This window comes from Falco rusticolus, chromosome 5, assembly GCF_015220075.1.
Source record: "Falco rusticolus isolate bFalRus1 chromosome 5, bFalRus1.pri, whole genome shotgun sequence".
Taxonomy (NCBI): domain Eukaryota; kingdom Metazoa; phylum Chordata; class Aves; order Falconiformes; family Falconidae; genus Falco; species Falco rusticolus.
In genome coordinates, this window is record NC_051191.1 from 53,714,643 (window position 1) to 53,854,940 (window position 140,298).

The 140,298-nt window shown below is 46.1% G+C and overlaps 7 protein-coding genes and 1 long non-coding RNA gene across 12 annotated transcripts; 3 read left to right on the forward strand and 5 right to left on the reverse strand.

The window, feature by feature from the left end:
- The first annotated feature begins 7,484 nt into the window (after positions 1–7,484).
- LOC119149353 (solute carrier family 23 member 1-like) lies at positions 7,485–30,538 on the forward strand. The gene is made up of 12 exons (XM_037390518.1): positions 7,485–7,804; positions 11,305–11,454; positions 12,756–12,913; positions 16,325–16,484; positions 17,938–18,119; positions 21,508–21,628; positions 21,962–22,118; positions 22,320–22,573; positions 25,646–25,810; positions 26,167–26,275; positions 27,317–27,412; positions 28,585–30,538. Exons 1-12 carry the CDS (start codon positions 7,751–7,753, stop codon positions 28,851–28,853), a joined length of 1,875 nt encoding a protein of 624 aa, XP_037246415.1. The 5' UTR covers positions 7,485–7,750; the 3' UTR covers positions 28,854–30,538.
- A 3,775-nt stretch (positions 30,539–34,313) lies between these two features.
- STRA8 (stimulated by retinoic acid 8) lies at positions 34,314–49,227 on the reverse strand. The gene is made up of 8 exons (XM_037390768.1): positions 48,375–49,227; positions 46,587–46,662; positions 45,032–45,116; positions 44,478–44,630; positions 41,065–41,347; positions 39,735–39,811; positions 37,945–38,056; positions 34,314–34,536 (listed from the first exon to the last, which is right to left on the reverse strand). The coding sequence occupies exons 1-8, from the start codon at positions 48,564–48,566 to the stop codon at positions 34,462–34,464; spliced, it is 1,053 nt and encodes a 350-aa protein (XP_037246665.1). The 5' UTR covers positions 48,567–49,227; the 3' UTR covers positions 34,314–34,461.
- A 350-nt stretch (positions 49,228–49,577) lies between these two features.
- WDR91 (WD repeat domain 91) lies at positions 49,578–70,007 on the forward strand. 2 transcript variants are annotated; one of them, XM_037390680.1, is made up of 15 exons: positions 49,578–49,803; positions 51,548–51,727; positions 53,154–53,361; positions 54,205–54,287; positions 56,397–56,521; positions 58,479–58,656; positions 58,935–59,090; positions 62,137–62,336; positions 62,802–62,952; positions 64,396–64,490; positions 64,814–64,982; positions 65,785–65,893; positions 67,395–67,507; positions 68,259–68,456; positions 69,365–70,005. In XM_037390680.1, exons 1-15 carry the CDS (start codon positions 49,681–49,683, stop codon positions 69,527–69,529), a joined length of 2,253 nt encoding a protein of 750 aa, XP_037246577.1. In that variant the 5' UTR covers positions 49,578–49,680; the 3' UTR covers positions 69,530–70,005. The 2 variants fall into 2 exon arrangements, with proteins under 2 accessions (XP_037246577.1, XP_037246578.1); XM_037390681.1 differs by lacking the exons at positions 49,578–49,803; positions 51,548–51,727; positions 53,154–53,361; positions 54,205–54,287; positions 56,397–56,521 and adding an exon at positions 57,718–57,832 and having other exon boundaries at positions 69,365–70,007.
- Positions 70,008–71,353: 1,346 nt separating this feature from the next.
- Positions 71,354–72,266, reverse strand: LOC119149440. Its single transcript, XR_005104691.1, has 3 exons — positions 71,893–72,266; positions 71,721–71,775; positions 71,354–71,584 (listed from the first exon to the last, which is right to left on the reverse strand). It is a non-coding gene; the product is annotated as an uncharacterized LOC119149440 (long non-coding RNA).
- A 156-nt stretch (positions 72,267–72,422) lies between these two features.
- CYREN (cell cycle regulator of NHEJ) lies at positions 72,423–74,935 on the forward strand. Of its 2 annotated transcripts, none has more exons than XM_037390685.1 (3): positions 72,423–72,631; positions 73,992–74,061; positions 74,415–74,935. In XM_037390685.1, exons 1-3 carry the CDS (start codon positions 72,504–72,506, stop codon positions 74,655–74,657), a joined length of 441 nt encoding a protein of 146 aa, XP_037246582.1. In that variant the 5' UTR covers positions 72,423–72,503; the 3' UTR covers positions 74,658–74,935. The 2 variants fall into 2 exon arrangements, with proteins under 2 accessions (XP_037246582.1, XP_037246583.1); XM_037390686.1 differs by lacking the exon at positions 72,423–72,631 and adding an exon at positions 73,522–73,917.
- Positions 74,936–76,603: 1,668 nt separating this feature from the next.
- On the reverse strand, positions 76,604–82,357 carry TMEM140 (transmembrane protein 140). Of its 2 annotated transcripts, none has more exons than XM_037390684.1 (5): positions 82,090–82,357; positions 81,790–81,988; positions 79,126–79,243; positions 78,434–78,539; positions 76,604–77,668 (listed from the first exon to the last, which is right to left on the reverse strand). In XM_037390684.1, exons 4-5 carry the CDS (start codon positions 78,444–78,446, stop codon positions 77,055–77,057), a joined length of 627 nt encoding a protein of 208 aa, XP_037246581.1. In that variant the 5' UTR covers positions 78,447–78,539; positions 79,126–79,243; positions 81,790–81,988; positions 82,090–82,357; the 3' UTR covers positions 76,604–77,054. The 2 variants fall into 2 exon arrangements, with proteins under 2 accessions (XP_037246581.1, XP_037246580.1); XM_037390683.1 differs by having other exon boundaries at positions 76,604–77,671; positions 82,090–82,354.
- Positions 82,358–91,466: 9,109 nt separating this feature from the next.
- Positions 91,467–107,082, reverse strand: AGBL3 (ATP/GTP binding protein like 3). Its single transcript, XM_037388450.1, is given in 11 exon segments — positions 91,467–99,894; positions 101,055–101,125; positions 101,287–101,389; positions 101,937–102,009; positions 102,012–102,057; positions 103,201–103,355; positions 104,162–104,611; positions 104,614–104,918; positions 105,423–105,562; positions 105,564–105,643; positions 107,073–107,082. Coding segments are annotated over 11 exon segments (1,599 nt in total). The 3' UTR covers positions 91,467–99,728.
- A 21,048-nt stretch (positions 107,083–128,130) lies between these two features.
- Positions 128,131–137,263, reverse strand: PDE6H (phosphodiesterase 6H). 2 transcript variants are annotated; one of them, XM_037390341.1, is made up of 4 exons: positions 137,147–137,263; positions 132,243–132,432; positions 131,935–131,975; positions 128,131–131,023 (listed from the first exon to the last, which is right to left on the reverse strand). In XM_037390341.1, exons 2-4 carry the CDS (start codon positions 132,380–132,382, stop codon positions 130,947–130,949), a joined length of 258 nt encoding a protein of 85 aa, XP_037246238.1. In that variant the 5' UTR covers positions 132,383–132,432; positions 137,147–137,263; the 3' UTR covers positions 128,131–130,946. The 2 variants fall into 2 exon arrangements, with proteins under 2 accessions (XP_037246238.1, XP_037246239.1); XM_037390342.1 differs by lacking the exon at positions 137,147–137,263 and adding an exon at positions 135,505–135,750.
- Between the last annotated feature and the right edge of the window lie 3,035 nt (positions 137,264–140,298).

Sequence of the window (140,298 nt, forward strand, 5' to 3'; positions counted from 1 at the left end):
AGGAATCAAAAGGGTTTCATAACAGCAACTCCACCAGCTTTGCTGCTGCAGAAACTGCAGAGAAATCTGTTTTCCCTTTTCCTTGGGGTTCCCTCTGTGTGGCATCTTTCTACCTGTCACTCCAGGCCCTGATGTTTTCTGGTGTTTTATAGCTGGAGGAGCTGTAGTGTAGTGACCAGCTCTCCCCCCCTGGGATGTAGGGTGCTTCTGCCTGGCCCCTTGCGTGCAGCCAGGAGAGGGTGAGATGCCCCACATTGCCTGAGGACTTGAGACCAAGATGTTTTGGAGCAGGCAATGCGGGTGTGCTGAGGCTTTCCCCAGCAGCCAGTTCTCAGGCTGTGCAGTTTTTGGAGCATTCCCTGCTGTGGCTATCTTCTCCCCTCCTTTCACACCCTGGAGCTCCCTTTGCCCTGTGGGTATCCTTTGCCCTTCCTGTCCTGCATCCTTGCCTGTCCTGGGACAATCTAGGACTCATTGCAGGTGTAAGTGTTAAAGCCCAGGATGTTATTCATTAATAGCCTCGGCACAAATACAGCAGTCTTGGCAGCTGGGTGTGAGGACATTTGCAATTGGCAGGGAGATGCTCTGACTCCGTGGGTTGGTTTTTGTTTGCCTCTCTTTTTAGACCTGTGGCTTGTAGCTGCAGCCAATGTGCTTGGCTGAGCATGGCTGCCCAAGTGGGTCTGTGTGACCAAAATGTTGCCTTGGATGTGTGGGCAGCTCCTGTTTGTAAAACCAAACAGTGGTCTTATGGCCTCAGTGTGATTTACTGCAGCACACAAAGGGGAAATAAAAATGACAGATGGAATCAAGCCCCTGTCTGATCCCATCCCATCCTGGGGATGCAGCCGAGGGGTCTGTGGCAAGGAGGGGAGCTGTAGGGCCAGGCAGTGGCTGGACCTTGTTTGTGGTCCCTCCCTGGCACCGGGACACCCTCTTGCTCACATCCAGAGCAGCTCAGCAGTGCTCCAGCCCTCCTTGCACTTGTAGAGAAGTTTCTTGTTATCTCTATAGGCCTTTTGACCTCGGAACACCTTAATCCTACTCTGTTTGTCCATCCATCTCCCAGACACTCCTATTTGGTTTTGGCTGTGCTAGTACCTCTCTGGGCTTCTCTCCAGGGGATTTACTTGCTTTCTCAGGACAACCTGTTTCAACCTCTCATGACTTATAATGATCTTGCTCAGAAACTACTTTAATTTCTTCTCTTTCTTGGTTAATCCTTCTTAAACAGCAAGCTTTCCTTGGTTCCCCTTGGAGAGTGGGCCGAGGAGGTGGGGTTCTCCCCAGCTCAGCGAATATTGCTAGTTTCTTGTTTTGGTTTGGTTTTTTTCCTTTCCCCTTCTGACCGCAGGGATTTTGCTGTTTGTTTGTACAATGAAGGTGAGCTTTGAAGCAGGCTGGGCTGTATGGGAGTGTAACACTGACAGCAGAGGAGCCGGCCTCGGGGCATGCCCTGGGAGCAAACACAGTCATCTCCCAGCAGCCCAGAGCTGGGGATGCGATCCCATCTGGTCAGATGGGACCGACCCTGAACTGGCATCTCTGCTGAGCCTGAGGTCAGTGCATGTGTACCTTCTCCTGCCAGGGCTTACTTACAAGGTGGCCCCACTGCCACTGATGACTGGAGGACAGTGGGAAATGCCACAGACAGTGCCCTCCGTGTCCTGTGTGTGTCCCCCCTGCCCTCCAGATGTGTCTTGTTCCTAAACAGCTGGGGACTGAGCATGTGCTGCAAGAGTGGCCTTCAGCACAGGGCCGGTGGCAGTAAGTCTCATCACATGTGCTGGGGAATGAACGGGCTCAGCAAAACCCCAGGGACACAATAACCACGCTTGAGCTTGTGCTCAAAATGCTGAGTAGATGACATGGATTATTCCTTCACTAATGCTCTTAAGTGCTGTTCCTGGGGCTGAGGGAGATAAAGGGGCTTATTATTGCAAAATCAATATCCTGCTGGGGTGGGATTTCAACACCGTTCCCTATTCCCTGCTTTCTGGTGGCAGCTGTCTGTGCAGAGCTGGGCACCAGGCTGTGCAGGCAGGGGGTGACCCTGGGCTCAGGAGAGGAGGCATGCCCATGCCCTGGCTCAGTAACCCCTTTTTTTTTGTGGGGAAGGCACAAAGGAAGGCAGAACTAGCAGAGGAGCTGGCATGGCCAAGGGGCTGCAGCTCTCCTAGCTCAAAGGCCTTGGCTGGGGGCTTCCACCTTCCCAGCAGATCACCTGTGGGTGACATCCTTCAAGGGCTGCTTCTCCGCCATAGAAGCTTGCAAGGCAAAGCTCAGCTGACAGCTTTCAAAGCTGTTTCACACCTGCACTCAAATCTCCTTGCTGGCTGATGTGGATCCATTTAGTGATAAAGTTTTGCTGAGCCACAGTGGCATTTCCCCCTACCTTCTGCCCCCTTTGAACCTTTTAAATACATTCTCTGCAAAAGTGCCCTTCTCACACGCTCCCACCCACATGAGTATCACCCTGCCCTGGACCATTTTCTCCTCCAGCCCCTGCTCTACTGCTTCAAAGCTGGCATGCCGGCTCTGCTCAGCTGCTGGGGCTCTCCTGTCTCCTGTCCCACAGCCTCACCAAGCCAGGGTTTCCTGGCCCTGGGGATGGTGCATGGCCAACCTCCACCTTGTCTCACCCTGTGCCCTGCTTCCCCTTGTGCTGGTGCGCCCGGCCAAAGAAAACAGCATCTCCCTTCCCACGGCACAGGCAGCCAAGCAGAAGTGTGTTGGCATCAACATGGCACCATGACACTTAGGAGATTGCTCCTTTAATCTCCTGTAGTTTTTTTTTCATCCTGGCATGGCCCACACCCTCATACCATTCTCCTGGGTTTGGCACAGCCCCTGTCAGCTCTGCAGTTTGTTATTGGGCTGCTTTGACAGCAAAAAACACCAGCCCCAGAGAAGTACAAGTGCTTTTCTTCCCCCTCATGACATGAAGATGTCTGGAGGAGGGTCTCCAGAGGAGCGCAGGTGAACTGCAAGGGTAAGCAGAAAGGCTACATGGTGCTCTGCTTTGCGGGCTTTCAATCGCAACACGCGTGATGGTTTGGCCCACGTGAGGGCTGGGCATGGCTGGCAGGAGCAGTCCTGCATGGAGAAGCGCTCGTCTCCCGGGACTGACATGCTCCCCTGGCAGCACTAGGATTCAGGACCTGTACCCAGGGCTGTGGTGCACCTGGATGAACAGCGATAGGAGGAAAGAAGAAGGGACTGAGTCGGGGACACTTGCTGGGAGAGTTGGGCCACTGTAGGGGTCTTGCCAGAAAAGTCAGGGGACCTTTTTCATTGCACCCAGCTGAGCAGGTGTTGCTGTCTGATTGCAGCCTGTGCAATACCCTGGGACACTTACTTTTGCTTACCTGGGGAACTGGCAACACGCATGTAGGTGTGTACCCCAGTGCCTCAGTCCTTTTTACATGTCAGGTCATTTGGAGGAGAAAAGGTGACCAAGAGATGTGGCAGTGGGAAGGTCAACCACACAGCTAATCCTGTCTAGGACTCTGCACTCAATTTCTTGCTGTGCCGTAGAGATCCTGGCACAAAAATAGAAAGCAATGATCCCTTATTTAATTTCCCTTATTTAAGGGAATTTACTTTGGTCATGTTTATTTCCTTGTTGTATTTTAATCAAACATTCTTGCAGGTCAACTTCATTGTATACTCTGAGAACGTTGCAGTGTGTTGCATTGATTGCTCTTAAGTGAAGAGATCTATTTTGTGTGTGCGTGCTTTGGCAGGCCAAGACTCAGAGCACTGGGCTTGCCCAGGTCCACTAGTAAGCAGTGCAGAGCTCTTCTTCAGAAGCCAAATTTCCGCTATGGAACCCACAAGTACTAATGTCAAGTCAGTGACCATGGATGATCCTCTTTGTTTGCAGAAGGTTCTGCAGACAGAAGGACATAGAGGTACTTTGTGACTAACTTACTCACTGCGAGTCACTTGCTTAGCTCTCTTGCTAGTCCATCTTTCATGCAAACCAGCCAGGGCTAGCTCTGTGGAAGAACAAACTGTTCTTCCGAAAGATGATTCTAGGTTTTTTTGGTGCAAAGTCTCCCTGTTATGCCTCTTCTATACTGCACTGCTTTTATTTCATAGCCCTGAGTTGCCTCTAAACCCACTGTTCCCCAGCTCCGCTAGCTGGGCCCCAGTGCCGCAGGTCTGTGAGAGCACTGTGGATGAACCTGCCCTCCCAGCAAGGGGTTTGGTGTGACTCACCGAGCCTGCACCTCCCAGGGCTGTGCCTGTACAGCCTCAGGTGGAGAGACCCCTCCCACTCAACTTCAGACATCTTCATACGTGCCCGTCACACTTGGTTGTTTCAAAGTTTGGGAAAGAATCAGGACTTGTTTTATCTAGCCTATCTAGGACTCCTATTTTAAGATGCAGTGGAAGTTTTAGAGGTGCCCACTGAATGCAAAGGAAGCTCATGTCTCAGTGCCTGCACTGCAGGTGGGTGAAGCTGGTGGGAGGACTCTCAGTCACCAAACCTGCTGTAGCTGTTGGCAGTGGATGGATCTGCCAGCACGTTCACATTTGTCACCACCCAGATTTTTTGGGGATAGCACATGGCAGGGACTTGTCACATCTATATTAACCAGTAAGGCCTTGGAAATTGCTATGCTGGTGTCACCCCACCTGCAATTAGGTGAGGACAGCTAAGGAGCGCAGGAAGCTTCTTGGTCATGGAGCGGATTAGGGACAGTTCAGGTTTGCATCTGAGGGTGGCATTGTAAGTTGATCCGTTATGGAATATGCCGTGAGAAAAACTTTGCTTTTCAGGGAGGAATGTAGCATAACAGACAAAATGACCCTGTCAGAAGAGTCATGATACAGATGGTCCAGGCTCTCCTTGTGGGTACAGGAGACCTGGGGTTGAGCCTGAAGATTTGAACTTGGTCTCCTGTGTCCCCAAGCTTTTCCTTGATTAGTTGCTTTTAACAGTCAGTTGGCTGCTTCTGCCCTCAGGGGCATGAACTGAGACAGCCTTTGCTGACATGAGCAGCTGGCCAGGTAGCTTGACTGATAGCAGCAGACACACCAGACACACAAGTCTAAAGGGAATCAGTATTATACTTTCCTTTGTTTTCTTTCTTAACACATCATTAATAACTTGAACAGGTGGATACCTGCCCATTTATTCCTAAAAGCCATTCATGCAATGATTAGGCTGTCATCAATAACCAGTAATTGACAACATTACCACTTAAGCATGCATCTTTGCTAATGGAATAATTCCTTGTTTTGAAAAACCTCACCATTTATTAATTAATTGCTAATCCTGTTGTATATATGCAACATCTACATGCACACAGAGACTTCCTACTTGCTTTGCTTATTTCTAATGCCAAGACACTCCAGGCCAGGGCATTTCACATGGACTCCATAAATTTCTACTTTGACATGTACATTGTGCTATTTCATAATCTTCTTCTAGATTCAAGATTACAGCACTAACCTTTTGTTGGCCAGAGGCTGATACTGTTAAACTTTTCATTCCTAATAGGCCTACTCTGATGTCCGGGCTTTTGGCTATGTAGGACTTATGTCCTGTGGTTTTTGTGAAAACCTGCAATCTCTTGGTACTCTTAAAGTGCATTTTTTTGCACTGCAGAATTTCCCAGAATGGCAGAATTATTTTCTGCCCAACTTTTTTGAGAAAAGGAATTGTTGTTACTGATCTGTTATTATTATTATTATTGTTGTTGTTGTTGTTGTTATTATTACTTTGTTCTTCTCATCCTGTTCACTTAGTACACTTTGCATGGGCAATTTTACATGCTAGTCTAGATGACACAGGTGATGTTATGCACTTGCACCTTTGGGTGTTACCCAGGTTTATACAACCAAAGAGGAGAAGAAACCCTGGTTATTGAATGCCTGGGTCTCATCTAAAAACAAAGTTATGGCAGGACTGAGGAGTCATTGAACAGATACTGGAGTGAAATTATGAGGACGAGTTTTCTGATGAGAGGTCTCATAAAAATCTAGTGGGAAGGCAGACTAGCCCCAGAGGAATATCGCGCCATGGCTTGACAAAAAAATTCTACAAGAGAGATTGTGAGGCACAGAGAGTGGCTGATTCATGCAGTGGAGTAGGGTTAATGGAGGGTATCAGAACAGACAGATTTGGATGGCTGCTTGGAGATCTGCACTGTATCCACTGAGAAATGCAAGCAGGAATGTACCTTCAAAAAGGAACAAATAAATCCAATGCTCCTGTTGCAATGCCTTGCGATGGTACACCTTCACTGGACACCGCCAGTATGTACAATGAAACAGTAAATATCCAGTGAACCACAGCCATGCAGTGCACTGGATAACAAGAGACGAGTAAGTCTGTACAATAGGGGGTTTTTGTGCTGCTCCCTCTGTGCTGGGAATTAGTAGAGTTGAGGGTGAAGGTGTCCAGGGTAGTTTGACCAGGAAGAGAGTTCTTGTTTACAGCGTGCAGAAAAAAAGTGGCCTTGTGCCAAGATTAGTGGGCCTGGAAATGCACCCCCTGAAGCTAAAAATACAGGAAGATTCCTATATGATGGGTCTTCAGAGAGGAGATATAGCAAAGCCATGAACATCTGTTGATTTTGGTGCCTTAACATTTAGCTGTCCAGCTGCTCGTAGCATCACTGATGGCGTTTAGGGAAAGGTTGTCTCATCCTGTAATGCAGTCCTGGTCTGAAGAGAAGGTCTGAGGATACCAAAGCTTTACAACAGAAACAGAGAGCAGAGTTTATTTCAGTTATGCTGCTTTCTGCGTGGAAACCAGGAGAAGTTCCCAATGGGCGGTCAGTGGGCGTAAGTGACAGCATGCCCCTCTCCACAGGGGCTCTCTGCAGCCCTTGGTCTGGGAAGTTCACTGCTTCGGGGAAGCCATGAAACTGAAGAGATGCTCCATCTGAGAAGGGCTGGGGTGAGGTGATTAGGACTGCTTGATGGGGCGTTAAACACCGTTTGCTACTTATTAAGAGGAGTGTAACTGTATTTCAGGCCATCAGATGATCACCATTCAGCTAGGATTCTGAGCTGAATGGAGATAATCAGATGACCTGGAACAGTCCTTTTTCAAGCTTATGTCTTTTATACCTCCCTGGTGTCATGTTCTGATGACTTGATTATTGGTTGCTGCCTTAAATAGGTTCCTGGTAAAATCCTCATTCTTTTCATGTTATAATAGGATTATCACACAAGATGATGGTGTTTGTACCTAAGCCAAAATACACAGCAGTTTACATGCAGAAAAAGTGAAACCATCTAGAGACAATTTTCTAAAAATCACCACAAAGCTCTTCAAACCGACCCAACCCACATGGAAAATGTAAGTTGCCAAGTTCCTGTTGAATCAATAATGAAGCAACAAGTTTCAAGGCTGTCCCAGAAAAAGCCGGAAACGTCTCACATCTCTGATGCCCCCTCAGCATCCTTACCTATGGGAGAAGTTTTTTTTACTGCCATCAGTCACAGATTCACACAGTTCAGGGAAGGGCTGCTTTCCAGTTAGGTTTGAATGCCGGTCCTCTAATCAGCTGGAGAAAGAGAGTCACTTATATAAGCCAAGGGAAAGGAAGTGCTGCTGCGATACAGCTCACATGAATAACTAGGACTGAGTGCTGGTTGACTCCCGGGGTCCAGCTTCTGCATCTTCTCATGCTGCTCCTTTAGGGCTGTGTTGGCTGGGAGAAGTGGCCATTTGGGAGGCTTTCCTCGTCTTACCAGTCTTCCTTTTTTCAAGGCAGTCGGTGAAGGCATGACTCCCTCCTCAGACAAAGAGCTCAACGGGCTAGATAACCCCGGCTTCGTGGTGAGTCTGCTTGTCTCTGAAGGGTAATTCTTGCATAAACAGGTGTGAGCCCTGCGAAAGGAGGAGAAAGGGAAAGCCAGGGGGCTCGGACTGGCTGCAAGGATGCTGGTGTGTGGTAAATGTCTGTCTCTGCTCCTTTATCATCAGGAATCTGAGGAATTGTTTCCTTACTACAGCCTGCTGCTGCAGACTCAGCATACTTTCTACTCTCTGACACCCTTTTCAACTTCTTTTCTCTCTATTATTTCTAAAATTATAGCACAGATAAATGGTAATACAAGTGTATCTGTACTGAAAAGCAAGCTAGCTTGTGGCTCCTTGTGGCTGCATCCCTGGGTACAGCATATTATGTACTAATTAGTAAAATCACAGTAGAAATTTAGCCTAGTGAAGAATGTGTTTCTTTGTCTTCTGGATCTATTTCTAGTGAGGTGAATTGTCAGAGGTGGGTGAAAAAGAGATTTGGGGGTCAGCAGGAGAGGGCACCCTGTAGAGTTATAGCAGGGTAGTAAAAGCTGTAAATGATAGTCAGTGATATGTCAGTTCAGGGGTGTGCAGTGCACTGGAAATGCTGCAGGCTATAACAGCCATGAGGCAAGGGCCTGGGGCACGGCAGCTCCCTTCCTCTCTCACAGCAGGACTCGCCTCCATTAGAGACTAAAAGCATTGCTTGTGTTCTGACAGCAGGTGTGAAGAAGTGGGGTCCTGCAACCCTCTTGCTACCTTGGTACAGACCACCCACCTGGGGGGCCTTGAGGGAGGCATTTAACCTCTGCTGTACAAGTCTCCCATTTCTTGGATAAGCCTTGGTGGGCTTGCCGTGAGCAGCGGAGGTGGGGGTGCTATGCCAGCCATGGGCAGAGCCTCAGGGAAGTGCTCAGAGCAAGTCAGAGGTTTTCTTTTGCTGTTGTTAACAGGGTCTCCATTTCTACCTGTTGTGTCATAATACAGAACAGGCTGGTGACTTCCTCCGGTTTGAATCACCCCAAAGGAGGTAGAAGACAGAGATCTTTCACCTGTGGTTCAAGCAGTCTTAGTTTCAGTTCAGTGATTATTTAAGATGCTCTTGAGCGCCCTGATGCCGTGCCTGGAGCCAGAGGCCCATGGAGGGTGTCCTGGTCCCCTGAGTTCATGGGGGAAGCTGGGCTAAGAACCACCAGCAGCAGTTTGCCTTTCCTGTTCCAGACTATTCCTGCCTTGTCCTCCTCCCAGCATCTCTGCATCACAGGCTGGCTGAGGTTGGAAGGCACCTCTAGAGGTCAGCTTCTCCACCCCCCTTGCTCAAGCAGGGTCAGCTAGAGCCAGTTGCTCAGGATTGTGCCTAGACACTTCTTCAGTATCTCTGAGGGTGGACACTTCACAACCTCCCTGAACAGCCTGTGCAGTACTTACTCACACTCATAGTGAAAAAGCGTTTCCTGATGTTAAGACGGGAACTCCTGTGTTTCAGTCTGAGCCCATTGCCTCTGGTCCTGTCTCATCCCATTATCTCCGCTCACATCCTTTTCCCACTGAGCCCTGCTCACTCACTACCCTCCAGCTCCCGGGGGTTCAGGCCTTCATGTGATGGTCATGTGGGGCTGTTACTGGCACAGGCTCTGCCTGGCTGGAATATGCCTGCTGGTTAACGCAGGGAAAGTTGCAATGCAAGGAAAGGAGCTTAGTGCTGTCTGACTAGCTTCAGATTCATCTACTCTGGTATTCAGGAGTAGCTGTCCCCAGATAACTCAGTGCATGGGCAGTGTTAAGTACCTTGCTGTACATTTATTAATCCATGGCTCAGGCTTTCTTGTTCTAAATGAAAATGTCTCCACAGGGAGTTACTCAGGAATGCCTTTTGCTCTTGAAGTTCATGCCTGAGTTCAGTTTGAATTAACTCTGTCTTCACCTATTTTGAAGTACCTGTAATGCTCCTAGCCTGCCTAGGCTGGATAAATACACTGTGTTTAAAAGGTATTACATAGCATGTTTTAAACAGTGTGATCTAAAATGGGACTTTGGAGACTCAGCTGTGAGAACAGAAACCTGGAGGCTTCAGGCAAATGATGAAGTCTTTCAGGATTAATCTACCACACTTGCAAAATTTACAACTAAATGTAACATTAATTTTACACCCTATTCCCTGACCGCAGCATTAGCTGTTTGCCTCCACTGGTAGGTAGGCCATGAGCATTATTGCAACCCCCTCACTTTGCTGGACATTTTTGTGTCTTAAGGTTCCAACAGGACTTGAAGGATGAAAAAGGAAAAAAAAAAAGAAAGTTGAGTTCCTCCTAACAGCAGGTTTCCATCCCTGCCTGATGAAGCAGGGCATCCCAGCCTAGAAAAGCCCTTTGCTGCCAGCTTACTGAAGACCCACTAGCTGGAGAAGGGTTGATAAAACAGGTGGTTTGGGATCTTAATTAGCTCTTGCATTTGGCTCAAAATTTTGTGGCTTTCCAGGCAGCCTCCCGCTACCACATGTGTGTGTGCACACACAGGCAGGTTGTGTGTGTGCATGTGTGTGTGCCCAGGCAATGTGTGTGTGTGCGTACACAGGGGTCGGGGTGGGTTGGAAGGAGGAGCAGACAACCAGGAGCAATTATTTAGCTTAAAAGCTGTGGCAATGGAAGCAAAGCACTATTTTGCTTTCCTTGGCAAAATGTCTCTTTGTATAAATAAACTCTGTAAGGCGTATAGTTCCCTGGGGAGCCCTGTGGCTGCTGGCTGCCTAGGACGGGATCTGAGCCTTCCTGGGGAGCTATTTCAGACCCTGGCACCTCCCTGAGCCCCCAGGTCCCCAGGCTGTTTCCTGAATCCTCCAGGTGCCATTCCCCATGGCAGGCAGCCGAGCTTGGGCAGCACCCCAGTAGCCCTGGTTGGAGTTGGCTCCTTTGACATGGACGCCAGGGCTACCTGTTCCATGTGTTTCACGTGGCTCCTCTGCAGGAGAGAGATTTCCAGTAAGAAAAAGGGCAGGTGTGTTTATCAAGGCCGGCCATTGCAAGGGTGAGTGTAAGGAGACTGGAAAGAGAAGACTTAAGAAAATTAAATATAAAACCTGCTTCTACTCTGTAATTAGTGGTAGCCAAGTTGTTTTAGTGCATTTTATAAAAAGTACTGTTTGGGTGGGACAACCAGGAGGGACAGAGACCAGGGGACAATGCACCTTTTGTTGATTAATCCACTGCACACTCGTCATTGCTTCTGATTGCCGTTTCTCCATCCTTAGCTAGACATTAATGATACTCATGCACCTCGTGCAGGTGTCTCTCTGAGGTTGAGGAACCCTGTAATGTTTCTTCTGGTCTAGACGCACACATGCATATAAAATTTTTCCACAGGTGTTTGTATCTCTGTTTTAATTTACCCCCTTGCTCTTCTTTATTATCCTGGCATTGTTGAAAGCTACATACGAGGTTTTCCTGCAAGATGTGGAGCGTGGCTGCAAGAGAGGTGGCTGCTGGGTGCCTGCAGGGCTGGGCTGCAGCTAACGACGAAGGGTCTCTTCTGTTGTCCAGGTTGAAGATGGGAGCCACTACTGCTTCTCACCAGATCGTGCTGCCTGGAGCCCAGAGGAAGGCAGGGGCAAGGGCCGTGGCAGCAGCAAGCTTGCCTACACTGTCATGGATGTGCCCCCCTGGTACCTGTGCATCCTGCTGGGCATTCAGGTGCGGCAGGGGAGCAGATGGAGGTGGGGATGGGTGGAAGTTTAATTGACTGTTCAGCTGGTCAGTGGGGGTGAAACCTGAATTTGGGAGTGCTCTACTGTTACTGGGCATGACTGGAGCTGTGGGGCTGGATCTCCATGAACTCAAGTCCTTCCCACCACCACTTGCTGAGCACCGACCATTATCCTTACACCCGCAGCTACACTGCGCCCCTTGAAGTGCAAATGGAAAGGAAGAGTCCCAGGGCTGGGGCCGAACAGTTAGTAAGAACAGGCCAGATACCTCATCTGAGTGTAGCCAAAAGTGTAAGGGCTTCTGAACTTCTGCATTCCCATGGCAATAAAAACTAAGCAGAAGGGCCCACACTGCTTTGGTTGGTGTCCACGCCCAGGCACATTAAATGACCCAGGGCCACTCTGGGTACAGAGCCTCAGGGAAGAGAGACCTCTGAGTGATTAAGGTAATGATGGACGGCGCCTGGAGCTAGGTGGACATTTTGTACTTAGTTTCCTTAAACGGTTGTCTCAAATTTAGAGTGTATTAAACCAAGGTTTTCTGATTACATCTGCCTCATAATTTTCATAAAACATACCTCTAATGAACACAGTGAGTTTCAGAGTGCCACCAGTTCCACCACTGCAGTCCTGTGCTCTGAGCTGAGAAGTAACAACTAAGGTTAATATTGAAAGGAAAAATAAGTTTGAAAAATTATTTTCACATTTAGTAATTAACTGAAGGTCATTGCAGAAATATGTCTGTGACTTCTGAAAAAGGCAATGCCTCATTTTCCCATTCATGGTGTCCATTTTTTATGGTTATCCATAATTGCACTGTGTGAGAAAAGCTGCTGATAGCAAAGAACTAGTAGTTCCAATTTGCCAACTTTTAATGTTATCCTTTGTGGTGCAAATGAGATGGACTGAAATATTGCATTCAGTTTGCCTGATCACTCTGTGTCCCTACCTTAGGATGTCCCCACCTTCCTGGAAGATTAGCCCCAACAGCTTGTCTGAACGTGCTGGAGATAAGCTGGTTGTGTCTAACAGTGATCTGGGGAGTCCAGAGCACTATAAAAGGTCTTTGGGCATGGAAAGCAGAAGTCTGTCGGCGTGCATTGCAGTTCTTGTAGGTGTTTTGGAACAGGCCCTAAGAGAGCGTTAAAGCTGCCAAAAAGTAGGATGGGTAATACCAGTGTGCATGAACACAAATCTGTGAATTGTTTTCAGATTTCCCTCAACAGCACGGTAATAATGTACAGCCAGTTCTGTGTCCTTCACCCAGTCTTTCTCTATGGCTCCTAGCATTTCCTGACAGCCATGGGAGGTCTCGTAGCCATCCCGCTGATCCTCTCCAAAGAGCTTTGCCTCCAGCATGACCTTCTCACCCAGAGCCACCTGATCAGCACCATCTTCTTTGTCTCTGGGATTTGCACCCTGCTGCAAGTCCTTTTTGGAGTCAGGTAGGCCAAATGCAAGAAATGGGAAATGCGACAAAACAGTTTGTAGATGCAATTGCTACGTGCTCGCCACCACTCTGCTGTAGAGTTTATCATTTGCTACCCTTGGGCAATGGGAGCACATGTCAAAGCACCCTGAAATTTCTGTATGTGATAGCTTTGCAGGGCTACTTCACTGTCCTGACTTTTGTGTCTCCTGGTACTTGATGCTGCTTTTGTCGGGCTTTTAAGGAGTCTGTCCTGCAAAACAATGAAGTATTGAAACATGCAGTAAACAGTATCTACTTGCTCCTTACCCCAGGGATCCTCCAGCTGAGGCAGGGCCCTTCTGATCTGGGCTCAGGATCAAGGGACAGAAACTCTGGGGCAGGGGATAACTGGGAGAAACTAAAGCCCATCTGCCACTGCCTAGGGACTCAGGAAGGAGCTCTATAGCACATCCTGTTCAGCGGCATCACTTTCCATGCTCAGGGATTTGTGACACAGGCTGAATGTAAGCAAGGTAAATCCTCTTTGCTGCCGAGCTGTTGAAGAGCCGAGGGAGAGGAGATGAGCATGGAGTTGCCGTTCACTGCCCAGAAAATGAAGTGCTTAATAAGAGACATGACTGCAAGTACTCCCCCTTGCCACAAAGACCCTGCATCTTTGCTTGCAAAATTTCTTAATTCCCTTGTCATAACTCTGGGCTGCTTCTATCTTTCCACAGGTTGCTTTTTCCTCCAATATGGTGGGAACCTGTGTTTCTAGCTTCAAAGGCAAAAATCACACATTCTTTGGCTTCCAAATCTGAGTGACTTTGTCAAAATTCTTCTACTAACAAATCACTGGTCAACTGCCAGCTCCACACAATGTTTTTACTCCTCCTGTTTCTTCTCCCAGTGCAACTTTACCATCTTTGTCTATCTTAAGAAGTGGCTGTAAGCAAACTTGTCCCCAGAGGGTGCTCCCCTTCTTCTACATTCCTATGGGATGAGTGGAGGAGAGGGAACACCTTGGCCACAATAAAGAGAGAATCTGGTTCTTCTCAGTTCAGTTAAATTCAGGCTGGAGTGCATGATCGTGGCTGTGGCTGCTGGTGCAATTCAGGTTGGAGTCCTCCCAGGCCCCGCCCCCCACCCCCGCCAACAATTTTGCTGTGCTGAGGATGCAATTGCCCTGTGGCTGGCCCCGACTGTAAGATGTGAGGATGCTCCTGCCAGAAAGGTGGGACTCAGCCTGTGTTGTGGCCAGAGGCAAACAAAGCCTGAGGAGACACTTGGAAGCAGATTTTTTTTTCTCTTTTTACTGTTTTCTGAAACCCCATAGTAGTTGATAACTGTAAGTCACCAACAAGACAGCTAGAAAAGTGGTAAATAACAAGCTGGAGGGGATGCTTTTTCCTGGAAAACATACGTGCCATTCTCCGAGGCCCTGGGCAGCCCTCAGCTAAGTGCTTGGTGCGTTTCCTGGTGTCCATATTTAAGAAAGACTAATTCAGAGGAGAAGAGGTATGGAGATGATCTGTTAATGTGGCATGGGGAAGGGACATTTGGTCTTGCAGAGGCTGGCCTGGTTAGCATGGCAAAGTGGCAGCTCTGAGGGGCATGGCTGCAGCCCACAACTAGCTGGGGAGACAAGCGGGGGGAATCGGGCAGGGAGAAATCATTTTGGCTAAAAGGCAATGTTGGCACAGGAATGAATGGATGGGAACTGGCCACGAACACGGGGAGTTTCCCACCAAAAGCGAGTGTGGTTCAGAAGCAGCCCTCCAGAAGCAACAGCCAAGGGAAAAGCCTGATGAACTGCAACTTGCAGCTCAGTCATGTTACGCAGCATGAAAAAGCAGCAACAGGTCCCAGGCAGTCACTGGAGACACTGTCCAAGAGGATCCCTGAGGGGAGACACAGTTGCTTGCCATTATGGTGAGCCTCCCTTAGCAGATGCTCGGACATCATGTAGTGATGATCAGAGCATAGTATTTCCTTCCCTAAACCTGCAAGTTTCCCTTTTGCAAACCTCACTGGAAAGAGCTCAGCATGCGCCATATGCACCACCTCACCACCCCAGTCTGCTCTCAGCCCACCCATTCCAGCACTGGCTGTGAAATAGCTTGAGGGCCGATGCAGCGGGAGCTATACATCTATTGTTAACTTCAGCACTGGGCCTTCTCTGTTTCTTTTTGTCTTTTGCCTTACCCAGACAAATCCTTTGAAGGCTGCAACATATTTGGCCAAATACTGTAAATAAGTGACTCTACAGATGACTGATACTTCAATATCATTTACCGGCAAAGTTCAACAGTGCTTTAGCTGTGCATGGCATGAGTAATTGCAGTGGTGTAAATATTTGTTTTAGGTGATGGAGACATGCTGCTATAACAGCTATGCCATCTCTTATTTTCCATTGCTTTCCAGAGAATGGTGGAAATGCCTCTGCTTCAGGGAAGTCCATGCCCTGCAGAAGCCCTCACACGGCTTGCTGCCCCGCTGCTTTTCTGAGAAGGTGCCGTGAGAGCTCCTGGCTCAAGAAGCGGTTCCTCTGGGGCTTAAAGCCTGAAGAGCCAGTCTGGCCTTTTAGGTCTTTGTCTCCATTTCTCCATGTGTAGAAAGAGAAGAGGCTGGCGTAGCTCACAGGAGCAGCTCCACTGTGCAAAGCTCTGTACAAAGCCGGTGCTGAGCACTTCTGGAGGTGTGGGCTCCTTGCTAGCCTGAAGAGTTTCCAGGCTGAGGGTTACTCGAAGCCAGGAGACACGTGGCATGGAGGGAGAGCCAAGGTCTCACCCAGTCAGCATGCTCAGATGTGTCCATACAGTTCTCCTTTCCAGTGTCAGGGCAGAGGAATTAGCTTTAAAATCTGGTGAACTAAAAGCCAAATCACATTTTCTACTGCCCTTAGTCTGAAGATGGTTGTGGTGTGAGGAGTAGCCAGGGCATGTCCTTGTGTTCATGAGCAGGTTGTGAAGAAAACTGAGGCAGCTGAAGGGGGCAGAGGAAGCAACTAGATATTTGGCAAGATTTGAGCCTAGGTTGATTCTGAGCTTTGCTTCAGAGTCTTGCCATCTTTCTTCCTTGGTCTTCTCTCCTCCTCCAGCTTTTCCCCCTTTGTTATTTTACTCTGTGCAGCTCCATGGTCTCATCACACCTTAGGAGGACTACTTTTTCCTTAATGCAGGGTATCAGAGTTTGACTGCAGCACCGATGCGCTCCTGCATTGCCTGTGTTTGAACCTGAGATCTTCCCCCCAGGTCATTGCTCTTGAGTGCTATGGGCAGCAATTCCCACCCATGGTCACCTGCCAGAACATGTGAAAAGACTGTCAGAGGCCATGGGCAGACTGATTTTTTTAAAATTTATTTTGCTTTCATTTCTCTCACCCTAATGGAGCTGGGTTTCTAGCATTCTTGCTCATCAACTTTTCCCTCTGCTCTCCTTCCAGGTTGCCTATTATTCAAGGAGGCACTTTTGCATTCCTGACACCCACACTGGCCATGCTGTCTCTCCCCAAGTGGAAGTGCCCTGCCTGGACGCAGAACGCCACCCTGGTGAATGCCTCTTCACCAGAGTTCATTGAAGTCTGGCAGATGCGGATGCGAGAGGTATATTACATTTTCAGTGGCACTTGCTCTGTGTCGGGGCTGTTTGCTTTCAGAAAAGCACCTGACCGTGGCAGGGTGATAGAGAGCCCTCTATCACCAGGGCCTTGGCTCTCACCCTGTTGCAGCTTCCTAAGCATCTATTCTCTGGCAAAAAAAGCAGGCGCTTCACTGCTGCTGAACAGGGGACATGCAGACCATGGCTGATTTGTGGCCCCTGCAAAGTCTCCACTGGTCCAGCCAGATCCCTTCTCCATGGAGCATGGACTGTTTTGAGGAAGAGAGGGAAGATGTTTCCAAGGAAATTGGTCAGGGGCTAGGGTCTACTATGTGGAAGGGGTGTGCTTGGTGGGCCGTTAGATGTTTTCTTGTAAGTATAGGCTTAGTAGGAGAACGGAGACGTATGCTTGGATTATAGCTACTGCTACTTCTAGAATGGTTCTAAGTACAGGAAACCTAGTAAAAAGAAATGCAAGGGCAGAACTTACCGTAAATGTTAAAGAACAGCCACTCTTAGGTAGTCAAAAGAGAGGAGGAAAAGTCAGGGATCTCACTGCCTTGTTCTACATCTATTGCCACAGAGTAAGTGGCTAAATTCGGCTCTGTCAATCCCTTCCATGGTGAGCTTTGCAAAGCACTTGGGAAGCACTGCGAGCTCATGAAGGATTTGCTGTGTGGCACAGGCTGCCCTCCCTATTGATTCATGAAAATCTATCACAAGGGCACTGCTGCCTTCTTTCAAGCTGGCTGCTTCACCCCGTCCCCTGCATTTCTCTTGCCTTTGGGGCCAGGGTAGGGAAGGTGCTCAGCACCACAGAGGACCCCGCCTGTGTTTATCAATAAATCTGTGAAGGCAGAGAGCAGCCTTACCCAAGTCCCCTGCTTGGAGCTGACTGTGAGCAGCACTTCAGGATGTAATTGCTGGCTGCTTAGCAGTGACTGTCAAACACAGGAAAGTCCAGGGTGATGAATGTGTCCCCAGAGAGAAACTGTTACTCAGAAAAAAAGAGGCTGTAATGACCCACCTGCCCTACCGGTGTGCTGAAGTGCCTCAAGCCCTTCCCAGATGGATGAGTGGAGACCATGGCCCTGCTCCCATTTTGGGGCCAAGGGCTTTTCCCCTGTGTGTTGAGGGGGCAGGAAGAGAGAGTGCAGGGTCACTGATGCATGCTTGGGTGGCCCAAGAGGATAAGGAGGAGGGGATCTCTGGAACAAAACTAGCCCTGGTGAGGACTAAACCTACCAGCCAAGGGGGGATTTGGTGTGCTGGTACTTCGGTGGTCCTTCCCTGCATGTAATGCTCAGCTGGGCTTTGCTGTAGCCAGCGGGAGGCCTCGGTGCGAGTCTGTCACTGGAGGCTGAGCCTGGCTGTCACACTGGGTTTGCACTGACTTATGAAGGAAAGGCTCAGCAGCTGGCACTCCTTTCAAACTGCTCTCTTCCTCCCTTTTTCCAGGTGCAAGGAGCTATCATTGTAGCTTCCTGCTTTCAAATCTTTGTTGGATTTTCTGGCCTGATTGGATTTCTGATGAGGTTCATCGGCCCCCTGACAATTGCCCCCACCATCACCTTGGTCGCACTACCTCTCTTTGACTCGGCCGGGAACGAGGCTGGGCAGCACTGGGGCATAGCATTCATGTAAGTCTCACTTCCCTATGGAAAAGCTGAGCATACACAAGCCGCCTACCTCTGATGCGAAACTAAGTGTCAACAGTCTGTAGCAGAGTTCCCCTGGGTTCAAGGTTTATTTGTTGAGCGCTAACATGTGTCAGGCTTGTGCAAGGCAGCAGTGTGGCATAGTTCTCCCCCATCCCCCGGGAGGTTAGAGCCCTCAAAACCTAAAAATGAGTTAAAAAATCTGATTTCTGTGAAAATCCGAAGTTCATAGGTCAGTAGAAAAACAAGTCTTTCCTGTGTGTGGTTCCTGGGGGACTGTCTCTGTCACAGTTGTCTGCATACACTGTCTTATACACCCATTATTTAAGTTGAAAAGACATTCCTAAAATGACAAAGTTGAGCACTCAGAGTTAGGTATTCCTCAAGTTTAAATAGCTGATGCTTTATGTATAGTTTTCACATGAAGAGGAGGAAATATTTTCTCCACAGAGGGCCTGGGGGGCTCTGGAAATGTCTGCACGTGACTGCAGCACTGAGTTTCAGTGTTTTTCAGTTTTCAGGGCTGTTTGTGTGTGTGTGCCCTTCTGCATGAGTGTGCTTGGTGGCAGAATTTCCTTAGTAGTTCAGAAATGAGTTAAAAAAGTAGAAATGCCGCTACATCGTGCCCCTGCAGATTTGGCACCTTCAGATCCCTAATGCAGATTTCAGTTTGCAGCAGGAGTAGGTTGTTAACCTCTCTATGGGTTCCATAAGTTCACTAGTGCTTTCAGAGCTGCCTTCAGAGACTTGGGGGGCCAGGCTTGACTGCAGCCCCATGAAGGCAACACACTGTTGTGGGGATGTGCTCCAGTCCACTTCTCTCTCATTCTCTTCTCCTCCCTACACCTGCCCTCCCAGACCCCAAACAGCCACTAGTCTTTTCCACCCCCAGTTCCTCATCTAACTGGTCTCTTCCACTAGCACCCCACAGGACTCCAAACCCTGTCTGCAACCCAGCTTTCCTTTCACCACTGTTTCTCCCACCACATCTCTGCTTGTTGTCCTGTTGTCCAGATCTTGTTTGTCCTAGCCCCTTTGCTTAGCCAGCCTGAATTTTCCCTTCAAACTGTATATCCTTGTCTGGACTGTCTCCTTTTTCTGTCTCCCTTCTCCAGCCACTGGCTCCTAACCTCAAACTCTTGCTTGACCTCTTTGCCCAACTGTGCTGCTCCATTAAGGGGGTCCCAGTCCTTGAGCCCGTGTCCCTGCTCTCAACCCAGGTCACCCTTTCTATCTGGTTCATTTCTGTCCCATCTTCTACCCGTGCTAATCCCAGTCCTCTTTCCTGACTGAGATACCTTAGCCTCAACCTAATCACTGTGCTCTGAGCCACCTCAGTTGTGTCCTCTTTTGATGCCTTCTCGATGCTCCATGGGTATCATTAGGGAAAGAGGGAGAGCGGTGATGGAGAACGTGGAAGATATGAGCCATGTGGTCTCAGCGCTGCTGTTCAACCCTTCCCAGAACCCCCATGGTGGGTGATACCCACTGTTGCCTCAAGAAACTGGTCTAGTGCATGCTCACTTGCTCCCTGGTACGCAGTTCATCACTGGGCAAGGCCTGGATGTATGCAGACAGCTCAGAATCTTTATGGGCTGCAAATGAGATGTTTCTGCTGACTGCCTGGGATCTGGGATGAATAATGATTGTTACAGACTGAGCATAGCTGAGCAGATTTTTGTGAGAAAGAGTAATATCCTTTACCCCAAAGAACAAGTTCTACTAAATCTTGAATTTCTGCTCCAGGTCATAAGCAGGCCTGCTACTGCTCAAGGCAAAATGACCTTCTCAATGCAGGCTATATACTATGTCTATTTCCTGAACATCACTCTTTGAAATAGGTTTGGGATGCATTTTTCCAGAAATATTTGGCCTGAGGCAGATGTTCTCCATGGAAATTTTCATCCTGAATGGGTAAAGTTAGGCAGAAGTGTAAGCAGCTCAAAATAGCGTTTGTTAATGCAATGTGTCAGGCAACCTGAATAATAAGCAGTGACACCTACCCGAGATAGACGAGGACTCTGCAGTGATTCATAAGGCTGCTGAGCACCTTTGTTAATGCAAATGCACAAAATGTGCACTGACGCAGTCTGTCTGGGCTCTGTAGCTTTAGAAAGCACAAATGGAACCCAGTTCCTCCTCAGACTTTCTGCCTCCAGTCATTCAGTGTTTTGGATTGTGATTGATAGATAACCTTTGGCTGTATGTTGTGGCACATCTTTGCAGAGTGGGGAGGTTAGCGTTTCCTTTGCACGGCTGGCGTTCTGCCTGCCTGTGCACCTATAGTTCGTCACTTTTTCATGCATGGGAAATGACCAGTTTTCCCTGCTCTGTCAGTGTACTTCAGCTGGTGCGATTGTGTTCACACCAAATCCTATCAGGATTAATTCACTCAATGTATACAATTTAGACTTGTTATAAAAAAATGAGAGGCCCTTCAGAGGCCTGGTTAACATAAGAGGAAAACGTCCAAGGTCTTCTACCAACTCAGCAATCAAGGTGTAATGCCCAGTCCCTGCCCTCTCGCTGCATATGGTAGCCTCCAGCTTCATCTGGTTGCCCTTTCTGGGGGGAAGACACCTGGAGGCAGTCAGGGCTTGCTCTGAGCGCGCCTAGCTGTGCTGCTGTTCACAGGAGATGTCCCACCTGAGGGATGGGAGAGGAGCTGCACCTCGTGGTCACTTCCACCAGAATGAGCCCCCGGTGCTGCTGAGGGCACACGTGAGCACCCCTGCCTTGGCGGACCCCTCTGCTGTGCAGCCCTGGCAGACCGGAGGGATGTGCTCTCCCCTTCTTGACCGTCTGGGAGGTCTCTGTGGGCACCACGTGCAGCCCCACAGTCCCACTGCATTTCTTTCTTTCAAAACAGGGACTTGCACAGCCAAATCAATCCCTTTTTACTCTGTGCCACTTAGGAGCTTTTTGCAACTTGCAGAGCAGCACCTGGAATCAAGAAACCAATAAATCCCGTATTTCCAGTATATCTGAATTATGCAGAGGTTCAGGCACAATTTCCTACATACCCTGCCTGGACCTTGCATGTCTGTCAGGCCTTTCTTTTACTCAAATGTAATTTTTAAGCTTCCTGCAACTGTGCTACACTCACTGATGCACTATCTAGGGGGTCAGTCTTGAAACAAAAAGAAGAAAAAAAGACATTTGCAAATGCAGAAGAGTTACTGATAGTGTGATGGAAAACTTGTTCCACCTCAGGCTTGTTGGAGTGGGGAGCCACTCTGGTGCTGAGAGCCTGTTTTTTGAGGTCCTCTGGAGTCCTGGGTCCTTGGCTAGCAGGTGTTGAGTTAATGTGGCGACAGGCAGGAAGCTGGGCACCCACTTTGTCTCATGGTTTGGTTTTCTCTTGTCCTAGGACTATTGCTTTCATAGTTCTGTTCTCTCAGTACCTGAAAGATGTCCCTGTGCCACTACCATCTTACCAGAGAGGCAAGAAGTGCCACCTCTCCCCGGTCTACCTCTTCCAGATCTTCCCGGTACGTTGAGGATCTCGGAGACACGGCAATCGTGGCAGAGGGACTGGCCTTACCCGCCCCAGGCTGCCTGGGCTCTTTCCACTCACATCCCGCAGAGTTAGTGCTTCCCAGCCCAGCCTGTGCAGCAAGGGGGCAGAGGGGGAGAAGGTCCCCATGGCCCTGACCGTGGGGAGGGAGGGAAGGAGGGAGGGCCACCGGGACCCCCTGCCATCCCTCTGCCTCCATTCCATGCGCAGGGGAAAGGGGCAGGTGGGGAGACACCTTGTCACCCACAACCATGCCAGTGCCGCAGCCATACTCTAATCGTACCCCACTGCTGCATGCGATGGGCAGGTGCTGCTGGGGCTCTCCCTGAGCTGGCTGCTCTGCTACGTGCTGACGGTGACAGACGTCCTCCCCGCCGACCCCACCGCCTATGGCCACCTGGCCCGGACAGACATACGTGGGGATGTTTTATCCCAGGCTCCCTGGTTTCGGCTGCCTTACCCAGGTACCACTGCCCCACCTCTCCCCCTCCCACCTTGCTACTCCCTGCTCCAGCTTGCACCTCTGCTTATAGCTAGCAGGGGGAGATGAAATGCCAAAAATCGGGGAAATACCCACAAGCATCCCTGCTGTTCTCCCCCCTGCGCTGCAATAGATTTTGAGACAAACGTGCACCACCGAGCTGAAACCATCTATTTACTTGCAGGCCAGTGGGGAGTGCCAACCGTCAGCCTGGCTGGGATATTTGGCATCTTAGCTGGGGTGATTTCCTCCATGCTGGAGTCTGTGGGAGATTACTACGCCTGTGCCCGCCTGTCTGGGGCCCCGTCACCGCCAAAGCATGCCATCAACCGCGGGATCGGCGTGGAAGGCATCGGCTGCCTTCTGGCTGGAGCCTGGGGGACAGGGAACGGCACCACATCATACAGCGAGAATGTGGGAGCCCTGGGCATCACCAAGGTGAGCCTTGCTGCAGTGGGGTGGCTGCAGTGCCCTGGCCCTCCTGGAGGTTGCCCCTGGGGGTGTATGTGCAAAGGAGTGGTGGACGTGGGCATGTCTTGGACCCGGGATGTGATCTTAGCCCACCTTCTGCAAGGCACACTGGAAAAAGGTGCCCTGGCACATGGGTGACCTCCTCAGCAGCACTCCAAATCACCTAACAGAGGTGGCCACTCTTTCTTTCTCTGCTTATGGCCTGCATATGGGATGAGTACACACTGCTGTTACCCCTGGCAGCTGGCTCAGGTGATGTTACACCTCCGCTAACCTGGAAATTTCTTGAGGACTGACTTTATCAAAGGCTGTCTGTCTGTCTGTGTCTCTCTGTCTTCCTATACATATTTATGGAGAGGAGAGGGAGAGGAGAAGAGATTTAATCAGGCTTCGAATTGCAGAATTTTTATAATCCAAGGATGGCAATTACATGAAAGTTAGACTATTTCTTTGGGATTATAAAATGTGATGGACAGGCATATGTTTATACCTCTCTATAAAGTTTTGTTTCTCTCTTGAGTACCTTATTGCTCTTTTAAGGGAAAGAAAATTCCAGAGACAAGTTTGACAATCAGATCACAGATTTTCACTAAACTTTACAGTCAGGGGATGGGTACATCCAGCAGCCAACTGGGGAACGTTTTTAAATCATTGTCAAATAAGCAATGTCATGTCAGCAGAGCTGTGAGTCAGTAAATAAATGCAGAATTTGACTTATAGCTCCCACTCTATAACATTGCTTATTTCACTGGATTTTATAAAGCTCACTCAAAATAACCATTTTTCAGACTCAAGCATTAGTGTTTGACTGAGGTGGCTGCTTCCAGCAGCTGTCTTGGTGTCTGTATGGAGTCCAGTTTAACCTGTCACCACATGTACCTCCTCACTATGGAAACTGTGCATACTGACCATATTCCTGAGCCCCTTCTTTACTGACATGTATGGGATGTAGCATAGTGCAGAAATGCCCAGGCTCGTAATTATCAGTTTACAGGACATGTTCTCCCATGAATGCTAAGTCCTTCAGGTCGACATAGCGTCCTTGCTGACTCAGGAGAGATGTTTCCCTTAGATCTCTCTGGTCACATTGTTCACACTTAAGAGAGCAGAAAATACAGCCTGATCTCAGTCAGCCTTCCAGCAAGTGTAAAGGCTCTGGCTGGTATAGATGGGCATGTTGAGAGCACAAGGCAGAGTTCATTTTGGTTTTTATGTGGGAAATACATTTTTTTATGACAAATGGAAATGTAAGGGACTTGTTTCCTCTGCATAAACAGAGTTGTCCGGCACCAGCCGAGACATCTTTGGAGATCTTAGACATCCACAGGGGCTGTCAGATAAGGCAAGGAGAAGCTGCTGGAAGCTGCCAAGATGTGACATCTTAAATGGCACCAGGTACCTATATTTAAGCTTCTTGATCAAACCCAGCATGCCAGTACTGAGGTATAATTTCCAAGAAAAGAAGAGGAGGATTTTAAGGAGAGGTAAAGACCTCAGAGTCACCATATACACAGTAGGGAAATGTGCAGTTTCTTCAACTGTAAGAAAGAGAACTGATTTTCTTGTTTTCCTGACATAATTGAAGCAAACTCTAAACTAGAGGCCATAGCAGCATATGTTCACAGTTGTGGTATCAGTGGATTAGGTAATTTGCCTTTAAGGCAACTCCATATACTGGGTAAATCAACATTTTGGCAAATAAGGAATCTGAAGCTTTGTTCTAATCCTGGAACAAATAGATCTGTTGACTTTTATTAAATTATAGTTTTGATGGTAATGATGTCCCAAGTTTTTAAGCCAAAGAATATAAAAAGCCCACCTGAAGGCAATGCATGATTTGATTTTGAACCTCCCCACCAAATCTTTTTCATTTATCTTTCACAATCAAGTAAGGCTTAAAATATTTTAAAGGAACATGTTTAAGAAATGCTTAAAACCAGACACTACTAGTTACTGGGCGTGTTTTTGTTGGAAGCATTCACAAAAAGCCCTTCCTGTAAATATGACATTCTTCAGATATTTAAAGGGAGGGATTAAAATATTTAATTGAATTATAGAATGTTTGCAGAGGATTACGGAGTTTCCCTGCCTAAGACATGAATGTTATAAATGCTTTAAGCTGTCCAAGTTTTGGTGAGGCAAGGCATATCTTGAATTGAAAGTCTAACAAATATTGCTGCTTTTCTTTTTAGTTTCCATAGTCTGTAAATGTCTCTTTCATCCCTTTGTTTGGCAGATCCTCTTTTTCTTTCCTATTTGCATGCTCTAACAGATCTGAATGAAAGGCATTGCTCCGTGCTTCATCCCATCTTTGTTGTAGTGCCCAACCCAGAAAAAGCCACCCTGGCTCTTCCTAGGGGAAAAAAAGAGAAAAAAATGGTTTTACTGAAGCTAGATGGGTGATGAGAGATAGGGACAGACCAAGAGACCTCCCCACTTCTTATTAGCCATTTGTTGACTATGGAAAGGATATATCAGATCCCAGAGCTTGGGATTGGAGCAGCCAGACAGCCCTGGTCTCCCAAAACTTGGTCTCCAAGGAACGGAGGGATCAGTGTAGGATATCTTGTTGAAAGCCATTTTTAGATGGCAAGCCAAACCCTGGTGAAGGATTGTCCAGTGAATTGACTGGGTGGCTGCAGTGCCAGCCTGTGGGTGTGCCAAGACATTTCTAGGCCAGAGTGAGAGCAAAGCTCTGTGTGTGTATCAATGTGCTCTTAATTTAATAATATTTTTTTGTTTGTTTAACGGCAAACTGTTAAAGTCCTGACAGCAGTAGGAAAGAGTGGTGTGGATCCACAATTGCTCTCAGAGTGCCTTTCATGACAAATATTTACTAGTGGACAAATACTGATGCTCCCCATGCAGCGTGAGCACCGCAGTTCACCGTCAGCTGCATCTGAACCTGCGACTGAATGTACCATTGGGTGCTTTGGCTAGAGGTGCAACCCCTGCCCAGCAGGCTGGCACTAGAGCCTGCTATCCCTCGTCTCTCTGTGCCAGTTAGTGCTTAACTGCCTCCTCTTCCTCTTGCCCCAGGTAGGGAGTCGAATGGTGATCATTGCCGGTGCCTGTGCCATGCTCCTGAGTGGCATCTTTGGGAAAGTTGGGGCAATGCTTGCCAGCATACCCACCCCTGTGATCGGAGGCATGTTCCTTGTGATGTTTGGAGTTATCACAGCAGTGGGGATTTCCAATTTGCAGGTAACGAGCTGTGCGGGTGCCATTTCATCCCTAGGGAAGGGTACTTTGGTTTTGAGTCAGGTTTTTACCAGGCTGAATCAGATATAAACATGCTGCAGCAAATGCAGGCATTTACTTTGGCAGTTCCTTGGGTGATGATGAGGGGATGTACCCAGAGGGACTAAATCACAGAGGGCTCCCTGCCTGGGGCAGGGCTTGCTGGCATCAGGGGATCAGTAATGCCCCAGCAGCACCAGGGCTGCTGCCTGCGTCCACGCCTGCATGCACTGTTTATATCCCAGCATGTCAGATGAACACAACAGTAATCCACAGATTTGGGTAATTCAAGATGTAATGTATACAATTTCTCTGTGCAGTACACAGATATGAACTCCTCCAGAAACATCTTTATCTTTGGATTTGCTCTATTTGCTGGCCTCACGGTTCCCAACTGGGCATGCAAAAATAGTACACTGCTGGAAACAGGTAAGAAGCAAATTCAGAAGCATTTTCTGTAGCATAGAACTGAAGCAAAGGCTGATGTAGAGAAATCTTTTAAAATGCAATTTTTTCCTGATAAAACCCTGTTGCCTGTTTCTTTCTGGGAGGGCTATTCTTGCCCTTTGCTGTGATGCACAGCCCTGGTGCAGAAATCTCTGGTCTTCATCAGTTGACTGCACCTTGCCAGATTCCTGTTGGGCTAATGATTGCAGAGCGCTTCCCTGGGACACGTTCCTGGGATGGGGCAAGAGAATACTCCAGGACTGAAACTTGATCAAGATCTCAATGAATGAGGCTTTCGTATATGCTATACACAATAAAACTTGATGCTTCCAAAATGCAAGAGCAGACTCTCTACTAAATTCCATCAAGTTCACTTTATTGAAATTTGCAGTCCTCCAACAGTTACCCCTTCACTGTGTCTCATGTGACTAATGTGTTTGCCACAAAGGCCGTAGTGTCCTCTCTTAAGGTATATAAGAGATGGCATGCTGGGTGGGCTGTTGAACGAGCTGGGCCCACAGGTCACATGCTCAATAGACAGTCTATCAGATGCTCGGCGCCATTGAGCTTTGCTCGTGATCTCACAGAGAAACGTCACATCTGATTAACTTGTGGTGAAATCCCATGCTAAATATACATGTATTTCTTTGGGAACTGAAGCTTGTGCTTTTGTAGGGAACCACTTGCTGTTATGTTGTGGAGGCGCAGAATTTGTTTGGAGCAGAACGCAGCTTTTTCTGGGACAGCGCTGTGGTCTGGACTGTTAATAGGCTTGTAATGTATTTATGAGCCATCTCCTGCCTACTGGCAGCTGGGTCAGTGAATAATTATGCAGAATAAAACTAGGTCTGAAACTGGCAGCAAGATCAATCTCCCTTACATTGCCAAAACTTAAGCTCTGTTTTGGGATTTGCAAGTCTTGTCTAAACAAGCATGCAGCTCGCAGCCTCTTGGCACTACCTGTGTTGCTGGTCATACCTGCATCTCTCTGCACCACTATCCAAACCTTTGTTTTTCTGCTAGGAATCGTCCAGCTGGACCAGGTGATCCAGGTGCTTCTCACCACCAGCATGTTTGTGGGTGGACTCCTGGGGTTTATCCTTGATAACACCATTCCAGGTAGGATTTGCTGAAATGAGCTAAGCTACTAGTTTGTGCCTGCCCTAGGGTTTATTTCCTAGTATTTTTTGTCTTTGTGACTACTGCTCTATATGGGTAGGAGCTGTGCTAGCAACCATGAAACACCGTATGACTGAACTCCTCCCAGGGTGGGGTGAGGAACACGGGGCATCACTGAAGTGGTCTCTGGCTGGAAAACAGCGGCTTATCAAAAACTAATTAATTTTTCACTAATAAACCAGTCTGAGGAAAAGGTTTATCTGGGGAAAATGTCTTTTGGGGGAAATGCCAGCCTAGACCCATGTTGCTGGTTGAAAGGAGAGAGAAAGGCAACTGCAATAAGTGGAAGCGAATGTGTGCCTCCTTATGAGAGCTGCTAAAACTGATGCTGAACTGGTGCCACAGCAGTGGAGAGCAGTAGGAAAGGCTGGTGATCAAAGACAGGCTACAGCACCTGCAGCTGGCCCTCACAGCCAGCAAAGAGCCTCTGATTTTCATCGAGCCTGGGCAGGGATGCCGTAAGGAGAGGAAAGCCTCTTTTCTGCTACAGGAGAAGAGCAGGAAGGACACCCTGTTAACCAGATTCTTTTACCATCTCAGGCTTCTTGGAAAGCCGATCTCCTTTTGGCTCATTAATTTTCCAGTAGCCCTCGATCTGCAGCTCCTCCAGGCAGAATTTACGCGGGTGCTCACTGCCTTTCCCAAGAGGCACTCAGCGGCTGCAACAATTACAGGCACTTAGCAATTCCTTGTCTAGGGTAAATGCTGTGACTGACTAGTAATTGCTAGCTGAACCTTATTCCCCCACTCCACAGTATCTGGGCAGTCAACATCCAGCCTTGTTTTCCTAGCACTATATGAATCCCCACTTTTACACACTTCTTAGATCCCCCACGGCTTGTGAAAACCTGTCTTGGTATACTTGATTCCCATGGAAAGCAGCGGAGAAGACTGCTTATCTGGGAGCTGTTGCATGAAGGCAGGTATCATCTGGAACCTCATTAGTGAATTTTTGTAAAGAGCTTTGGAGCTAGAAGGGTTTAAGTGCAAGGGATCTGTGCGTTGCCCTGGGTCGGCTGGGATTTGAGAAGTGGGTGTGAGGCACACAAGGTAGTCCTGTGCTCAGAACACCTGCTGTTTTAAATACAATTATCTTGGTTTTGCTGTTGCAGGAACACAGGAGGAGCGGGGGCTCCTGGCATGGAACCGTAGCCACAAGGGAGAGGCGGACAACCCTCAGCTTGTTTCCAAGGTCTATGATCTTCCGTTTGGCATAGGCACCAAATACTGTGCTGTGTCTTGGTTTCGGTATCTCCCCGCTTGCCCCAGAAGACTGCCTGGCAGCAAGAGAATGGATGAACTGAAGGGTGCTGGACAGGAAAGGAATGTTAAAGAAAGCTCAGAAAGAGACTCCGAGATAGGTGCTGATACAAGGATATAAGCACCTGGCCTGCATGTGAACTCATCTCAGAAGCAGAGGTCTGAAAAATGTATCTGCAGCCCCCACCACTTGACCATAAACTGGCAGCTGTTAAGAGGCTGGAGGAGGAGAACTATCATGTGTGTCTTCTGCCAGCTCTGCCCCCTGCACCACTGGTGACCTTGAGGGAGTAATTCATCTCCTTTCTGCTCCTGCCTGCCCACCTCTAGGAAAATCATAATCCCTCTTTGGGCAACACCAAAGCCCAAGAAATGCCTGGGAAAGATGTTCAGTTTCCATCCTCGCACTGAGCCTTGGGGACCCCAAGAAGCAGCTGTTTCGCTGAAGCAGAGCTCTTCCTGTCTCCTGGCTGCTAAAGGGGCCACAGGAGAAGACATCCCTGATGTGGGCCCTGTTCCACTCTCAGGCACCTCTTGGGCTGAGACTAATCCCCAAGACCTTAAAGATCTGTAAATGGCAATGCTCACCTCTCAGCTTGTGGTTTACACCTCATCCTGGCCAAGGGCAAGGAGCGAGCACCTCTAGGTCACGATTAATCTCATTCCATATCCACGTAATTTAAAGCCAGTCAAATGAATGTTGCTACAAGAGAGGTGTCTAAGGTTAACGGGATGGATTGTCTTCTGAACATGCTTCTCCCACCTTAGACTGCAGAGGGAATCTAAAGAACTTCCTTAGGTTCTTGACCTAACAGAAAACCCCAGCTTCACTGAAATGAATCCCACCCAGGGTGCTGGGAGCAGTTTCAGGGGACCCAGCTTCCTCAGGGCACCAAACCCTACAAAGATGAAGGAATTGTCATCAAAGATGAAGGAGAAAGCTCTTCTGCTCACAATTTGATGCATCCCTGCTCCTGCTATGTCCTGTGTCCCCCACACTGTACTTGTTTGGTCTGGCGTGGTGATTGTGCAGTGACAACCACTTCTCTGGAAAACGGTTTGCAGATCCTTGCTCCTGTCCACTATCAGCAGCAACAGCCTTAACCTATATAGCCATATATAATATGATTGCACATGGTGCTGGTTGCTGGTGGTGTGTAATAACATTGTGCTGTAGCATAAGCTTGCGCTTCCTGCATTGAGATTTATAGTTTATTATTTTTTTAATAAATAAGATGTACAGTGTAATGATATTTTTCAAGGCGATTGATTGCCATAATGTGGCAGGTAGTATTCAAGGAATCACAGAGTAATTTAGGTTGGAAAGGACCTCTGGAGGTCATGGGACAGCTCCTGCTCAGAGCTGGTCCTGTCAGACCAGGTTGCGGAGGACTGTGTCCATTTGAGCCGTGGATGGAGGGCCAGAGCCTCTTTGAGCTTGTTCAGTGCCTGACCACCCCCAAGGTGAAAAGCGTTTTCCCTCATGTCTAATTGGAATTTCTAATGCTTCATCTTGTCTCTGTTGCCTCTTGTCCTGTCACTACTCTCCGCAGAAAAGTTGGACACCATCTTCTCTGTACCTTCCACGGGACAGCTGAAGGCCACAATACGATGCCTCCTTCACCCTTTTGTCTCAAGACTGAACAAAACCTGGTGGTTTCAATGTAAAGCCTTGATTCCTCACACCTTTAAAGTCCTGTTCTTTAGTCCCATCCTGCAGCTGTAGCAGTATGTGCCTTGTTTTATTGGTAAAGGATTTTTGTTTGTTTGTTTGTTTTGGGAGCCAATGAAACATGAATAGATCAATTGTGTGTGTGTTGGGATCCTAAAGGAGGAAATATTATGGTATAAATAGTTTGCTGTTATGGGCAGGTTGGAGTACCTGTGCTGAAGATTGTGGTTTTTATGTCTTTGGAAGAAAAAATGATTTGTGTATTTAAGTATATCTGATCCCCCCCACCATCACAGATTTTACAGAGATGCCTGGTCCCAGGCATCTCGGCTCTGGTATCTTCTTCATCCTTCACAACCTGGACTACATCTCTAAGCTTATTTGGAGCTCTCTATGCTCCCAGAGGATCTAGCAGACAAACCCATGGTCTTATTCATCATCACTCTCGAATTTACTTGTGCTGTAGCACATGTGTGAAAGTGAGCTGTTAAGTCTACCTCACCCTGGCTCCTGTGTCCTGTACTGAAGCTGCCAGGCTGCTCCTGGCCAGACTCACCACACACTGGAGGACCGGCATAGATGGGAACAGGATACACAGCTAATGAGGTACACAAGCCACACCTGCCAAAACCTGCTGTACCACAAAAATTGGTCTTCAATTACCTTTTTGTTCCCCACCCCAAGGATGGAGAACATTGCTCATCTGTTATGCTGTCACCCTGCTGCCCCAGCCTGCTGACATGTCTGTGTCCCCATCTTGTATTTGGCTTGCAAGTTCCCTAGACTACAGCTGGGCATGACTTTATAGCTCCTGGCATAAGGGGGCCCCAATCCCTGGTGGAGGCTCATTTGTTACCCTGGCACATCCTATGGGCCAGGAGGCGCAGACAGCTGTGTGCGGGCTATGCTGGTCTGGGGCAGCTGTGTCTGCTGTTGCTAAGGCTCAGAAGGCAGTTTTTCAGAAACTGTTTACATCCCTGTTTCAAGCTCAGGCTCCTAAATGTTTTTAAAAATTCCCCCCTTCGGTGTGTTTGTTATATATTTATAAAATATCCTTTTATTTGCCTCGGGGGGACATTTCCAAATTTTAAAACAAAGTAGGCAGGGGTTAGGCTGCAGGGCCACCACTCCTCCCAGCTGCATGTGGCCACTTGAGGTTTGGAAACAGCTTCGACTTTGCACCGCAGCAACATGGCTTCTGTTTATTTTCTACTTAATGAAAATGAAAACCAGAGGATCCTCAAGCATAAAACTGAACACTTGAGGGCTGTTTCAGATTGCTTGGAGAACAGCCAGCTACGTGTCAGCTGTATTACCCTTTGTGCTACTGTTGAGTCCTGAGTGCAGCAACATTTACTGATTTCAACCAGGTGTGGGGTCACCCTGCTTGCAGCTTTGCAGAGAGGCAGACAGCTAATTGGGAAGTCCAGGCAGATGCTCCTGCTGTTCTGGCCGAGGAGACCTGGTGATGGGTATTTGCTTGTACCCTAGGTGCGCTGGCTCTAGAGCAGCTAATCAGAGGCTCATTTCCACAGCTTTCTCACAAGATGTGACCTGGGCAGGACTGCCCTATGTTACGCTTAATGTGTTGAAAAGTGAGGGGCTGCCATGCTGTAGCACAGCTGTAATGTGGTGGGTCCCACCCTGCGCTGTTCAGCTTGGTCTGCCCAAACCCTTGCAACAACTGCACTTCCACTGATGTGTTCACGTTTCCCACTCTTCCCTCCCTGCTGCCTTTCTGCCTCCAACTCCTTCTCACCGCTCTGCCCCAGTAGCCTACATTTTCCAGATTTTTTTCATGAAAAGTTTCCACCAGACCAACCACTGAGTGCTGCACAATGTGGTACCCGTGTAAGCACAGTACCAATATGCTCAGGAATTAAGGCTGCTTCCCTGCCAAGGCAGAGCAGACTTCATGCACGCCAGGGCAGAACAGCTACTGTCTGTGTAGCTTTGGCTCTGCAGGAGAGGAAACTGCCTTCCCACGTTACACACAGGCCCACACTCTTGTAAACTATGATCATGCGACAGGAGGAACCAGAATAACGTGTTCTTTATCTTCTCCTTAATGTTGCAACACCTCCCACAAAGCCTGCTACCATTTGGAGGACTTAGTCTTTTCACATTACCTGAACACACCTGCTGTTTCACATTAATGTTCAGGCCAGTCTTAACCTAAAATTCTCCTGGTGAAGCATCAGAAACTCTCATGTGTGATGATCAAGGGAACGCATCTACATGGTGTGTGGTGTCCATTTAAAACTGCCTCCTGTGGTAGGTGGGAGGCTGAAAGTCATTTGGAAATGAATTATGCTATGTTTAACTTCTGTCCTGAACTGGCCCTCAAAAGGGCAGGAATGAAATGCCAATAAAAGGTTGTTAAGCCTTGAACATTATCTATTCACATGGCTGTCCTATGGCACATACCAGTATTGCCAAGTTTGACCTCAGCTGATGTGGTTATTGAGATGGATGTGGTGAAAGAATCATTAATGTAACAAACCTGACCAAAAGTTGTGTGGCAAATGGAACTGAAGATGAGAGAAATCTTTCTACAGCTAAAAGCTTGTGGGAAAAGTATTCTCAATACTGAGAAAAACTAACCTATTTCCCCCCAAAACTACAAAAAGAAAACACAGGCAGAACACTTAATGTAAATGCTTATTACTGTAGGTATATATATGTCTCTTGTACTAGCTAAAGGAGAGGATGATTTGACCTTGGAACCCCTCAGAAGTCTGTACCTGTATTTCAGCCAGCAGGTGTCCCAAAATCCAGACTGCCCAGGAGATGCACGTGCTTGGCATTTTGGAATGAGAGGAAAAGGAGGAGGAGGAAGGAGAGCCAGCATTGCTTATAGCCTGTATGCATGAAGCACATTAGAAAGGCAAGGCTGCACACTGGAGAACTCAGAGGGGCTCTTAAACCCAAAGAGGATCTGCAATTAGGAGCCCCCACTTCCAAACACAGCAGCCTAGCAAACATTCACCTGGGAGCGCTACTACAGCCTCACCTGCAGGGACGGAAGGTGCTCTGGAGGAATTACTCTCCTCTTGTGCTTCAGTGGTAGGCTCCACATGTGTTTGCTTGAATACGGCTGCATGTATCATGCTCTTATGCACCAAGGCATTGGCCCAGCCCTCTTGGATTCAGCCTAAAAGCCTGTCTGCTGAAGGCCAATGGATAGTGGAGTATGCCAGCTTTAGTTTAAATTTTAAAATTAAACTTTTTAGCTTTTCTGTTTGTGATGGCTGTTAGCACAACCTCAGCATAACCACTGTCAGAACACAGTTTGTCCAAGTCTGTAGAGAGCCTTTAATGATAGCTCAGAGATGGGAAAGACTTTATTCATCTTCACAGCACTTTTAATTCCAAGACACTATCTGAACAGTACTCATTAAAGAGTGAGATGTGGTGGAAGAGCACAAGTCTGATCACTCAGCTTTTTACATTTCGCAAAAGTAAATAGTCCAAAGTGTATTATTGTGCCTGCACTTCTCTGGGTGATTTGGGAGTGGGTGGCCGCTGCTGCTGTCCCCATAGAGAAATGGAACAGCCTCATCTCACTCTCTGTAAGGAAATCCCTCTTCCCTTGTCAGCCCAAGCTGTAAAACAGCACTGGAAAAGTAATCACTGCCAGAGTGCAGGGCAATGATCTTTGCAGGTTGCAGTTTGAGACCTGCATCCTATAGGGGCATGCAGGCCATCACTGATGTGACCTCTCTGCAGCTCTTCCACAGCTTATGCTAGGCAAGGTCACAACTGTACGTGCCTCAGTTTACTTGTGAAGTGAGGTTAAACATTAAAAAGCAACAGACAAAAGTACTTACTAAGATTTTATAAATATCTAAACCATGGAACTTTAAAGGTATAAATAACTGATACATCAAGAAGCACCGATGAGGGAATAGGAAGTCAACGGAACAGTAACAAACCACTTTAACACAGTGTCTTCACACTCTGTTCAGAGACGTGCTTCACTGAAAGAAGTGCAGTCTCTTCACATGCTGGTGTACCTGGCAATGCTTGGCAAAACACTAGCAAACAGAGATACTGTTTAGAAATCTTCATCATCAAAGGTCTCAGTGCACCTCAGCATCACAGTCTCATAATCAAACTGAAGGTCTTCTTCCTGAAAGGCCCCCCAAAGTCAAGCAGGATTAAAAACCACAGGAGTTGATTGTGTTTCAAATATACAGCGCGTTAGTCAAGTGCCGACATGCATCAGTTATTGCACCATGAGCCCGCCTTTCTCTCTGAATCAGCAACCAGCACTTGTCAAGTGCCTGAGATGCCTGATGAATGGCTCAAATTTTCAACCAATTTTTTTTCTAAAATCACAGGGCTCCTACCCTATGTCTATTTACATCATTTAGACAGCTGTTACTGACTGTGGTAGCAAGTGGGTCACATAACAGGCTTTGAAGATAGGAGAGCTTCCTTGAGCCCTTAACTTCTGACTTCAGGCTTTGCTGCTCTTTTAGCAACAGAAGACCATTTCCTTCTCTTTCGCCGGCTTACAGAGAATAAATGGCTCTTGAGAAATCAAACTAGATGAAAGTGTTCATGCCTACAGTCAATCTACTCCACCTTCTGCATTGATGCAAGATGCTTTACGGCAAGGCTGCTCTTAAAAATAGGTGCTGTTTAAAAAATGTATGGCTTAAGGAGCAATAAATCCCACTTGCTTGTCAAGTGACTCATCTAAAATCCATAATTTTAAAAGAAATTACGCCTTTGAAAATGCAAAGGTGCTCAGTGCTGCTTAGAAAAAACCCCACTGACTTTCACTTAGATATTGTAAAACCTTTGGACCTCAATCTAAATTAATTCTTTACTGCCTTTGCTGCTAAGAATCTTTTATGATGTGACCTTAAGACAACAGCTCTTAAAAAATTACAAGATTGCTTAATTAATCTCATGCTCAGAGAAATTTCTCTACCATGTACCATGGAAGCATGCTCCTGTTTTCATTTTTAGGTCACTGACCTTTCCGGAGCCCTCCCTTTCCTTGTCTAATGGATCTCCTCCCTCCTCTTGTGTGCGACTTTCTCAAGCATTTTATACTACCGGGATCCATGCCCTTGGCAGCCTTGATGGCCAGGGCAGCGGCTCAAAAGGAGCTGCACTCAGTGCATCTGTGACTATGAAATGGTGAACATGCACAATCCAACAATAGTACTTCCTACCTGGACAGTTAACCAGAAATGGCATAACACAGCACTAGCCTGTAATGACCAGCAATGAACCCTGCCGCCTTATCAGCTCTGCAGATGAAAGAAAAGAAGACCATAGGCTGCCTTTCATATTTCTGTTGGGAGCACATCGCATGCCTCACCTTGGTACTGCACCTGCTACTCACCTCTGTATCTTCTAGAAGGTGTGGGCACAGTGCACCAGGACATCACTTTATCTTTGGGATAACTTATCCCAGCACTGCCCAGACTCCCGGGCCAGTGTAACACTGGCGCAGATACCACATCAAGGGAAGGGGAACAGGCTGCAGCGGTTCAGTCACACCCATAAGGTAAGCAGGAAGGGCTCCTTTCCCCGTCAAGTCCAGAAGTCTCTAAGGCTCCGAGTAGCCCAATTTCTAGGGTAAGGTATGTAGCCTATACTGAACTCCCTGCTGCTGCCTGAGTTGGTGTGTTTCAAGCTAGCTGGAATGTCTCCTATCCCTGCTCTGCAACCACTTCCATAACTGCCTCAATCTGTTTGCTTTGAGATGGAGCTGAATTTCTGCGCTCAAACCAAAAAAAATCTAGTCAGTCGTATTTTTTTGTGTGTCTCTTGGCAGGACTCTCTAGATGTGCTGTACTGCAGTTATCTAAACCAAAACAGATTGTGACCTTCACATTATCAGTACTCTCTAAGCTGCGTGATTTCTGCTCAAACTTCCTTTTTATTGTCTTATCACAGACAACTCAAAAGTTCCTGCATAAAAGAAATGCACACAGCCTTTTATTTCCTTTTGGATCCACGGAGCTCACTCAACTGCCAATTTGCGGTACTTCAGCTTCTTTTGCTGCCTGTCTTCCCATCACTCCCATTCTCCTAGTCTTATTTCAAATGTCCCTCTTTAAAGCTTGAAAGAGACACTACCTCTTCTCTTATCACCTCACCTGGGAGCTGTGAGATGGACTTGGGCTCATATATAACAATGCAGCAGCAGGACAAAATGGGACCACCTAATGCTGCCAGGCATGACATCCACAAAAGAAATTTTAAACCGGGAAATACCATATCTTGCCTAAAGCTTTTCTTTCTTTTCTAGTTCACAGTCATTTACATAAGCACAGGAAGAGCTCTGTCCTTACACAGAACATAGCTATTCACAGACCAAAGGGCTGTGTAGATCAGTGCCTGCTCTCTGACAATAGCCAGGAGTGGATATTTAGACAAAAAGTGCAAGAACTGTGCATGCAGTGTGCTCTGCTCCACAATATATGCTCCCTCATTATGGCAAACTGTGCTGTGAGGACCTTCTAAGCTGGAAATTGTATCTGGACCTTCAGATTTAATAACTGCCAATGGATTGATGCTCCAGGAGTTAAATTTGGTAATTTGCACATGCAACTATTTTTTAATATGTTGTTTGTTCATTTCACTGAGTGCTTTCGAGTCCTTCTGGTATTAGACACAATGAATAACCATTCTGTGTACCAAATCCACATCATTTAGGATCAAAATTCTCTCATGGTATTCCTCAGACTTTTTTTGCAGAAGAGTCCTACTCTAGTAGCTCCTCTTTAATGCCTTTTGCTGCACGGGCTGCCACTCCTCTGCACCTTCTCTAGTGCTACTCTCTCCCTGAGATGGGGGAAACCAAATGGCATGCAGCAGCCACTGTGTGGTAGATTCAGTGTGCAACACTAGTTTCTGCTTTGTTTGCTGTCCCAATTACCCCTCATCACAAACACAAGCATGCTCTGGCTGAGGGATATCTCCCTTTCAGTCCTCCACTCTCTGAGCCACCTCCTTGGCAGGAGGGCAAGAAGGGGAGGAATAATACTGCAAACACAATGACTTCTGGCTTAGTGAACCTGCAACAGCAAGCTGAGGTTAAGGGGCAGCTCAGCAGCTGTTTATCAGCTCCTTCAAGAACACAAATATCCTACTCCTACGGCTTGCCAGCGGAGGGCTCAGGGTAGGGAACCTGGCACCCAGACAAGCAGAAGGTGGTCCTACTGAGCTCAGAATGAAGCAGCTGGGGGTTAATGGAGAACTGCGAAGTGAGCTTCGCCTGTTCAGATGAGATCACTCAAGCTTTTCCACAAGGAACTTTCATGCAGACAACAACAACAACAAAAGTTCCCCATGTCATTTGCCATTTTGAATAATACTCTGAGCAATAATAACTCCTCACAATGACACAATCCTAGTGACCTTTTGGAATGACACATCTGAAGTGATGAAACCAGAGTTCTTATTTGTAATGATTCTGGACAAGATGATCAGAAGCACAGAAAACAGAAATCCCTTTCTGACGATGACAGAAAGACATTGATCCTTCTGTAAGGAATTCTTTAGCAAAGCTTACCTGGAAAAACTGTGTATTAGCAAAGAAGAGGCTTTTTAGGAAGTCAGTGATCTGCAGACAGAGTCTGTGGTGATTCTCTGGATTTTCAGAAGCGCAGCTTGGAAATGCTGAACTGAAAATGGAACCAGATACTATATTTAAATTCCTGTTCCCTTGTTTTTCCTCCTACTTACTTCCTCACCTACACATTTTACCTATAAGTTTAAAAAGATTCACATTGTCTTCAAGATGATTCTGATCTTAAAGAAAATAACCAAGGAAAACAAGGAGGAGTGGAGGTGGATATATTGATGAGATATTGTCTAACAAATGCAAGGAAGATACGGAAGAACAGAGAACAGCAATAAAAGAAACCAGTATCACAACAAAGAGATCCACTGACACGTGACAACTACAGTAACACTGTTGTGGGGAAAAGTATATATCTATTTTAACAGAGAGAAACAATGGTTATTTGGTAGTGTATTTTGTAGGGTTGTTCAGAGAAACAGCCTCAACTTCTTTTATAAAGTTTTTGAGTGAATGCAGTAACATGTGGCCACGAAATGACATATTAGCTATCACTGGCAGGTTTGTAGTCGGGTAACAGGTAACGGGCAAAAAGCTAAGATAATCATTCTAGACCTCACCTCTATGTTCTCCCTGGGATTTTAAAAAGTTCTGTCATCACGCCTTTGCCCAGAATTACAAAGCACAGAGTGATAAGGAAGGAAGGGAACAGGATAAATGTTGACTACTGAAATACTAATCCAATTTGGGATCTAAAATAGATCGCAATACATTGCAGTATTAAGGAATACTTTCTTATTTTAAAAGTAAACAGCAATTTTGACCTAATAAATGTTATTTAATAGATATGTATTTGCTAAGCTTTATGTATTTAAATATATTCTGATCAACAGTCAAAACAACCTTATTTCCATTCATTCTGTTCTGGAAGTACAAGGTGGAATGGTGGTGAAAGACAAAGAGATTCACACTGAAGAACTCTCTAAATATTGAAAAATAAGTAGAAACTGGGATTAAAAAGAACAGGTTAAAAACACTATTTACAAAGAGAAACAATCCTAACAAAGACTAAGTAGCAAGAATGCATAAAAGATGTGACTTTCCTCTTGAGGAAAGCAACCCTTTTCTTTCTTTGGTCTACTGGGACAAATCAAAGGCAGTGCCAGCTTTGTATCTGACATGTTCTCTTTTAGGTAATTCACTTGACCTGCAGAGGAAAGAGATGTTATTATTTAATAGGTCTGGTGTTTCTTGGATGTTACTGTTCAGGTCAATCACATTTTAGTTTGATCACCTCCTTGTGATTAAATTGGGGTACTAAAAACGGTAAGGGAGTCAATGTTCAAAAATTACAATTTTTTTCTCATTAAATGAGAGTACAGTTTATGATTAGCTGACTTATCTGAGGAATGCCTTGTGGTCCTCAGAGACCTGGTAAGTGAGAGAGAGAAAAGGAAAACTTCACAAATATTGTAATTTGAAAAGATGGAAAGCTATGTAGAGTGCTAAAAGAAGAATTCGAGTTATCCTGAAGTGATGGGGTGCTCTTAATAAGTGATTCTTACTCATTCTGCCATAAATGCCTATTAATCATTTCACTTTTGCATCTTAAGAGAGTATTATTGTGAGCAAAATTGCTGGAAGTTGCTGTTCTAACCATTTACTAAAAATTAGGCACAAAAAAGAAAGCTAGGCTATTGCCTTACTCCACAGAAAACTTGTCATGGAGTACTGACTATTAACTTACTCTGTCTAGCAAAAGGGGTAAGTTTATAACTTACCTCTGGCTAGATGTTCCTTGAGTCTCACTTCTGTCAAGGAAATCAGCAGCAACATCAAATGCATCTTCAAACATTACCTATCAGAGAAAACACTTCAGATGTCAACATATCCAGCCACCTAAGAGTTTTACCTATCACCTTTAATAATGAAGTCTTACAAAGCATGATACTCTTTCTTTCCATTTAACGGGTATATTTACATATAGAGTAAACCAAAAGGGTTCTATGGAGAAAGGAATAATACAGAATAACTGTATTTCATGACTAGGAACAAGGTTATTCCATTCCCTTAGGCCTATGCTTCAACCTGTAGGAATTACTTAACATTACATCTCCCAGAAAATCACTAAAAAACATTATTTATATCAATGTTTTAGAGACTAGACTGCTGCTGCTTATGGCTGGAGATCTCAGCTGTACCAGCTGGTCTCCCCAAATCTGATTCCAGTGTGTGACCTGGCTTACAAAGGAGTTCAGATGCTCCCTGTGACAGACCAATAAGCTTATTTGTTCACCCCACCATAATGCAGTTCACACATCTTCTGTGCCAGAAAAGTACTGTGCATGCAACATCCCCATGACATTTATTAAGGAGGCCAGCAACATGAGTTGTGTCCTGTGACTCAAAGAACTTGTCAATGCATTTTACTTACCTATTAAAGTTGGACATCTGTCCCTCCCTTGCAGCTAGTAAAATTACATACATGTCTTTGAGCAGCTAGTTGCTTATGTGCTCCAGGAACAGTTTACAAAGAGCTGGCTGTTATTTTGTCTCTTTTTAACAAATGCCCTGGTCTACTCAGTCACTGACTTTGTGGCTCTGCCAAGGTGCGTGGCACTGGCATTTATTAGCCCTGTACAGAAACTGGTCTACAAATACTTGCTACCAAGTGCTTTGATGAAAATAAAACACCCAACCCAAAACACAGCAGGCCTTGGCAAACTGGGTATTCCTTCTGTATTTAGATCATCGGCGCTCCTTGGAGAGTTTGCAGAGCACCATAACCGTATAATTCTTGTTCTCGCTCCCTCCCCCTGGAGCAAGTTAGAGCAAATTTAACTGTTACTTAGCACAGAAACTCTACAGGTCAGTGGAGACTAGCAGGATTACTACCACTGACTCCAACAGCTTGCTGTGTATCTTACCAAGACAGAATTTGGTGCAGATATTTACTCAGAGGCTGCTTATTGTTTCCACTTATGCATTCAAGTGGTCTTAGGAAAGCACAATTACAACTACTGTATGTTTCCAATTAAAAGTTTCAGAGCCAATTAGCATCTGAAGGTTTGGAGTTTCAGAAGCACAGGACCCGCTGTACCGAGCACTTACTTCCTCTGGTGTGGAGACTGATGAACCACTGGCTTCCTCGCTGTTACCTCGGCTGTCCCTCACACTACTTTCAGTGCATGCAGGCTCTTGACAAGCAGCTTTAGGATCCATGAGGAAATCTCTCTGGCTACAATACCGCAGGATGCTGTCTCTCCTTTCTTCAGAAAGCTCTTGCCAGAGGTGGGAAATAGTCATGGAGACCTCAGGAAGAGGCACTTCCTCAGTGCAAACAACTCCATGCTCTATCAGCAGGTCCACCGTGTGCTTATAAAAATACAGGTATCTGTAACGAAAGAAAAGGGAGCATCTCTTAAGCACAGGCTATGAGGCAGCCATCTATTGTAAATCAGTAGGAGACTGGGGAGTAGCCGTGATTCATAACTACTTCACTGACTCCCCCCTCTAAGACTTCACACAATTACTGAAGGTTGCCCAACACTGTCTGAAGATTTTAGCAGCTCTGTTCCGCCAAGATTTTAGCTTCAAAAGGCAGGCTCCAGCCACAGCCTCAGCAGGACTGCCTCACAACAGAACCTCGAGGCACTGCAGGCTGTACCTGTTGCACAGGCAAACCTCATTCTGGTATTTAATAAATTTTGAGTTACTTGCCTTTATATCCTGAGGCTTTGACACTGCAAGCCACTTTTTATACTTTTACTGGCATTGCTCTACACTTGGTTGAGGTCATATCCTGACGTATCAGGTACTATACATGCAGATAGAAAAAGACTACCCCAGGCCTGGACACTAACTTAAACAAGCATGGGAGCTACATTTCCTCTATCTCACATCAAAGGAAATGCATCCCTAAGACTGACTTCTATGCAGTCTGTAGTGAAACTGGTAATGGGACATAACTGTTGTAATTTCAACCCAGTGACTAAATCTCAGAACAATCCCATTTCTTCTGTCAGTCCTGTGTGCCACAGTGAACCAGGGATAATAACGTCTACTTTGGAAAGCAGCACTGAAGGTTATTTTTTGTTAATTAAATGCTTAAAGTTTCTCAGATGAAAATAACAAGATCAAAAGAGTACAAGCCACGCGTTCTATAAACAGCAGTCATTGTTACTAAGTTTGGGCTCAAAATGATTCCTTGGAAGATGTCCCAAATAAGCACATTTCCTGATTAACTGAACCGTACTGCATGAGAAAGTAACTCAAAAGAGTTCAGTCGTTTGGGTTTGTTTTTTTTTTAAAAATACTTGTTCCAGCAAATCAATATTGAAAATCTTAAGATAATTCTGCACACAAGCATAAACATGTTTGAACTCCAGTTTCCACACTCTATTATTTTCCACCATTTCTGGAGAAAAAGTACCAGAAGGGGAATAAGAGTTCTCATGTAAGTTATTGTGCTTACTAAGGATTCTGGATATCCAGCTCCAAACAAAAGATCTGGAGATTCTCAAACAGAAGAATATGAATCACCATTAGATTGCTTTGCTAAAGAAATTAAGCTTGAAAATGACTCAAGTATTTCCTTCCCAACTGGAAGAAGACAACCACATTTTGCATTGGACAGAGTACTGTGCAGTCCTACCAATACAGCTCCTGCTGCTGCACATGGGAGAAAAAAAAAGTCAGCTGAATCTCAAAGCATTTCTGATGCTGCCAAAATAATGAGTAGACAATCACCAAAGAAAAGGCTGTCATTTTCTCTGCTGAAGAGTCCCTATTGTTTTATGCCTGTTATAAAAGGTAATTTTTTGGAGAAGGATTAGCTACGAACCAAATGCAGTCTGCCAGGACTGGAAGACTGTAAGGATAAGCGCCAGAGCCCACACAGTACAGGCTCTGGTCTACTTTGTTAGTGAAGAAGGGGAAAGTCAGGTGTTTACAGCTATGTCCTGCAGTCTATGATGAAGTAGAGCATACTTTCCCCAGAAAATCTTGATTCAGCAGATTTCAAGGTCTTGTAAACAGTATCTTTATTACAGAGACCTCAGATTCTCAGAGGAGCAAAAGCAGGAACAGTAGCGGGAGGCTGGTGCCATCTGCTGACACAGCTGCAATCCTGTTTTGATGAAAACCTCAATAGTCCAAGGGAATTTTATAAATAAGTACCAGTTCAAAGCAAAAGAGAGCAAGGAACTGTGGAAGTTTTTGTTTATGGCAGTGACGCTGTGGAAGAGGTTGCCAGCTGCAGCTTTGGATTCTCCTGTACTGCGTATTCTTTACTCTGGGATGGTCAGGGCAAAATTGACTCTGCTTGAGGGTACAGGATAGATTAGACATCTATCTGTTTCTCAAATCTTCACAATTAAATGATCATTCATCCTTTGGAAAAGGATTCATGACTTCTAAGTAGCTCCTAGTTCTGTCTGACAGCAAGGGAAAGAATGCGATGAATAATGTACTCAGTCTTAAGATATAAGTAACTTTGAAAAAACCCAGTAATCTTACCATTACAACCCCAAACTAAAATACATGGACCACTGACATGAGAAAAGTGGTCTTTGTTTTTTAAGTCCTGCAACAGGCACTTAGGAGCTGATCCTAAAGGGGGTTTACAGACTTGCACCCACCAGCTATAACTGTAACACACACCTAAGTGTTTAGGTTCCCCTGCTCGTCCCTGTGTTGCAGACATTTTGAGGAGTGCTTTCTGACATCTTCCAGGCCACCACTACTCTGCAGCCCACAAGCCAAGAACTGCATGATCTCCCCTGGTTGCACCCAGCCTTACCCTTCTCTGATCCCCCCAAAAGCACTCCAAGCTGCCAGGAGCTAAGGGTCTATTTCTGGAAGGGGCAACAGCATTCAAGCTCCTCATAACAATGCCATTAGAGGCAGGACAAACATCACTGTGGGGGAAAGTACCTGCCTACCTCTGGTTCCTGCACCTCCCCAGAACACAAACAACTAGAATCAAAAATTTCATCTGGTGCAGCAATTCCTACATTCCTAAAATCTAGCCCCATTGCAGGGATACAACTTGATAGTGGTACTGACAGCAAAACACACAGGGACATGCACTTGCATAAACCATTCTGGATGAATAACCTCCAATTCCATCTGAACTTGTCTGTTAAACCACTACTGTTAGCAGGTATGCTGCATCTTACTCTGCAGGCCACATGAACAATGGTAAAACATGGCCACACAGGGACTGACACACTTGAAATACATTTTTTTCTCTTTCTTGAGGATGGATGGAAAATTCTCAGGGATTTTCCAGGGTCTGGAGAGCTGGGGGCTGTTATGATGCTTGGGAGACCATTCACATGCAAGTTGCAGGTAAAAGACATGTGAGGTGCTCAGGTTCATCACCAGCAGGGCTAAAGTTGCTGGCACAAGGCTTCTGCAAGGCTGAGGCAGGCTCCAGCAGGGCTGTAGGAATGGCAGCAACTGGATGCACGATGTTAATATAAACAAGTCAAAAAACTGAAGGCAATGTGGTGTGTACCTACCGTTCAAAGTCCACCAGATCTGAGGATGAAGTGTCTGAAGACTGGATCAATTCTGGCTTCCCATCCTCTTCCGGTGGTTTTTTTTCACATTCTTGAATCAAACACCAGGTAGTAGAGTCATTCTCACTCACAGCTTCCGAGGCTGATGCAGTGCTGGAAAGAACACACAGGAAAAAAAGCCACACGAACAACTTCTTAACTGGATTAATAAGGCCCTTGTCATGGCCACTCCAGAGTCCAGGGCCATTCTTCCCAAGCCAGCTTTCTCCTCCTCCTTTTGCTTTGCAGGTGAATGAGAAGCCCTTGGTGCAGATCAGCTACATAGAAGGGAAAGGAAATACAAGCACTGACTGGAAATGAGACCAGCAACATGCTTAGAGTGTTTGTGTACTGTACAGGATCACAGGGGTCCAGGAGAATTCTCTTCATCTTTTCCCCACAATGAAAGGCTTCTGCTTGGAAATTCAGTAACAATGACAAAGAGGTTCAGAGATGCTGGGATGGAAGCAAGTGCAAAGTATTATCATCTTTACTTGACTGGCATAAGCCCTTACCTATGATTGCTGAAGTGCCTCTTGACATATTGCTCCCTGACTTCCTCCAAGCTGGACAGGTTCCCATCCTCCAGACTGAAGGACTCTGCTGTCAGCAGAAAGGTTACTGTCACATCAGTGACACTTTTGGCTTCCCTCCCACCCTCAGCCCCAATCAAACAAAATAAATTCAACATCTGGTTCTTCACAAGCCAGAGCTTTTCATTATACAAAAATGATGTAAAAGGAGAAATGTCTGCCTCTCCTGCAATGTAGCTAGCATTACTGGGAGTTTATTATCATTGAGGAACTTAAAATTAATGCCTTCTTCCTAACGTTGGTCTGACAGAAATGATGGTGATATTAATAAAATAACCAGCAAATCAAACTCCAGGCAAGCACTAGTCAATACGGTATTTTGTGACTGCCATATAACAAGCAAATTGCATTTAATACCCCCCCCCCCCGACAACCAACACGTGATTCACAAGCAGTATGAACTGTACATATATGCAAGTAAACACAAGGGGAAATTAACCTCCATGTTCTCCTCACCCAGCCTCACTGCTTGTGATCTCTTCAATTTTGCTCTCTCAAACTATTTCTTCTACCTATGACTGACTTTTATGGGTTATTCAAGGATGTGGGTTCAGAGGAGATTGCTCACGTTAAGCAATGGGACTTCTAACTGATGCAAATTATTGAAGGTGCAAGTTGCAAGAATAGCAGGGTTTTTTCTACCTGACAGTAACTTGGACACTTGAAGGGACACAAAAATACGTCCAAAGTCTGTACCCCATCAGCCCCCAGTACTAATTGCTGCCACTGCAGGCAGCGGCCAGCATCAGTAAACAAGATGGCACATTGGCAAGGCATGCCTCAACTGCTGACAGCACATGCTACACTGCAGTGACGCATGGTGCCACAGGTGGTAACAGAAGAGTGTATGAAGACGACCCACCAAGCTGAAAGAAAACAAAGCCACAGCAGCTCTCTACCCGTTTCTATCAGAGTAAATTCTTAACTAGAGGCTTCCATTTCCTGTACTAGGAAATCCTCAGCAGCTTCTCTGTTCTCCTTTATCTGACATCAGAGCCTGCAGTTTAAGCTCTGGCTGTGCTTGACTTGCAATCCTGGGTGCTCATGACAGCTGTCTTTCACACTACACTACATTGCTGAGGCCGGGAGGAGCACACATGCTCCTGCAGCCTCTCAGTGGGAGCCCAAGCATGCAGCCTGGCGACCCACACCAGCCTCACACCTGCTGAGGGTGAACTGGCAGCAGGGTGACAATGCCATTCTGCCTGACCATGGGATGGCAGGAATTACCAGTTTCCTTCCTTCACCTTGGCAGGGGAGGGGGTAGGAACAACTCAGAGTCAGAGGGGGATTTCTGAGGTGCAGTGCTTAGTAGGTCAGTAAGACTTTTTGCTACCCCTTGCTTACTGTTACAACTAAAGTCACAGTCAGCTCTAACGCTTTAATTTGCTCAGCTAGGTACCTAAATGTCTCTTTAACAAATAAATAAACAAACAAATCCAGGCACTCTGTCCAAAGCAAATACTTGCATAGTTACCTTTCATCTCCAGCAAAGAACCCAAGGTTTGCTCCAACTTCTGGATAGATTTCTTAGCCTTACGCAAAACCTGATACTAAACACAAGAAAAAATCAGAACTGATTGCTCTCTGCTCTGACTAGATCAATGTTTTAACATGCCTTGGTTGTTTTCTTCACTTTTCCTTCATTTTGATATTCAGTTATCTTGATGTCCCTGCGAAAACAACTGTATTGTTTCACCAGATACCCTCATTAATATGAAAAGGGGCAAGAACTAATACCAGAGCAAACTTCAATGCAGAATATAAATATTTAGGTATGTATTATGCAACACATACACATAACACCTGGTCACATAGATACTTGCTACTTAACTGTGATCTTCTTTCATCAGCAAACAGTCTTGTTTGGATTGTTCTTTTCTTGGAGCATGTCCAGAAATACCATGCTGTGAAGTCTTGTTGGACGTCTACCAACTTTAGGCATAAGACTTTACTAATAATTTCCCATGAGAACTTTGCTAGGAGAAGCCTTTGCCATATTCTGCTCTCAGCTACACTGATAGTTACTGGAGTAACTTCAGTGCTGAACATCATTCCTTCATCATTTATAGCAAGCATAACTGAGAACAAATGGCCAATGCATTTAAACATATACACCTCAAAAATATTTCAATATATATGTGATTGGTGAGACCATCCCAATCACCTTTGACAGGATGTCTACCTTTCAGCGTTGTCACACTGGGTATTTTAGCCAGACACTAAGAACTAGGATTACAAGTGAACTTTCCTATTTAGGCTCTTGAAGATACTCAACTTCTTTTGACCTTCAAAAGTCACACAAGGGGCACATGATACTATTAAAAAGCAATTTTAAGAGTTGGTATGTGATGATAGTCCCCCTAGTCCAGACAAAACAAGTATCTGTTTAGTCTTGGCTTCTGAGCTCATGGTGACTTCAGCTTAACTTGCATTTTTGTTCAGAACATGGCAAACTGAACTCCTACTTCAATCTGTAGGAGAGATAAGGGGTTCAGCAGGCACAAGCACCAGATAGCAGTTTTACATGTTCAGAGTCTTAAAGCCCTTTACAAGGACAACTCCTGTCCTAAACAATCACCACGCTCTCCATTTTACAAACTGGAAAACTGTAAGTAACCAATCTAACTAAATGAATCAGTGGCAGAGTTGAGGATAAAAGTACTCCTCATGCTTATTCCTCTGCTTTGAGCATGGTGGTATCAATCTTTTCAGTAGTATTTTGGGTTCATTTCATCTTTATAAACGATAAAATAGTCTCTTAGTTTAGCAGAGATCAATAAACAGCATTGATGGGTTTTTTTTCCAGACTTATTTTTTCAGTGTCTTGAGGACAGAGTGCACCTCATAAGGCTGAATGAATTACTCCCTCCCCTTTAACTGTTTCTGTCCCTAAACTCACCACTCTGATTTCATAGCAAAATGGTGTGAAATCAAGATAACTTCATCACGGGATCCTTTGCTTTGTTTCCAAAACACTACAAAGAAGCTGCAAAGCTATAAAGAACCTGCAAAAAACCCTTAAGAAAAGCACATCTAAGGCACATGAACAACCCATGACCCAGAGACTATGAAGTGAACAATTTGCTTATGCTGAACTGGCAGCTTTAAAGTAAAAGAGATCCAGGAAAGCTTCACACAGTGAAATCACACTCACACACACTGGCACCCATAAAGATACAGTGGTCATATTAATAAACCTGGCTAAATTTAAACACACCCAGGTATAACAGCGACGCATAGAGAAATAGTCGCTGCTCCGCACCTTTGAGGCAGAGTTGTGTGATTGGGATAGAACAGCTTCCCGCAAGTCGCTGAAAAGTCTTCCCAGCCTAGCACGGTGGCGTGCCTGTGACAAGCGCCGCTTTGCCACGTAGGATTCTACCTCTTGCAGGTGTGTCAGGGGACTGGGACTTACTCTCGCACGTGTCTTCCTACAGGCTCCAGCTGTCTCCATCAAAAGCTGCAACACTTTATATGGACTAAATATATAAATAAAGAAAAAAAAATCTTACAGCCTGTGTAGTGGACAGACAAAAAAAGGCAAGTTCAGGGTGACTGACAAAAGCACTCCAGCTCATTTTTCTGTAGGAAATCCTGGAGTCTGAAATCTTCTCTTTGCCTGAGGGATGCCATCTGTAAGTACTGACTAAAACCTAACCTACCACTAACGATAAACTGCACTGCAAGAAACACAGCCAAACCTCCCACCTCCTGCACCCTTCCCTGCAATGGTTTGATGCTCCATTTCCATGGGGTACCCAGGGTTCAGCTTCAGAAAGTGCTGAGACTCCTCAGCTTCCACCGATGTTACTAAAAGATTTATTCACAGCATTGGAATTTTTCTTCCAATTAAACTGTGACAGCGGAGCAGGCAACACCACCGGACATACACATACACAAAAGGGCCAGGCCCACGCCCAGCCGAGCCTGCTGCAGCCACCCCACCGGCCTGACCAAGTCCAAGGCACCCGCCGCACGACGGACCGACGCCCCCTGCCCCAGTACCGACCGCCAGCGCGGCACAGAGGACGCCTGGCCCTGCTGTCTCTTCTGCTGCCGGGAGCGGAAAGGCCGGCTCGAGGCCGACCGTGGCTGCTCACACCGGACACCTCTGGGGATCGACCGATCGCCCGATCGACCTCACCCCGCCCGGCCCGAGCCCGAGCCCGAGCCCGAGCCCGAGCACACGCCCACGCCCACGCCCACGCCCGCGCCCGCGCCCGCCCCTTCCATGGCCGCCGCCGCGCTTCTGCCCGCCTGCGCTCAGCAACAAGAGCCGCACGTGGCGGAGAGCCAATCGGAACGCCTCCAGTGCCCGGCGGCGGCCAATAAGGAGGCGGGAAAAACGCGGGCGGCGGACGCCGGCGGGGAGGGTAGCAACGAAGAGGCGGGAAAAGGCGGGCGGGTCGTGCGCATGTGCTAGTTGGGGACTACAAGCCCCGGCGCGCCTCGCGCCGGGTGGGCGCGGCAAGGTTCGCCGGGGGCTGCGGCTCTGCTGCCGCCGCCGGGCCGGGCTCCCCCTACCCCCGGCCGTGGGCGGGCGGAGCCGGCAGCGCCGCGGGGCTCCCATGGCGGCGGCGGCGGAGCGGACGGACGAGCTGGTGCGGGAGTATCTGCTGTTCCGCGGCTTCACCGCCGCCCTGAAGCAGCTGGACGCGGAGATCAAGGCGGACCGGGAGAAGGGCTTCCGGGTGAGTGGTGGCCGCGTCCCCGCTCGCGGGTGGCCCTTGGGGAGGCCGCTGTTCCCGGGCAGGCCGCGGGTGCCCCTCTGCGCACCCGCTCCCGGGGCTGGGCGAGCGGGGCGGCTCTGGGAGCGGCGCTCCGAGCCCCCGTGCCTTCCCGCGGAAGCAGCTCGCTTCAGGGACGGCCGCCCCCCAGCTGCCCGGGCTGGGTCGGTCGCCGGGGCCTGGCCGGCCGCACGGGCAGGACCCTCCGCATCCCGGCGGTGGGGGCCGCCACCTGGCCCTGCCGCAGCCGATGTACGCGCGGCCGCCCGGCGGGGGGCTCTGGCTGTTCGGAGGCTCTGCGCCGCTTGGCTACGAAGTGGCGGCGGTGCAGGGCAGCGGCGGTGGGTGCCAGCCCCTCGCCTGAGCTCCCAGCCGGGGGCCGCAGCTCCCGGGCAGCCGTCCCGCGCCGGCGGCCTGCTCGGCCCTTCCCGGGCCGCCGCCTGTGCACCCTCGGCCCCCGGTAACGCGCGGGGGCTTCTCAGCTTCGTGCCGAGGGGGACGGAGCAGCCGCGCGTTCGAGTGGGCAGCGGCGGGAGGACATCTCTTTGCCTGCATATTTTCTCAGCCATGAGACTTTTATCTGGCGGCTTTACAGCTCCGCGCTGTAGTTTACATGTCTTAAGCACCAACTACCTTGCTAGATGTGTGAAAGTTGGTGCAGAATTTGACAGCCTCAAAAATACAGTCTCAGCCCTTTGTGTGAGCTTCACGTTCCTGTAGCAGCAGTGCTGGGCACTGAATGTAGTGTTCTGAACAGTCAGATTTTCCTTTAACAATAGTACAAGCACTGCCTTCATAATTCATAAAGCATATTGCTTTTATTTTAAAAAATTTCAGCACTTTGCTAATGTTTAGAGGTTGGAAAACAGTTGATTTAATTGAAATTGTATTGTCCAAGAAAGGACTGTTGGCGTCACCGACTTAGACTTCAGTTCCTTTTATCGGTAGGAGCCACAGAGACAGAAGCTGGATGATGTCCTAAGATATTAGCTGATAAGGGGGAGCAAACCACATATTTGAACAACTTTGCAGCCTAGAGAAAATTAAACTACCAACTTTTTTTTTCCCCTGATGCCTGTCTTGGCCATCAGAAATCAATGAGAGAAAAAAAAACTATTCCTACACCACAGTTCTGCCATATTGGTACTGCAGAAATGATTTTCAGAGTCATAATGGCAAAACCCCCTTCTGTTTCAAACTTTAATGCCCGTCTTGTTAGTAGAGGATGTTATTAAAGGTACTTCAAAGACTGCAGTACAATGGTTCTTTCTTCCTCTTTCTGTTGGCTAAATATTTTTTCCTTTTAGTCTAAAAATAAGTTTTCCAGGTGCTGCTGTTGAGTTTTGAACATTTAATCACGTTATTCCTGTTTTGCTGTTATCAACTGACTTCTTTTAAAAGTGGAAAGTTTTGCTTATATGCAAAAAAACCCACCAACTGCATTTAACAGCATATCATCTTTTTGTCAAAATCTGCTTGGCTATGTTCTTTCATGTCTTTTTTAAAATTTTTTTTGTTTGGAAGGTGCTGCAGAGTGGAAGAATGCTAATACAAAGTGTTTCTAGGATTAGGAAAATAGCTAATGCATAAGTGCTGGATTGTGTTATTATTTGTGCAGTTAAAGCTTCTCAGTGTTAAGTTACAGAAAGTCTCTTGTGCTGGAAGAGCCCTCACATGACTGTAGTGTTCCCCATTTTGCCTTCTTTAGGTGGATAAGATAGTGGACCAGCTGCAGCAGTTTGTTCAGAGCTATGATCTGGCTGCCCTGCGGGATTATTGGAGTTACCTGGACCGACGCCTCTTCAGCCGTTTGGAAGATGTGTACCGGCCAACAGTGAACAAGCTGAAAACCAGCTTATTCCGATACTACCTTGTCCATACTGTTCAGGTAGTGTTTGGTTTTTTTAAGCTTCTGTTTTAAAAATAACCGGGTCTCTGAAACCAGAGCAATAAAATATCCTTGTGAACCCCTGACAGGCCTGGTGGGTAAGGGACAAGCAGTTGATGTGTCATGTATCAGGAGCGTAGTAAGGAATTTCATGCAGGCTTGCATGACAAGTTTGTAAGCAGGATAGGGTTGCTCAGATGAGAAATACAGTTAGTTGGGAGCAAGATACTAGGATATGAAGGCAGGTCCCCCTCAGACTAGATGTTAGTCCTGCTCAGCCTCTGTTAATAACTTGGATACTGGGAAAGATCACGAGGTTTGTAAACATCTCCTTGTGGGGTATTGCCATGAGAACAGAGAAGGACAAGAACAGGGCTCAAAGCAGTCTTCATGAGTATGAAGAAATGAGCAGGAAGAAAGCCCCAAGCACCTGTGTGCAGGTAGTAGTCAACTGCTCCAATGTAGAATATGGAATGATGGAGCAGGCAGCAGTAGAGCTGTTACTGCAGCGTTGGGGATCAACAGGCAGGATTGTCTGTGTTCCTTCCACTCTAACCTGCTGTCAGGACTCAGCCACTCCTTTGAGGTACCACAGTTGTTAAAGCTTCAAGGGAGCTGGAGGGTCCAGAAGAAAAAAAGATTACTTGAAGTTTGTGGAGGTGAGTTTTAGTTTGAGAGGGGAGAAGTGGGCTTCAAATCTGTACAAGGTATTGTGGGAGAGAAAATAAGTGAATGGTTTTTGTTTGCTTTGAATAGGACAGAAAATAATGAGTTTAAAATGGAGCAGAGTGTATCTTGTTGACCAGGAAAGTCAAAGGAATCTGTTACACAGGCAGGGCTCGGACAAACAGTAGACAAATACCTGTCAGGATTTTGTGTTTCATTTCTTGCTATCTTACCTCCTTGATTCTGTTCCCTGACTGAAAATCTTTAATGATATGTGCTGCTGGAGGAGTGAAAATCTAACGCAAATTTCTGGAAGTGAGTTTTCTCATGTTTTGTTTTGCCCTATACTTGCCCTTGGGCATACTTGTCCTGTGTTCCCGAATAATGTATCGGATGGAAACCTTTTCAGGCTATGTCTTCTGTAGATTTGAATAATTTGAAGTCTGCTTTGGTCCTGTACGTAAATGCTGATGTTTTGGTGCATAAACTGCACTGGTTTAGCTGGAAATCAGTGGGATTAGTTTAACTTGCCTCAGCCTTTAAACAAGACTGGTGAGTAGAAAGAAGGTCAAATTAAATGCATTTTCCTGGTGTATTTGGGGTGCTTTTGTTCCCTGATGAATCTGTTAACTCTAACCATGTGCTCTGTTGGGTGATGAAAGTAGTTGTTAGTGTGTTCATAACAGAGAGCAAATATTACTAGAACCCACGTGGTGGCATTAATGAAAGCGTGAGCCCTTTTCTTCTTGCTGTATTTCAGACCAGCCGCAATGACAAGGCGCAGGAGTTTTTCCTCAAGCAGGCCTCTGAGCTCCAGAACCAGGTGGAGTGGAAGGATTGGTTTGTCCTGCCCTTCCTCCCTGCCCCAGACTCCAACCCCACCTTTGCCACCTATTTCTCGCGCCAGTGGGCAGATACATTTATTGTGTCTCTGCACAACTTCCTGAGCGTCTTGTTTCAGTGCATGCATATCCTTTTTTGCAACTAATAGCTAAATCTCCCTTGCCCTGGTACTAGTAAAATGCTTACTATTAACAGTGGTGTCAAGAATATAATGTTGCAGAGCTTGCTGCTTTCAGGTTTGGAGCCAAGACTTAATAGGAAGCTGGTGTTTACCAGAGGATGTTGGAATAATTATTGGTCAATTATCTGATATATTATATTCCCTGGGTGCGGACAGTTGTGGTTGTTCAGCCATAGTAACTTGTCACTATGCAAGTGACTGGGAGTGCGCATTTTGTTCTGAAATGCTTTTCCTCTTTGCTTGGCATAGTACAAAACAGGCATGCAACCTTGGGTCATAGTCCATAACTGAACTAGCATCTCCTGCTAGACTCTTCTGCGGGTACCTATGTTCACAACATTGTCTAAGGACAGCTCACTTTCCTACTAAAGTTCAACACTGGCAGAAGTAACTGCTTTTGTCCCCCACTACAGAGTTCTGACCTTGTTTGCTGATAGACAGGTTTACACTGCAGCTGAAATACAGATCATCTTGAACTGTGTCTTTAGTGTACACTAATGCAGTAACATAACTTGTCTTGTCCTCCACTTTGGTCATGTAAAAAGGAAGGATTTAAAAATTCTTGCAAAGTCTTATGTCAGATAGTTTGTGCAACGGTAAAGTACAAAGTTGGCTTAGGTAACTAAGCTGTTACTAGTCTTCTGACCTTGCACATAACTTCTTGTTAGTTGTATGGGCTGAGCGGCTTTGCTGTCTTACAGGCAAGTGGCTGGTATGGAGTGCTGACTTTTAGAATTAAGTCTGGTGCATACAAGTTCTTGCCTTGGTTTTCTTTAACATTCCTCACCAGTTCCAGTCATTTTGAACTTTGAAGCTGAATGTCTCAGGAGCAGTCTCATACAAGAAGAAAATGAATCATTGCGGCATAAGGTCAGAACTGAAGTCAGTCTTTAGTTGCTGACTGTATGAGGCTCTAAGTTTTTTGTAAAATTGGTTCCATCTATTCAAGAAAGCTGTAACTGTTCAGTGCAGTTATTCCAAGTCAGATTCTCCTCTAAGGCCTTTGTTATTTTGGTTTATCTTTGAACTGTCTCCAGCAAACTTGGGGTTGTGATCATATAAAATGTCTATTTAGAGTATTGCTGTCGCTCCACTGGAGGTGATCCTTCTCCCTGTACTGTCTGACAGGTGGCTGGATACTGTGCAAGTCAAGAGAAGCTGAAACTAGTGGCAGGTTAAGGGCATATATAGCTGACTTTGGATGTAAACTTCTGAATAGTATTTAGTCACTTCCAGATTTTAGCTGGTGGAGCAATAAAAACAGGCAAAGAGGCAGTAAAACATTACTTCTGAAATGGCCACTTCAGCGTGGTTGGCATACACCAAAGCAATTTAGATCAACTAATGGAAAAGTTGTGAATGTTTTTTCTCAACTCTAGACCTTACAGGAAACCATAAGAAGGTCTGACTGGTTCAGACAAAATGTTGCCCATCTCCTTGTCTTGTGTTTGACAGTATCATGGGCAGACGCTTAGATGGTATAAGAATATATAACATGAGTCAGTCCCTTTCCAGTATAATGTCCTATGAGAGAGGTTTTGGAAATCTGCAGTTTAAGAACTTTCTAAATTATGGATCACATGTGGATGATCATGTGCAAGTGGGAAGCCTTATTCATGTAAGCACTACTTTAGTTTCACTTCCTCAAACATACCAAGTAAAAGCTCTCACGGCATGATTACTTCAGTAAAATAAGTTGTTTTACCTCCTGTGTTACAAAATGTTACATTGTATGTTGTGCTTCCTGTTTCAACTCTTTTGGTGGCTGATCAATGCTGTTCATTTGTAGTAAAACTGTTGGAAGTAAAATAGAATAATTGATTTCAAAAAGGAGGCTTTTTTATGAAAGGTGAGGTTTGTCACTGTACTGTGTGAAGTCAGTGGATCAGGCAGATTTTGACAGGAGGATTCTGCAAAGATGGTCAGTGGATAGGAACAGCAGGATAAGGTATCTTTTGAAACAAGGCTCCTTTATTTCCTCCAATTTTGTATTCTGTACTTTTAGTAAAATTAAAGCTGTTTTGGTGTGTTGATTGATATCGCTTAAAGACTAGATAAGATTTCTCTGGCAAATAGGCAGACTAAAATTGGACTTTCCTTTTTGAAGAACAGCTCAAGTCAGAAAAGCAAGCAGCTACCTACAGAGTACAGGTTTAAATAAAAAATGATGTGAATAAATATTGAACTCAATGCTAGTTGAAAATAAGTAGTGATTCTCATTTCACGGTTGAAACAATTCAAATATGTAAATAGCAAACTGGATTTCTAAAGCTCCTTTTTCTTCCTGTAACTTCTTTCCTTAAATACTGTGGTAAAAGGAAAAAGAATTATATCTGAAAAACGAATGTATGGAAACAGAAAAGCCTGAGCAACTCATGTGAACAAGAGTCATAGGCATAAACCACATCTGTCACAGAAAGCTGCATCCCGAGGTTCCTCTCTGCTAAAGGGAAGAAAGAAAAATATCTTTCTCCACAATGTGGAGATAAATCTCACTTGGTCATGCTTGGGAGGGAGCTGGGCATGGTGTGGAACTGGGTTTTGGGGTGACCTGATGGTGTTGTCGTCAGTGCACTCTGCCAGCTCACCAAACCCTTGGCCGTGGGAAGATTACCTTCTAGGCTCAGTGCCCATACATCACTGCTGCCAGTCACATGCATTGCCTTGGCCTTGAACTGCACGCATGGGGTGGCTGATCAGCTCTGCCCTGGCCAGCTCTAGTTACTAGCCCCATTAATGTTCTTACAGCAACAGCCCAAGGAGAGGAGTGAAGGGTTTTCCTTAGGCTCCAGTTTCATGTGTGTAAAGTACTGATTGTCTTGATTACTTGGACTAGTTTGGTGCTTAACCAGTCAGAGTGACACTATTCCCTCACCACCCTTCTAGGGCTGTTGGAATAAAAGGAGTAAACATTTCAGCAAGTGGGAAGGAGGTGAATCTCAGTGACCCTCTGTTTACTTTGCTCTTTTTCTCCCGTAGTTGTTTGCTTTGCAGGCTGAATCCTCTCGCATGAAGAAAGAGGAATTTCAGGTGGAACAAGCAGTTGTGCATCACAAGTTACCTGCATATGTGGCCAACATGGATCGGCTAGGGGACTCTGAGCTGTAAGTGCCTGCAGGGGAGGAGGTGGGGACAGGCTCTGCTGCTTTTATTGGGTCAGGAAGGCTCCTGGAGGGTTATTTACTTGTCCCCTTTGCCAGGAATCAATGCAGAAAGACATCCAGGCAGAAATTCTGGTGACCTAAGTGGGTTTAACGGGGGTATTCATGATGGGCATCTCTCCTGCCATTTGGTAGACAGATTTTTGCCAGTCAGTGAGAGCCCAAGTACACATGGAAGTGATTCTGCTCTCCTCTCAGCATTACACCAAGGTGTTCTGGGCAGTCAGGGCACTAGTAGCAGTGCAATACCCTGCAGTACTGCTCAACTGAAGTGGATTGACTCTTGGTTCCTATTTACTTTAGTGTCTGTGGTGCAGTAGGTGAGTGCCCTGTGTTTTGAAAACATTCTTTCTGTGTGACCCAAAAGGGTCATTCTTATGCAGAGATGCTTTCCTGCTTTTGCATAGTTGGGGGAAAAGGAAGGGTTTTTTTCTGTGAGGCTCAGTTATGCAGAGAATTCCCTATAAACTTGTTGCAGTTAAAGGGTGTTTTATGGTTACATCCATTGTATTCCTATCTGTGGAAACTGGGCAACATACACAGTGATATGGCTTGTTTAATTGTTAAACTTTTTTTTTCCCTCCCCCGGTACACAGTCATGAAAAGAAAGTCTGTGTTTGAATTCATTATGGTGTTGAGATGTTTTCTTTCTTTAAAAGGATCTGAAAGCAAATGTAGCTTAGCCGCAAGGTATTAATACTACTGGGGCTTTGACTTTCTCATGTGCTTCTTTCAGTCCTATTCAGACAGAGGGGGGTTGATCAAATTATCCTGCTGACAGTGACAAATAGAAGTTGTGGCAGAGGCCACACACAAAGTCTTTGTTTTAATCTAAAAATTGTCTGATAGACTTAAGTGTCTGAACTGTCTTGATAACTGCACTGTACACTCTGCACAGGACCGGCTACAAGAGTTTAATTTGAGATTTTTTTTAACTACTCTGTGTGGAAAGCCCTGATGTTTATCTGCACACATGGGGGACAGTGACATGAAGGATAGGATAATTTATTCCCATATTAATTTTTGTCAATTTGTATTAGAAAAACTTGCCTAAGAAGTGGCATTTCTTGTGTGCACAACTTTGTCTTTTAGTCTAGGGGCCAGTTCTGATTGCTTTTTCCATGTGTGCTGAACCCAAAGCCCAACTTGGGTAGAATAATTCCTTCCTAGAAGAGAGGATGGACACAGTGAAGATGCTTGTATTCCCCTTCTCCTGGGTGCTGCTCTGCTCTGAGGAAGCTGTAGCGGAGTGAGGTCAGACAGTTACCTTCTGGGAAGCAGCTGCTGCTCTTGTTGTTGTGGGCTGAGAAGGGAGGTGTGTGTAATCATAGAAATGGACCTAAACTTTCTTACTTTGGGTCTAGTTTTTGAGATGCTTGAGGGCCTGTGCTTTGAAATTGCTGAACATGACTTGCTGAATATCTAAAGATATTCAGTAAAACACTGGATACTGAATGCATTTCAAAGTAGGTCTGTTTTATGCTTAGAAGTGGAATCCCAGCTGAATAGGTTCTTTAGAAATCTGCCTTTCCCTTTGGGTCTTTCTAAACTAACCAGATGGAGTGGAAGTGGTTTGAGGTGGTTTTACAGGAGATTCAGCAACAGTTGAGCCCGCTGTTTCAATGGCATCTCTGAGAAGTGAGCTTTGGTTGTAGTAATTATGATCTGCTCTAGGCACTAACAGGATGTTTTGAAACTTTTTTTTTAAATGCATAGCAGTCCATTGGCTTGGAAAGGGACATCTGTCCTCTAGTGGTTCATACAGCTGGCACTTTGCTTGTTGGGTGGTCTTTGATCAGGCTGTCTGGCTACAATTTCATATTCTGTTTGGTGTGGTTTGTTTGTTTTGGGGTTTTTGTTTTGTTTTGGTTGTTTTTTTTGTTCTTTATTTTTTAATTAGTGATATGACCTGCAGTCAGAGGAGTACTGCGCATTCTCTTCAGTCCCGGGGAGGCTTTCTGTCCTCTTTTCTCTCACAAAGTAAAAAGGGCCCTTCCAGACCAGCCCATCCAAGTGGGGCTTCTCCAATGCAGACTGGCAGTATGCTGCTAGGGAAGAAAGAACCAACAAATCACCAGGTAATTCTCCACTGTTTTTATTGAAAGGTGCTCAGTATCCAAGGAGTTAATTTGCAGCACAGCACTGCTTTAAGCTTTTGCTTCCACCTGAAAAAATGAAGTGTCCTTTCCTTCCTTGCAAGTTTATGCTGGGCCTGAATGCAGCACAAGAACAGCTGCTGTTATATGGGGTCTTGTGGAGGCCTTGCAGGTGCTTGATTTCTTTGCTGCCTCTTTTGCTTTTTGTTCTGCAGCCTAGCACAAGTGTAACTTTGCCAAATCATTCCTCTGCCTTCTAGAGTGCCAAAGGAAAAGAAGGAACAGTGAGCTGTAAGGATGGGAAGAGCCACTTCAGTGGGTTAGCAGGCGAGTCAAGTTCCCTGCAGCAGCGGCAGAAGCGCTTGCAAGAGCATGGGAAAGAAAGGAAGGAACTGCTTTCCAAAGGGACCTTTCAGGTACCAGGCAACGCCGCAGGGCTGGGAAGTGGAGGGCTACAGGGTTTTTGTAGTTTGTACTATGTGGACAAGTGCAAGTGTTCCTGTTACACTTCTGAGTTGCTACTCAGATCATTCTGTATCAAAGGTTCTGTGTCCCTAGAAGGGAATCAGTATTGACATTTCAAATGGAAGAAGAGTTGTCTTTTGTCATGATCTTTTCAACAGCCTGGTTGTGGAGGGCGTATGTTTTATCTGGCTTAATGGTTTTGTTCACATACTGTGTTATAATCCCCATTCCTTAGTGGCAAAGGGCTTGGCTGACCCATTCTGCTCAAGTGAGTTCTCTTCTGTGGGTTCTTATGCCGGTTTGTGCAGGCTCTCTGTGGGACAGAAGAAGTTGATAGAAAGTTTTTCTGGATAGGAGTGATGTTTGCTTTTTGGAGTTCTTTTGTACTGTATAGTGCAGTTCTGCCTGGGGGGTGTACTGTTCTTTCTAATCTAATGAAATAATAAAACTGTGTCCTCAATTTTAACTGCTGAAGGGCAGTTCTGTTCACCTGTATATTGTTTGGCTTTCAGCAGGCATGTGGTCAAAGGATAACAGTGCAGGAGGAACGATGGCAGCATCTCAGGCACTCCCTTGGGGGAGAAATGGTGCAGAGCGACTGTTGCCTAATAGCCAGTAGATATGGCTGTTCTGTGGTGGGGAGCACTGCTTTAGAGAGGAGATAGCCATGAAGAAAAGTTCTCTCATAGTACACCAGTGAGCATTCAAGGCTATCTAAAACACTTCTTAATTAAACGTTGGTCAGAAAATTGCAAAGCCCAGCTTCCCCTAAGTATCCTTTGACTTCCCTTGTTTTGTGACATTCCAGGTTAAGGCAGTGTTTGAAGTTGATAGTATTTAGCTTTGCTCTCAATGTGTGTGAGCAAAAAGGAAACTGAAAGGTGGCAGCACTTTTTTTCACATGACTGTCATTCATTGGTTGTTATCTCTCCACATAAAATAACACAGAGGGGCATTCTTGGATTTATTTCCCAATCTTTTCTGGCTTTGTGATTTCAGATTATTTCATTATCCAGTTTGACCCATTGCTCAAGATGTGAAGCTACTATAAATAATGCAAGGATGTGTTAGGGAACAGGGTTTCAAAACAGTTTTGGAGCATTTAATCTTTAGAGGATGGTTTAGCAAAGGAATGCTTGCAGATGTTTTACTAGCTTATCACAGAATGGTTTGGGTTGGAAGGAACCTTAAAGGTCACATAGTTCCAACCCCTCTGCTGTGGGCAGGAGCAGCTTCCACTAGACCAGGTTGCTCAAAACCCCATCCCACCTGGCCTTGAACACTTTCATGGATGGGACATCCACAGCTTCTCTGAGCAACCTATTCCTGTGTCCCACACCCTTACAGTAAAGAATTTATTCTTTATCTAAATATCTAATCTAAATCTACCCTGTTTCAATTTAAGGCCATTTCATACCCTTGTCCTCTTGCTATGTGCCTCTGTAAAAAGTCCCTCTCCAACTTTCTTGTACACTCCCTTCAGGTACTAGAAGGCTGCTGTAAGGTCTCCCTGGAGTGTTTCCTTCTAGTTAAATAACCACAGTTCTCTCAGCCTGTCTTCACAGGAAGGTGCTCCAGCCCTCTGATTGTTTTCATGGCCCTCCTCTGGACATGTTCCAACAGGTCCATGGCCGCCTTTGGTTGGGAGCCCCAGAGCTGAATGCAGTACTCCAGGTGGGGTCTCCTGAGAACAGGGTAGAGGGAGAGAATTGCCTCCTTCAACCTGCTGGTCATGCTTCTTTTGATGCAGCCCAGGATATCGTTGGCTTTCTGGGCTGCAAGCACGCATTGCCAGGTCATGTTGAGCTTCTTGTCCACCAACATCTCCAAGCCTTTCTCCTCAGGGCGGCTCTTGATTCATTCTCTGCCCAGCCTGTATTTGTGCTTGGGATTGCCCTGACCCTTGTGCAGGACCTTGCACTTGGCCTTGTTGAACTTCATTGGGTTTGCACAGGCTCACCTCTCAAGCCTGCTGAGGTCCCTCTGGATGGCATCTCTTCTCTCCAGTGTGTTGCCTGCACCACACAGCTTGGTGTGGTCAGCAGACCTGCTGAGAGTGTACTTGATCCTACCATCCATGTTGCTGATAAAGGTGTTAAATAGTGCTGGTCCCAGTACCGACCCCTGAGGAATACCACTCACCGCTGGCTGTTGACCACAACTCATTGAGTGTGACCATCCAGACAATTCCTTATCTGCCAAGTGGTCCATTCATCAAATTCATGTCTCTCCAGTTTAGAGGGAAGGATGTCGTGGTACAGTGTCAAGTGCTTTGCATTATGTGCTGTGTCTGCTTCTTGTTCAGCTTCCCGTGGCAATGGAAGACTAAGCTGCTTTCAAACACTGCTGTTTGCTGCAGTGCAAATCTTTTCTCATTCAGATACCTTCACCTCATAAAACTCAACTTGTTCTCTCTGCCCTGTCAAATTGGGTTTTAAGCTTTTGGACTCTTGTGCCAACTCTACTGTTATCAATCAGTTGGCTGCAGTGGTTGCCCCAGTGTGCACAGACTAAATCTTTGGCAGATGAGGATAATCTATGCCTGGGGCTCACCATCCAACAAGAGCTTTTGTGCAGGTTTACTGAACTGCGTATTACATGGATGTAACTTATATTGCTGAATGCAAGAATTCCTTGAAATATGTTTGTTTGTGAAGCTGTGCTCTAATGGCATCAAAATGGGCCTCTGATACCAGCTGAGGTATGCCAAACAGATGTTGTGGTTCCTTTAATTCTTCCAGGAAAGCGTGCGGCTGAGCATGTGGAGGGGGATATAAGGGACTCTACAACCAAGGAGGCCATATTAAATGGTGCAATTGTGCAGCTTGGTATCTTTGTGCTCAGAAAGGTCCCTGGCAGAAGGGGTGTTGAGCAGACAATGCTTTTGTGTCAGTGCAGCTCCTTGGATTTTTTTTTCTCCCAGTGGGCTGGGGTGGCTGAAGAGCTTGATCTGGAGGTTCTGCTTTCTTGTATTTCACACAGGATTTCTTCTTTCAGGGCCAAAGTGCTGAGAAGAAAATAGATACTAGTGCAGCTGAGACAGAGCTGTGCTCAGAGCTGCATGCTGAGCAAACGGAGACTTCAACCAGGATGCCTGCCAGCAGTGCAGAGGCTGTGGGGGTCCGGCAGGAGCAGCCTTTCATTGTCCTGAGCCAGGAGGAGTATGGGGAGCACCATTCATCAATCATGTACTGCAGGTAATGGACTGGAAGAAGAGGGCTTTCTCACAGAAGCATCTGTAGAGGACCAGCTGTGTCTGACCTCTTTCTCCCAGCCTCTCTTCTGTCCAGGACATCGTGCATGTACTCTCAGTTGTAGGGCAGTTTACCTGGTGTGACTGAAAATAGCCTATAGCTTGTGCAGTGGGAACAGACAGATTTTTGTGACTGACTGGAGATGCCAGCCAGGAAGAAAATCCCTGGGAAAGCAGAATGGTATTGCTTAAGGGCATTATGCTTTGTATGTGGAACTTGATGTGCTTCATTGTGCAAGTTACTGTGGACTGAACAGGAAGCGGTGCAAGGAAGTTGATTCCTGCAGAAGGAATTGGTGTGTGGCCAGGAGAGGAAGAATTACTGGGGTATCTACTTGCATCTGAGAACTGATGAACCCAATTGGTTTCAATTTCTGCACATTTCAATTGGTTTTTTTTCTGCACATAGGGTTGATTGTTCTGGACGGAGGGTGGCCAGCTTGGATGTGGATGGGGTTATCAAAGTTTGGTCTTTCAACCCTATAATGCAAACTAAAGCTTCATCCATTTCCAAATCTCCATTGCTGTCTCTGGAATGGGCAACCAAGCGTGATCGGCTGGTGAGTAGTCTGTGTGTGGAGACTCGAGCATCACAGCAGATATTTGGGGTTGTGTTGCTGTGTGGTGTGTGTGAACTTCATGATAGCTGCATTGTGGAAAAGATCAGGGCAACAGTTTGTTTCCTCTTTAGTGGGACCTGGGGAAATGAAGCCCGTAGGGTCTAAGAAAAAGTGGGGAGTGTGCTCTGTGTATTGAGCAAGAAATTCACCACTGGTTGCCTTGAGTCAGAAGTTCTCAAGGTGCAGTGCTGGTACAGTTACAGGATAGAAGTAGCTCCTTTAGCAGAAGTGCCTCTCTTCAGGCAGAGCAGGTAGCTGCTTGTAAAGGCAGGCAGGCAGAGGCCTCCTGATACAACAGCCTGTGGGAACCGTCCAGCAGGAAGCTGTGGAGCTTTACTTGTAGCCTGAGCCAGAAGCAGAGGAGGAGGAGCAGGGGTGTGGTGTTGACATTCTACTTGTGCAGGTGTGAAAAGGGCTCCATAGCCAGTTTTGTATTGGTGCCTGACGAGTTGGGGGGTTGCTGTGTGCATAAGTAGCTCAAGGCTTGTTTAAATATCATAACAGTTTAAATGTTTCCTATAGCACTTATTCTCTAGCTCTGTAACTAGAGAGGAGCCTTGAATTATATGTATTCTGAGTCCTGGAACTATTCCTAGTGTTTCATGCCCTCTCTTGGTGGAGAGACAGGGCTGTGTGAAAAGGCAGGCCTGCAACTGAGGGAATAATGTTCATGTTCTGGCACTGACGATGTGTTGCTGCTAACCCCAAAATGCTATCTGTGAAGAGCTGGTGCTACAGCTTGTCTCTTTCCTTTGCTCTTAGAAAGGAAGTTATCTGTGTAGATGTTCTGATGCTGCTTCTGCTTTGTGGAATTTATTTCCTGCTTGCTGATAGAAAGGTTCTTCTTTCTGAAATACATGGGGATTCAGCAGCAAATTGGGCTCTGAAGTGAAAAGGATCTGGCTTGCTGCTTTTTCTTTGATAATGCATCCCACCATGGTTTTACTTTTATTTGAATTGTAGCACCACTGATAAAGCATGTGTGAGCCCTTCTGGATGACTTCATTCTCCTCTGGATAAGAGGAGGTGACTCTTACTTAATTTTTTCTTAAACTTAGGCTGTTAATTCTTGCTTCTCTAGATATTGAGACTGCACATATATATGTTGAGCTATACTCTAGGAAGTGGCTTTTATTCCACCTTGGAGCCTATCAGATCCTTTTCTGACTGGAAAGCAATGATTTTACTTTGACTTCTGTGGCTCTGGGGTAGTCATAATCTGTGAGATACATGCAGAAAGACAAGGATGTACCCTAATGGAGTGATGTTTAATTGGAATGCATAAATAGAAAAAAATTTTACTCTGTGGTGTTAGTGGTTGTTGGACAGCATCATTGTACTCATCACTCACCCTCCTTCCGTCTCCTCCTTGCTGGTTTCAAGCTATTGCTTGGCAGTGGGGTCGGGACAGTTCGTCTTTATGACACAGAAGCAAAGAAGAATCTCTGTGAGATCAGCATTGATGAAGACATGCCCAGGTAACTCTAGAATACTGATTTTTATATATAAATATAAATGTTGTTGGGTTTGATTATGAAAAGGTAGGTGAAGTTTACATGTTCCTGTTGCTTTCCTGCAACTGCAGGACTATAGCCTTCATCCAAATGGCAGTCCCTGTCTGAGTAGCATAAAACTGCTCCTTTAAACAGGAGGTGCTCAAAATCTGTTGAAGAACGCAAATCCTGCCCTCCTTTACAGTGCACCCTGTCTTGCAGGGTCTTAACGGGAGAACTTGTAGTTGAGTGTTGGGCTTGAGGCATGTGCCGGACAGAGGTAATTCAGACTGCTTACTGTGTTACAGGATCCTCTCGCTTGCCTGCAGCCCAAGTGGTGCCTCCTTTGTCTGTTCTGCGGCAGCCCAGAGCCCCATCTCCCACGTGGACTTTTCAGCAGTCAGCTCTGGGGGAAAAAGCATGAACCAAGTTCCTGGGAAGCTGCTACTGTGGGACACTAAAACGATGAAGCAGCAGGTACTTGCTGGGTTTCTTTTCTTTCTTGGTCTGCTTGCTGAGAATGAATGTCTTCTGTTTCAATGTGTAGGAGCCCTCTTTCCAAATTATGCTGACTTTCTTTTCAATACCCCTTCCCCCCCCCTCCCTCCTGTCTCCTTTATCACATACAGGATAAAAATTAATAATGTAAGTAGCTTCTGGGTTTGGGTGGCTTTTTGTTTTATTGGTGTGTTGGTTTTTTTGAGGTATTCTTCAAAGTAGTCCATAGCCTTGTTTCTATCCTGCCTGCAGAGTTTGTGACTGGAAATGTTCCAGGTGGATTGAATGATGCTTTGCTGAGGCTTTCTCCAGTTGTGCTCCATTGAAGGGTTTTTTTTGCTGCCATTTCCCCTGCCCTCCCTGTTTCTAAATGAAGTGCTACTTTCAGAGGTTTCATCTCATGTCATCTTCACCATTGTTTTGATTTAGATGGGTCAGATTCTGGCAGGGAATCTTCATCCCATCTCTCACCTCTACACTTAAGAAATACTATCCCTGACGTACAGGAGAAAGCAACATACTCAAGCTAATGCCTGCCAGAAGCTGGTTTTGCAGCCTTGAGGCCATGGCCAAGAAAGCTGTGGCTTGGCTGAGGTGAATCGTTGGTTCGGTGTCACAGTAAAATGCAGCTGCCAACCTTGAAGTCTGTAGTCATGAGACATGTAGGGCTTCAAACTGGAATTTTTGCTACTAGATACAGTCTTTACTCCCTCCCCTGGAGATCAGCTCCTTAACACCCCTAGCTCCATTTCTTTGCATTAATGCAGACTTTCCCTTCCAGCTGCAGTTCTCCCTGGAGCCTGAGCCCATTGCTATTAACTGCACAGCGTTCAACCACAATGGCAACCTGCTGGTCACTGGGGCTGCGGATGGGATTGTTCGTCTCTTTGGTATGATGGAAAAGGGATTAGGGGTATTGACCAATAGCTGAATATGAGCTGGCAGTGTGTCCAGGTGGCCAAGATGACCAATAGCATCCTGACTTGTATCAGAAATAGTGTGGCCAGCAGGACAGGGGCAGTGACTGTCCCCTCATACTCAGCACTGGTGAGGCCACGCCTCAAATACCATGTTCCGTTTTGGGCCCCTCACTACAAGAAAGGTGTTGAGGTGCTGGAGCATGTCCAGGGAAGTGCAGCAAAGCTGGTGAAGGGTCTAGAGAACATCCTGTTAGGAGAGGCTGAGGGAACTGGGGTTGTTTGGTCCGGAGAAAAGAAGGCTGAGGGGAGACCTTATCACTTCCTAAACCTACCTGAAAGGAGGTTGTAGCAAGGTGGGTGTTGGTCTCTTTTTTTTCCTAAGTAACAAGTGATAGGACAAGAGGAAATGGCCTCAAGTTTCACCAGGGGAGGTTTAGATTGGCTATTAGGAAAAATTTATTCACTGAAAGGGTTTTTAAGCACTGGAACAGGCTGCCCAGGGAAGTGGTTGAATTGCCATCCCTGGAGGTATTTAGAAGATCTGTAGATGTGGTGCTTCTGGACATAGTTTAGTGGTGGCCTTGGCAGTGCTAGATTAACAGTTGGACTTGATGACCCTAAAGGTCTTTTCCAACCTGAACAATTCTATGAAACGAGGCAGTGAGGTGGCCCCTCGGTATCCCCAGCTGGCTGCCCCCAGAGCCTTTCTTCTGCAAGTAGGGAGGCAGCTGTGGGACATGCTTGAACATCAAGGTGGAAGCTGTTGAGGAGAGAAAACAACAGCTCTCAGGAGTGAATTGACATAAACTTTCTCTGGGGCACATTGACAGGTGACACTGGTAGTGCTGCTGGATTTGTTGTTTCCCTCCTGCTGAGGAGAGAGTTTACTTGCCCTTGAGCCATGAAGTCTTGGCTCTGCCATATAGTAGTACCAGTATCAGAGGCTGAGTCTTGAGGAAAGGCATTTATGTGTGATGTTCCAGTTGAAGGCAAGATCTTCACGTCGGTCCTTCCCTGAGCAATTTCTCTTTCTCAGATTTTGCCCTTTTCAGCCTGTCCTTGTGATAAAGACAGTTTGGGCCTCCCTCTTCTGTGGATGAGGGATCTGCTTCTGGCCCAGATCCCAGGTCTGTGGGAAGACAGAACTGGCAGCAGCTGTGAGGCCGGACAGGATGGCAATGGGAGGGGAAGAAAACAGGTGGCAGTTTGGAAACAGAATGCCTGCAGTTGACAGTGAGCATGTGAGCAACCCTGTAAAGCTGGAGGAAGAGGTGACTAGTTAAAGGCAATGATTTCTGTGGCCCATGTAAAAGCCACATGCTGGAGAATAAGCACAGGGTACTGGGGTTGGATTGGTCTCCCCCAGGCTGGTTTAGAGGGCTGGGACAGAGACCTTACAAATGTGAAGGGCCTCTCTCGACCTCAGCTCTGTGCAAGTACAAGAAGTGTTCAGTACTGTTTCTCCCCTCAGATATGCAGCAGCACGAGTGTGCCATGAGTTGGACGGCACATGACGGGGAAGTATACTCTGTTGAGTTCAGCTGTGATGAGAACACGGTCTACAGCATAGGGGAGGATGGCAAGGTAGGCTCTGGGTGACAGTCTACTGGTCAGCTGTCAGTGTTATCCTTTCTGGGGTCTTCTCCATATGGTGGGGATAGGAGTAAAAATACCCTCAGAATCTGGAGGATCTGCAGGCTGCTGACTGTAATCTTAGGTGTGCAGCACCACCCTCCTCCATGCAGTCTCTGCAAAGAGTGGCTGGAAGGAGTATTAAGAACTAGAGCTGTCTTGGACCTTGTCTGCAAATCCTACTGCTGATGACATCCCCTTCTTAGGGGATCCATGCGAAGGTGACATTTCTGTGCCCCCGAGATCACCGCATTTGAGATCTGTTTCGCCAGGGAGCAGATCCTTGACCACTTAGCATGAATTCCTTGTCAGCAGCTCCCTGTTGTTTATAATAAAAGCTTCAATTTCTGCAGTCTTCAGCCATACATACAGGTGTGGCTTGGGGAGGGAGGGAGCCACCTGCCTGAAGGTGTGGGTCCTTGGCTGGTGAGAGTTAGAGTGAATTTCTCACTGGGATCCTGCATGAAATGTAGAAGGATACATAGGCAGCAGTGCTAGTGGAAGGCAGGACATATGTTTGCATGGATAGCAGGCACTCCTTACAGCCTTTGCAGCCTGTTTTATAAATATAGCCTCTTACACAGATGTCGAATGCCACCTTCTGTTTGTGAGGAATAGCTGTTTTGCTTAATGTCAAATGGCCTCTCTACTGTCATCCCAGTGAATTATACTATGGGCTTTTGTCATCTTTTTGTCATTCTAGTTTATTCAGTGGAATATTCACAAAAGTGGTTTGAAGGTGTCAGAGTATGATCTTCCCAGCGAAGCTACAGGTCCTTTTGTTCTGTCCGGGTACAGTGGCTACAAGCAAGTCCAATTCCCACGAGGGAGGCTTTTTGCTTTTGACTCCGAGGGTAGCTATATGTTGACATGCTCTTCTACTGGAGGAGTAATTTTTAAGGTAAGTCTGAGAAGTGATGGGGAGTACTCTCAAGCATTCATACAAGCTTTTGTTACAAGGCTGCAACAGCAGCCACTGGAAGGTCTCAAGCAGGACCTGTCTATCCCTGCTCTGTGAAAGTTGCTGCTCAGTTTCATACAACATGCATTTTAGCAGTGTGTGGTGTTTAGGAGGTGTTTGAACTCTGTAAGCATTTGGCCCTCTGCATATAGCTGGAGTAGGTATGCTCCTTGTGTTCTTAAAGCTTAGCTGCAGCAGTTTTTCTTAGTGCCCAAGTGCCTAGGACAAAGTTTTGTTTTTTTAAATGTATTGATGCATGCCAGTTCAATGCAAAATGTGTAATTGTTGTCTGATGCTCGTTTTTAATCTGCCTTGTGTGCTTGCTGATGCTATGTTAGTCCCAGCCTGATTCTCTCCTTACTGTGTACTAAAATGAAATGAAGGGTAAAGCTGAATGGCTTCAAATACCCAAATTTCTGTGCTGCAGTAACTAGGTGGTTACTGATAGCCCCTTGCCTGCCTCCTCTTGAGTCAATAGCCATCAGTATAAGCTATTGCAAGGCAGATCAGAAGGAATTTACTTTGCATCTGGGGCATTCAGAGCACCCATGCTAATGTGAGCCTTATCTTAGGCTTACATGCTCCTCGTCAGTGAGTAGTCTTAGCCTGCCATGTGCAATTACAGCAGCTCGGGTGATGTTAGAAGCTGAGCTGCTTGAGAACATGTGCTTCTGTCATGAGACTGGAAATTTATGTGTGCTACATACAACTCAACATCTCTGATTTTATGCTTAGTTATGTATGCTTATAGGGATATGGAGTCTATAGCAGGCTTTGACTTCTGCAGGTGCACTGCCCCCACTACAGAAATTTTCCTCCTTAAAAATCTTATGCTTTCCTTATTTCAGTTAAATGGTGAGGAAAAGGTCCTGGAGAGCTGTCTTTCCCTGGGAGGACACCGAGCTCCTGTTGTCACAGTGGATTGGAGCACAGCCATGGACTGTGGGACCTGCCTCACTGCCTCTATGGATGGGAAGATTAAATTAACAACCTTGCTGGCTCAGAAGTCCTAACCTGGATAGTACAGAAGCGGAAGAGCAGCAAACTTGACAGAAACAGTGTTAACTCCATGGGAACAAACTGCATGGGAAAGAAGGCAGTCTCTTTTCTCGTTGTAGCTTTTGCCTCTTGACAAACATTAATACATTTGCCAAAACACTGTGCAATAGAATGCCGATATGGATGGGATCAGTGGCAGTACTGAAAAGTAAGTCTCCACTGACCCACTGTGGTAGCTGGACTCCCTCTCTTAGGGAGTCTTAACTAGCACATGGCTAGAAGGCTGCTGGGATCATGTCAGGGGTTCTGCAGAAGAAGGTGAGGCTGGAGGAGGTGTGCATGAGACAGCACAGTGCATGGTGATGTCTCAAACTGCAAAGGCCAGTGCAAAACAAGGGTATTCTTTTGGTATAGCATTTCTCGATGTGCTTTTTCTTTGATGGTTTTGTTTTAGTTTCTTTTCCATAAAAAAAAAAAATCCCTTGCACTTGATTTCTGTGCTCTGTTCAGCTGTTGTTGGAAAACATGGAGGGTGGCTGGGGCAGTGGTGTGCCAAGAAGTCTCCTGGGTGGAGAAAAAAACCCTTGTGCTTTCACCAGGCACTTCCAAGCACAGACACCTGCACACTGGGGGAATCGGTGCAAGACATCAGGAACAAAAATAACTGGCATTCATTCAGATGTATTGTGTTCCCTTGTGATAGATACCTGCTACCAGCTAGAGGAGAGATCCAGAGTCAGACTTGAAATGCTTGTGTTGGAGTTCAGAAACTACATAATGCTTAGCAGCCGCCTGGTGGTGGATAGGAGGAGGGAAGGCCAGAACCAGTCTGGTCCTGCATGGTGCTCCCTGTCACTGAAGCTAGTCTCCCCCTGCATGCCCCCAACATCAGGCAAGCTCGGATCTTGCATACTTTTCAAATGGACTGTCAAGCAGCCAGATCTATCTGCTTACACATCACCACGGAGCTTACTGCTGCTGGTGCCCTTGGCCTTTATTGGGAGTTTACAGTACTGCTCCTTGGCAGAGCTCTCATTTCAATTATGTGAAGAATTGGCCCAGTTTGCTGTTTGAAGATGCCTTTGGTATATTCCAAAGGCCATTTTGCTCTTAGAGCCTGGATGTCCATTAACATTCATAATGTGAAGGGCAGTTGCCTGGAGAGGAGGTTACTATTTCAGTCTGTTTTGTGTGCTTTGGTGTATTTGTGAAGAGTGACTTGTCAAAGTTGTAATGCCTAGCTCTGCCTTTCTCCTTGCATTTGGAGAGATGAGGGCAAGGCCAGGAGAACCTCCATAGCTGGCAGCTTCCACTGCTGCCCAGCCAGAACTGGAGTGTGGTGGTTCTTCTCCACTTCCAGGTTACAACCTGGGGGCTGGAAATCAAGATTAGCTTGGCTAACTCTACAGCTATTCTTCACTGGTGGCATCACAACTCCCACCCTGACTTTGTGTCCAAGGTGGTTGTTGCCACCTTTGTGCCTGAAGGTGTTGGATATAGCCCAAGGAAGACTATAGTTACAGCTCAGATGAGGTCAGGCTCAGGCAGAAGCTCATTAAAGCAGGCAGAAAGTCTGACTGTATAAAACCAGGCCTGCAGTGTGAAATTTTCAGATCACTGGAGACATTTGTGCCTTGAAAGCACAGCATCATTGAGGCTGAAAGCGTCCTCATGTTGTCTGTCCCTGCCCTGCTCGAAGTAGGGTCAGTCAGGGCAGGTTGCACAGGGCCATATCCAGTTTAGAGCATCTCCAAGCATGGAGAATCCACAGCCTCTCTGTGGCACAAATAAGCCACCAGAACTCACCTCCAGCTCATGGGCCCAGCGCACTCCTGTCAAAAGGAGGTCTCAATACAGTTGCTGAACTCAATACAGTTCAGGCCCACGTTCAGTCACTTCCTCTGAGCAGCACTCCGACATGAACTCAGTAGCAAGAACTGTACGCTGACAGGCTCTATTCACGAATACATGCATCAGCCTCTAACAGTCACCTGTCTGTCACCTCAATAACTTGCTTGATTTGAAGCATCCTTCTTTAGCTGAATCTCTTCTCTCACCAGCGCAGAAACCTGAGTGAGCAAGAACACAGACAGTGGGGAAAGGAACTCCCAGCAACACTACAGCACCATGCTGCATTACAGCACTGGGGCTGCAGAAGTGTGACTTCTGCCACTGGTAATACATTACCTCTGGAAGAAAAAGTACCTCATTCTCAGGAGTCAGTCTTCCTTTTGCTCTGCTCCTGCTGCTGGCAGTACACCTACAAAGGAGGTAAGAAGCACAAGGCTGCTGTGAGCGCTTATTTTACTTGGCTTTTCCCCCATCTGCTTCACTTCAGAGAAGCTTACAAAGGTAACCATTTAGTCCATCAGATTACCATTGCCATGCTCCTTTCCAACAGGCTGCATGCCTGCTCTGTGTCTGTCTGCAGCTGGAAGCAGCATGCTGGCTGACATTTTCCTGGGACCTTCAGAATCTATCTGCATAATTTAAAAAAACACACATGAGAACTGGCACAGGCTCCTCAACCGCCTCTATGCACAGAGCTCCCATTTCAGCCAAGTCATGTAACAACGTAACAGGTGACAGAAAGAATGAAAAGGGCCAACAATCAGCATGTTAGGCATCTCTCTCTTGAGCAGGGCTTTCGAAATGGGCCAGAGTACACCTGGCCAGGATAAGAGGTCCTAGACAGAAGCTAAGCATCTAGACTGTAGGCCCTACAGGTAAACATTTGACACTGACTGGAGCTGGAGAAGAGAGCTGTGACATGGAAAGCCAGCAACCCTGACAAGCGCCAGCCTTCTGGGATTTCGGAGGATTGCAACAGGCTGGAAGCCTTACTGCTTCAATCCTATACTAGAAATCCAGCTCTGAGGTCAGCTGCTGGGAGACCCAGGTTATTAGCTCGACCTCACTTTGAGAACAGTTTGCCTGTAGCAACAGCATGTCAGGGTCCTCCTTCTGAACAGGTAGCAGCAAAGGGAAATGAGCCCAAAAGCAAGCAAGCCCAGTGGGGCCCCCCTGCCTCCTTTAGAGAAGGTACCTCAGAATCAAAAGGAGAGTCATATTCCTCTTGCTCTGCTCTTACTACTGGCAAGACACCTACAAATGGGGTAAGAATAGTGATGCTGCTGTGTTAATTTCATTCTGCCTATCTCTATCCCTCGAGTCCTGCATCCAAGTGACAGGTTATCATTCTCCTACAGGCCAGAGTGGTTTGGCCTCATCACCTCCCACATGGTGAAGGACCCTGCCTACTCTGGTCGGTGCAGGTGCACCCATGGGAAAGCCAGCGGTTGTCCCAAAGCAAGAGCTGTCAGCTGCTGCTGGGCCTTCTGCTCTGCCAGGCAGGGTGGGCGCAGGCTTTGCGACGGGCTCCGCCTGCCCCTCACCGCTCCGCGTCCCGCCCGCTGGGGCGGAGTCTACTCCGCCCGCAGCGCCGCTGGGGCTGTGCACCCGCCACGGCCCTTCGCCCGAGGCCCCGGCGGCGCAGGGCGCGGAACCGCTGCCGGCCCGCGCTCCCCCTGAGGAGTCCGGGCCGCCTCTGCGTGCGGCGGGGACGGGGGCACGGCCCGCCCCGGGCGCAGCAGCCGCGGGAGGCGTCCGGCGGGCTGTGTCGGGCCGCGGGCGGGGCGGGGAGAGGGCGACAAGAGCGGAGCCCGCCCCGAGAGGCGGCCGCGGCTCGCAGCCCCCGACGCGCCGCCCGTCCTGACGCGGCGGCGACAGCACCGAGTGCCGGCAGGGGGCGGCCTAACAGCGGCAGCGCGGCGGGGGCGTGGGGAGAGCGGGCTCTGCCTCCGCCGTGGGGGGGCCGGGGCGGGGGCCCAGGAATACGTCTGCGGAAAGGTGCCGTTTGCACAGCTGCTGCTGCGGAGCCCGCTTTGCTCCTTTGTTCGAATGTTGAAGGATGCAGCCCTCTGTGCATCGGGTGAGGTTTTGGAGTAAAGTACGCCAGCCCAGCGCATCTGTCCGCCCCGCCCACCCGCCGGCCTCTCCCCGCAGCCCCGCACCCGCCCGCGCCTCCCGCCCGGCTGCCCGGCCCGAGCGAGCGCCGGCTCCTGTCCTGTCGGGTTTTGGGGGCGTTGTGGTTGTTTTGCTGCTCGCCTGCAGCCCCGCTGTAGCGAGGCAGGGGACTGGCGGCAGACGGCTGTCCGGCAGCGCTCCGCCCCGCCCCGCCGTGCTGCGCGGACGCGGCTCGGCCCGGCGCTTCCCGCTGGCGGCGCGGCGCGGCTCCCGGGCCCGCCCCGTCTCCCCCCCGCCCCCTCCGGCCGGCGGCACGGGGCATGGCGGCGGGTGGGCGGCGGCGGCTCCTCCCGGCGTGGATGGTGGCGGCGAGGGACGAGCGGGCGGCGGCGGCGCCTCCTAAGGCCGCTCGGCGGCGGGCGGCGGCGGGGCCCAGGTAGGGCCGCTGTGACGTGGGGGCGGGCGAGGCCGGGCCCTGGCGCGCTGAGTGTCTCCCCGTGCGGTGTCCAGGGCGGCGGCCGTGGTGCACTGCATGAACGAGGCGGAGCTGGTGGACGTTGCCCTGGCGGTCCTGGCCGAGGTGAGCCCGGCTCCCTAGGGGCGGGGACGCGGCCCTGGTCGCACCCGAGCGCGGCCGGGCGGGCAGGAGGGCTGCGGGACGCGGGCAGGGAACGCGCCGCCGCCGGCTCCCCGGCGGCCCTCTCCGGGAGGCGGGTCTGGGGGCGCTGCCGGGCGCCGCCCGCCTTTCCCAGTCCCCTTGTCCCCTTCCCTGAGGCTGCCGGGGCCGGTGCCTTTGCCCCTTGGCCGCCCCGGAAACCGCCTCCGCGGCGGACCGGGACCGACGCGGGGTGGCCCGCAGGGGCGGTGGGGTGGCCCCCGCCTCCCCGGGTGCTCCCGGGCGCGCAGCCCGGCCTGGTTGTTCTCTTTGGTTAGAACCTGGACCGCGAGGAGGAAGGTGAAGAGAAGGCCCCGGCCGGGAGCGGAGAGGAGCGGGAGCTTCAGCCACCACCGAGCGCGGCTCCCGCAGGCACAGCCAGCGCGGGGGCAGGCAGTGACCGCGGCCCCGCTCCGCCGGCCCCTCCAGCCCCTGGGGCGCGTGCCGGCGCGGCGTTGGCAGGCTGGGAGGACTCCGAGGACGATGCTCTGAAATATGTCAGGGAGATATTTTTCAGCTAACGTTGCCTTCTCTGAGGCTCCCCGGAAGCAAAGGGGACAGTGGGGAGAGTGTCCCCTCCCCCAGCACTGAGGATGGTGGGGGGACGGCCTGGCATGGGCCGTGTATCTGCCGTGTTGGTGGCTTGTGGAGCTGGTGGAGGCCATGGGGGAAAAGGAAGGGGGTACTCGCTTCTCCCACTGTGTGCTGGGTTCAGTGGGATTTGGCTCCGGAGTAGTTTATGTTCATTTCTGTTTGGCATCTCAGAGCATGGAGAGATTAAAGAGGACATGTGGGTTTCTGTGAGTGTCCTTTTGGCAGGTCCCTGCTGGGACTGAAGGGGAGCAGGGAATTGCTGGCCTTGAAGGTCTTTGCTGGCTCTGCAGAGCTGGATAGCTGTGGTCAGCCTTGGGTCTCCCTTGTTCTTGCGGTCCTTCTGTGATAGCTACAGTGGGCCGTGGCAGGCTGTCCCCTTTGGGGACACTGAATTTGTCTCCAGGCTCAGGCCAGGCTTCCTATAAGCTGAAGAAGGCATGGGTGGGAGCAGACGGGCGGGAGCAGGGTCTATCCTGAGGGAGCTGAGCCCATGGTAGTGTGCGTGGGGGTTTAGGAAGGCATGAGGATGGCTTAGCATCCTCTTCCTGGTCCTAAGGGGGGCTGAACAAACCACATGAGTCCAGGGCAGGTGTGAGAGACTTTATTGAAATAAAAAATCGGTCAAACCAGCATCAGCAGCCACATTCCCACCAAGTCTGCAGCAGGAGAGAAAGTGGACCCTCATGTCCCCAAAGGGGATGGAAGGCGAAGCAGGCACTTCGTGCAAGGTTACAGACATGGCGTGGAACAGTGCTATGCACTGCCACAGCAGAGAGACTCCATCCAGTGCTGGCAACGATGGCCCAGCTGGCGCACTGCACCTGTCGTTTGGCAGCCCTGGCACTGCTCCCTGAGCACAGACTTGCACCAGGCACGTGTTGGTCTGAGCTAGCTTTACGGTGAACTGCCCTCCACAGAACCCATTCTCCTGCAGTCTCAAAGGCTGCTGGAGTGCTGGGCTCAGCCCTTTAATACCAGCAGGGACAAACCTGGGGCTCTGCACCAAAATATTCAATTTTCTCATGGAAACCCTCCTTATTAGGGCTGTTCAGCAACTTGTTAGGCTGCCTCTCCAGGTGCTCTGCTGCTGCTGGGGTTGGATGTGGGCCACTTCACCCTAAAGAACTAAAGCAGAGTCCCTCTAGATATTATTCCAGCAGTTGAAATACAGATACTCCTGCTGAATAGGGTATTTCCAGTGTATCTCTGGGGCTGTCACTGCTGTGATGGCAGTGTGAAGCCACAGCTCCCTCGAAGGCATCCCTAGTCAGTGAACCTCCACTACAGCAGGTGACGAAAGAGCAGTGTCTGTTTGGGCATCTCCAAGAGAGGAAGCCTGTTTGCTTCTCTGCCTATACTTAGGCTAGTGTTGTGGTTTAACTCCAGCCAGTAACCAAGCCACACACAGTTGCTTGCTCAGTGCCCCCACAGTGGGATGGGGGAGAGGATCGAAAAAGTGGCAAAACTTGTGAGTTGAGATACAGTTTTATAAGTAAAGCAAAAGTTGCACATGCAAGCAGAGCAAAACAAGGAATTCATTCGCAACTTCCCATCAGCAGGCAGGTGTTCAGCCACCTCCAGGAATGCAGGGCTCCATCACACACAATGGTTACTTAGGAAAACAAACACCATAATGCCAAATGTGTGTGTCCCCCCCCCCCCTTTCCTTCTCCTTTCCTCAGCTTATATACTCAGCATGATGCCATATGGTATGGAATATCCCTTTGGCTAGTTTGGGTCTCCTGCCCTGGCTGTGCCCCCTCCCAGTTCCCCATGCCCCTCCAGCCCTCTCACTGGCAGGGCCCAGGAAACTAAAAAGTCCTTGACTTGGTGTAAACATTAACTATCAACAACTAAAAACATCAGTGTGCTATCAACATTGCTCTCATACCAAATCCAAAACGCAGCACTGCACCAGCTACTAAGAAGAAAATAACTCTATGCCAGCTGAAACCAGGACAGCTAGGTATGGCCAGAGCTGTGTCCACTGTGTGCTCATTCTCATCTGTCTCCTTCACTGTCTTCTGGTTCAGCACCAGAAATGCTGTCACTTTGATGCTTTGTCCCAGGCTGAGGAGTGTGTTACGTGCTGCAGTTCCTGGGAAGCTTCCATGCTGTGCTGTGGGTGTTGGTGGCTGCTGCCTGCTCACTGCAGGGGTGCGCGGCACACAACTACGTGCCAGAGCATGGCTGGACATGGGCCTTTGGACCAAGGATGAAATTCCTGCCAGTGACTAAAACTGCAGTGGGATTACTGTTTTAAATCAGGTTATCAATACCTCTTGCATCTTCTTCATTGTCAAATCTCAATGGGCAGGGCCTCCTCAGTACAAACAGCTTTGATATGGGGTTGTGTGCTTGGCCCAGCTGAGGTGTATAGTGGCAGTGACAATTTGGAGCAGTAGCAGAGCGTAAGTCCCAAGCAGTGCCAGGAAGCCTCCAGTGAAATCAGAGGGGTGAATCCAGTGCGAGGTTTGGAAAAGAAATATACCCAGGCCGCCAGACAGGATTGTCAGCTTGATGACGAGTACGGTGAGGATCACCTTCCATCCCTTTTGCTCCTCTGTGCACTTCACATGTGCAACAAAAATGGGGTAGAAGATGCTGAAGACCAGGCAGCCATACACACACACCCTGGATAGTGCCATTCCTAGTAGGCTGATGCCCATCACCTGCAGATGCCTGTAGTCCAGGCACTGCAGCTCCCCGGCTGTCTCATTCCACAGGCAGAAGTTGTAAAAGCCAATGCGTTTTTCAGGGAGGTTGACCAGGTTCCCGGCTTCCCATAGCAGTGCGTAGAACATTAAGGCCGAGGTGCCGGCAGCCTCCAGGAGGGTCAGTGCACAGAGCAGGTGCCTGGTGCACCTCTGTTGCAGCAGACCCATCCTGGTGCCCACAAGCTTTCTTGGTATCATGGTAAAGTCTGCTGTGGGGACACCTACTGCAAAACACAAAGTGGGGGACCTCTTGGTGGTTGCGTGTTATGGCACCCTTCCCAAGATGGGCAGTGAGCCTGTGTCACTGAGGTCTTGGGACTTCCTTTGCAAGTAAAGCCAGAGTGTCTCAGTCCTGCTTCTGCTGTGCATGTGTTACTGGGTTGAGGGGGATGCATTTTTTGGTCATGCAAAGGTGGCTTAATGATGTCCCCTACGTGGACCAGCACTGGGAGGACAGTAGAGTTCCCTTATCCCCACACATGCCCTTTGCACCATGGTCTCACATTGGACAAGAAAGGCATCTGTCAGCGAACTGCAGTGATGGGAGGGCAGCAAAACACTGCTATCTGGTAAGGAGGGGATTAAGAGCTATTCTGGGAAAATGTTTTTTTTTCCAGTTCTGGTCAGATAAGGACATCCTTTGTGATCTTTGGACTACTGGCTAAAATGCAGGCATGACAGGGTTTGAAGTGCAGGGCTCCCCCTGCCGCCCCACCCCCCCAGCACTGGAACAACCAATGCCACTGATATCACAGTTTCCCGAATCCACATGCCCCTGAGGCTTTTGCTGCCGTACATTTATGGGCACAGCAGGGCTGATTGCCTGCAGCCCTGCTCCCCACTGAGGCTGTCAGACACGGTGCTACTCTGTCCCGGTTGCCTGAGGACTGATGCTTCGTGTGGGCAGACAATTGTCCACCGCAGACCCACCCACAGCCACTTGTCCTCCTCTGAGGCCCAGGAAAATGGGTGCTACAGAGACAGACCTGCAACTGCCATCTTCCTCGCTCCTCTCTGACCGGCTGGACTCCCTGCTCCTCTCCCAGAAATGTGGGCTGTCCTCAGTGTCCACTTGCAGGCTTCTGCTTTGTGCTGAGAAACAGGGAAGTGGCATCAGGAAGGGGTATCCCTGGCTGCAAGAGCCACGAGGCATTGCAGCACTGTCCACCCAGGTTTGTACAGTGGCACAACCACAGGGCAAAGAATTCAAGAGACCTTGGTTTCAAGCTCAGCATCTGGCTTGAGGCTCTGCAGACAACCCCCTTCCAGCCTCTGCCAAGCATTATCTCCTGTGAATCATTTATCACCTTGCCTCAAGAAGTTCACAACTTCAGTCCCACTTCTTCCCTCCGCTGCCCATTGCCCAGTATATCATCCTGATGTCCTAGATGCCCCAGGCCATCACCCCACAGCTGCTTATGATTTGGTACAGTCTCTGAGTTTTTAGAGTGCCAGGTCAATCTGTACCTGGTGCCTAACTGCAGTGCTGGTGACTATAGAGACCCTTCATCATCCCACTCCCAATCCTCGCCTCCCCAGATGCTTGGGAGTGGGGCACCAATGTTTAATGTGCACAGAGATAAAGCTTCTGTGTCCCAAACTCCTCCTCCACACAATCACTGTCAGCAGGAGCACACACACACACTATGGAAGGGAGTCACAGCATCCAGACACCGACCTGTCTCCTCCCCTGATGAATACTTCACTACTTCTTGTAGCTTCCCTTGGAGGTCTTCTTCACAACAGGCTTCTGGAGAGACTGGAAGGTCACATGGAGGATGCCCACTGTTCTGAATCTACAATGAAGACACAAATGACCAGGAAAATATCCGTGCTTGGGCCCAGAGCATGTAGGAGAATGAGACCTCACACACATGTAATTTCACCAGGGTTTGTCTTGCCCCTGGTATTGCTTCTTGGTTTGTCTGTCTTTACATGTGCTCTCCTGCAGCCAGTTGTTGCAGCTCTTCTCTCGCTGTCCCACAGGGGCTCACATCCACGTACCATTCTCCCCGCCATCCTGCCTCACAGCCCTCAAAGGGAGAACAAGTTTCACTTGGAGGGGGCTCTTGGTCACCTGACCATCTCCCCAGGATTTCTGTCAGAACTCAGAGCTGGGACTGGGACAGCCCAGCCAGATCCTGGCCCTGTCTACCTGCCAACTCTTGCTGTCATATTTCTTTAGACTGGTTTCCTAAGGAAGGCAGACTCCTAGGAAGATGGGCTTTGTGTTCCACCATCTCACGTTATCTTTTATTTAGCAGCACCATGCACACTCTTCCATAAAATACAAAAGCAATTAAAAAACTGTCCTAGTTGCACATGTTTAGTAGAGAGTGGACAGAGAAATAAATTCCTAGCAGGTTTGTGGAACTATATGGCAGGAGTGGAGGTGAGCCACCTCAGAGACTCTGCACTGCTATGTGATCTCCACATGTGTGAAGGCCTGAGGAAATCCCATGGTGTATCTGCCCTCTCCTCTGCTTTCAGGCTCACGTCTATAAGGACCTAGTTTCTTTTCCCAGCAATGCCCCCCTATTCACTCTGCCAGATTTGCCCCTCAGCCTCCTGCAGCCTCCCCAGCCCAGCAGGCATGACTGTGACTTTCCAAGGCTGGAAAGGCCATGACTGTGACAAGGGACAAAAAAAATGCTTGGTGTGTGTGCCCTATGCCAGCTGGGGCAGACAGCACACAGCTGGCTTGGAGGTGACCTACAGATTGGCAATGAAAGCAGAGACCTGCCACCAGCACAGCCACAGACATGGCACCTGTGAGCTCTTCAGCTTGGCCCTGAGGCTAGTTTGAGGGCAGCCTGGCTGAGAAGCAGGAGATAAACAGTAAAGAGCTGTCACCTGGTGTCCAGCTGGGGCTTTTCCCAGACATCCACAGCCCCCTCTACCTCTATGGTGTTGCCTGTGCCTTCAGACAGAGCATCTGCAGCTCTACCTCAAAGGTGCAAGAAAGAGGAAAGCAAGCACAATGCCATGAGCCCTTGCCTGGCTTCAGCCCCTCCTCGTTTCTGGGCAGGCATCACTGGAAGCACTGGACTTCACCTTGGGGGAAGCTCTGTGTCTCAGTTTCCCAGGCAGAGAGGGGCTCTGTGCACACAGCTCTGGAGCTCCCTGGGGTGTCTGTGTGCGAGATGGGGCTTGTAGGGACCCTCTGTGCTGCCAGGACAGCAGAGCCCTTCCCTCTGCCAGCTGGTAGGTGGGTGAGCACCTTCCCAGGCTGGAGCTGTGCGTGCCCCTCAGCGAGTGCTGGCCGAAGGCAGTGGGACAGGGAGGCCAAGGCACACAGCTCCAGCACAGGAGCTGGCCTCTGTGCAGGAATGAACATATCTGTGGAGCCGATGGACCCTGCTGCAGTGAACAGGCTGAATGCAGAGGGGTGAGGGAACAGGCATTTTCTCTTGCACCGAAGAGCTCCACAGAAGACTGCTTGCCTGCATTCCCCCTCCCCAGCTGCTAAGGAGAGTGATGCCATGCAAGAGTGGTAGGAAAGGAAGACAGCTTTGGACTTAGCATCTTTCCTTCAAGCCACCCACTCCTCCCCAGGATCCCTCTTTCCCCGTGGACAGGATTAGCTGCAGGGAAACCGTAGGTGAAGAAAGGCTGCTGACAAGCTAAGGATTGATTGCTGGCAAACAGAAAACAGCCAGCGGGATGCAGACCAGGCTGCAGAGGAACTGCCCCAAGAATGTCCTACAACTATGGAAGGGCCTGCTGCCTCCCAGACATTAGCACGCTGCAGTACCACTTCTGGCAGCAACTCCCAATGCCAGCAGCATTGAGAAGGTGGAGGACTTGTTGCAGCACTATCAAAACTAGCCAGCTGCAACAAGGCTTTTACCATGACATACCAGGTTAACTTCAATAAGTAGTTCCCACACCTTTCACCAACACAGCCACCAACCCCCAACAAGGTTTCAAAAGTTCATCTACTGTCTGTGCTGTTGCTTCCTTCATCCTCTTCAGGCCAGTCCACCCTGCTTCTTGCCTCTGCTGCATCCAGAGTCTTCTTTCTCCAGCTCCTCTTCCAGCCAGCCTCTTCTCATCTGGGCCCCCTTCTTCTCCTTGTCTTTCCTACATCCAGGGTGCACTCTCTCCTCCCTCTGCTTCTTCTAGGTCTCTCTTCATCCAGAACTCCTCTTCTGTACCCCTTACAGCTATTTAACTACTTAGCAGGAACCAGCCACAGCTGCACATTATCCACGTCAACCAACCCACGGCCCCTGAAGCCAGCCCACAGCTGTATATTATCAATGTTAATTAAACTGCCTTCATTCCTCTATAAATCCTCTACCACTCCTCTGCAGGGACTGACTCAGTGGAGGATACTTACGGGCTGCCCATCTGGCTGTGTGTGGAGCTGAAAGGCGCTGGAGAGGGCTGAGCGGGTTCGTGCCTGCTGCTGGGTCTGGTGCTGCCTGGGCGCTGACACCACAGGCCCTCTTGCGTCGAAGGCAGCTGTCGCTGCTTTCTCTTTCGGTTTTGAGGGCCACGGTAGCTTGATGCAGTGCTCCTCCCTGATACTGCGTCATCTAAATAGAGCCAGAAAACAAACTGAGCCCAGCCGCGGCCGGCCGAGCCAGGGGCAGGGTTGCACTTTCCACTTTCTTCTCCCAGATGGGGCTAAACTCACCCAGGAAAGCTGTGCTGCTAGAGGGGCTTGGGCGTCTACGGGGACTGAGATGAGTTTGTTTTATTGGGACGCTTCAGTAGAGGTGACTGACCGTCCCAGCGCTGACCCCGGTACTGCAGCACTGTCAGAGTTCACTGACCACTCTGCACGCTGCTGCCCGCCCTCTCCTCCCTAGAGCCGAGCTCCCTCCCGCCCGCAGGCAGGGCGCGGGTGCAGGCAGCGCGCGGGGAGAGCGGCCCGCTGCCTGGCGTGACGGGAAACCTGCTGCCCTGCTCTCAGCTGGGACAGAGTTAGTTTTCTTCTTAGTAGCTGGTGCAGTGCTGCGTTTTGGATTTGGTGTGAGAGTAATGCTGATAGCACACTGATGGTTTTCATTGTTGCTGGGTAATGCTTGTACAAAGTCAAGGACTTTAGTTTTTCAGACTGTTAAAGAAAATGTATTTTTAATTAAGAAATTTAAAGTGCTGAAGCTGCTAAATGGCAGAACCAGGCTTCATCCCTTGTATAGCCCTAATCCAAGGCTGGTTTAAAACTTAGTCAAGTTAATCAGTGGGAGGACAGAGAAACAATAGATGATCAATTTGTGTACACAGGCGCTCTCAGAAACGCAGGTGTTTCTAGAAAAAAATCAGCATATGTGAATAGGAATTGCTTGTTCAAAGACTGAGTGTGCTTGAAGGACTGTGTGAGTTAAAGCAGCAGAAAGATCATGATCCAAGGAGGACCTTGGAACCGAGGCAGAGACTGGAACCAAATAGATGAATCAAATGGGACAGAGTCAGCTGATGGATTCGCAGAACTGACAAGACCGAAGTAAACTTCTAAAAACTTCAGACATTGACTAATGATTTGATGAGTGTATATAAGCTGTGCTGTATCCCTTTGTTCTCTGCCACTCATGGAGGCGGTGGCCCAAGTCCTAGTTGTGATTAAAGCAAACCTAGTGGTACCCATGTCTGTGTGAATTTCTCCTTTAAACACAGGCCTTGCTGATGGGAGGGCTGGAGGGTCACGGGAAATTGGGAGGGGACACAGCCAGGTCAGCTGGCCTGAACTAGCCAAAGAGGTATTCCATACCATGGGGCGTCATGCTTGGTATATAAACTGCGGAGGGTGAGGAGAAGTCGTGGTGGCTGGGGCCTGCTGATATGATCAGAGACTGGCTGGGCATCATTCAGCAGGTGGTGAGCAGTTGTATTGTGCATCACTTGGTTTCTTTTCTCCCATCCCTTTTGATTTCATTCCTCTCCCCTTCTCCCTCCTTTTCATTATAACTGTTGTTGTTATTATTATTATTATTATTGTTCTTTTAGTTTTATTTCTATTCTTAAATTGTTCTATCTCCACCCTCGAGTTCTGCATTTTCCAATTCTCTTCACCATCCCCCTGAGGGGGGAGCCAGCGAGTGGCTGCACGGTACGTAGTTACCAGCCGGGGTTAAACCTCGACACCTCTGAAACCTCAAGTGGTGTAAGGAGCAAAACTCTTATTTTAGGCCTCCTGGCCAGATCCAGAACCATTTGTCCTGTCCTATAAGCAGCCTTCGTGGTGGGTCTGTTAGGAGAGGTGTGTGCTGGAGGGTGATATAGGTGGGACAGCTAGCCATGAAGCTGTTCACAGAGTCCTACCTACTGATTCCACATTTAGGCATAGTCTGGAAACCTCCAGGTGGTACACATATTGTGAACCTGTAATATTGACACTCACATCCAAGAGCACAAGGTAAGTGAATGGAAATATGGGAGGAAACCCTAAAAGAAGCTTAATGGATAGAGCCATAAGGCAGGTGGGAGTGGGGAGGTGCCTTCCTGTCTGGCCTGTGTGCATTGAATAATTTTAGCATGGAGAAGGACAGGGATCTGGATTGAGGTGGTTCAGATCATAGATTACTTGAGCAGGGGTTATGGTGGGAGAAATCAGGTGTGGGGGCAGAAGGCTTGCAGCAAATAAAGCCTAGCAGGCCACAGCTGCTGAGCTGCAGGTGGTGAATGATGGGGACCTGGAAGCCTTGGGGCTGAACATGGCCATCATCTAATGTTGCAGTTGCTGGCTGGGAAATTGGGGAAGGAGCCGAGACTAACAAGGCAAGACCTCTGTTCCCATGAAGAAACACGCATTGGCACGGGAGGCATGTTTGTGCTGTCAAGAGGGGCGGTCATGCAGTTTGGCCTCACACCACTCACTTTTCTGTCATTCAGGAAGGAAACAGGTGTATGATTTGGGTCTGGTGACTCAGGTGCTTAGCTGGCCTCAGCACTGCAGGGGAAGCTGCTGTTCCACTGCCACAGGCAGAAGGCACAAGCAGCTCCTTCACAAACATCCTCATGTCACATTGGGGTCCTGTTTGCTGAAGCAATCAGGATGACTGCCACAGTGGGCCTGCTTTGTCATGCCACAGCACTTCTCCCTGCAGCCACCATCCTCCTAGAGGGGTGGCTGATCCCCTTCCCATCTCCTGAACCTCAGGCTTCATGAGCGCGACAGATGGCCACACATCCTGGCTTTAGTTTTTGCACTCACCTCCGATCTCTCTGGCCTTTTCTGTGCTGCTCAGAGCATTTGGGAATGTTAGCATGGTGTCTTCCCGGCCAGAGCTTCTTGCCTGATTGTGTACCTATGGCAGAAGCGCTTCTCTGGAAACACTTTGTCTCCTCCCCTGCAGGGTCTCAGTCTTTGCTGCTTGTAATGCCTCCTGGGATGGCATGGCTGCCAGCAGGGAGAGGTCCAGTCAGCCCCTGGCTCAAAACCTGCCATTGGTCCCAGCTGACCTTCTTATTCTGGAGGCCTCCTTCCACACCTTTGGCTGTGTCTCTGGCAGGTAGTTCCCCTGCCTTCTCCTTCTAGGCATTTATCCAGGGAAGATTGTGCCTGAAGGCTGGGCAGGATGCGATATGCCCTGCTGTTCTCTTTCCTAGGGACATTTTACGGGCGTGCTCTGGCTGCTCCTTTGGTTTCTGATTCCCAAAGTCTATCTGATGGGGGAGCAGTTGGGGAGGATACATGTGATGGGTGTAGGGTGGGGTAAGCAGAAGGATGATGATCAACGTGTCTCATGGAGAAAGAACAGGAAGGGAGAGGAGAAAGCAGGGCTTCTACATATGTGTGCCCGGAGGTAGGAGGAATTGAATGGAGTGTTTGGGCTGATGGGACCTGATGTGTATAGGCGTGAAAGGAAAGCGCTTCCTACAGAACCAGCTTCCACTAAATTCCTTTGCAATTGTTTCTTCCTGGGATTGTTTCCTGAAATAGAAATACCATTGCTTGTGTACATTAAGATGTTCACATGGCTTTACAGTGGAATGAACTGCTCTGCAGCTCTTGGTTTCTTATGGTGCAGTTAAAGCAAACACAGCAACACTGTCGGCAGTTCTAGTAATATTAAGGATCAGAAGTAAAGCGCGAGATGAGCTGGGACCTTGAAAAGTGTTTTGCTTAATTTAGCCTGCTGTTTCAAAAGTAAGCTACTACACTTGCTTCCCAGAAGTTGATCATGACCCTGGTCCTCATTCCTGAGGGAATATCCACAGCAGAACTCCATTCCCTCTAATTACTCAAAAACTCTCTGAGCTATAGCTAGTACTGTCCTATTGTACCAGACTTGAGGGATTCCTGTGGGAGTCCTTAGGCTGGTGAGAATTGGAGTTCATATTCTTCTACATTGTTTAGAAATCACTTTTATTCAGAAACAATCATAAAATTACTATTTTTTTCCTCATCTGTAACCTACTGACAATTAAAAATAATAAATCTCAGTGAAACAAAGCCAGCTCTGTGCTTTTCTTCCTATATCTGTCACGAGGAGGTTGCAAGCAACCTGAGAGCCAGAGTCCAAGGTAGTGCAAAGCTAAATGGCTTTGTGCTGTCTGCTTGTGTGCTGCCGGATTTCATGAGACTGAACCCTAGTCCTGCAGGGTATCAAATGCAAGGCTCTCAGAACTCGTTTTCCAGCCTGGCTGCAGCCTTTAGTTTGGAAGGTGCTCCTCCACCCTACTCACACCCAGTTCTAGCCCTGACAGAAAGCTGACCCAGTTGCCTTGTAATAATGACTTGTGCCTATGTGTCTAATTTTTTCTTTGTTATTGCATTTGTCTTGCTGTAACACAGTACGATTTTTCCTCGTCTCTTATACACACAACAGAGGGGCTGTATGGGGTATTTCCTTCCAGCAGTACTGGGGTAATATAATTGTCCTGTCTGATACTTCAGACATGAGTAGGCTTCCCTTTGCATTTGATAGGTCTGGTCTATGTGGAAAAACAAGGCTTACCAATTGCTGTCCTGTGTATACTTCATACCCTACTTTCCCCCTGCACCAGAGCCGTTGCAGCAACATGGCTCAATGGCTGCAGTGTGAGGTTCTACCCATCTAAGGCACCTGGCATTTTAAGTATTTGGCCAATTCTTCCTTCTTGCAGATACAAAATAATTTAGTTTTTCTCTATTATTGACGATTCTAGCTCAAGCCCTCTCAAATGCTCAAAATTTGATGCCCCTGATTTTACAGCAATGGATTCCAATGTATGGATTAAAATGGAGTATGCTGTAGAAACAGCAATGAGGTAGAGAGAGGAAGTCCACCGACTTCTTTACTGGGCAATCCTACATGCTAGGAAATTTAAAGGAGACAAAACTCAGTACTTGTCTTAAACAGCATAGTTTTAATCTCTTTTCCCAAATGTCTGTACAATGCTACATTACACATAGTAAATGTACAATACGAATTAAGAAGATGCAAGCTATGCAGGTATATGACTGTAATGAATAAAATATTACCCAGGTATGTAAGAACACATGAATGGCCATACTGGTTTAGGCAAAGGGGCCATCTATCACAGCACCCTGCCTCAAAGGTGACAGTGCATGGATGCCCAGGGCAGAGCAGGAACAGAACCAACATGCAATACTCTTCCCAAGCACTCTCCCAGATTCTCACTCTTTTCAGCTGAGGAGATTTCTGAGGCCATATGTGTCTTCAAAAACTACCAGTGGTCTATCTATAAGGTCCATCTAAATCCATGTGATTTTTGCATCCATGACGTCCTTCAGCAGAGTTCCACAGACTATTTGTGTGGATTTTATGTCAAATGTTTTTGAGTGTAACAAGTGTTTGGTTTGTTAATGAAAGGGGGAATGTTTTTTGTAGCTTACAAATCTCCAGTTTTGTGGCTTCTGACTCCGTTTTTTCTACTATGATCAAGGAATCGTGGCTTCAGCTACTTGGTGAATAATCCTTCTCCTTAAGAATCTTAGGGAAACTTTGAAACTGAGTGAAGAAGGAGGGGAAAAAAGGCAAAAAAGAAGCAGGGGGGACTTAGCTCTTCATAGAGCTCTTTCCACAAGTGGAGCCTGCCTCACAAAACCAGTATATGCTGTTTAAGACAAATGTTACTTTATATTCAGGAAAAGACTCCCTTACTAAACTGATTTAGAAGTTGAGATACTTCTTCATGTGGTGAGAGAAACTTCATGTGTACATTAGCCAATGTGTGTGAACTCGTTTGAAAAAAAAAAAAAAAAGAGCAAGAAGAATTTTGATGTCCCTTGCTGGTAGAGCCATAATCCATAACCAAAGTCTTGGGAACTGTTTAAGCAAATCAGATACATGACACTTTAATGTGCCTTGCAACATGTTGTCTGCTCTTTGCTCAAGGCAGTAACAGCAGAGAGAACTGCAGTGTGTCTTGTGCCTGGCAGGATTTATTTTTCCCAAAATTTATATCTTGTCTTGCTGTCCTGGTTTTCTTGGGCCTTGTGTTTTATGAGGGAAGTCTCTCCTTCATTTTCTTTTCTTCTAGTTTTGAATTGCTCTTTGCACTATGATCATGACCTGAGCCAAAAAGGAGGAAAAAACAAATCTGTATCAACTACTACAGGGTTACTACTTACCAAAGAAGTACATGGCTCTAACTTCCTTCACAAGAAATGTGGCATTATGGCAGAAACATTTCCTTTACTAAAGGAGAGCCACAGCATGATTCAAAATCTGGTACTAAAATATGGAAACTTCAGGCACAGGCACAGGACCTGGTTTTATTGCTCCAGAGATACAATATTCTATTGACATTTTCCTGGAAAGGTTAATTCCAACATTTCACAGAATCAGACCATACATCCCTTTATTGCATACTAATACATATAAAAAGCAATGAACTGATGGCTAGAGCCTCTCCCACCAGTAACTGCAGAAGGATAGTGCAGGGTCAGGGGCATTATCCTTTGTCATTAGGCTGAGGTTTTCCAAGCTCTTTTCACTGGGCTGTTCACGAAAAGGTTAATGAGCTTCTGGACCTTTAATGTCCCAGCTGGGAAGCTCCATGAAATGAGTTCTGGTATGAACACTTGAAGAGTTTTCCAGCGCTGCTGATGTACTGCTACCATCTGTCTTATGTCTTTCCAGACCCTGAGATAGCTAGACAAAGAAACCCACCAAACAGAACTAAATCCTATTATCTGGTGTATTTTGAATAGAAAAAGAACGGAGAAACCTTTTAAATATTGAAATGTCTTCTCTGCAGGCTTGGAGACACTTGCCATTGTGTTGCTTCATCTTGTAGGAGAACACATTAAAGCTGGATGAATGGAAATTTTTTCTTGTGGATAGGATTGTATCGTAGCACACTTTTTCCTGCCTCCTGTGGCACAGATGGTTCTTCATGATTGCCTTTAGCATCATGAGTGAGACTCTCAGAGCTAAAACACATGGAGGTCAGGCCAGAAAATACTTCACTCCACACAAATCCATGACAAGGTGTACATAAAGATGACCGTGCAGAACACAAAATCCTTACAGGTAAAATTCCTGCTACTTCAGTCTGAAGTATTTCCGAAGATTCATATGAGAGAAAAAAAGAAAAAAGAAAATAAGTAATTTACTGTATTTCAAACTGCAAAGAACAACAATGCCATCATACTGTCTTAAGGATACTAGTGCCAATATCATGTAGCCACTATAACACTATTCCTTCTGAGTCAGTCAGAAGTACCCATCACAGAGGCAGCAGAGGGTTACCTTACCATCACAGAAGTAAAATCAGACACCAAAGACATTTTCTTCCTCTTTTATCAGAGGAAAACCTAAAAATTTCAAGCTTGTGTATCAAAGTCTGAGCTGTAAGGTGCAAAGCATCAGTCCTTGAAATCATTTAGCATGAACAAATTAATATGTATTATTTCCTGAGGTGTTTGTGGCAGGATCTGCTGCAATCTAACTAGCTAGCTAACTCCACTTTGCTCTGTTACCCAACCACAGACAAGTGTATGCTCAGCAAAACACACAACATTTCATGCTTTCAGCAGGTGGGTACTTACAAAAGTCAGTGTTACAGCCACTGGGCCTTGTTGGACAGTGTCCAACCTCCATTGTTCATCGCTGAAGCACTAGAACCTGGAAGTGAAGGGAAAGTGCTAGCAATGAGCTATGCACCAGCACCATGACAATATTGGGATTTTAAGATATCCAACCATGCTAAACTAGTCAATGTCTGTTATCAACTGTGCCACCTAGCCTGGCTTGGCCTTTATTTGCTCACCTCTTCCCTGTTTCTTAGTAGCTGCATGGCCCTATCTTTTCCCTGCCTTCCAAGGCAGCAGCAATCATCCCTTCCTCCAGAAAAGCATCAGATCAGTGCCTGTGCGCTGGTGTGTCCAGCAAAGCTGAGGAAAGGAGTTTCAGCTATGTGCTGAAGGAGGGGGTCTGCTGCTCCAGATGAGATGGAGGAAAGAAGATTATCTGCTTCCTCAATTTCACCTTCCACTGCAATCTCAGCCATCGGATGAAGTGGCCAAGGACAGCTGTCTCATGTATGAATGAAAAACAATAAAGCACAATGTCAGAAGAGCAAAAAAAGGATGAGAGTGGAATTGTAGAGAAATCAGGCTGGGATCATTCTCTCATTCCTGATTTGTGAAAAATGCTAGAAACCTGTAAAATATAATAGTATCCTACCTGAAATCCTTTCTGAATTGCTTGGCAGAAGCTGTAATAGGCAATTCTACTGTAAAAAGTAGAAAAAAAGAAAAATATTGAAAGTGTGTATCAGATCTCTTAAAAAAAATCAACACAATGAAACATCCAAATTTTGTCTTGGCCACTTCAGACTCAATAACTGACTGAGGCTGATACAGTTACTGTAACTCTACTTACTGTGCAGTAAGTAGAGTTACAGTAAGTGGAGTTACAGTACGCAGACATCTCTGGACACCAAGCCATTTACTCAGCTGACTGTGGGGATTAAGACTTTCTGCATATTGAACAGATTCTAACTCAAATGACCACCTCCCCTTCTTCACCTGTTGCCTAATAAAGGCTATTTGGCGATAAAGACATTGTAGGTAGCTCCCATTAAAACTGTTCCACAAAGTATAAAACTGAGTCAGGAGGTGAAGGTGCCAAAGGCAACATGGTTTTGTTTTGGTAAGTGTGTAGGTCTGTTGAACAATGCGTTCTCACTCGTAGCAGCTGCTCCAAGGAAAGCAAGTGTTTGACATTCCAATGATGCTGGACCAGTCTCATAACAAACATCTCCAGAGCACGAGTAGTATGTTGAGCCCCACTGGTCAAGCAACACTGGTGGGAGTGGGAGAGAAGAGCTGGTGCCACCTGGCAGACCCTCACAGGCCATACTTGATGACCTGCCCAGCTGCTGGTGCTCGCGGCTGTGCCACAGCAGGGTGCCCTGCGGCGTGAGCTGCGCCAGCCCTGGGGACACAGGGCTCCAGCGGGGTGGCAGCCTCCGGAGCGGGGGGCCACTGTGCTGAGGCGGCTGCTGAACAGGGGTCCGGGGCAGGTGAGATGAAAGTGGCTAAGCAACAGCAGCCTTTGGGCTAGAAATTGTTTCCCGTCAGATGCACATATAACACCTGCCTTCACTACACTGGTAAGACATCTCTAGAAGAGCAGTAGGAGGAAGAAAAAGGAGATATAAAGTGTTTTACAGGCTGTGGGATAGTACTTGAGTCCAGATATAAAAGCCACAGTAGCAAAACATTAAGAGACAGGATTTGTTTGTGTAGTTGTTTTTTTTCTCCTTCCTCTAAGCAACGTCAATTCCAGGAAAGCCTAGAAGAACGTGATCTGTTACATTTTAATCCTTTTGCTATAACTAGGATGGAACAGCTGCAGCTGGGGAATAAAGTGCTTTAAAGTCACACAAGATTGCAAAAACATATAAAAATGCATTTTTTATTAACCTCTTCTTTGGCAGGCAAGCCCTCATCAGTCATAACACTTAAATGTACTCAACTGTACCATACTTAAACTGTACTTAGCTGGACCGCCTGTCCCACAGAAGCCAATTACAGCTCTAACGACTTGTGTCGAGACAGGCTGGCAGAGGGAAAGTCACTTTTAACTCCATTTCTCCCTCCACACTGCAGGTGACTCATATCTTCACTCTGAAGACACAGATCTCAGCACGTCGGCTGGTGTGACAGGCACGGCCCTGGCACTGATGGCAGGTGGAGACCACATCTCCTCAAGCGGCAAAATCCCTGCTGCAGCCCGGGTCCCTGGCCTCCCTTTCGGCATGACCTGATCCAGGAGGTGCATCTTACCAGCCAGACATGGGCCAGGTTGGCTGCTGCTCGCTGCAGTGCTGCACAGCAAACAGCTCACCTGCAGGGTGTGGGGAGGCAGGAAACCACTGGGTAAGGTCTGTGTCCAACTGGTGAGAGGAACTAGGTCTGCCAGTGTGTGGGGAGCCGTATCCCTTGGACAAAAATAATGTTTACGACATTTTGAAGCTCATTTTATTCTAAGCAAAGAGGTGCTTTATATAGTTTATACTGAATGTAAATAATAATATTTAACACATCTGGCCAAAATACAGTAGGGAAGGCAAAACACAGGTGAGGAATATGAGGGATCAGACTGGGCTGCTGGCGGCTCAGGCTTCAACGGTGGGATAGAGCTGTGTCCGTAGAGAGAGCAAGCTGCGACCTTGACCGAGTGAACTCAAGAGACAAGAAGGAAGAGAGAAAACAGGATATGAGGCGAGGCTAGAGACCGGTGACAGGGCAGCTGCTGGCTCAGGACATGACATCCACCCATCTTAGCCAATCAACAGCTGTTGCTGAGCTTGCTAGCTGTAAGGGCGACCAATCAGAGAAGCTGGAGAAAGGGTCTACAAACCTGGAGAAACAAACAAGGGCGCGCTTTTTTGCTGCTTGCTATTTTGTTTGTTTTGCGTTATTTCCTGACGGTCGTAACTCAGTCACAACACACAGGGAAACTCGCTGGTTATATTTCTGTAGGTTAAAAAAACCCACATATTAAGAACACAGGATCCCCTCAATCAGTGAATCCAGTCCTCTCCTATCACAGGCACATCCTTCTTGCAAATCCTTTCACAAACCAAGTATCTGTCTTAGTTTTCCAGCTACCATGCCACTATGGTTTTGGATTATTTTTCTGGTTAAGCTCTCCAAGACAAAACCAAAGTAGTCGTAAGGCAGAATAGCTCTGGGTGCGTGCCTGAGGAAGAAAAAAGACAGGAATTCAGAACCAAGCACAAAGTTGTTACTAAAACATACCGCTACAGCATGACACTCTTAGCTTTTCAAGATCAAAAGAGTGAAAATCACATGAAAAAGGATCATCCTGAGAATTAATTCCAGTATTACTTATGTAGGCAGAGAATAAGTAACATGTTCTCACATTCCTCTCTTTAACTGATCTGTGATAGCTCCCCATGAATCCGTAAAACCCACAGGTTTATATAAAAACACAGATAATAGGTATGACTCTTAATATTTCTTACCTGGTCCTCATTGAGGAATTCTAGATCTTTGCTCAGCAGAAAATAACAGCTGAAGTACTGTTCTATATAATTTGCTGACATGACATCTGGAAAAGATTTAAATCTTTAAATTCTCTTCTTTCAATTAGAAGAATCCTTTGTTTTTCTTTTTGTAATTCTTGGAATGTTTCATGAGGCTTGTTTAACTGTGTAGGACAGGTCAGAACTGAAGAGAAATGTATTATCAGCTTTGCAAAATTTTGGCAATGTATGAGCTGTAAGGAGTTTTTAAAAGTGACACAGTACTGAAATTAACACTGCTCACAAGTGATTATCGGAATAAAAATTAATAACAATGACTAAAATCAATGAATACTGACTTATGGTACTGTGAGGTGAGGGCTGACAGCTTTGTATTCAGGACATTTCTGCTCTGCTATTTTCCTCATAGATTAACCAACATAGATGTTGGTTTTATATGCTTGATAGCGGGCTGTTTCCCACGGCTTTGTAGGTATCTGCTGTGCCACAAAGTTTGACACTAAGCACAGCAAATGCCGTTGTTTTTCAGTGCTCTGTCCACATCAATGTTTTCAATTAAAACCCTACCAAAAACTCTACCAAACCCTATCCTTAAACTCCTGAATTCAATAAACTCAACACTCCCGTAAGAAACCCATTTGGTTTTCATGTCAAAAACTAAAACTGTAAGTTTACGAAAATCAGATTTTTAAGGCCTGAAAGAATCACAGATTATCTCATAATTTGTGTACCATGAAAAATAGGCTAGCAATTTCATTCAGTTTGCTGTGAACCCTGTTGTAAACTGTGTGACTGAAGCGAGACAGAAAACCCACTACATCTGGAGTTTGCCCTAATAGGTGTTCTGACTCCCTGTCAAAACATACATCTGTTATTTCTAATGCAAACTTTTATCAGCTGCAGCCACAGCTTCTCATGCTTTTTTTTCCTTTTCATTACCTGATGCTATCTCTGCTATTCTGAGCTGCTCTACTGAAGAATGTCCTTATATTTTAGGAGACAATTGTCATCCCATAAGGTCTAATTTCATCATAAAGTGGCTGAACTCTTTAAAGTGTCATAACAAGAGGTTCTTAAATACTTGCAGGGGTTCCCTTTTATGTTCTTCTTTTTTAAAAAACTCTTTAAAATAATGATGACACCAGAAGTAGTCAAAATAATTCAGTATTAGTCTCAGAGAAATTCTACAAAGAAGTCAAGATAGCTTTTCCCTCCTCCTGTTTTTACATAGGCAAGAACTGTATTTGTCCCTGTGGCACAGTATGAAGATAACTCATGTTGAGCTACTTATTCACTGTGATATCAAAATCCTTCCCAGATTTCCTAGTTCTTGCAATGACACAAGTTCTCCAGTTCTGTTTTCTTAGTCTCCGCATTCACTTATTCTCTTTCGTCTCTATTGAAACCAATAAGTTCTGGTTGATCCCAATTTTCCATAAGATTTGGTCTGTCTTGTTTGACTTCAATGAATATTTTCTCCTCTAGTTTCTCTGGACCAAATGAATACATTATTAAAAATGCACATAACCCTACTGTCAATAGAAGCAAATATTTTTTCACCTGTCTGGAATTTGCCTCAGATTGTTTTTCTCCAGTGAGACTGTTCCAAATCAGTAAAACAGAGTGTAATAATGTGATGAAGACAGCTGAAACAAAAGAAAAATGAACTCTTCCAAATGCTGTGGCTGAGTGAAATCACAAAGAAATCAAAGAAATCTGTAATTATCTTTTTGGAACATACTCTTTACTGAGGTTTGAGATTATAGAAAAAAAAATATGGCTTATTAGGATTTTAAGAATTAAATAAACACATAATGTTTACCTTTTTTTCGCTGGGTCAAGTACCTGAAATATCTCATGTTGAGTTTCAATGTCCTAAGTCTGTGAAACAGAATGAAAACACAAATTATTTATATTATTAAGTTCCAAAAGACTGACAAAAAAGTATCATCAGGCAGCCACTTCATGGCTTGTTCAAAGTGTGTGCACGAGGTTAGGACAGGAGAAGCTTGGTCAGGGTTCAATAACTAGTGAGTGAAGAGTTAACTTGTAAAGGCGACTTTTTTTCTTTTCTTTCTTTCTTCCTTCCTCACCTCCCTGACCACCCTCCCCCACCGAGACCCCCCACCCCCAAAAAGCAGAAGGCAAGCTAGGCGTTCTGTATTTGGCCTGATTTTCAAAAGCTCAGAAAACTTGGCAGCTTGTGCTCGCTTTGCAAGCTGTTGGGTGCTCAGCATTATAAAAAATATTGACGTTAAATTCCTTTTCATGAAAGTAGTAGCATAACATTAGACTACATTATTTTCATCTACAGTTTTGAAGTGTTTGTCAGCTACAATGAGGCTTTCATTATGTAAATAGTTATGTAGGATGCTGAACAGCAACAATGGAGAAGTGATGCTTTTAAAAATGATTAGGTTTTATGCCAACTAGACTGATAATGACCCTTTAATAAACTTAATCCCATGGTAGTTGCTAAGCCAGCTAATGCTGAGTACTAAATCACACACTGAATGGTTAGGAAGGGGCATGATGCAGCTTTACAAGTATTGCCAGCACAAGTATTTCAGAGCAGGGGCTTGGTAATGATCCCAAAGTTAATTAAAAAAATTATTACCCGTTTCCCTTAAAAGTCCTGTGATCTTTCCCTTTCTCTTATCTTCACAGCATTCTACTGGACTGGAAAACACAACAGAAAATATTTTAATGGGCTTGGCAAAAATCTTGTTCAATAAGGTCAGCAGGTTCTGGTGACAAAATTGTCTAAAGTTGCAGTGGTTGAATTAAGTTGTCATGTATCAGTTTCTGGTCAGAAAAAGAGCACAACATGTTTCTACTGGGATGAAAAATGCTCATATTTTTGCTTTCATGACTTCTGTCTTTAGCAATGCTGTGAAAATGTTCTCCTCATGTTTTGGGTATTTTTCTGCACAGAAAATAGTATGTAAACATTTTGATTCATGAGGGAATATTATAGTTAGAAAGAAAAAAACCACTACCTCAAACAGTTCCAAATAAACATGATAATCACAATGCCAGAAGGAACACATGTAAGCAAGCTGCTCAAGATCAAATTCCTTATGCTGTGTTGTTCAGCAAATACTTACAAACCTGGACACAAACATAACGTATTGACAAGGGACCTTACTTCCTACTCAATATGGCTTGTTTATTTTTAGTCTGGGAACCTGGATGTCCATGCTTTCTCAGCAGTATGAATTGCCACTGCTCTGTTTTTCCAGTGTTGGGGCTTCTGAAAAGGCAGATTGGCATAAAATGCTAAAAGCTTGTGAAGTAGTGGTCTACCTATTGAACCAATGAAAGCATTAATATAGCAGCCAGCATTATAAAGTTTATGAACACAAAAAGAACATTACCCATCAAAACATTAACATGACTTCTTTCCAAATGACAGTTTGCTGTCTCTAGGCAAAAATAACAGTGCTCCTATTTTACATCTGAGGGTCATATAGTTTTCTAGGCTGAACATCAGCAAAGTGCCGTTGAGGGCTACGTACAGCTCCAGCACGATTTTCTGTCAAAACCTCTACTGTACCTGTGATATTCCTTGTTATTCACCTTTTTCAAATGTCTTTAAGAACTTCCATCAAGAGCAACAACAGAAGTTTTGGTAAGCCTTTTGATCTAATAATGTTAATTAGTCACTGAAGTAGATCTACATGGGAAAATTGTGCATAATCATAAAAAGAACAAGAGAAAGAAACTTCTGGCAGGAATTGTGATGTACTGATCTTTCAAACTCATTTGATAAGCTATTATTATTTTCTTTACATAGTAACAGTATCACTCTGATGTGTTTTTCTCCTACTATACATCCAGCAACAGCACATTAATTAATTGCATGAAAGATGCATGAATGCAATTCATACAATCTCATTGCATGAAAGATATCTTTGCCTGTGTTTCAGCACAAAAATTACAGAATAAGACCTAGTGAAGTTCCACTTAACTAATAGTTTTGCAATGTGCACTGGTGTTTATAGGTATTGGCAGGCATAGCCTTACAGAATCAGACTCTTAGGTGGCCAAAGCTGTGTTGAGTCCTGAAGATACTCATCCTCTCCTAAGACAGGCATATGATGGGATGGGCTCTGTACCCAGAGGGATCTCTGCTGGAGAAGACTTCTCTTTATTATTACATTAGTGATTAATTTCTAAAGTGCAGTCACTCAAAATAGAGAGGTTCAAGTAATCACCTAAAGCTGTGGTTTCAGACTGCTGAGATCTCCAAAGGGCTTTCGTCCCTGCTCCTAGCTAGTGTTTTCCCCCAACCCTTAAACTGGCTCTGATGCTCCAAAAAACGTTGTGTGAGCTGATTTAACTCATTAACACAGAAGAAAACCGACTCATTCTTTTTGCTGGTTTTTTTTCCTATCAGCTTGGTGTGTTAAACCAGGTCACTGGCAGGGACCGAACATCAGAGGGATGTAAGGGGAAGGAACACACAGCAAGGAATGTGGCAGGAGGAAACAAGGGAGGACAGAAAGTGGTTGTTAAACACTGTCAGAATGAGGAAAATGCTAATCCATTATTTAGTACAGATCCTAAAGTAATTAAGCTTTAACAAATGCTCTTGTGTTTCTGGAAGGCATCCCTGCCCTTTTTTGTTCTTGGATGTTTCTTTTATGTATATTACTAAGCAAGTCTACCAGTTTTAAAGACTAAACTAAACGGATAAGAAACAATACCCTAACTTTCTGCAGTAGCCTTCTGTGTTTTTCTGGACTTTATCTAAAGCAGTGTTACACCCCTCCAATTCTTCTTCTGAGTTTGAAATTCTCCTGAAATCACAATTATCCAACAGGGTTCCATATCTCCCATGTCACCTGGATAAATCTCATTACATATCCTTTAATCCCAATCCCTGGGATGAATACCACACACAGATGTTTTGCAATAAGCAGTTATGAATGAAAGTCATGTGGCAGCCTGCTCAATATACAGCTTAGTCACAGATATGAGGCAAAACCTGCCTGCCTTGCTTGTATGTACCATTTATAGACCCCAAGAAAATCATGCTTATGGCTATCAGAAAAAAACAAAATCAATCCCGCTGACTGGCATGGTGAGTGTTTTAATACAAACAAGGATATTTTTAGCAAATGAAGTAGAAAGGCTCAGAGTTTTAGGCAAATTTTTCTCAGGCTGCTAGTCCTCAGAGCTGCCGGCCCCATGTCACACTGGCACCCTGCTGGCCAGACCAGAGGAGGTGGGGCAAGAAAGCATGAGGGGCTGGGAAGTACCAAAAGGCCCTGGATTCTTGGTGTCAACCAGAAGATTTAACTAGCTAACTTTGGAGTTCATTTAACATTTTCATTCTAAAGTTTTCATTAATAATTTGTTTTTTTAAATCCAGCACTGGGAAATGTGCCCATGTGGATTTATTACTCACATATGAATAAACTCAATCCCAAAGGTAAAGTTACAAGAACAAACATAACAGAGGATACATTAAGGAAAAAATACTTCAAAACTCACCCCTCCCTGCATACTTTCACCAACCCTCTGCTACCAGTCCTTGTACTGTACAAAAGAGACTTTTCATCCAACTCACTACAGAAGCCCTCCTGTAACCAATATAGTCCTGGAAACACAATGGCATCAGTGGTGGAACTTCCTGCTTGGTTCTTCAGCACTGCAGGGGAAGAAATTTCAAGCTGTGGATAAACATTAAAAGTCAACACCATCCTCACAGACCTTTCCATCCACCCATGTGGGCTGGGTGAGTGGAAAGGCTCTCTGGACTTCACCTTCCTGAAGTACAGAACCCAGCAGCTTTGCTTTAACTCTAGGTGAGTGGGACTAGGTGGAACTGTTGCAATTTGCACAGGCATGTGTTCTCCGTATAACCCCTCCAGGGACAAACGCCTCCAGGGAAGGGCAGAGCACATGAAGGGATCTGTGGCAGCTTCCCTCATCACAAGTGCATTCATGACAGCTTACCTGACTACGTCATGTTTCAAACTCTCATCTCTGAAACTAGATCTAAAACTCAAAATCATGCAATTTGTTGACCAGCCCAGTTACATGAAATGCCTATCTGCATATTTTGCAAAGTGTTACAGGGGTCACTTCAATTTTACACACTCTTAGGACAGAGCCCTGGTACTAGATTCCCCTTTTTCTGTTGTTTATTTAATGTATTTATGTCACAAACAGGAAGCAACAATTTATAAGAACTGTTATTGTTGGCTAAAATTCATCCTCAAGCGTTCTAAAAGTAATACACTCACCAAAGTTTGTTTTGTTTATCTACAGGAAATATCTTGAGTAATATTATGGCAATCACAGGCACCAAAGAAATAAACACCAAGCAAATAAGGACAAAAAGCCTGATGTTTCAACCCATTCTTTTCAGCAAAATAAGTAAATACAGATTTCAGGAAAATTAAACGTCTCATTGCCCTTCAGTGAAAGTGGTTTGTTAAATCTGGGGCTACATTTGCCCGTGGGCTTAGAAGTAGGCAACGGGGCAGTCTGATGCTGACAGCACAGCACCAGTGTGATGGCTTGTCTGCGTGTGTGAGAGGAGAACACAGCTCCTGAACACTGAACTGGGTAACTGCACGGTACGGCTGACACCAGTGTACCTGGGCACGATACTTCTTGTGCTTCAAGCTGGTGCCCTCCTCCTCCTCCCCCTGACCCTGCTTACTCAGCTGTACTACAGAAGCTGACAGCTAGAAAGCCTGGCTTCCTTCTTTTGGAGCAAAACCACCACCTTCTGGACAATCTGGGTTAAGCTATAAGGAAAATTAATACTGTTGCTCTGCACTGTTCATTTGGACTGTACCTCTATAGACTATTGATTTGTTAATTACTATTCTGACTGACTCAATCCTAAAGCTCTTTCAAATAGAGCCTGTTAAACTCTAGCAATTCTTTCCCAGTGGCATTCAGGACAGACATGAAAATAGCCAAGAAAAAGTCATAGCATACCTTAATACCTAGTATTAGCTGGTGTGCAACAAGACCACAGGAGTCTGTGCTGTCAGAAGTTTGGCTGCTGTGGAAGACGAGCATTGTTTTGTTTAATTTCCAGATTTGGTGATTGCAAACAGTATTTTGCAGCACTCATTCCAACTGTTAGCATGTGTCTTCTGTAGTAACCCTAGCTGTAGAGTTGCATATGTGTTTTCCACACGCCTGTCTTCCAGATCCACATTTTGCTTTTACAGACCTACAGCTAACCTGCAAAAGGTGGGCATCATCATCTTAGAGAAAGCTTGGTTATTGAAAGAGATGGGATCTGTCCAGATGGCACCTCCTGCTTCTACCTAGGTTTCTTTTTGTGCTCCCTCCCCTCCTAAATCCTCTCACAGAACATCATCCCCTTTATTCCCGGGAAGCCTTCTCCTAGTTCTCTGATGATACAATCAGTGTCTGGTGTCTCTCTTTTATTTCCTTGCAGTTCAGCACCAATTGCGCGGCTCAGCTCTTGAATTCTATATTCTGGGCACCTAAAGTTTGATGAGATAGATCCTTATCTATGTTATTATGTATTATGTTATTATGTATTATATAAACTTATTAATGTTTTCCCAAAAAAGAAAGGTACAAAGTTTTTATTCCCTAATAAACGGCCATAGAGCCACAGCTGTTCATAACACATAAATGTCCCCCTCTCACAAATCACATGCACAATTGACTTGCCGTCACTCACAGTCAGCACTGGTACAGGAAGAGCTGATCACGTTTAATAGGGGTATCGTTTGGTCAGCATACAGATTCTTGGACTGCTATCAGTTACCCTGAACTTAGCCCCTTTGACTAAATGGAATCAGACTAGAGTCTTCCATAGTTAATGAAATTAGGTTTACACAAACCCAAACAATATACCTTATATTATGGCTAGATTGCTCTGCAAAATGTAAGGCTGAAAAAAAGCCTATTGATTTAAGTGATATAACAGACCAATTTAAGTGATATAACAGTTTCATTTCTCCTCAGGAAGGCCATCCGGGGAAGATACTGAGTTCTGCTTCTGATGAACTGGCTGTTAAAGTTTGGGTATATGATTTGTATGCAGTTTTTCAAGGAGTGTTAAAGGAGTGTGACTATTAAAAGTCTAATTTCAGTAACATTTCTAATATTTACTCTGGCACTCTTTATGAAGTGAAAAAAACATATAATAAAGTATGGCATATCTGAATAGTTCTAAGATACCTGGAATCTCAGTCTAACACATCAGAATTCAGGACCCTGGAGTTCACTCTGGCTTGCTGTTTCACTACCTTCTTGTGTTCCATCAGGCACAGATAGTAACAAGAAACACCACAATTTTAGTTTACTGCTTAAAGAACACCATTATCAAATTTATTCTTGCTATAAACCTATAGCGTATTATGTTTTGTTACAGTAGGAGGAACTGAGGCAGGAGAAAAGGCCTAGGGGGTACTTTCCTTACCTCCCTGTTGTGAACACAGTAGTTCAAAAGAGCATCACAGAAATGCTGTCCTATTGACTGCAAGTCCTTCATATTGAAATGGGTGCTTTGCAGCCTGCAGCATCAATATGAGCAAGACAGAAATGAAAATGTCAGTCTTCCTGCTGACTGCTAGGTATCTGTGATACTTCAGGATGGTGGCTGACTGCAGACTTACATATCTTTCACTGCCAGATGCTAGACAGGTCTATAACTGCTGGAGTTTTATACAGATGATATTACATATCATTATTCTGCCTATATGAACAAGTCTATCCCCTCAGAAGCGGTTAACTATAATGCATAGTTAATGGATAACTCATTACAAAATTTCCTAAAAATACAATTGGCTTTAGTCACTGCTTTTAATTTGCCATCCACTAATGTTGTTTCATGGTACATATGCAATAATACTAGCGGTGGCCTGAAAGGTTGCTAGGTGAATGCCTTAGTTTTCTGTTTTTTCCAACTTTTATCTTAAATCATCACTACTTTCTACCCAATAAGACAGAACACCAACAAGGGGATTGTAGCTCAAGCCACCATTTTCCATGAAAAAACAAAAGTAAAGGTCTTGTTTGATGATTCCTACTAAATAGCTATAGGGAATTGTCTCCCCCAACTTAAAGTCACAGACAGAGGCTTCCAAAGTGTAGCTGTTGTTGATGTTAATCTTCCACACTACCACTCGGCCTGGCTGCCTTTGTTCTTTCGTACTCTGAAACGGCAGTCTGGGAATGAAAACTTAAAAGACACAACATTAGCCTTTGAAGTCTGGAATATATAGGAAATAGGAAGATGCAATAATTTCATTTTAACCCTGCAGGTTTTTTTAAATCTTATCTACCAGGTAAGCGATTGTGAGTTTTCACTCTACTTTAATATTGCACAGCATAGCTCACAGCATACTGTTATTACTGGTATAATGGAGATGTAGGTGAAATAATAGCCCTTAGGCTAAAAGCTTATTTTACTTTAAGAATTTCTGAGATATATGCAAATAATTTTTATGTGGCTGTACTTACTGTTTCTAAACAACCCTATACAGACAGCTGACCAGCTGAGTTACCAGAAATCCTGTTATATACCAACATCCATATTTACTAAAAAGTTGGAATAGGTCTTCTTTCATGAGTTAATAGACCAACAGTTTGATGCAACCAATCTGGAGCTCACAACCACCTCATTACTGATATTACTGATATATATACTGATATCCGAGGAAAACAGCATTAGCTGCACGTATGCAATGACATCTAGTAGGTTAGTTTGTGTGCTGTTTTATTCCTGAGCCTTCGAAACCTTTTTTCAAAGGCTCAAAAGAAGCTTACTGCAGTCAGATTTTGCTGGTAAATGACATATTTTAAAAGCAGTCATTTCCTACTGAACTTTTTTCCCCCTAATTGAAATAGCTTACACAAACATAGTGATTTTGACAGAATTTTCAACAGAAGTTTTCAAAAGGATTCAGTCCGGAGGAAACATTTTTCTTCTTTAGCTTCTTGTTTACTTACTTGTTTGTTTGTAATTCTACAGTATGTTTTAAAGCTGCCTTTAATATAAGAGTACACAATATTTAGTGTTCATTTTTGACATTATTAAAACAATGCTACTTTGATATTTCATATTTTTTTCATTATTTAAAAAAAAAGTTTTTTAAAAATGCTAACTTTATGTCCCAGTTCAGCATGATACATTTGGAGTGCTGGAATTTCAAAGGAGTTAACATTTCATATTCCTACCATTTCTAGTTTTAGCCAATTGAAGATTATTTTACCGGCTGAAGTGTGGTCTTTTAATAAATGTGATACCTTAACAAAAAATTAGGTAACTCGGATGGTGCTTGATTTTTTAGGTGAGTAAGTTTCTAGCCAAATATTTGCTTACCTTATCTGGGCAGCTCTTGCTCAGCAAGAGTGGGAAGACACATGGATGCACATATAGTACTTCTGCTTGCTGCTTTCTCTCACAACCACACGTGAAGCTATAGTAGCTGAATATGATGCTGAAGGTCAGTAGCACTTGAGCAGACATAATTAATACTAATTATGGGGCACTCACTCTCTCCATATAGTAAGAAAGAGAGAGGAATTCTCATGGAAAAGAAGGAAAGGCACCGTGCTCATCCCCTGTAAGCTAAGGATCTACATGCCAAAATATTCATTTGAAAGAATACAGATCTTACTTAAAACAGACTGTAACTAGATTAAAAACATTAAATTTATTAATTCTGACACTGTTTTTTTGCAGAAGAGTCAAGTTTGTATTAATTTGTTACAGAAGTTAAACCAGAGGGATTTGTTTTAATAGCTGAAGGTTTAGTTTAATACCCAAAGGTTTAGATTTATATCCAGAGTATTAATGTCTCTGTGACTGGAAGTCTGCATAAGAGATCAAACATATTTGTTTCAAAACATACAGGAAACTTGGCAATCTTTGCTGTCAAATGGACATCTGGGATCTATTTTTAACCTAACTTCATTCTGGGCTGTGGTTGTATGCCAGAAAAGATGAAAATGAAAGAAATAAGGAATTTATATGTAGATTTTGGCAAAGGATAGTGGGGAGAATTATGCTGATAATGTTTTGATGAAAACTCTTACTTTGGAGATATAACTTATTACCAGAACAGAGAAAGTATATTAAAGGAAAACCGGCACAATACTGAAGAAAAAAATAACCTACTCTGAAATGCAACTGAATGTAAACAGAACAATCAGAAAGGCTTGGGTACAGGGCAAAGATGTAAGTTCCAAAAATTCCAAAACAATAAGGGACATAGGGAAGTCACGCTAACAAAGAGACAGTAGAAAGGAAAATAATCTATTCCAATGGGAAATAAAATGACATTACCTTTTGATCATGCTTCAGATATATGAGATAGAAGGGTAAAATTTCTTCACATTAGATCTGTATTTGCGGTTCAAGTCCCGACCTGTTAAAGAGCAGCGGTGACCTCCCACAATGACACCATCTGGATTCAACATGGGTACCACTCTGAAGACAAAATTGTCCTGCAGGAGTTGAGCTTTGTCTGAATTGCCAAGAATGTAATCTAGAAAGCCCTTTGACACCCAGGAACTATTAGTTTCTCCGAGATGCACCCTTGCGGTAAGTATCACAGCCTTCCTCCCGGTGCCCTTGCCACTTCTGGGGGGGTTGGTGGTAGTTAAAGCATACGCTGTGTTTCCTGCCAGTGAATAGCACAAGATATGAATCTTGCAGAATTTGGGCTTCACTGATCTTTAGAGATGGCAGGTGTAAGGATAGCAGTGGGCAAAGTAGCAGGTGTCTTGGTATGAGTGAACTGGAATGCCCAAGTGAGTGAGAAATACTGATGTCTGCCTTGGCCCCTGTTGGTTTTGTAATACTTGATTTCATTTCCAGCCCTTTGCCAGCCAACCTTGTGTTTCTTAGCATTGGCTTCTGAGTACAACAGTGGCCACAAGCCATGCTTATATAGGCTGTTACACTTGGTAAAATTGACAATAGTGAAGCGATACGGCATCCCTGCCTGCGTACTCGTTAATTTGAAGTAGTACCACTGTATGCGTCTGCTTGTGTGGAGGTCAGTGCATGGGGTCAGCTGCTACTCAAATTCATTGCTGGTAGGCAGAAAGAAGAGAAGCAGTTGTGATGCTGGTTAGCGCTGCGGTATGATGCAGTGCCAAATAATGCAGACTACCATGAAAAAGCACACCACAGTGAAACAGGCGCAAATGCAGTTTACACTGTCATAAAGTCTGTGCAGCTGCTAGGAAAAGACACCTAACCACAACTAGTCAATAATGCAACTGTTATCTTAATTACGACTTCTAACAATAACTGGGACTTCTGAAAATTTTCTCCACATTATGCTTTAAAAGGAGGTGCTTAAGAAATGGTGTTTAGCTTGTGTGGGTGATTATCACCTATAGAAAACATTCAGTGCTATCAGATCATTTCAAGTGAAGGCTACCTGCAACTACTTTTGAAGCTCATTCAACTAATGTAAAACTAGCGCAAACCCGGAGTAACACATACTGCTCAGAAACTGATAGCAGGCTGCTGATACAACAACTCTGATAATAACACCATCTTAATAACAGACAAAAAGATTAGAAACTTACACTTTGACCACCTTCTGCAAATTCACACTCTCAAACTGTGCTTCAAAGATCAGTGTGTTGTCCCCTTTCTGATGGAGGATCTGCTTCAGGGGGCAGAGACTTCTCACTTGGGAATACATAAACCAGGAGATTTTGTTAGATAGGGGAAGGAGCAGAACAGGTATCTTTCATTTCAGTCTGAGTCATTTTAGGGAACACCTGCACCCTTCTGAAAACTCCTTCTAGAAAAAGACAACTTGATGGAGTTGAACTTAAAGGATTATCTTGGTTAAGCATAAAAGAAATTATACAAAGATTTTGCTGCTCATGCCCACTTAACCTTATGGATTTCAGCCAGCCTAAGATCCGACTCTGTCTTGGAGGTCCCTGTGTCTCTCTGCATGAGCAAAGGGCAGTTCATACTCTGTACTTATGCAAAGCAACTGGGTTAGATGGAAAGACTGCAGGACTCAGCTCCCCCTGGGTTCTTGCACCAGTCAAACGGGTAACTTCTTACTCACAAATCATATGTAGTTGACAACTCTTGCCATCAGTTTGTTATTAAATCTCTGTATTCAATTATTCTAGTCTAGAAGCAAAAAATACGACACCCAAACCAAGCAGCAATCACTTTTATACTGCAAGTAATGTTTTCCCATCACATTTAGCATGCAATTTGAGCCCGTCCCTCCTTTTACCCTCTTCTGCTTTTTCCTCAGATGAGGGGTTCACAGAGGCATAACTGAACTTTCTACTACAATCTCTGTTACTTTAGTTCATTAAGGGCCAGAATGTCTAGATTTGCCATCAGCAATAATTTACTTTTTTGTTTGGGAAGTTGTTTTGGTTACAGAATATTCTTGATGTAATTTTAGTAGTCAAGGATCCTCCCTTTACAGAACCATGACAGGAATTGTTTTTAATATTTATTTGCTTTCTCTGTATTGGTGTCAATAAGGTGGCAAAGGCCTGCAAACCCAGGGTAACAAAAACTTCCTTGTCACCCCCAAACTGCACCCACAAAATAGAGAGAGGATGTGGCACTTCTGCCGACAGCGGGAGCCCAGAGATCCCGCTGCAGTCAGTGCAGCCCTGCTGGTGGCTCCGGCAGGAGCTGCGCTCTGACACTTTGGTTAGGGCCAGCTCAGGGAAAAGGAGAAAGGTGAAAACTGCAGGTATTTCTCGGCTGCAACGACGTACTACGTGACTGTGGTTTCACACTGCTGATACTGAATTGGCTGTCTTATCAAAATTCCCTGCCACCTAACTTTCTATCTAGCAAAATGAAGGATTTGTACCGGTGGCCAGACACCGATCATCAGACTGTTGGATTCTCAGTTCCTGTATTCTTGCTTCTCTCTATCGCCTTACTGCTGGATCCACCTGAGGAGAAACTGCTGCCTTACCATGCTGCCAAATATGGGGGATGGACCCCACGCCATACAGCAGGGTTAGATCCTGTTCGGATCAGTTGTGTCTGCCCTTGCTTGGCCGGGGCTCCGCTAGAGATGTATGCTGCAGCAGCCTGTCTTATTCTCTCCTGTAGTGTTGCTAAAGCTCTGACAGTAACACCCAGGAAGTTCTGTAAAACAAGATTCCTTTAAGTAATTTTTTCATTCCTTGAATCAGTGTTGCCATATGCAAAAGAACACAGCGTTCAGTGTACTGTACTGTTCCTCATGATTGCAGTTACTACAGACCCACAGGGGTTTTCTAGTTTTCCAGTTTGCTAGCTGGAATACCTACTTGAATTCAACTACTTTCTGTTTAGCTGAATTCCATTCACAGTTCCTCTGCTCTTCCCTTCCTCTTCATGCTCTTCCTTAACATTAAGGAAGTGTTCCAGTAGTTAATCCAGTAAAACTGTTTCTGGAAACACCTGTATCAGTGAAACGCTATGGAATGAAACGCATGCCTAAAATCTGAGAGCTCTGTCATGGGGCATTTAATTTTTCTGCATGGGAGTCACCATTAGATCCTTTCCCAGACCAGACTTCAGCAGGGCCTGCAGGAACTCTGCAGCAGGGAGTTCCCAGCCAGGCATTCCCTCCCAGCTCCTGCCGACTCCAAAATCAAACCGAGTGGGAACCAGAGCGCTGCTGCTGTCCCGGGCGGCGGGACAGGGCGCCCCGACGAGGCGGCGCGACACCCCCCGCGCGGAACGCCGCACTCCCCGCCACTCTCGCGAGAGTTCGGCGGCTGGGCGGGGGGAGCGCGCCCCCGGCGGGGGGGTGGGGGGGGTGGGGGGCGGCCCGGGCGCGGGGCCGTAGGGGGCGGGTGTCGCGGCCCCTCGTCCCGCCCTCGGTGGCCGGCGGGGCAGCGCGGGCCGAGCCGCGGGTTTGTGCCGCAGCGGCCCCGGGTAGCGAGCAGGGAGCGGGGTGCAGCCCTGAGGCCCAGGCTGGTGCGCGGCGTGGCGGGGGCTGTGCGACGGCTTCCAAGTGCCTGCTGGTGCCGCTGCTGGCTCGGGCTGCGGGGTGTGCGGGGGGAAAGGCATTTGCTTTCTGTCGGGTGTGAACGTTAGACCTGGAAGTCATGGAATGCCAGCCGCACGACACATCACTGTGAAGTACGGTGTTGACAAACCCCGTGCATTTACAGCGCCAGGCAGCGCCGCCTCCTCCCAGTGTGTTACCTGGCCGCAGCTACAGCCTGGCCCGTGACAGCGCAGCGGCCCCCGGGCGACCCCCGCCCCCTGCAGCAGCCCCCGCAGCTGGGGCAGGGCGCTTTCGGCTGCTGGAGGCGTGAGCAGGCAGCTCCCGTGGGCCGTACACGGGCCGTGACCTGTTGGACACACCAGGGGATACAGCTGCTCCGGGCGCCCCGGGGCTGAGGGACAGAAGGATGCGTTTGCCAAACGTAACCTTTCTTACTGTGTCGTGTCACAGGTGCCTTCTGTAGAGTTCTAGTAGCCCTTTCATGGACAGATGATCTTCTACTGAGTAATCTGTTTTCTAGTTTCTTGTTACATTCTGGTGATTACCCTGTCACTTGAGTCTCGTGGCTCTAGTAATTGGATTTCCTATTTTTTCACAGCATTCCTTTTGTCTGATATAGGTAGAAGGGGCTGCAGGAGGTTGTGCTGAGCCTTAGGTGCCATTGTCAGCACCACAACAGGGCTGCAAACATCGAGGGTCACATGTAGTGTGAATCCTTCTTCTTTGATGTTGTCTCTTAGAGGAGGCTGCCCTCTTAATTTCTAGCTCCCTTGCCATAGTTCTTCACTCCTTATAATGCCTTGATGGCTGACTCCCAAATGAGCTACTTTCCAGAGCAATGGCTCTGCACAAGGCCCAGAGAATCACCTGGAGTCCAGAGCCTGGGCAGAGACCGCCCAGGGCACAGGGGAGGAAGGGTTAACTTCTTTGCTGACCAGTGCCAAATTTGTTGTGGAGCCTTGCAGCTCACTCGCTGGTGCCAGCCCCAGCTTCTGATGACCAGCCTTACATCAGTGTCAGGGTGGCTTACCATCCCCGGCTGAGGGGACCAGAGGGAAGGAAGGCAGGGAGTGAAGAGCAGACCTACATGTCGCTGTCCTGTAATGAGGTTAGTGGTTAAAAAGAGGAACGAAGGCCCAACAGAAAGGGGTATTAAGACAGGACTTTAGGAATAACCATGATGTTGGAGGTTGCAGTCACCTAAGCAAACTAGCAGGACTCCCTCAGCTTCCTCTGTTGTCCATGAGGGCAGGCACTCCCAAAGAACAATTCAGAGCTCTACAGTTTGGATCTGCTTGGGTTTGCTCTCTGGAATACTTTCTCCAGTGGTTGTAGAGGGACTGGTGGAGAGTTCCTTGGCTAAAATAGGAGTGCCAAGTTAGTTGAGAGTGAGCATCCATCCCTAGGATTTCTGTGAATTATGGGCAGGCAAAACTGCCTGGTGCCCTGAACCTTGCCCAGAGCAAGTCACCTCACAGAAGGGACTGTGGGCAGTAGGCGTACTCTTTTACTGAGCAGAAGAGAGAGAATTTGAACCTGCGTCTTACAGTAGTGACATATTACTATGCGCTTTTGATCTGTATAATCACAGAACACCTAATAGCTCCACAAATAGTCTCCTGGACAAAACAGTCATGGGAGTTTTACTGTTTGCTGCCACAGGACAAATGCTGTGACCTTGATATCAGCAATATGTGTTGCGGTCATATCAATTTGTACATGAAATGGGGGACCACTGCTTCTTAACACATGGGAAAGTTACTTCCTCCCTACAAGAATCACATTCCACATATGATGTTACAACGCCTTCTAGAGTCAGATCCTGCATCTTCAGCACTGAAAAACAATGCCTATGTTTCTCTCGGTAGTGGATGGGTCTGAGATGCATGCAGGTGTGGAACCTCTGTCCCATGCTATTAAAATGTTTGAAAGAAATTAAGTCTTTGAGCAAAGAGATTGGGACCATAATGTTTCCCTACTTATGATAAGTGAAAACTGTGTCTTTAATGTAACCACATTTAGAAATGTGTGTTTAGATGTGGGCCACAAGAAAAGCTTTGTAGTATGAGCAAATAGTGGGAAAAATCCTGAAACAGGTCTTAAAAAATTACTCTGTTTTATAGGCTGAAAAATAATATTAACTGATCAATATCCTGATATTTCCAGAACTGCTTTTTCTTGGTTTCCCAAAATGCCCGTTGAATGATCATATCTGCTTTCCTTGTGCAAACAATAATCTCTAATCTAATCACAAAACAACCAATCCCATGCTCTTATTTCAATTATTCACTTATATTTCTATTGTCATGGTTCTTAAAAATCATAGTCTCGATCAGAATCGTGTTGCGTTAGGTGCTGTGTTTTGCTAAGGGCCCACCCACCCTTCCTTTAGAGAGGTGACAAGGAGAGGCAGGGAAGGCAGGGACAGGAGGCAGGAGTGACTTCGCCCAGAGGATGGAGCAGCAGAACTGCCGATGGAAACTGTCATAAATCCGTCCTGTCCACTGGGCAGCATTGTCCTTTACAGGAGCTCAAAAGTGAGCTGCTGAGCTGGAGAGGGAAGTTCACAGCTTTAGTCTGGGGTCTCCAGGAACCTTTGGGTACCTTTGGTTATGTATTGTTAGGTACTTTCTTGGGGAAAAATCGTTTGTGTTGATAGCAGCTTGATTTAAACTGTTTTCTTTAAGCTTTGTATTACAAACTGTGTCTCGGTCTTTGTTCCTGAATGAATCAAGGATGGCAGGATTTCAGGATGAGTGCACTAAAGCTTTGTTTGATATTAGAGAAATCGTTCTTTGCAAATTATCCATTTGTTTTTAAAGCATCTGTGCTGTCTTTCCTTAAAAGAGCTTTATTTGCGTTTGCAAAATGGAGTGATAGCTACCATTTTGGGATCCTGGTGTAAACATTACAGAAAACATTTTTGACACGTTTTTCTTTAATGTCGCTTTTTTTTTTTTTTTTGCTTTTGGTACTTCTTTCGCTAAAAGTCATTTATCTCCAGTGGAACAGCTGAAAGAACGGGAGCACAAGTTCCTATTAAGTGTTTCGGCTGCTGTTGTCAGCCCAGGGAGCAGCGTGGCCACAAGGTGGCAGCAGTCTGTAAGGGGCCGGAGGTACCGCCCTGCCAGGCCGGTATGTATGTATGTATGTATACGCGGCAGGCCTGCGTATGTATGTATGTATGTATGTATGTATGTACGTATGTATGTATGCCTGCGTGCCTTAGGCCATACAGCGGAGCGTCCGCAGTGTTCAGGCACAGTTATTGCAGATCTGTTTTCTCGAGTTCTTTCACTTCGAGCTAATCTTGCGTGAGGTTGAGCAATGGGGTGTAACACCAGTGTCTCTCTTGTTGGCCCCGTAGGCTGGTGGCAAGTGACTTGGCCAAGAATGGCAAGTGCAAATGCATTTTAAAATCGCCGGTGTAAGCCAGCATCTGGGCTCGTGTGCTGCTGTGAGGCCTTGGCTGGCTCCTGAAGCCTGTCTGCTTCTTGGGCTCTCCTGATGGCATCCAGAATGGCACAGCCCCAGGCTGCAGAGTGCTGATGTCCTACCTACCCCTGCCAGCTCGCATCGGTTCAGGGTAATATAATGGGTTAACTTCATAGTGCCTGGCTTTGTGAGAGATCAGGCATCATCCACCCTCCCCAGCTGGCATAAAATTCGTGTTAATAGAAAAGGGCAGCGAAAACTCCATCATGTGTTCTGTCTGATTTGACAGAAATACAGTCATGTGCCCGCACGTGATCAAGATTAAATTTGTGCTGCTGAGTGATCTGGCAGTGTGCAAACCCATATTAATGCACATGAAACCACAGTTTTTTTTGGGGAAAAAAAAAAGCTTTTACTTCTGCTGCTCCTGCTATGAGAGAAAAGAAGATAAAGGGGAGCTTCTGACAGATTACTAGGGCAGACAATTGCAGGGTTCATTTTGGTCTGGGTTACAATTACCAGAAAAGACATAGGAGGTTGTTCTGTAAACTGTTTCATTCTGAATTCTGGGAGAATTTCATCATTTCTTAATGCATGGGAATTGTGGGAAGGTGTGTGAGGACTGGCAGCACTAACCTATTTCTATGCTGTATCTGCTTTATATCATACTTGAGTGAAGTTTTTTTGTGTCAACAGAACTTATTATAAAGGCAACACTCAATTTACAACATATAAAGTTAATTTAACTCTGCAATGAAGATAAACCCTGCATTTCCTGCTGTGTTTCTATGCAGAAATGCTGGTTGCTGTGAATAGCAAGTTTCCTTTGGTTGTGGTGCTCAGATGTGGATGCTCAGACACTTCGCAGCATACAGTTTAAATCTTTTAAAGGAAAAAAAGAGGGTGTCAGTACTGGTATGGACTCGGCATTCATTGTAATTTGCTTACTGAGAACCGTAACCAATGGTCTGAACTGTTGTTTCCCCCATGGAGTCCATCTCCACTCTTGTGCAAGTTTTTCTCCTCAGTGCTAATGATTTAAACACCTATTCATTACTCAGTAAGACTCTGCCCCTGGAGGCAAAGGAGTGAAAAAATGTCAATGTTACACAAAATGAAGTTGTGGTTTGTATTAGGTTCCTTTCACCCAATGCTGCAAACATGCACACATGCTTTAAATTTCTCTCTATTTCTAGAGGACTATTCTTAGTGATATGGTGAAATGTGCTCATGTTAAACATGCTCTAGAGGAGTTCCAAAATAAATCATGTCCTGAATTGACCTGATTCTCTTTATTGTTGCTTTTCTTTAGCTGCAATATAATTTATGGAGTGATAAAATGCAACGCTGAAGGTAACGGTCTAGTTTGTTTCTCTCTGATATATTTAATTTCTTTCTGATACAATCACTGCTACATTTTTCTATTTCTGAGTTAATTTCCATGTTTTCATTTGATTCCACAATTCTCTAAAGGTGCATTCTCCATTTTACAGAAGGCAAACTGTTTAAGAATATATATTGCAGCATCTTGTAGCTAAATAAAAATAATATACTCTCTGATACTTACACAGCTGGCTTACTTATGGGATTTAGTAAATCTCTGTGAAGTTTTACAGGTATTTGAGAAGCTCTTAGTCAAGGAAGCTCCTTTAAATCCAGTTATTTCTGCTCTGTTCTTTTCTGTTCTTTCCACATACTTTCTTCTCTCGGGCCATCTCATGACGGTTTCACCCCTAGCTGCCAATACTGATTCTTGTGTCCATGCTTGGGTTTCTTTTTTTTTTCCCTTTTTCCAGCTCCAGCTTTAATAAGCCTCCTGGGCTTTCTTTGAAGATTTCATCTGCAACTGCAAATAAACCCTTGTGTACTCTGACGCTTCTATTTGGATTAAAAAGCCAAGCGACCTTGTTTTAAACACTGAACAAAATGCTCTTGAAGATACATGGAGATGGGTACTCAACACACACCTGAACTCAAACCTGGAGCACATAAAAAATAAACAGATTTTTAAAATGTTTTGTGCCTTCATTAACAAATTGCTCTAAGTCTGTTGTAATGTTTAAGTTCCTTTCTGTGTTTACTGAGTTAAAGAGGAGTTCTGTAAATTTTTTCATTAGGGGGGATATGTTTCTTTCCTATTTTCCCCCAAACACTCTGGTTCTTGTATGTATAAAAGAAGTTCTCCCACATACTTGGTTAATATTTCTAATATTTTTCTTTGTTACCTCATTCTGTTTTAAAGCCTTGGCTGAAGCTCTTGAGACATGTTGAAACAACTTGAGATCACCCAAAAAGGAACCTGAAATGTCATGGTACAAACTTGGCCTTGCAATGTCAGAAATTTTGCAATCAACAATATATGCCCTGTTCTGAGGCACCGTGTTTTAACACAAGCACTTCCCAAAATCTTATTACTGCATTCCAGCACAACCCCTTAAGAGAAATGGGCAATGGTGAGACCTTCCTGGAAATGGCTAGGAAAAACAAAGTCAGAGTAAATGGGTGATGACCATGCATGGATCTTGCTGCTCCTGCACACATTCTCCAGGGATAGGGAGTGTCTTTTTATTTTATGGTTGTACAATGCTTAGCACAGCGAAGCTTTGATCCCTGATAAGGGTTTTTGGATGTTTTGGGAATGGCAGTCAAAACTGTGCTATTTAACCAATGGTTATTGTAGTGCTTTGAGAATTTGGTTTGTTCCCACAGGTTTTATTTTTATCCCCATTCCCCAGCTATGTATTGGTGTGACTGCTGCTGTCACTGTTGTGCCAGCATTGTCCTCACTGCATTCTGGACTACTTTATTTTTGGATTCTGACTGTGGCACTCACCTCTAATCACATGCAAATGTCTGCATCTGGGCTAGGCACCTTAAGTTTTTTCCCTTGTCTGTGGAGGATTAATCAATGTAGCTGAGACTATGGTACGACTCATCTCATGCTGAAGCAGATGCCTGTGTTTGGTTAGATGAATATGTCCTTTAACTCCAGCGATTTTATTGACTAGATCCTCCTTGACAGCTATGCTATAGAAACCTAAAGTTAGGAGAGATTAATCCCATCCTTAGAGACCTTTACCATGGTGTCTGTATAACTAAGCATAGAACGCTGATGTGTAGATGGTGCCTAACCTAATCCCAGTCAGAGGGCTGGGTGCTGCAGGGGCTGCATCCCTGGCCCAGCAAAGGGGCTCCCATATGTTTTTCATAGTCTGTGAATCTGTTATAACCAGGCCCACAGTCAGCCAGATCTGGGGCAGAGTGTGAACTCCAGATAATAATCTTTCTCGCTTTTTCCCTCCACCACATATTCCCTCCCTGCCCTGTCCTGCCCTGCCCTGCTCCTCCCTTTGGCTAATCGCTGCTGCTGTTCCCAGGGCTGTGCTTGTGCTCACACTGCCTTCTACTTCTAACCAGTCTGCCAGTTTTTTACTGGTTTCACTGTTTTTTCACTGAAAATTTTTTACTAGTGTCTTTCTAACTACAGGGGCAGCAGAAGTAAGAGAAAATCCTTCCTCAGCTTTTGAAATAGCTCAGGACATAAGACAAGCTGCACTGGGCCAGCCCGAGGGTTCACCCCCCCCTCATGTTTTTGATAGCTGGACACTGGGGAAGGATGCAGGGCAAGCCCACGGTAGCGCTTCCAGCCTGCAGGGGTCTGGCTCAAAAGCTTTCTAAATCAGAGGCATTATCTTTGAATCTAAATAGATGAACTCTCACAGACAAGGTGGCAACGTGGCAGTGGGTCTGAGGTTGCCATGTCTAATCCCTCCCCTACGCTCCTCACTCTCGACTGGGCATTGCTGGCTGCATGGCTGTTTTGTAAACACAGGCTTTACTTACAGGAAACAACTCAATTACTTTTTTCTGATTTTTTAAAATGAAATAACTTTTCCTTAGCTATAAATTCCATAGAAATTGGCTGTAGTCAGAGAGTGGAGAAGCAGTTAATGAAAGCGTTGCCATCTGGGATAGTAAGGGCCTTGTGGGAGACCAGCCGTATCAGGGCTGATGCATCTCAATCTCAGTACAGAGTCAGTCAGTTTGTGACTTGCACTAAAGATTGCCGCTGATTTAATACTCAGTCATCCAGGACATGGACCTGCTGGGATAACCAGGCTCTGAAGAGCCTTCTGACCTAAAAAGACCTCTGTAAGGTGCAGTCCAGCCAGAAGTCTTCTTTAGCTCAGAGGGTACACCCCCAAGCTGGAAAATAAAGGCTAATTGCAAGCAAAAATGTGACACCAGTGCTGAGAACAATGATCAACTTCCCAAAATGGCACAGAAATAGGGAAGACAGTGAGAAAAGTGAATGGGGAAGATGCTCTGCAGAGGGAAGAGTTGAGAGGCCTGTTTTTTCACTGAACAGGCAAGGTGGGCAGACAGTATATGCTTACTGATAGCAAGCTGTGATCCTACAGCACTACATCAATAAACTACAGCATTTAGAGAACAGCTATCCTGATTTGGCACCCTGTTAAGGAGCATGAACTTGAATTTACATTTCCACAGCATCAGGGATAGCCTAAAGGTAAACCCCTCTGAAGCTAACGCAGTGGTTTGCAGTCTGCTTTCCTGCCTAACTCAATCTGGGAAAGACACCAAGTGGTCCCCTGGTGGAATGGCAAATAGATTATTTGGCCGTGGCTTCTTGTACCTGCTATATTTCTAACGTACTGCCCTTAACTTTAGCTGTTTTATGCTGCTGCACATGAGCATAGAAAATATGTTGTTATTTGCTCATGTATTTCTTTATAGAAACACGTTATCTGGAGGTGATGTGATCTGTATAAAATAGCACTCCACCAGTGATTTCTGGACTAGCACATAGGTGGCATATCTATGTAGTTCATAGCTCAGATGTCCTGGAGCTAGCTCCAGTTAGAGCTGGAATGTCTGAGCAGTGCTGTGCTGAGATAGCAGTCTGAATCTGGAGTAGAGTACAGCACAGCAGTTTCACTAGTGACTCCGTTTCTCTGCAGGGAAAATTAGCTGGCCAGGCTGCTGTGCTGAGCTGAGGTGTTAGGCTGTTTCCCATTCCAGAGCTATTTTGGTGGGCATTAACTGTGTGACCTTTGCACCAGGCTCTGTTGTACGATGCAGGTACGATCTGTTGCTTGTTTCTGCACCAAACAGATCCATGATATAACAGACAACATGACAAATATTAACCCAGCAGAGGTTATTTTTGTCTGTTGCAAGAGAGCTGTACCCAGAATAGGACGATATGGAGTAGATCTGGTGATGCTTAATGAGTCAAGAAGATCCAGGGCTGGCTGGGTAAATCAGCAAAGCAGATCTATAATGCGGAAAACAAACAGTTCAATAATGCTTCTACTTTTAAGATGAAAGCAAAGCCTCGACTCAGTGAAATAACAACAGCTCAGATAAATTAGTACTAGAAAAGTGATGAAACCACAGCAGTAGCTTTAAGTTATCTGGCATGGATGCTGCTGAGGAAATTGGTGCAGCAACAAGAATTCTGCATGGGCTGCAAAATGCGGCTGAGAAGCTGTACAAAATTACCACAGTTCGATGCTTCAGCTAGTTGAAACACTTACAATCCAGACTGGTATGTATGAAGCGGGTTCCTGCTCTTTAGGTGGGTTCATGGACTTTTCTAGATCATCGCCAACCTTGGATGATGTCTTTTATCTTTTTTCTGATATGTTTCAAAACATTTTCTAATGGAGTCTGGGTTCCTGCCTATCAAATTAAAGTGTAGTGACAAGCGCCTTGCTTGCCTTGGTTGTTTTTCCGACCCTTTAAAAATAGTTCATGAAGTCCCCAGGGACTGTAGATCACAAGCTGAAAAGCACTTAATAATTCTCTTTCCTGGTGCCTTGCAGATTCCTGGGACACAGCGTATCTTTCAGCAGAAAAATCGGGTGACGCATTCATAGCTGATTTGAGACAGAAGGCTTGTTTTTTGTATCAGGACAGTGAAGCATGCATGGCAAAAAGAACCTCACAGAGAAGAACAGGGCTAAGTGACATTTAGCGTATGGTAATGAATAATTTTCTTAATTTCTTTTTTATATTTGAAAATTTTCTTTGGGAGGTGAGGTGAGGAGTAAGTGAGTTTGTAGGGTAGAAAACCCTGGTTAGACTTACTCTTCTGTGGCTGGTTTTATTTATTTTTTTGTTGACTTGGAGCTAGGGACAGTCTGGCTGTTTCTTTCTTCTTCAATTGTATTTTTAACTTTTGGCAAAGTCTCAGAATGTTGAGGATGCTTATTTTTGTAGATTTCAGAAAACAAAATAAATAAAACCAAGCTATTTGTATCTCTGTGCTTGTGCCATTCAAAGTCGTAACTATGACTTTCACTGGTCAAAACAGGACCCAACAGCTGTTTTTCTACAGCTGTGGAAAGCTCGGATAATACTTGATAGTGCTAAAGGTACAATATATTTTCCCAAAAGCCCCTGTCTTTGCTTCCACTAGGAGAAAGTTCTTATTTATGGTACAGCTGCCAAAAGATGAAACTCATGTTATAAGGCTGCTTTTTTCCAAGCAAGTCTGTACCAGCACTGGCATTTCCTAGAGCAGAAATCACTGCTTCCACATAGGATACACACACATCGTTGTGGATGAGTATCCTGGACCCCTCTGTGCTGCTTCTGACCCCAGATGCTATGGTATTGCTTCTCTCCTGCATGGTGGGGTGGGTCATGGGAGGCAGCAAGGCTCCCTATGCTCTGCCTTCAGATGTCGGGTATTACTAATCCCATGGTTACTCTTCTGTCAGCTTCTGAAAACTCTCTAAATTTTTCTATGGATGAGGAACTTCCCTGTGTTTCAGTGCCAGTAATGGGAAGCTCTATCTGAGGAGGCAGCCTGCTGCCATGTGCCACCTGTGGCTTTGCAAGCCAACCATTGTGCTCTTGGGTAGCTCTGGCAGTGCATTTTGGAAGGCAAAAGCTACTCAGGCTCTCCTTTCCCCACTTTCAGCTGGACCACAGGGCAACAAGAAAGTGGACAAAGGCTGGTAGATGGCAAAGGGCAGCAGGATGGGACAGTGATGCTGTGTCAGGGGCGTCTTCCCTTTGCACAGCCTTAGAATGACTTGCATCGAGGCCTGAGAAGCACGGGCTGATAGGGCAGAGGTTTTAGGGCTCTGTTTTTACAACCTCTTACAGAATGCCATTGTCATAAAAGCATCTTTCTGGTATTTCTGGATCTAAAAAGTCCAATAAAAATTTAAGTGGGAAAACATACTAAAGTCACCCTTATTTTTTGTGTTTATAGCTCCAGTTCTCACAGTACATCTCAGACATTACTGTCTAACCATGCAAAGCTGTGTCCTCAATAAGGACATCTCCATGGCCAAGAGCTGAGCACCCAGCACTGTGTGCAGGGGGGGAGCAGGGCACAGTGACCCTTGAATAAACAGAGGCAGAACCAGTACAAGCATGTGGGGAGCCCCAAGAGAGCAGGACGTGTTTACTAGCTACTGCCATCATCCTCCAAAAGGAGCTTAAAGGAGGCAGTTGTGTACAGGGCATGGGGAACGAGAACTGGAGAGATTCACACCTGCAGCCTCACTGCCTCCAGCACTGGAACAAAGGCAATGCCAGGTTAGTCTCAGTCTGTGCTTATGGTACTGACAGCAAATCCAAGGGGTGGCCTTGCTTCTATAGTTGGACTTTGCTCTGAGGGAACAGGGGTGTCCTGGCCACCTTCTTGTTAATTAAACCTTATTTGAGACCAATCAATTATTAGCATCTCTCTGTTTTGATCCCCACAGGAATCTGTTCTCCCTCTGATTCTGGTATGTGAGGTATGGACCCTGCCTGCTGGACACGCTTACCCCATCCAAACGTTAATCGCCCAGTTTCTGTCCTAGGTGTGTCTTGCGAGCCTTTCTGAGACAGTAACGCTCCACCGTAGCCTTGCTTTGAGTAACCCACGAAATGCAATATCCTAGGTTAAGATATTAATGAGCATGAGGCAGTGTCTTCTGGTTTGCCATAGCTGGCTAAAATGTTAAACCAACAAATTACCTTGTCTTCTCTAAAATGTTCCTTCTTGTTAGTTACTTCATGAAGGCTAAGAACTTTACGGCTCTTTTCATAGTAAAGTCCTCAGCTCCATTGTTTCAATGAGTTTAGCTGGATTTTACTGCTGTGATCAGCCGCCAGCCCTTGGAGGAGCCCAGGGTTCATACTGTGAGTGGTGGTGCCTCACAAACCAAATGTAGAAAAAGACTGCTTGCTGGAAGGAAACACAGTTCCTTAAAACAGGGCACATGAGCACCTGAGCTTCTTCTAAGGACCCAGAAAGCTGCTCAAGGACCATACACTTGCTGCAGCTGGTCACGTATGGTGACTTATGGGAGCAAGGTCAATTTTCAGCAGCAGATGTTTTGACTGTGTGTAGGGAAAGGCTGTGAAGTGTATTTTTTATCTTGAAACTACTGGGACAATGCAGTTATCGTAAAGATTCTTTTATCTTTCTCCCTGGAACTTTACTATTTCAACTTCCAATAACTTCTACTAATCTCCACCATGTCCTACCTGAATTCTTGAAATGCTGCTTTTAAGTAACGCTGACTTAAATAAAACCCACCAAAACCAACATCCCCCGTCACTCATTACAGTGTTTTGTAACTATATTTAAAGGCAGAAGGTTTCCTGACCTCTCTAGGTGAGGAAGAATGTAGAGCTTTTAGTATTTTTCAAGCAATGATGTTCTAACCTGAAACCCACCATCTGCAGTTGATTACAACTGGCCAAACAATGAATGACCCCAGCATCCTCTGCTTTGGAGCATGAAGTAGGAGAGCTACTGTCTCTTTCAAGACAAGTATTGAAGAAACTTGCAGGTGATAGCCAGCACTATGAGGCATTTTTTTTCTGAATTCTGAGATAAGCAAAAGGTCATATTTCTATGTATTTCTTTAGTAGGTATGAATAGGTTTATTGTGTGAACTCCTTGCCTAAGGGCACCATGGATAGCAAATGTTTCTTTAGGTTCCAAAACTATCTACACTGCATCATGAAGGAAAAATTCACCAGGTGCTCTGAAGCACTAAGACATCAGTTCTGGCTCAGGATGTCCTTGAGTGCAAATCACTGGAAGCTACTAGATTGTGTTAGTGACATAGTGTTATATATTGCCACCTTCTTGTATCTTCTCCTTTGCATCCATTAGTGGCCACAGCTGGAGACAGAGTAATGTGTTTGAGGGACCTTTTGTCTGGTTTGGCAGAGACTTCTGCCTTCTTATGCTTTTTTGAATGTTTCTGATTTAAATTAGACATACAGAAGGCAGCAATGAAGCCCTATTTTGTCTGGCCCATAGCAACAGGCTAGATATTTTGCAATGCCTGTGTCAGACTCAGTGACATTGATTTAATGTACATGCCAATCTCAATTTTTCCAAATACTTATGGATGAATATAAAGGCTGTAATATTTAAACACAGCTCTTGCTCATGGGCTCCCACCTGTGCACCAGTGGGTAAGCATGGGTGATAGATTGTCAAAACCAGCTGGGATCATCCTACAGACATCCTGTATAGCTCTGACTTGAAAACATCTCCAGTGGTCCTGAAAAAGAGCTCTGAACTGTCTGAGCCACAGATGTCACACAGTATTGGTTTGAAGACCTACAGGGCACAGATCACGTGGAAAGTTGTTTTGGTACTCAGAAATGAGCAATGTAGTTCTTATCTGAATTTGTCAAACACTAGTTTCCAGTCACCAGATCTGATTTTACTTTTGCTGCTTGGAAGAGACTCATCTCCTATCAGAAATGTGTTCCTACGAAGACATTGCTGGTCTGATCAAATGGCCTTTTGACCATCTCTAGTAAACTAAACAGGAGTTATGGGTCCCTGGTGGAAAGCAATGAAGCCATTTCAGGTTACTGAGTACTGCTCAGCAGCTGAGCTGGAGCAATGTGTTGTGCTTGCGCTCTAAGCTTGCTGCAAGCAGAAAGGATACATGCAAGCATTAGCCACCATGAATTATATCTTACTTGACAATTGAAGCAGCCAAAGAGGTCACCTTCTCTAACCCAGTCAATGAGCAGTAACTTTTAAAGCTGGGGCAACCCCCTTGCTTTGGATGTGTGTCTGAGCCCTGAGCTAATTTACCCCCTCTGTGCACTTTCAGTGCTGCATCACAAAGCTCAAGGGACTGAAGGGGCTCTGGAGACAGATTTCTCATTTTTAAGTAGTGTCAAAGTGAAGACACTTGAAGGGCAGTGAAGAGTTTTTGCACTGTTGTGTAGCTCCCAGCCACAGTTGCAGTTTGAAAGCAAGACAGAAGATTTATACTATTGGGACCACTTGGGACCTCTATTTGGGACTCAGAGAGAAATTCCGGTCAGTCCCCACAGTATGACTTTTCTCAGTCCTTCAAAAGAGGTAATTTAAAGTTTGCTCTGTAATTAAATTATTATAACTAGCAGCAATTTTCTCCTGCTTGCAATTTAGTTCATATTAAATTTATCTTATCATTTTTGTCTGCATGAACTTGGGAATCTTGTTTTTAATTGACTAATTTAGATAGATCAAGAGATAAGGTTCTTCTGGGAGTAGGCACCCAAAGGCTCCAAACTGCTTGTGTTGAATCACCACCCAGGGGCAGGGTAGTGAGGGTAAGGAAATATTCCTTCCTGCAGAGTTTATCAAGAACATCTTGGGATCAGGGTAGCTAATTATTCAGGTTAAACATTGCTTGAAGCAAATTTTATACGTGTAGAAAAACCAAGTGTTAAAAGAATATGAAACCATAGCACTTTTTCAGTCAGGTAGTTTACCAGTTTGCAGTGGGTTGGTTTTTTTTGGGAGCCTGACCTGATCCAAAGCCTGTGGAAGTCTGAAGAGATTCCTGGCTTAATTCAAGGAATTAAGTTGTATGCCTTAGTGCCATAGGATATTATTACACTAAAGAGCTTATTAAGATTAAAAATGGGATTAGGCATTACCATGAATGAATGCTAAGAGTTTACATTGCCAGGATAAAGCTGCAAAGCTTTATTCTGCCTTTCAGGGAAATTGCCCCAGATTGGAGCCAAGAAAAAAATTTACATATCATAGTATTAAACACAGTGAAGTGTTCTTGTATCTTGTGTTTTCCAAAGTGGAGAAATCTGGTACTAAAGGTAGGATGTGGGACTAAGATCTCACTGTTTTTTTCCCAGAAGCAGTTCTTACTGATCAGCGAAACAAATATGTCTCATGTACTTCCATGCTCTTTCTTTTGAGCCCTAGATTTTTGCTGGGGTTTTATATTTATTTTTCCAAATTAACTTTTGGTTGCAGTTGCTCCGTTAGACCCTAGAGAATCAGCAAAGGACCCCTGGTGGCGCAGGAAAGAAGCCTGAAAAGGAAAGGAGAAGGAGAGAAGAGGGAGAGGAAGGGAGAGGAGACCTGGGCCAGCTGCTGTCTGTGGGAGAAGATGGAGGAGGGAAAAGGCTTTCCTAATGTGCATTGTCTGGCAGAAAAGGAAGGGAAAAGCATGTGGGAGGGAGGCAGAAATAGGAGGAGAGAGGGGCAGGGAGGATGCTGGAGAGAGGAAGCAGACAGTGCAGCACCAGGGACCACGGATGGGGGCATGCAGATGGTGTGTGGGGATCAGGCCCCCCACGCCTCAGCTCAGCGAAGGTTGCTGAGGACTTCCACTTACTGCTCGTGTCCTTCCGTAGCGTGTGGCAAGTGGGAGGCTGCTGCTGCTGACTCTGCTATCTGATGGTGAAACAGTCCTGCTGCAGCAGGGTATTGCTTGGGCTGCCCGGCGCTTGCTGAGGGTGAAGGGCAGGTGCAGCCACCTTTCCCAGAGGCTTCTCTAACAGGGCTGAGGTCTGAGCCAGTGGTTTTTTTCTTTTTTTTTTTCAACAGAGAAATAATAACTCCTGACATGTAACAGGGAGCAGAGGTGAAAGCTCAGCTCAGACATTTTTCTTCCATCCTATTAATGTGTTTCTATTTCTTCGCTGCTTTGTTTGTGTCTTGTTATCGAAAGCTTACAGATGGCTGCTAAACAGAGCTTCCTGTGTATTTAACTCTGATGTTGTAATGACTGAGAATAAATTTCATGTGAAAAACAAACGTGCTTGCTATATATCACTACTACATAGCTTTAGAGAAAGCAGCAATGGCGATGGTCCAGCGTGACTGCCCTGCCTCCTGCAGGAACTATGCCTGATGCATACCTCATTTTATCTGCAGGGGATTCTTGGATGCTTTCTGCAGTCCAGTCACAAATGTCCTAAGTAACAGAGCCTTCCCACTTCCCATGGGACAAAAGGCCAGCTTTCTCAAGGAAGGCATTTGTTAGGACTTCTTGATAACAATTACTTGAAATGTTGATGTTTTGTTATGTTCCGATAGCTTTTCCATGTTTCATCGTAGCTAATATTTGTCCTCTTTTGATATCTACGCTCTACAGCTACCTCCAGATGGGAATCACAACTCCACCTGGCTGTTTCAGGGGGCTGTACAAGCTGGAGAAAATTCCCTGCTGCCTGTGGAGTCCTTACTCCTCCATTCTTCATTTTCCTATCTGTATGTTTTCTTTCTTTCCCCTCCTCCTTCTACATTAGCTTGAAATGCTTAACAGTTTATGAACCTCTGTCCTCAAAATGCCTAGAACCCAATACAGCTTTCTGGATGGGGTTGCAACAGTGTTAAGTTCCTCTCAGGTTTCTGATAACATAGCTCCTTGTGGTACTATTTCTGTATAGGCAGCTTTAGTCCAAACTGGCTTAATTTGCTGACCGCACTTCATTCCAGTTTAATTGCTGACTTGCTTTCCCTTTGCTCTTGTCTGGGATTGGTGCTTACCAGTATTTCTCCTAGCTTGAGATTTGTGTCTGAAAGGACTGTTCCCTGATGCCTCCATCTGTGTGTTCCTCATCACAACCGTCTATATGTGACCTGTCCACGTACTGACATTTTGAAGATGGTTTGTGCTGCATCTTCACTGTCCCCCACTTGTTAGTGAAGTTCAGTATCCACAGGCTGGAGTAACATACTGGCTTGGAGATCAGAATTATTACTAATTCATTAGTTCTCAGTGATGTACTTACAAAGTGCCTAGCATGGAAAGACTGTGATCCCAGTGAGGGTTTCTGGTAACACTGCAGTTGCTGCAGCCAGATCTAACACTACTTGTTTCCCACGTGGTTGGCCTGCTGTTATTTTTCTTCCTCTACTTTCAGACCTGCCACCAGCTCCCCTGGTGCTGACAGATGCACGCTTACTATGCCTGTGCCAGCAGCTGCTTGGATGATAAGGTGGCTGTCTGGTGTACAGGTTTGAGTTGACTTGTATCCAGTTAGCTTTTGAGAAGAGCAAATAAGCTTGCCTCCTTGTGACTGGAGAAACCAATGTAGGGTTTTGATGTGATGTGAGTTTGTGCTTCAGGTCACCTGTGGGGCAGAAACTTCTGTATGACTGAGGAACTGGCCCTGTTTCCCATCTGTCTATAACCTGCCATCCCCTCCTTCGACTTCTGTAAGCCTGCACAGATCACACTTGCAAGGGTTGTGTTCTAGCCAACCTACACTGGAAGGGGTGTTAACAGACCTGGGATTTCCATCTTTTGCTTCTTTCTGTCCTAACCAGAGGTGGAAAGAAACAAAACACAGGTTATTGAGTTCTCCTAATAACACAAGATAGATTCTCCCACTGATGTTACTCCTGCTTAACTACTCTGTCACCTGTGATTACATGGCCATTGTGGTGGTAGCCTGGAGCACCCCTGGCTCCCATATTTTGATGTGTTTCTCTCCAAGCTCTCTTTCTTCCTGGATGGTTCTGCTGCTTCAGCTGCTGACTCCCAGGTAAAGCAAGGCCTTTTGTAAGGGACCAGATTCAGCTTGCTCAGTGGATGCCCCTTATAGATAGTTTATGCCTTGTATGGATGCTTTTCTTCAGTGCTACAACAGGTTTGGAGCTCCTGCAAGTGCTCCTTGGCCATGTGCCATACCCTGCCTGGTACAGTCCATAGGGCAGAGCCCAGTGTACTGCTTTTGCAGGCAGTTCACAGGCTGTTCTTTTGTTCCGATGCACTTCTCTGGTGCTCACCACTGTTCTGACCAAGCTCTCAGGGTACCAGAAGTCTTCTCCACTCCCAATGTCCCCCCACCCCGGCTAAAGTCATACTCTTCATAGGGTGTCCTGGTTTCAGCGGGGATAGAGTTAATTTTCTTTTTAGTAGCTGGTGCAGTGCTGTGTTTTGGATTTGGTGTGAGAGCAATGTTGATAGCACACTGATGGTTTTAGTTGTTGCTGGGTGATGTTTGTACTAAGTCAAGGACTTTTTAGTTTCTCAGGTCCTGCCAGTGAGAGGGCTGGAGGGGCACAGGACATTGGGAGGGGACACAGCCAGGACAGCTGACCCAAACTAGCCAAAGAGATATTCCATACCATCATGAACATCATAGCATCATGCCCAATATACAAACTGGGCAGGATGGGGGTTGGCTGGAGCCAGCCCGTCACTGCAGGGGGACTGGTTGGGCATTGGTCAGTGGGTGGTGAGCAGCTGTATTGTGCATCACTTGGTTTCTTTTCTCCCTTCCCTTTTTATTTCATTCCTCTCCCCTTGTCCTTTTTCATTGTAACTGTTATTGTTAGTATTATTATTGTTCTTTTATTTTATTTCAATTATTAAATTCTTCTTATCTCAACCCCTGAGTTTTACATTCCTTTCCAATTCTCTTCCTTATCCCCCCGGGGTTGGTGAGTGAGTGGCTGCATGGTACTTAGTTACCAGCTGGGGTTAAACCATGACATAGGGTAATGTGGTTCATCTATTTGTGTCCTATCCCTGGTCTGCCTAGCCATCGGGACAGCCTGGTGTATGTTGCATATGTGCTGATGATTGCTATGCTCAGCTGCTTCATATACAGCCTCAGGAATGTGAGAAGCCCTCAGAAAAATGCCAGAGACAAGAAAAGTGTGTGAAAACGCCTGAAGGCAATGAGCTTTCATAGTGAGGGTGTCCATTTCACCCAGCAGGAGCAACAAGGGCCAAAAATCTCACCGCAGTTATGCTAAACTTCAAGAAGGGGAACCATGTAAAAAATGAGTTGTTAAAGGTAAGCTAAAAGTTGCAAGTGATAGAATTAAGTCCTTATGTGCTCCCAGCACAGAGTCTTCAGCCATCCCACTCATGACAGGTGGATTATAGTTGGTGTGATGAAGCCTGGGAGCTATAAGTGCTCCCTGCGTTGGGCAATCAGGACAACTCTGGAGGTTCAGGAGCTCAACATCAGGGTACTAAGCTGAGACCAGCTTTGACAATTTGAGGAAATTCCAGAGTTGAGCACATTTATAAGCATGTGATAGTATCTTTAATTTTAATTGCATGATCTTCTGTTCTTTTTTTCAAATCTGTCTAGATTCACATCACAATGGTATGGTGATGCTGAAAGAGACTGTTGACTGGAATAACCTGCCCACCCTGAGTGATGCTTAGCAAGTCATTCCTATGAGGCGTTACACAGATGCTCTCAAAATACATCCTCGTTGTTCCTTGGATCTCCAGGCTGAGGCCCTGGATCTCACTGAGTGAAATCAGACTCAGAGAGAGAGAGACTCACTAACGAGTGCTCATAGCTGCAACCACAACCAATGACAGCTGTATTTTGAACACCAGAACATAATGTTAAGTATTATCTTAATCTCTGAAAAATAGGTACTGGAAACCTAAAGGTGATGGATACTCTTGACATTACTTTTTCTAACTCTCAAAATACCATTTATAAAATAGAAAAATGCCCTACGAAACACACAGTGATATTGCCAGAGTACATTTGTTAGTATATACCATATTGATCAATACCACAGGAAAATGTGATACTGGCTTGATACTGAATGAGGCACTCATTTGCAAACTGTTGGAGGATGGGAATCTTGCCCTGAGAATCTTCAGATCTTCTGAAGAATCCAATTTACACTGAAGATTATGGTTTGTTTTTTTTTTAATTGAGCTTCCTGAGGTGATTTAGATATATTAGGGGAGGAAAAGCAAGACAAGTGCTTCTCACTTTTCCCAAGGTTCATTCTTTTCTTGCAGAGATTTAGGTTTATTTAACTTCCTCACTAGAGCCAGAAACTGAGGTCAGTGAGGATGGACTCATCTTTGAGGGCACTCTGTGTTACAGAAATTTCTGGACATCAGCTAAACCCATCTTTAAAGCTGGTGCTATTAAATAGCAGTAACCATGTAAAGATATGTTTCTCTGGCTTGCAAAGTGTTTTTGGGAAGGGATTTATAAAAAGCCACTCCCCAGCTGACTCCTGGCTAACTTATATTTGTATCTCACAGGACAGAGAGCATTCAAAGTCAGAAGACACTCAGTGCTGAGTTGCAAGAATAAAGCTCAAAAGTTGGCAGAAAAGAAAACACTTTCTAAGGCTGAGACCTGCCTGGAGCATACACCAGGAGGCAACTGAATCTGACCAACCTGAAATGCTATAAATGTTTAGAAAGTTCAGCAACAACAAGAAACAAAAGGAGATGAGCATTTGCAGCTCTCTCATGCAGTCATAGCAATAAGAAGGATTTAAGTGGCATTCACATCCCAGTAATCTTGTGCTATAGGATAAAAACATGCTGACACTCAGTTGCATAAAGAATCCCAGAAGACATAACTGGCCAGAAAATTCCAGCCCTAAGGAAATCATATGCACCATACCTGGGAGAATATACCAGTCGTCACTCAGGGAAAAACTACTTCTCAGATGATATCACACTTAGCTGTTATTGCCTATTTAGTTTTCTCTCATGAGGAGTGGTAAGCGGCTTTCAGAGCTTTCCTCAGGAAAGGATTTCAGAATGAAAAGCTAAGTCATCTGCCTTTCTCCAGATACATTTTGTAAGCAAGTCAGACTACATTCCTAGAATTTTAAAACTTTTTTTTAAATTTTTATTACTTTTGACTTGTTTTCATAGTAAAAGAACAAAGAATAACATATTACAATATATATAGACTGAAGTCCTTCAACAAGCTACTTTAACACATTTGTGCTTTCTTGCACCATAGCCGTCTCTCACTTTGAAAAATGGAAGTTTCAGGGGTTATAGCTCATTGGAAAAGACTCAGAACATCAGACAAAATAACTGTGAGGATGTTTTAGGATTCCTAAGTCTCAAAATTCCATACAAGTAAAGGAATGAATGTGATTCTTATTAATGAATAGAAATTATTTTAAAAATAATTAACAAACTGTGTTGACTGAAAGCATCTTCTGATACAGCATATCAGCCAGGCACGAGAGCTGGGGTATGTGTGCATTCCTGTTGGACTCTTCTAGGAAGAAGAATGGAGTACTTCTCTGATGGGGGCTGGGGTTATGGCAATCAGATGTGGAACTACACCAGGACTCTCCCATTTGCTGAAATGCTTCAGTCCCTGGACTACAGAGAAATTTGCTTTTACCCCAGTATTTTCTGACAGAGGATCTCACTATCTTTGAACTGCTTTCCCAAGGCCTGACTTGAAAAGGGAGCAAAAGAACTAATTCAAAGGTTCTCCTCTTGTTCTCCTTCTTAAAAGAGCTTAAAAAAAGGAAAACTCAATCATGATACAGGCAACCAGCTTGCAGAATTCAGAACTGGATGCAGTGGGTCTTTCCCAGGTAGAAGAGGATAGACTGAGAAGGAGGAATAAGGATCACATGCTACAGGATGGTGTAATGTGAGGGAAAGCACAAGAGCATTGGCATAGGAACATTCACATTTAACCACAGGAGGAGAGGGCTAGCATATAAGCTTGAAAAAAAAAATTAAATCAGTCCCCTACAGTAAAAGGTAAATAAAATGTAATTTACATAAGACTTAGGGAAAGAAGAAAAGCCTTAAAAGGTGAGAAAGGTGGGAGAAATTGGTGCTAAGTGGAAAGGACAGACTGCCTCTGCCCAAGGAAACAGCTTTGGGCTGCAATTAGCTAAATCGTACATGACTCCTGCGCTGTGGTTGTGTTGCGGTTCTGAACCGCTCGTTGGTTTACTGCTGTTTCTAATGGTAGGAGTGCTGAATAATAAAAGCTGTACTCTGGACTGCCAACAGCAATTTCCTTTAGCTTTTTGTGCTCAAGCTGTATTTTAAATGAAAACTGCTAGCTTTTATTTCTGGAATAACAGTAGCGGATAACTATAGCACAACCATGGATTTATAGCAATGCTTTATGTGTGGAGATTGATCTTTTAGGCAGGATTTGCTCTCCTCTGCACCACCACTCCTTGCTCCCATGAACACGTTCAGCGTAGGAAAGATAAACTGGGGAGAGGGAGTTCTTATGCAATGAGGCTCATCAAACTGAAGGCAATGATTAGAAATACCACCTGCTTTTATGTATATAATGTAGCTACAACAAAGCTTGTTTACTTCCTCCAAACAAAACAAACCCCCTTCCTTAATGCCAGGGCATCAGAGAATGTCGGTGCCTTCCCCAAGCATTTAAGTGGTTATGAGTGCCTCACCACTCACCAGCACTCAGACTGCCAGAGACCAGGAGATACAAATCGATACGGTTAAGTGGATTAGCTCTGTGCTTGCCTGCATATGCATCACAACCTCCCCCTGCCTCTCCACCTGCTCTGCTGTTATCACTCTCTGGGGAGCCACCATTTGCCTGCTTGTCCAGACAAGCTCCAGAGCTTGAAGTTGCCAGAGGATGAAGAGAGAAAAACCTTCCTGCTGATGGGGGTGTGTGTGTGAAGGGGGGCTTGCCCCATGCTAAATACAGGGAAGAAAGAGCAACTAATGCAATACTGTCTTCTGCTAAAAGAGGCAGGACTACTGGCACTGTCTGGTAACGGATGGTAATGATTGTCTGCCTAACTGGCAGCAAACATGTCCTGGGGAGCAAATGCCTCATGTAAGTATGTATGGGCACAGGGACGGTGTTACACAGGGGTGTCCCATCAAAGCAGAGGGAACCGTGTTATTTGGAGTGCTGCTTCTTTGGAACTCCATCAACAAAGGAATGAGTAGTAGGATTGATTTGTTTAGCTATTGATCTCAGACATACACATTTTTTTTAACATTATTAGAATAGGCAGAGTCTCATGGCTCATAGCTTGTAGGCAGTACAGCAGAGACAACGTTTGCAAGCCCTTTTCCTCATTTAGCTGATGAGGTCAATCTTAGCAGCAGATTCCTTCTGGTGAACCCTGGGGAAGGGCCTCTTATGGAAAAATAGCCTGATGTCTGGACTGGTGACTAATGCTGTTCCCTACAGATATACTCAGCAAATAATTGGTGGCCCAGATAATGTGGGGACATACTCATGGAAATCCTATACAGAAAACTGTCAGGGAAGGAAGGAAGAAAAAGAATGGGCTTGATATAATGAGGTCTGGACATACATGCACACAGTATCTCAGCTAATCAGAAGGAAAGTTCAAATACAGCCTCCCTGTATCTCCATAAACATGAGGATCTATGACAGTGGGAAGAGACAGAATATGGTGCAGGGAGGCATTAAGACATTTTTCAGTAGTTTCATCACAGGGAGCATGAGGTCTGCTCAGGGACCTGCATAACTTCTTTGCCAAATTAATCTGCACAGGACTTTGTCATAACTAGCTCTTACAAAACCACGCTGCCCATGAGCAAGTGGATGTAAGGGCCAAAAATAAGTGTCAAAGGTGATGAAGACCATGCTGGGATCTGTGGAGTCACCAGGTGACACCAGTAGAGATGCTGGGGCCTTAGATGATTCCAAACTGGGCCAGCTCATGCAGTTCCAGATGGCTGAAAGCTTCCCATGGGCAAATCACTGTGATATCTGCAGAAGAGAGAAAATGACAAATGGGTTCTGGTCACCGCACTTCTTGGATTTTTTTCTTCTTGGATTTCTTTTGTATTAATGGAAAGGATGATTTACTAAGGAAACATTAAGGAGAATGAGACTCCACTTGAAGGTTAAATGAGCAGATGAGCTCTTCAAATCTTGTACTAACTACGAGACCAAACCAGATCAGTGTATTTTCTCCTGTGCCACCTTTCTCTGTGAGCAAAAGCAAACCTGCATTTCTATAGTCTCTTCAGTGACAGTGTAGACTGGTGTAAAAATTCATTCTAGTTATGTGATTTCTCCTATTCTTATAAACTACCTGTAGCCAAACTCCTTGAAGAAACATGCAATCTTAAATCAGATGCTAAATAATTTGGTCTGCAACATTCAGGATCTGTAACTCTTTGATAGCTGCAATTGTTATTGATACCTAAGAAGTTCTGACTGGCTACAGTTCATCCAGTGTGTGTTTCTCAATCTCAGATGGGTGCATAAAATTCTTAAAATTAGGATTCTGGTGATAACACAAATACTTAACCGGCTGGGATTTGGTTCCTGTGATTTTTGGTATTAATAGCTTAGCATTTGGCATTTCTTTGAGAACCTCATTCTGCTGAAATTCTTAGCCAGAGTATTAGCACAAAACAAATAAGCACATTTGCAGCCAAATGAAAGTATTCAGAAATCGAAGCATGCCTAAATAGCCTTTCTCACTTGTAGGATATGTAAGCATAAGCATGACCATGGCAGCTTGCGGAGGGAGTACTAGCCTTCTCTGGTGACCCTGAGAGCTGCAGAGAGGCCAGGGAGACAGAGGGTCCACCCTAGAGTCCTCTCCCATGCTGAAGCATGACTGCACTTACGTTAAATCAGAGCATGACAAGAACATCCCCAGGGCTTACCTGTGCCCAGTCCCTCCATGCCTGGGATGTCATCTCCAAACCTAGGGGAGAAAAGAGCAGGTGGGGGGTGAGTCTGGGCCAGCAGCAGCCAGGAAAGGGGAGCTGCCCTGCACCCCCAGCCAGGGAAGAACTGCCGGCAGGCAGCTGATGAAGGGAAACAGTTCCAGGTGGGAGAGCTGATGGCACCAAGGGGCAGGGAGAAGCCTTCTGGCTCCTTGCCCCAGGGAAGACAGTACTGCAGAAGCCCAGCTTAGCAATGGGGACCCACCCAAGTATCATGGTTTCTTATTTTTCCAAAATGCCCTTACCCTCTTACTCCTTTTTTAGGGGGCTTGCTCTTGAACTGCCTTGTCTGTCTCTGCTTGAACTTGGGAGGCCCCTTGCGAGGTGTAGTGGGACCAGTTGGAGCATCTCCAGTGTTGAGGGTGGTGGCTGGGTTCTCACTCATCGCTGGGCTGCTGTGTGTGGCAGGCGCACACCTCTCTCAGATCCCTCTGTCTGCAAGATAACAGCAAGGACTGACACAACACTCTGCTTATCATTTCTAGGTGTCAGTAGTCTGGTGCCAGAATTACAGAAAATATAATTGTGACAAGATTAGAGATAAAGATATTAGACATAAAGAAATACTGTAATGTACACAAAGTAAGCAGGATAGTGCTGCCTTTCATCTGGCATGCTAGAATTCAGATGAGAAACAAAGGACACTTGAGCTAATGATAAAAAGACACTTAAGTCCATAGTGTAGTGACTTCTAGACTCATGGAAAGTCACATCTTCTTTTGTCTCAGACATAGCTAGACTCTTGGAGACAGGTTGCTACAGCAGCTTGCCCTGTAGTTTGTGTAAAATAGGAAGGTTAATGACAATGCTGTTTGTTTTCTAGTTAGCCTTAGAACAGCAGTACTGAAATTTTTACTTATTGGTTCAGGACATGACTACTAGGTCCCACAAAGACACACTTACGGCTTAGAGAAATAGTCTATCCTTGGGAATCATGATATACTTCACCTGTTCTTATATTTGGGCCTAAGCATTACCTTTTGGACACTGATTTGATGCTGAGATAGATGGGCACTTAGTCTGGGTGGAGCTGCAATTAAGGCCTCATGTCAGTACCCAACATGTGAAATGGCACAGGATCTTTGAAAGATTATAAAGAAGGCTAAGGCAAAGCATTGGAGACTCTCTTTTACGCAGAAGTTAATTTCTCAGGATTTAGGAGAGTAAAGCCTGTAACTTTCCCCAGGATGTGTCCATTTTGGTATTTTTAAGCATTATATTACATGTGCTGACCTCTTCTGCACCACACTGCACATGAGCCGAACTCCATTTCACAGGGGCTAAATAGTTATCAGGGAGCAATTCTTGTGAGGGAGACATCTCTCCTGCCCCAGAGGGCAGAACTGCTGCACCCAGAGCCCTTTGTTTCCTTCCCAGAAGGACAGCAGGAACTCTCACTGGTGACCAAGTGGGAGCTTCCAGCCCTCCATCAAATTTTGTGCTAATTAGTATGCTCAAATGGTCTGAGCAAGTGCATTTATGGATAAAAATAAATGCCATTTTTTCTCTCCTTCCTAAAGTCACATTCTTTCCCATGACCATTACGTAACTCCTATCTCCAGGTGTTTGTCCCTGTGCAGCCAAGCTGATGGAATCGTGGATGGAATTAACTTCAGGATTTTGTACTAAAGGCTAATCCCATTAGGTCACCATAGCACTCTGGCCTAATCCCCAACATCACCTGCAGTGACACTCTGGATTTTTAATCTCAGAACTATAAATGCCATCAAAGATGTTGATTTTTTTTTTCTTAGTCTGAAGACAGTTCATGTCTTTGTCCTAAAATAGCCGGACTGCCAGAAAGCAAAGCCTGAGATGCAAGGAGAAAGACCATCCAAGCAATCCTCCTGTGTCACTTCCGTATCAGTGCAGGGCAAAGAGCTGTGTTTCTGTATTTTGTGGCAATCTGGGAGTACTTCACCCCTGACATCTTTCCATCTGTGCTGGCAGTAGGACGAATCCTAATGATAGCACCTAGAGGCATGCTAGTTCTCCTGTTGCTTGTGGTTGGGGTCCTGTCTCAGATGTAACATCCCGAGCAGGAGACTGGATGGGTTCCAGCAGCCCCAAATGGAGCAGCAGATGGTTGTGTCTGCAGCTGAAGTACGCACAGATGCTATTCCCCCGCCTGTAACACAACGCTTCGTAAGTACATACTGTGCCTACAAACCCAGGGATCAGCTCAAATTGTAGAAGTTACTTATTTGGCTGCCATCTCTGCAGCACCTGAACAACCGCCCGGTATTTACAGCTTTATCCTCACAGCATGACTGCATGACAGGCAAACACTGTCACCTTCACCTTTTACAGAACGGAAATGGAGTGCAGTGATCAGTATGACCTTGATTGCACTGCTGGGAGGAGTGACACAATCTTTTGACTTGCAGTTTTTTAAGCCCAAACTGAGAAGGGAAGGCAGTTTGGCACCAAAGCAAAGAGAGAATTTGGTGCCTCGCTATTACTCAAGACCAGTGAGGAATTCAGATGGTACTGCCCTACAACCAAATGCTTTGCATCAGAAAACTGCTCCATGGCACGTCTGCTAATGCCCTGAAGTACAGTCAGTTCTCTGCCTCAGGTACAGTTCTTATTGGTGTCCGTCTCAGTGCTGGATACCCCTTCACAGAGGGGAGATCTCTCCACATGAGAGACACACATCCACTTGTTCATCTGACATGCCAAGATACTTGGGACCCTTCTCAAAGGCTACTCCCAGAAGTACAACAGAAAAAACAAACCACCTAACAGATTTCCAACCCTTTGGACTGGCATCCAAAACTTCTCAGACGCATTTGAGCTCCATCTCCTAGTGAGTTCCTTCCCTGCTTCACCAACCCCTGCTGTCTGCCAGCATGGTACCTTAACCACAAAAACCTCTTTGAGGATCAACTCCACTTATGGAGTGGACTTGAGTCCATGCCTTGCCCCTGGCCTTCACTCAATAGAGAAACAGATAAAGGGAAGACTCAGTCCTTGGAGTTTCCTTTTCCCCCAGTCTGAAGTAGTTGTATCCACCTACCAGCTACTCAATAACTCTGGATTTGGTAGGAAAAAAGATCTGCCCAAATCACACTTCATCCTGTCTCTCACCTGCATGAATTCAAGCAAGAGTACTCAGTGAAACCAGAAGGGACAATTCTAACTTCTTCCTTGCTAACCTCACTCTACTTATTCTCTCCACTCATCACCAAAAGAAATGGCAGAAGATGGCAAGCAACCTTAATGTCCCATAACAGCCTCTGTCTTGCAGCAGGAATCAAGCTGCCCTCCCACCATTGAGCTGGTGGGACTTACTTGCCATCACAGGCAGGCAAAGATGTCTCCATTCATGCTGGAGAGGGCCCTTCCCCCACAGCACGGGACCTACCTCAGTTCCCACACCTCAGGAACCAGCTGCCCCTGCACACAGACAGACACGGGTGGGCAGGCACCCCAGGATCACAGACATGAAAGAAATGCCCACATCAGCTTCCCAGAAGAATTTCCCAGCCTTTCACCTCCCTGTACCTGGGTACTTGGATAGTCCTTGATACCACAGCAGACGGCTTGACAAATGTTTGACGAGACTGAGGCTCCTCTAGATCTCTGTAAATGCTATGCTGCCTCCTCCCAGTGCTTCCCGGGCTGCTAGAGCTCTTCTGCTGTGCCAGCACTGGGATGCAGCTCCCGAGTGAGAGCTGATGGCTGTGGGTGCAAAGACTGCTGAGGAACAAGATCTTCTTCCATGCACTTCCTCTGCTCCCTTCTCTGACAAGGCATTACTTAATTGCCCCTGACAGACTTTCTGTTCAGTCCAGGGTTTAATCCCCTGGGTAAGAGCTTTGCTTGTGTCCAAATGCTAATTATACTTAATACACATTAATGTGCTTATCTCAGTTGCGTCAAATATCCCACGTCTGGGTTGCTGGCCAGGTTAATAATCCTTCTTTCAGGTTTTTTTTTTAACTTAAAGGGGCTTGAATACTACTGACAAATGCTGACTCTTTAATCTGCCCTCTCCTTAATCTCTGATTCTCTGTGGAAAATTTCCCTGACAGATAATGCAGACGCCTCACTTGACCTTCTTCAGACAGATTCAGTACAGGAACCCATCTTCCCATCTGAAACCTTCAAAAATACAGACTCCTTCATGTGCACTTGTCTTCCTGGTGCCTCAGGAGTGTCAGACGCAGAACCCCTATGAGCCATGGCCTCCATGCAGGGATACACTGGGTGTAGGCAGCAACCAGGAGGAAATACCCTTGTTTTCATGTTCCTTTTGATGGGTTTCTTGCATGCTCAGCTCTCAACTTCATCAGAGCCACTGGCATCATCCTTGCAGCCAGGCTTTCATCAGGGAATATTGTATCCAGTGTAAGATGCCTTTGAGGAGTCTCTCAGCTCCAGACTCAGTTGCTTGAGCTGGCTAATCATAGCAATGGAAAAAGTCCATATAGGTTCAGCCCTTTCTGTTCCTGTGTTTTACACAGGATCTCAGAACCTTCACACTAGCAGCAGTTTTAAGACAAAGGACAGATGAAAGAGAATGCACTCTAAAAGACAGAAACTCATTTCAAGTAGAACTATATTCCCACAACTACTTCCCAAATGGGGATCATTGGAAAGATTATCCCAGCTGAAAGAAGGGATTCAGTAACAGTGGAGGTACAGCATCACACGGTAGAAACTCCCCACTGATGTGCCCTGCATGTATGGCTGGGCACTGGGGCAGGAAACATCAGCTGCCTGTCCTGACTGCTCCTCTGGAGCCCTCCCAGTGCTGCTCACATGTGGGCTCAGCCGGCCAAGGACACAAGGCAAGGGGGACCCAGGGAGTCCTGACCAAGGGGTGCCCAGCATGAAAAACCAAGCAGCCCCGTGGAGGGCAGAGCTGCTCACACAGGGAGCTCTGAGACAAACCACGGCTGCAGCACTTAGCCTGACGTTAGAGGAAACAGAAAATGACCACCCAAGAACCACAACTCCCTCTCTTAGCTACTGGGTCTGTTGACACTTCCAGGCACAAAAATCCCAATGTTTCCCCCATGGGGTTTTATCAGGACTTTTACCTCCTCTGGGTTTTGTATCCAGTTCCTTTACCAGCACCCACACCTCGCCCTGTCCCCCCGCCATCCTTTGCTATTGCTTTGATATTCTGGGAAACACTTACAGTGCCAAGAGGTCCTCTTGCAAATCATTTAACTCCTGTCCTCCAGCTTGTGTAGAAAGAGTCTCGAGGTGTTCTTTCTCCTCCAGATATACCCTGCCACCAGGTGACATCAGGGCGCCAATCGTGGGCGGGCCCCCGCATGGTGGTGGTGGTGGGGGGAGGGGATGCGTGGGAGCGCTGTGACCCCAGCACCCATCTGGCACAGCTCCAGCAAAGTCTGAAGGAGCAGCAGAGCCTTGATGTGCTCCTGAGGGGCAATGTGCCCCTATCTGCAAGAACAGGTTGTGACTTCTCTGGACCTCCTTGGGGGAGATCTCTGGAGAAGCAAAGTGGAATAAGGAAATCATCTGCCCTTTGAGTGATGCTGCTGCTTGTGAACACACACGCACATGCCTGCACATGCAGGGAAGGGAGGAGTTGGTCCTAATCACCCCAGATCCCTCCCCTGTGCTGGTGAAAGCATAAGGAGGCTTCCCGCAAACTTCTCAGCAGTGCCGCAGGGATCATGATGCACCTTACAGAGCGGTGCATGTGGCCAGACCGGTGCCAAGAGGCCTAAGTCCTCCCAGGGGAGTCAGGGAATGCTGCTGAGATGCTGCACAGGGCCCTGGCAAATATTTAACTGCATCCAGCAAAAGGGATGTCAGGCGAAGAAGGGGGAACCTTTGTGTCGCACACAGATGGCCAGTCAGGAGGGTGGCCTGTCACCTCTGAGACCCAAGGCATGGGGCTGAGTGTAACAGCTGGGTCACATCTGGGTACTGATAACATTGCTACTGTGAGGGGCTGTCTGAGAAAGGGAAGAGCTGGTGCCTCAGTGCAAACTCCAACCCAGCAAAACTCCACGCATAGTAATACACGCTGTTTTATCAGGCGCTTTGTATCTCCAGTGTGTTTTAATAGTGTGTTGTGACTGCCCAGGATATTAACATCAGAGAGACAGAAAAAGTGGGCAGAGTCACAGGATGAAAAGAGGTGGTCCAGGGCCCTGCTAGAAGGTACTGGAAGATTGTCCTTGTCCTTGTCTGCAGCAGCACTTCAGTCATGGACTGTAGCTGTCTGGCTTGAGGCATCACTACAGGCTTAAAAATTCTCTGGAGTATGTTGGGTCTGGTGAAGCAACGCTCACTTACCCTTTGTTGAGCATCCAGCTCACAGCATGAGATCAGGGCTGGGAGGGCCAAAAGTGGTCCCAAAGAATGCAGCTGTGCTAGGAGCACTGAGGCAGCTCAGGGGCAGAATGAAACCAAGGTGTGGGTTTGTGCAGTGGCTTCATATTTGGGTGAGGCTGAAGGAGGGGATTTTGGAGCAGCCATGCCAGGGGTGTGACTGCATGTGACTGAGAAAGGGCAGGCTATCTGACATGACAGACCCTGGCAGTGGGGACCAGTTCAGCATTGCTTTGGTGTTGAGCAAGAGCCCCACAGTGGAGGCCTCTGGCCTTTTGTATGGGTGTGGTTAGATGAGATAAATCCTTCATTGAGACTCTTAGCTTGCATTTAAAAAATCAGTAAGGTCCTAGCCCTTAAGCGAGCACAGAGAAGCTGGGAAGTAAATCCTAGATGCAACCGAGGGGCTTTCAGTCTAGCAGAGAAGAAGCAAACACACTTAGCATTCCTGTGTGTTTGAGGATGATCACATGGCTTTCGGAGGCTTGTGCGATAATTTCTGGGCACAGGAAAGAGAAGGGGGGCAGCATCATGTTGGCATTGTCTCTTTCCTGTGACGACTAGAGCTTGTATACAAATGTGTGGAGATTGATTGCGCTCAGCAGCTCCTGACAGCAGAAGTGATTACTGTGGGCAGGGACCTGCTTGTGTGGATATAAAGAGGTGCAGCCTGCTGGCAGCAGACTCCACTCCCATCCCCGCTGCTCATTCTCATGCCTCCATCTGCTGCACGCAGGTTTCCGGGGGCTCCCCCTCCCCTTCTGCCTTCTTCTATGTAGGTAGAGTTGCTGGGGAAATCGGCTCTACAGCCCCCTACTCCTCTTTTCTGAACCTTAAAAATTTACATATCTTCAGGCTGCTTGTTTTCAGAACACCCCCATTGTTTTTCTGTTTTCCTAATGAAATCTGGCTCATTTCTCTTTAACAACAGTGGACATGTGGGGGAAAAAATTACTGTGGTGTCACATGAAGCTACTTTTTGGCCACTGACAAAATGTGGCAGAAAATCTCTAAAGGGCCCCACTCGTGGTTTCTTATCTCCCGTGATTATCAGACCATTCACCCCTCTCCTCCTCTCTCCCTTTCCAGCAGAAAGTGGGTGGCATTCGCTTTACAGGGATGCAGGTGCGCAGCTCCTTTGCAGAGCAACAGGCACCAGCTTTGTGTCGGTGCCCAGCTGCCACCCCAGATGGTTGACGAGTTCTGCCCAGGGACCAAGTACCTGATCCCTGTCCCTCCCTGCTCCTGCCCATGCTCTTCCTCCCCTCATCCCAGGAAAGCCAGTCCCAGCCTTTCAGGCCACATCAGTTGCCACCTGATCCAGACCAGAACTGCACCAGAAGCCATGCTTCTGTCCAAGTGGTAGCAGGAGTCCCTGTGGCCCCAAAGGAAAACCCATTAGCTTCGTTACCTCTGGCCGGATTATTCCCTATTCCAAGGAATCATTTAAAAACATCTCCAAGGTTTCTGATCCTATTTATGAGCTGGTGTAGCCATGGTAACTGTAGTCATACCAGAAATAGCAGTTCACTTGAATGACAAAGAAAACACAAGTTTACAAGACAGTGACTTTTCCAGGGGCTGGCTGAGCTCATGGGACTGTGGGAGGAAATCCCAGCTGAGGCGCAGGCTTGGGGATGCAGAAGATGAGGGCTGTGGCTGGCATGGGCCACAATAACTCTTTTGAAACATATCTCTACAAGCTTGTGCCAGGTGCTTGGAAGAATTTGTACCTTATTGATAAAGCATTATCACTTGCCACACTTATACCTGACTGGAAACAAGCAGGGAATTTCCCAGGCATCTCCAGTTAAATCTCAATTTCCTTCCTGCAGACAGACAGCCTACCAAGTGCCTCTGAATCCCTGGCAAGAGAAGGACAGTGGTAGGACCTGGATTTGGAATGAGATTGTCTATTGGTCTTGTAGAAGGTCAGCAAGGTTGTCATGTCAACAGCATTTTGGTGAGAAACTCACTGTACCA

Bases quoted from the DNA above. Each gene is read 5' to 3' on its own strand.
- PDE6H (XM_037390341.1), bottom strand. From the start codon at position 132,382: ATGAGTGAGAACCCAGCCACCACCCTCAACACTGGAGATGCTCCAACT. The intron at 131,976-132,242 runs GTAAGGGCATTT...TTTCTCCCCTAG, and splicing joins CCTAAAAAAGGAGTAAGAGG to GTTTGGAGATGACATCCCAG. The intron at 131,024-131,934 runs GTAAGCCCTGGG...TCTCTTCTGCAG, and splicing joins CATGGAGGGACTGGGCACAG to ATATCACAGTGATTTGCCCA.
- LOC119149353 (XM_037390518.1), top strand. From the start codon at position 7,751: ATGACTCCCTCCTCAGACAAAGAGCTCAACGGGCTAGATAACCCCGGC. The intron at 11,455-12,755 runs GTGCGGCAGGGG...TATGGCTCCTAG, and splicing joins GCATCCTGCTGGGCATTCAG to CATTTCCTGACAGCCATGGG. The intron at 12,914-16,324 runs GTAGGCCAAATG...CTCTCCTTCCAG, and splicing joins CAAGTCCTTTTTGGAGTCAG to GTTGCCTATTATTCAAGGAG.
- STRA8 (XM_037390768.1), bottom strand. From the start codon at position 48,566: ATGGAGACAGCTGGAGCCTGTAGGAAGACACGTGCGAGAGTAAGTCCC. The intron at 45,117-46,586 runs GTAACTATGCAA...TGCTGACAGCAG, and splicing joins TTCTTTGCTGGAGATGAAAG to AGTCCTTCAGTCTGGAGGAT. The intron at 39,812-41,064 runs GTAAGTGCTCGG...TTTCTCTGATAG, and splicing joins CAGTCTCCACACCAGAGGAA to GTAATGTTTGAAGATGCATT.
- WDR91 (XM_037390680.1), top strand. From the start codon at position 49,681: ATGGCGGCGGCGGCGGAGCGGACGGACGAGCTGGTGCGGGAGTATCTG. The intron at 49,804-51,547 runs GTGAGTGGTGGC...TGCCTTCTTTAG, and splicing joins ACCGGGAGAAGGGCTTCCGG to GTGGATAAGATAGTGGACCA. The intron at 59,091-62,136 runs GTACCAGGCAAC...TTCTTCTTTCAG, and splicing joins TTTCCAAAGGGACCTTTCAG to GGCCAAAGTGCTGAGAAGAA.
- CYREN (XM_037390685.1), top strand. From the start codon at position 72,504: ATGAGCCCAAAAGCAAGCAAGCCCAGTGGGGCCCCCCTGCCTCCTTTA. The intron at 72,632-73,991 runs GTAAGAATAGTG...TGCGGTGTCCAG, and splicing joins GCAAGACACCTACAAATGGG to GGCGGCGGCCGTGGTGCACT. The intron at 74,062-74,414 runs GTGAGCCCGGCT...CTCTTTGGTTAG, and splicing joins CCCTGGCGGTCCTGGCCGAG to AACCTGGACCGCGAGGAGGA.